Here is a 116859-nt window from a genome sequence, read left to right as displayed (position 1 = left end):
GAGCGTGACACGCGCCGTTTCGTGGCTGCTTGTTCGGACTGCGCGCAGACTAAGTCGGGTAACTCTCCTCCTGCCGGTCGTCTCAGACCGCTCCCCATTCCTTCTCGACCATGGTCTCACATTGCCTTAGACTTCATTACCGGTCTGCCTTTGTCTGCGGGGAAGACTGTGATTCTGACGGTTGTCGATAGGTTCTCTAAGGCGGCACATTTCATTCCCCTCGCTAAACTTCCTTCCGCTAAGGAGACGGCACAAATCATTATTGAGAATGTATTCAGAATTCATGGCCTCCCGTTAGACGCCGTTTCAGACAGAGGCCCGCAATTCACGTCACAGTTTTGGAGGGAGTTCTGTCGTTTGATTGGTGCGTCCGTCAGTCTCTCTTCCGGGTTTCATCCCCAGTCTAACGGTCAAGCAGAGAGGGCCAATCAGACGATTGGTCGCATACTACGCAGCCTTTCTTTCAGAAACCCTGCGTCTTGGGCAGAACAGCTCCCCTGGGCAGAATACGCTCACAATTCGCTTCCTTCGTCTGCTACCGGGTTATCTCCGTTTCAGAGTAGTCTGGGTTACCAGCCTCCTCTAAGTTGACTCCGCAGTTCATTGGTCCGTTCCGTGTCTCCCAGGTCGTCAATCCTGTCGCTGTGCGACTGCTTCTTCCGCGACATCTTCGTCGCGTCCATCCTGTCTTCCATGTCTCCTGTGTTAAGCCCTTTCTTCGCACCCCGTTCGTCTTCCCTCCCCCCTCCCGTCCTTGTCGAGAGCGCACCTATTTACAAGGTACATAAGATCATGGACATGCGTTCTCGGGGACGGGGTCACCAATACCTAGTGGATTGGGAGGGTTACGGTCCTGAGGAGAGGAGTTGGGTTCCGTCTCGGGACGTGCTGGACCGTTCACTCATCGATGATTTCCTCCGTTGCCGCCAGGATTCCTCCTCGAGTGCGCCAGGAGGCGCTCGGTGAGTGGGGGTACTGTCATGTTTGTCATTTATTATCATGTCTTGTCCCTGTGCTCCCCATGCTATTCGTTTCCCTCTGCTGGTCTTATTTGGTTCTTTCCCTCCTTCTATCCCTCTCTCTCCCCCTCCCTCTCTCACTCTCTCGCTCTCTCTTCTCTCTATCGTTCCGTTCCTGCTCCCAGCTGTTCCTATTCCCCTAATCATCATTTAGTCTTCCCACACCTGTTCCCGATCCTTTCCCCTGATTAGAGTCCCTATTTATTCCTTTGTGATCCGTTCCTGTCCCGTCGGTTCCTTGTATTGTATTCACCATGCTGTGATTGCGTTTCGCCCTGTCCTGTCGTGTTTTTGCTGTGATTGTGTATCGCCCTGTCCTGTCGTGTTTTTTGCCTTCATCAGATGCTGCGTGTGAGCAGGTGTCTCTGTCGACTACGGCCTGCGCCTACCCGAAGCGACCTGCAGTCTGTGGCCGCTTCTCCAGTTATTTCCCCTCTACAAGTCTAGAGGATTTCTGTTATTCCCTGTTTGGACTTAAATAAACTCTGTTTCTGTTAAGTCGCTTTTGGGTCCTCTTTCACCTGCATGACAAATAGATCACAAAGCAGTAGCATACATCTGACCTAAATGTTTGCTGTTAATAGATCACAAAGCAGTAGCATACATCTGACCTAAATGTTTGCTGTTAATAGATCACAAAGCAGTAGCATACATCTGACCTAAATGTTTGCTGTTAATAGATCACAAAGCAGTAGCATACATCTGACCTAAATGTTTGCTGTTAATAGATCACAAAGCAGTAGCATACATCTGACCTAAATGTTTGCTGTTAATAGATCACAAAGCAGTAGCATACATCTGACCTAAATGTTTTGAAATGATATGTTAACTTTTTCATCCAGAGCCTTAAAATGCATCTCAAGTGCAATTGCACTGTTTAGCTCACAACTTAATGCTGGGGGGCATTCGCTAAAATATATCCTAATGACACTTCCTCAATCAAATATAATAAGGACTCTATAGGAAAGATGGTATGGTTTAGAAACTTGAGTTATCAGTGTGGCCCCATCACCTGGACATGTTGCAATACTGTATCTTCGCGCCTAGAACTAAAACCTTCATAACTGTCAATTTATTGGAAAAAATTACATGGGTTTGGAAAAAACGATTTCCGTCCGAATCATCATAATAATTACATAACCAACGTTCTCTAGTAATCCTAGTCCCGTGTGAATAGGTCTTTGGTCACATGCATGCAATGCATACATGTCACGTAAAGAGAGCAAGGGTTGAGGGAATAGGGAATGTTTTTCCTAAACAAATGAGGGATTTCGGTAACAGAACATTTCAGTCAGAAATGGTTGTAATTACATTGCAGCTTCAGCAACATGGACAGCGCGATAAATACTGTTCTGTGGTGGTCACTGCAGCAGGGAGGAGAGAGAGACAAAGGGTGCTAGTCACAGTCACTCAGTCCTCTTTTTTTTTTACACAGCGCAGCAAGTCTGAGCCCAGCCTGGCACAATCAAATCAATTGCTGGTCAGACTCCTAGTCATTTGTGTGTCTTAATTTTTTAATCAAATTGTGTGTTTTAAAGCATCAGATAAGCTCAGTGAATATAATTGAGTTGTTTAAAACACATTGGATGTGTCAATATATTGAAAGAACAGACAACTTTTTTTGTCGGACAGCCCTACGAACACCATATCCTAAAAACCGGACAGGTCAACGTAGAATAGGCAATATGGAATGGACAGTCAGGCTACTCACAACTGCAGTACTAGAGTTTCGCCCCATGGGCTAAATTGTCATGATCAGTGGTTTCAAGTTTGTATCCATACAAACGAGCTGATCATAGTGAAAGGAGAATACTTCTGCATTTCCTGCTGTGTAAACACATTGATTCTCATTGAACAAATAGGCTCATAACTCCTTATAAAGTTGGATAGCTGATATTCAGAGCTTAAAGGGATACTTCAGCATTTTGCCAATGAAGCCCTTCATCTTCCTCCCCAGAGTCAGATGAACTCGTGGATACCATTTTTATGTCTGCGTGTAGTTTGAAGGGAGTTGCTAGCATGCTAGGAGATACCATAGACTCCCAGTCATTGCGCTAACTCTAGTTAGCATTGGCTGGTGAAATGACCTCTAAACTTCCTTCATACTGGATGCAGAGACACAAAATGTTTACCATTGCCAAAATCCCAAAGTATCCCTTTAACACTAGAACCGCCATAGGCCAACTGCCAGCCATTTGATTTAGTAAATAAATTAAAAAGCAGACCAAAAAAATAAATCCTGCTCCATCCCTGACATTTCCTAAATGTCTGCTCATTTTTAAATCAAAAACAGAAAGGTATTTAAACTTTTTACCAGTTTTTGTTTTCTTTCACCCCCACACTTAGTGCTAACTTAATCCGCCAAGACAATGTGCTGTAGGACATTGGTACCCAGCCAGGTGCTAATGCGTCTCTCTCTCTCCTCACTGAATTGATGACAAATGTATGACAATTGTGCACCTTACTTCACAGTTGAATTTAAATTAGGCCTAACAATGACAAGGAGGGTGAAAATGTTGAGTTTAATTTAGAAAGACTATAATGTAATGATGAGTGTGTTATGCCCATTTACCAGCAGCAAATAATTTGACCGTATGCCTTACGGGTTGATACTGTTGGGTTTTGAGAATATTAAATATACTTATTCATGTCACTGAGGGAGAGAGGTTAATATATAACGTTTACATTGTCAGGATATGTTGTTGTTAGCCATCAGGCATCCTCTGGGAGAAGAGACAGTCTGGTACCAGTCACCATGACAGCCGTGAGTTGGGGAGTAGAGTGAGCACTTTGGGACAGAGGACAGGTCAGATGAAGTGAGGAAGAACATTCTGTCTAGCAACAGAGATGCATTGGCTGTTCAGATATGTAGAAGGAGACTCAGTGTAGGAAAATCAAATCAAATCAAATGTATTTGTCACATACACATGGTTAGCAGATGTTAATGCGAGTGTAGCAAAATGCTTGTGCTTCTAGTTCCGACAATGCAGTAATAACCAACAAGTAATCTAACTAACAATTCCTAAACTACTGTCTTATACACAGTGTAAGGGGATAAAGAATATGTACATAAGGATATATAAATGAGTGATGGTACAGAGCAGCATAGGCAAGATACAGTAGATGGTATCAAGTACAGTATATACATATAAGATGAGTATGTAAACAAAGTGGCATAGTTAAAGTGGCTAGTGATACATGTATAACATAAGGATGCAGTCGATGATATAGAGTACAGTATATACGTATGCATATGAGATGAATAATGTAGGGTAAGTAACATTATATAAGGTAGCATTGTTTAAAGTGGCTAGTGATATATTTACATCATTCCCATCAATTCCCATTATTAAAGTGGCTGGAGTTGAGTCAGTGTCAGTGTGTTAGCAGCGGCCACTCAATGTTAGTGGTGGCTGTTTAACAGTCTGACGGCCTTGAGATAGAAGCTGTTTTTCAGTCCCTCGGTCCCAGCTTTGATGCACCTGTACTGACCTCGCCTTCTGGATGATAGCGGGGTGAACAGGCAGTGGCTCGGGTGGTTGATGTCCTTGATGATCTTTATGGCCTTCCTGTAACATCGGGTGGTGTAGGTGTCCTGGAGGGCAGGTAGTTTGCCCCAGGTGATGCGTTGTGCAGACCTCACTACCCTCTGGAGAGCCTTATGGTTCAGGGCGGAGCAGTTGCCGTACCAGGCGGTGATACAGCCCGCCAGGATGCTCTCGATTGTGCATCTGTAGAAGTTTGTGAGTGCTTTTGGTGACAAGCCAAATTTCTTCAGCCTCCTGAGGTTGAAGAGGCGCTGCTGCGCCTTCTTCACGATGCGTCTGTGTGAGTGGACCAATTCAGTTTATCTGTGATGTGTATGCCGAGGAACTTAAAACTTGCTACCCTCTCCACTACAGTTCCATCGATGTGGATAGGGGGGTGTTCCCTCTGCTGTTTCCTGAAGTCCACAATCATCTCCTTAGTTTTGTTGACGTTGAGTGTGAGGTTATTTTCCTGACACCACACTCCGAGGGCCCTCACCTCCTCCCTGTAGGCCGTCTCGTCGTTGTTGGTAATCAAGCCTACCACTGTTGTATCGTCTGCAAACTTGATGATTGAGTTGGAGGCGTGCATGGCCACGCAGTCGTGGGTGAACAGGGAGTACAGGAGAGGGCTCAGAACGCACCCTTGTGGGGCCCCAATGTTGAGGATCAGAGGGGAGGAGGGGAGGAGATGTTGTTACCTACCCTCACCACCTGGGGGCGGCCCGTCAGGAAGTCCAGTACCCAGTTGCACAGGGCGGGGTCGAGACCCAGGCTGGGGATGCCGTCTGGGCCTGCAGCCTTGCGAGGGTTAACACGTTTAAATGTCTTACTCACCTCGGCTGCAGTGAAGGAGAGACCGCATGTTTTCGTTGCAGGCCGTGTCAGTGGCACTGTATTGTCCTCAAAGCGGGCAAAAAAGTTATTTAGTCTGCCTGGGAGCAAGACATCCTGGTCCGTGACTGGGCTGGATTTCTTCCTGTAGTCCGTGATTGACTGTAGACCCTGCCATATGCCTCTTGTGTCTGAGCCGTTGAATTGAGATTCTACTTTGTCTCTGTACTGACACTTAGCTTGTTTGATAGCCTTGCGGAGGGAATAGCTGCTCTGTTTGTATTCAGTCATGTTACCAAACACCTTGCCCTGATTAAAAGCAGTGGTTTGCGCTTTCAGTTTCACGCGAATGCTGCCATCAATCCACGGTTTCTGGTTAGGGAATGTTTTAATCGTTGCTATGGGAACGACATCTTCAACGCACGTTCTAATGAACTCGCACACCGAATCAGCGTATTCGTCAATGTTGTTATCTGACGCAATACGAAACATATTCCAGTCCACGTGCTGGAAGCAGTCTTGGAGTGTGGAGTCAGCTTGGTCGGACCAGCGTTGGACAGACCTCAGCGTGGGAGCCTCTAGTTTTAGTTTCTGTCTGTAGGCAGGGATCAGCAAAATTGAGTCGTGGTCAGCTTTTCCGAAAGGGGGGCGGGGCAGGGCCTTATATGCGTCGCGGAAGTTAGAGTAACAATGATCCAAGGTTTTTCCACCCCTGGTTGCGCAATCGATATGCTGATAAAATTTAGGGGGAGACTCAGCATAGGAGAAAGGATTAAATGTGAGTGCTTGTGTGAAGAATATGTTGTCTGTTCAGCTGTTCGATCCTTTGGGAAGAATAAACTTGGTTTGAGCTTTCATAGTGTCCGTTGAGTTCTTACTCTGATAATTAGAACCTAACAGTTAGCGCTGCGAGCAGGGTTCACCACAATTTGCAGTCAGAACTAGTGAAACAGGAGCCGGCACCAGAAATAAGTTAGGCACAGTTCCTACACCTGTTATCACTAATTCTGGCACCTTGGGGAGATGAGAGTCGTAGGCTGAACCAATTATAAGATACGGACCTAGAAAGCCTGAGCTTATTCTCATGACCACTCGTGCGTCAGCATTGCTCTGGCTACTAAGAAAAAACATAGAAACATAATAAATGTAAAATGACAATATGTTATTCTGTCGCCAGATAGAAACTGATAAATGACGTCAGTTACGTTTTGGTTAGCCGCCGATGTTGAAACCAAGTACTTGCTCAATTTTTTTCTGTATCAGGGGAAAGATGGAACCAGGCCAGCGGGTGACACCTTTCTGAGACTGGTTTTGAGACTCGTGGAGCCTTACATGGGCAAAGGCAGAAATGTGACCATGGACAACTTCTTCACATCAATTCCCCTGGCAGACAAGTTGATTGCAAAGAAGACTAGCCTGCTCGGAACAATGGACAGAGGCGGGAGCTGCCCCCCTCTGCGCAAAACAACATACCAGCAATGCTGTACTCCACAAGAGTGATGGAGAGTGTTAAAGCAACACTGTGTACAGATGTTAAATAAGATTGTTTGCATCCTCAGCACCATGCATCCCACTGGATCTGGCATGTGAGCTTTGTGAGAACCACATGAACGCCAAGAAAGAATCTACAGCAGCCAAGCCGGCCGCCAAGGCAGCAGGTCCTTCCCTCCTCCTTCCCCAACCACCACAGCTCACACTTGGGACAAATAAGACACGATGTTAAGTCAGCAGGTGCACACAAAACAAGGCCCATAAAGTGTGCAGTGCAAGCCATTTTTTTGTGGGGCTCCATAGTCAGCTGTGTGCTGACTGTGGACCCGAAGCATAAAGAGAAGACGCAATTGATTAATGTGTAAAGGCATGGGTATATGGGCACAATACAGTGTCTGACACAATCAACAAATGACTGTTTTAATATCTTGCTATTTAATATATTCGCATTAATATTTATTTATGCAATTCATCCTTTACAATTGGTAATGCACTGGGGCTTTTGTTTAGGAATACTGCAAATAATTTCACCTATGCTGGTTATATTATTATTATGGTAATCATCATCATCATTTCAGTTTCTACTTTGTCAAAAGAAGCTTTAACTGGACTTTTTAGAATGATTATAATTCTATTACTAATCAAATCTACAAATAAAGTTGATCAAATGGATGACACAAAAAATGTTGTCTACAGGTGTAACGGCGTTCTTCGTTTGTGGAAAGAGAGTCGGACCGAAATGCAGCGTAGTTGTTACTCATGTTCTTTAATGAAGAGAATGACGATACATGAAATAACTAAACAAATACAAAAACAACAAACAGAACGTGAAACCTAATTACAGCCTATCTGGTGAAACTACACAGAGACAGGAACAATCACCCACGAAATACAAAGCGAAACTCAGGCTACCTAAATACGGTTCCCAATCAGAGACAACGAGAATCACCTGACTCTGATTGAGAACCGCCTCAGGCAGCCAAGCCCATACAACACCCCTACACAGCCGCAATCCCAATAACACAAAACCCCAATACGAAATACCACAATAAACCCATGTCACACCCTGGCCTGAACAAAATAATAAAGAAAACACAAAATACTAAGACCAAGGCGTGACAGAACCCCCCCCCCCCCCCCCCCTAAGTTGCTGACTCCCGGACGCACCTCAAAACCATAGGGAGGGTCCGGGTGGGCGTCTGTCCATGGTGGCGGTTCCGGCTCGGGACGTGGAACCCACTCCATTAAAGTCATAGTTCCTCCCCTTCACGTCCTGGGAGAATCCACCCTCGCCGCCGACCATGGCCTAATAGTCCTCACCCAGAACCCCACAGAACTGAGGAGCAGCTCGTGACTGAGGGGCATCTCGGGACTGATGGGCAGCTCGGGACTGAGGGGCAGCTCGGGACTGAGGGGCAGCTCGGGACTGAGGGGCAGCCCGGGACTGAGGGGCAGCCCGGAACTGAGGGGCAGCCCGGAACTGAGGGGCAGCCCGGAACTGAGGGGCAGCCCGGAACTGAGAGAAAGCCCAGTACTGAGAGGAAGCCCAGTACTGAGAGGAAGCCCAGTACTGAGATGAAGCTCAGGCAGGTAGTAGGCTCCGGTAGATCCTGGCTGGCTGGCGGATCTGGAAGATTCTGGTTGACTAGCAGATCTGGAAGAGACTGGTTGACTGGCAGATCTGGAAGAGACTAGTTGACTGGCAGATCTGTAAGAGACTGGTTGACTGGCAGATCTGGAAGAGACTGGTTGACTGGCAGATCTAGAAGAGACTGGTTGACTGGCAGATCTGGAAGAGACTGGTTGACTGGCGGATCTAGCTGCTCTATGCAGACTGACAGCTCCTTGCAGACTGACAGCTCTGGCAGCTCCATGCAGGCTGACAGCTCCTTGCAGACTGGCAGCTCTTTGCAGACTGGCAGCTCTTTGCAGACTGACATCTCTGGCTGCTTCATGCAGACTGACAGCTCTGGCTGCTTCATGCAGACTGACAGCTCTGGCTGCTTCATGCAGACTGACTGCTTTGACTGCTCCATGCAGGCTGACAGCTCTGGATGCTTTATGCAGACTGACAGCTCTTTGCAGACTGACAGCTCTGGCTGCGCCATGCAGACTGACAGCTCTGACTGCTCCATGCAGGCTGACAGCACCCTGTAGACTGGCAGCTCCTTGCAGACTGGCAGCTCTGGCTGCTTCATGCAGACTGACAGCTCAGGCTGCTCCATGCAGACTGACAGCTCAGGCTGCTCCGAACAGGCAGGAGGCTCCGGCAGCGCTGTAGAGGAGGAAGGCTCTGATAGCGCTGAACAGGCGCGAGACTCCGACAGCGCAGGAGGGAAGGAAGGCTCTGGCTGTGCTGAACAGGCGGGAGACTCCGACAGAGCAGGAGGGAAGGAAGGCTCTGGCTGTGCTGAACAGGCGAGGCGCACAGAAGGCGTGGTGCTGGAACTGGTGCTCCAGGATCGAGGACACGCACAGGAAGCCTGGTGCGGGGAGCTGCTACCGGAGGACTGGTGTGTGAATGTGGCACAGGATGGACTGGACCGTGAAGGTGTACTGGAGAGCCCGAGAGCAGGACTGGCACAGGACGTGCAAGGCTAGGTAGGTACACAGGAGGCCTGGTGCGTGAGGCTGGCACATTTTTCACCAGCCGACTAACACGCACATCAGGACGAGTATGGAGCGCTGACCCAGGTGCCATCAAATCCCCGACACGCTCCGTCGGACTAATTTTGTACCTAAAGCACCAACCTAGCAACTCCCTCATTACTCTCCACTCCACCTTCCCCATTAACTCCTTCACAGTCTCTGCTTCGCTCACCTCTAACACCGGCTCTGGTTCAGGTCTCCTCCTTGGCTCCTCACGATAAACAAGGAGAGTTGGCTCTGGATAGACCGGACCGTGCAGGCGCACTGGAGCTCTTGAGCACCGAGCCTGCCCAACCTTACCTGGCTCGATGCCCACTCTAGCCCGGCCAATACGAAGGGCTGGTATGTGCCGCACCGGGCTATGCACCCGCACTGGAAACACCGTGCGCTCCATAGCATAACACGGTGCCTGCCCGATCTCTCTAGCCCCCCGATAAGCACAGGGAGTTTGTGCAGGTCTCCTACCTGGCATAGCCATACCCTCTTTAATCCCCCCCCCCAATATTTTTTGGGGGTTGCTTTTTGGGCTTCCTTGCTAACCATGTTCCCTCGTATCGTCGGCTCCTATCTCTGGCTGCCTCTGCTCTCTCTGCGTCGGCCGCCCACCTGTCTATTTCTTCCCACGTCGTATACTCCATGCCATTGCTGTCCATAACGTCCTCCTTTTTCTGCTCCTGCTGTCGCTGCCTGTAACCACGCCACTCGGTCCGTGTGTGGTGGGTGATTCTGTAACCGCGTTCTTCGTTTGTGGAAAGAGAGTTGGACCGAAATGCAGCGTAGTTGTTACTCATGTTCTTTAATGAAGAGAATGACGATACATGAAATAACTAAACAAATACAAAAACAACAAACGGAACGTGAAACCTAATTACAGCCTATTTTTTAAATATATTTTTTTTATAAAAAATAATTTATTATCTTCAATACCATTCATTCTTTACAACTCATAATTTACATACATACTCAAATAATGGTATTTTAATTAAACTAATTAAACTAAACATAAACCCCAAACAAAACCTCAGGGGAGCATCTTCCCTCCCCGTCACCCTACAAAATACCTTTCCCTATCTCCCCGTCCCTAATCTATCCTCTTACAAATCTAAATGACACCCAGCCCTAAACCCCCCCTTCCACCTCTCCCGAGCAGCATGCTGCCCCCACTTCCTCTCCTCCCTCTTCATCCTCCCCCTCAAATCTCCTTCCACCCTCCTCACTATCCCTTCCACCCCCCCAATCTCTCCCTGTCTTCACCATGTTCTGCCTTGCTTCCCAGAGCCCCCGTTTAAAGAGACTCATGAGAAGCCAGAGCAGAAACCTGTCCCTATCCGTCCCTCTCGCTCTCCCTACACCTCTCTCTAACCTGGCCCACGTCAATACAAAATCCCCCTTTATGAAACCTAACAACACCCGTGCCCTAGCCCATACTACTCCGGCAAAGGCACAGTCCCAAAAGACATGGCGCACAGTCTCCTCCCTGCCACAAGAGGATCTTGGACAGGTGGGGGATTGCACCAAACTATACCGGTACAAGATGGAACGTACCGGCAAACACTTATGAAGGCTCAACCAATTCAGGTCCTTGTGCCTTTTGTCAAGACCCCGCGCCTGCACTCCCTCCCAGACCACTTCCGAGATGCCCACTACAGGCGCTGGACTGCCTGCCTTTCTGACCTCCTCGTACATGTGCCTGTGATCTAAACCTACTCGTTTAACTTCAACCTCAGGGTGCGCAGGTAGCCACTTGGCCGCATGACCAAAGTGCCACGGCAGCTGTTCCGCCCGAGGACCCGTGTTAGACCGCACCATTATGCTTCTCGCCTGATACGAGAAAAACACCCGCAGGAGGTACCCGGACGGGTGTATCACTGGCTGAGCAAGCTCCGTTAACAAGAAAGAAACAAAAATTGTGTCCAGCTTGAGGGGGAAATGTGGTACCCCCCCTACCTCCCTCCCCGATGGGACAGATCATGCGTGCCCTGGCGACCCACTCGCACCTGCCACTCCACATAAACTGAAACACAAGCCTCACTAGAGGCCTCCTCAGACAAGCCGGCAATGGGTAGATGTATGCCAAATACAAAAGAGACGGCAACACATCCACCTTTAGGACCAGGACTTTGCCCATAAAAGACAAATACCTAGCTTTCCACATTGCTAGCTTCCTCTGTACCACTGCAATACGCATGTTCCAGTTTAGCGTCGCTGAGCCGGAGGTCTCAAAATGGACCCCGAGAATCCTCAGGGCCCCCTCACAGAGAGATAAGCCCCCAGGCACATCCGTTCTACCGCGCCATCTTCCGAAAAACTTGACGGAAGACTTTGCATGGTTCAGAACTGCTCCCGACGCTCGGGTGAAATCCGCAAAGATGGCAAGAGACCTTGTCAGGCACGAGTCCTTGCACAACAGCAAGGAAGTGTCGTCGGCGTACTGCGTCATCTTAACACGCAGCCCACCACTTCCAGGGATCAGCAAGCCTTCCACCCCTGTGTCTGCCCCAATGGCAGCCCCCAGAGGCTCCATGTACAGAACAAAGAGGAGAGCCGAGAGTGGGCACCCCTGCCTGACCCCAGACGAGAGGTCAAAAACGTCACCCAAGTGACTATTTACACTAACTCGGCACCCCGCTCCGACATATAATGTACGAATCCATCCTATAAACTTCTCCCCAAATCCTAACCGACCTAACACTCTGAATAAAAAGGATCTATTCACGCGATCGAAGGCTTTCGCCTGATCTAGCGATGCTACCATTAAAGGCAGTCCTCTATCTTCAACCGAAGCGATGGAGTCCCTGATTAACTGTAGGTTCCATCTAATAGAGCGGCCCTCTACCCCGCACGTCTGATCCTCAAGGTTGGGCAGGCTCGGTGCGCAACCGGTCTGCTAAAACTTTTGCAAGTAGCTTGTAATCTACACACAGCATGGTCAACGGCCGCCAGTTGCCAAGGTCTGTTACTTCCCCCTTCTTATATGAAAGTGACAGCACACCAACAGCCATTGATCCCCCCGGGACCCCCGTCTCAAGGATGGCCTTCAAGACTTCGAGGACCACTGGTCCAAGTATACCCCAAAACTTGAGATAAAACTCAGCCGGCAGCCCATCCATCCCAGGCACCTTCCCTTTTCCCATCCTCCTAAGAGCGCTCTCAACCTCTTCTCGTGAGATCTGGGCCTCCATCACTTCTCTAATGTCATCCGGCAACCGCCTGGACAAGTGTTCTAAAAACACATTTACCTGCTCTACACCTATTTTCCTTTACCTTAAATAAACCTTGGAAATGATCAGTTGTCACCCTGACCATATCCTCTGGTTCTCTAACTATACTACCATTTTCTTCCCTAACACTATGCATTACCTTCCTTCTCTGTCTGGCCCTAACCAACTTAAAGAACATAGCAGAACAAGTCTCATTATGTTCTAGAAAGCCACTATGCGCACGCTCCAGGAAAGCTCGAGCCTTCCGCTCCTGCAACTCCCTGAGCTGCGCCTTTAGGGTTGCGGATCTCTCCCAGTCAAACGACCCGCCGAGGTTGCCTGCCTCGTATTCGAGTTCAATTAACCTTTGGATACGATCCACTTCCCTCCTCTCCTCCCTTTTTTTCATCTTGCAATACCCTATTATAAAAGCCCTAATCCTTGCACATGGACCGGAGGCCCTCAAGCCTCCAAAAGAAACCATAAAACCCGTCAACAAAAGCCTGCTCCTCCAACACATCCAGATCTAACTTCCAGTACCCCCTACCAAAGAGACAGACTGGCGACTCCACCTGCAGGAGCACCCCGTCGTGATCCGAAAAGAAAACAGGCAACAGCCGCCCAGACAACTTACCCAAAGACCTGGGTACAAAAATATAGTCGAGCCTCCGCTCAACCCCCCTGGAGTTGCGCCATGTAGGACCGTCCATTTTCGGAGTAGTGTGCAGACCACCATCTACCAGACCATGGCAAGCCATTAGCCTGGCAATGGCGCCTGCACTGCTATCCCCCCCTCTTCCTAAACCTGTAATTAAATCCCCCCCTATCACTAATTTCCTATTTGTGACACACAGGGGCGTCAGACAGTCCACCATCTCCCTCCTGTCTGCCACCACCTGTGGCCCATACACCACCACTAATCTAAATTACCCTCCCCTGCATTACCACAAAAGAATCCTCCACTTTTACCTCCCTGTGCCCACACAAAATCCCTACCCCGATGAGTGCACTCCCCCCAACACCCCAAACCGACTCCCCCTTGTCCCACTCCCTCTTAAACCTACTAACATCCCCTCCATCCCTCAGGTGAACCTCCTGTAAAAAACAAAAATCAAACCCCACACCCTCCAAATAACTAAAAACCGCCCTCCTCTTAACAAAATCCCTTAAACCCCTTACATTTAAACTAACAAAAGTAAAATTAGACCCCATGAAAAAATAAAAACATGTAATACACTCAAATTCTAAACCCAGACAGAAAAAAAACATAAACAGGAGACTCACCCGATGCTCCCCTGCTCCATATCTACCGGTGAGAACACCATCCGTACTCCCGACATCCCCCCCTCTTCCTCCATCTCACCATCCCAGGATGCAGGAATAGTGTTTGGCTCCGGGGTGCTCTGCACCCTGGGTCTACCCCCACAATCCTCCCCCTCCCCAGTGTTGCAGCTGGTTTGGAAAAAAATCGGGGAGGCTGAGTCCCCAAACAAAAAACTCCCCACCTCCTCCTGTACCCAGTCCTGAGACTTGTTAGGTGTGTCCCCACCCAACAGAAGTTGAGGGCCTGGGGAAACCAGCAGCAACCCAGAGGTTTCTCCCACCCCCATCACTCTCTTGGCCATCCCCTCCCTCTCACTGTCGGCCAATCGCACCCTCCTCTTCATTCTCTTCTTTGGTGATGACGGCAGTGGAGAGATACCCCCTCCCCCCCCCCACCTTCTCCTCCACCATACCCTTCACCTCTTCCTCCAGGGCATTTTTCCCCCAGTCCACTTGCTCTTCCACCGTCTCCTTCTCCACCACTCCTCCCTTGCTTTCTTCTCTCCCATTCTCCTCCACTCGGTTGCCTTCTTCCGCCGCTTTTCCTGGTTCTCCTACTCCCGTGCCTTCCGTTTCCTTCTCTCTTACATCCGCCGCTTCTTGCTCCTCCTCCTTCCTTGTGGCCTTCCCCTCTGGACCTGTACTCTGGTCATGAGGTGTGCTTCCTTCCCCTCCTCTTCTTCCCCCATCCCCCGCCTCTGCTCCCCCCCCCCCCAGCCGCAGACGCATATGACCTCTGACGGGCCGGGCACCCCCGCCACAGGTATGCTGAAGAGCCACACCCATGGCACGTCTTAGGCTTGTCACAATCCCTCGCCTCGTGATCCTCAGATGCACAAAATCTGCATTTTCTTGTACTGCACGAGGCGTATATGTGACCGTAGGCCATACAGCGCCTGCAAAATGGGGGCTGACATGCATAAAACAACGTCCCCCTGTCAGCCCCTAGGGAGAACATAGCAGGAGGATGGAGGTAGCCACCATGTCCCTTTGGGTCCTCTCTGAGGAGGGCCTGGAAGCCTCTCCTCCCATTCCAAAACCCAAGGGAATCTTTGAGGTGCCTTGCTGAGGAGACGTTATCCATGTATCTCCCCAGAAAAGCCCTCACCTCTTCGTCATTAACGTAAGGGTTGTAAATGTTGACAGTTACAACCCTAAAGTTATTCTTCGCCAGGCTTGTTATTTCATAGTGGCACATCGGCCTCTCACCTCCCACTGCTCTTGCCCTTCTCAGGATAACATCGTGTTTTTCCTCTGTATATAGTGCCACGTCGTATGCTCCCTCCAACGAGTTGCCTTGGAAACAAAACACGTCCTTCACCGTCAGCTTTAGAATCCCCATCAATATTATCCTTCCAAAAGATTCCCGTCCTAAAGGCTCCAACTCCTTTTCCTTCCAAACAATCCGAATCGTGTTGGCCAGCCCAATCCCAGGGACCGTCCGTGTTGATGTATTTAGCACCATCTCCGCAAGGAGAATGGCGCTCGTTCTCCTCTCTTCCAAAACAAGTAAAAAAGAAAAACCAAAGTGACCGAGCCTATCTGGTGAAACGACACAGAGACAGGAACAGTCACCCACGAAATACAAAGCGAAATTCAGGCTACCTAAATACGGTTCCCAATCAGAGACAACGAGAATCACCTGACTCTGATTGAGAACCGCCTCAGGCAGCCAAGCCCATACAACACCCTTACACAGCCGCAATCCGAATAACACAAAACCCCAATACGAAATACCACAATAAACCCATGTCACACCCTGGCCTGAACAAAATAATAAAGAAAACACAACATACTAAGACCAAGGCGTGACAATAGGCCTACATTTTTGTAGGACTTTGTAGAATTATACAAAACATATTCTTGACTCTATCGAAACAAAACTATTGTTGTAATTTTTTTATTGATATATCTCCATGAATATTTCTTCAAGCAATTTATCCTTTACAATAGTTTATGCACTATTTATCAAGCATTTATTTATCAAGCATGTTTGCGCAGGTTGATATGCAGCTGATGCATATGCTAAAGAGGATGCCTGGCAATGTCCTCTAGCGGGTGCATTCAGAAAGTATTCAGACCCCTTGACTTTTGCCACATTTTGTTACATTATTCTAAAACTGATTGAATAGTTCCCCCCCATCTATCTGCACACAATACCCCATAATGACGAAGCACAAACAGGTTTTTAGAAATGTTTGTAAATGTATTTAATAGAAAAAAAAATACATTGGTATACAGTTGAAGTCGAAAGTTTACATACACCTTAGCCAAATACATTTAAACTGTTTCACAATTCCTAACAATTAATCCTAGTACAAATTCCCTGTTTTAGGTCATTTCGGATTACCACTTTATTTTAAGAATGTGAAATGTCAGAATAATAGTAGAGAATTATTTTTTTCATCTTTTATTTGCTTTCATTTTTATTTCACATTCCCAGTGGGTCAGAAGTTTACATACACTCAAATACACTTAGTATTTGGTAGCATTGCCTTTAAATTGTTTAACTTGGGTCAAATGTCTCAGGTAGCCTTCCACAAGCTTCCCACAATAAGTTGGGTGAATTTTGTCCCATTCCTCCTGAGAGCTGGTGTAACTGAGTCAGGTTTGTAGGCCTCCTTGCTCGCACACGCTTTTCCAATTCTGCCCACAAATGTTCTATAGGGTTGAGGTCAGGGCTTTGTGATGGCCATTCCAATAACTTGACTTTGTTGTCCTTAAGCCATTTTGCCACAACTTTGGAAGTATGCTTGGGGTAATTGTCCATTTGGAAGACCCATTTGTGACCAAGCTTTAACTTCCTGACTGATGTCGTGAGAAGTTGCTTCAATATATCCACATAATTTTCCGGCCTCATGATGCATTCTATTTTGTGAAGTGCACCAGTCCCTCCTGCAGCAAAGCACCCCCACAACATGATGCTGCCACCCCTATGTTTCACGGTTGGGATGGCTTGCAAGCCTCCCCCTTTTTCCTCCAAACATAACGATGGTCATTTAGGCCAAACAATTCTATTTTTGTTTCATCAGACCAGAGGACATTTCTCCAAAAAGTATGATATTTGTCCCCATGTGCAGTTGCAAACCGTAGTCTGGCGTTTTTATGGCAGTTTTGGAGCAGTGGCTTCCTCCTTGCTGAGTGGCTTTTCAGGTTATGTCGATATGGGACTCGTTTTACTGTGGATATAGATACTTTTGTACCTGTTTCCTCCAGCATCTTCACAAGGTCCTTTGCTGTTGTTCTGGGATTGATTTGCACTTTCCGTACCAATGTACGTTCATCTCTAGGAAACAGAACGGGTCTCCTTCCTGAGCGGTATGACGGCTGCGTGATCCCAAGGTGTTTATACTTGCGTACTATTTTGTTCTGAGCTCTTGGCTAATTTATTTTGATTTCCCCAAAGCAGCACTGAGTTTGAAGGTAGGCCATGAAATAGATTTTTGATTTATTTTTATTTCACCTTTATTTAACCAGGTAGGCAAGTTGAGAACAAGTTCTCATTTAAAATTGTGACCTGGCCAAGATAAAGCAAAGCAGTTTGACACATACAACAACACAGAGTTACAAATGGAGTAAAACAAACATACAGTCAATAATACAGTAGAAAAATAAGTCTATATATACGATGTGAACAAATGAGGTGAGATAAGGGAGGTAAAGGCAAAAAAGGCCATGGTGGCGAAGTAAATACAATATAGCAAGTAAAACACTGGACTAGTAGATTTGCAGTGGAAGAATGTGCAGAGGAGAAATCAAAATAATGCGGTGCAAAGGAGCAAAATAACTAAATCCAGTAGGGGAAGAGGTAGTTGTTTGGGCTAAATTATAGATGGGCTATGTACAGGTGCAGTAATCTGTGAGCTGTTCTGACAGCTGGTGCTTAAAGCTAGTGAGGGAGATGTGTTTGACAGCTCTGACAGCTGGCAGCAGAGAACTGGAAGGAGAGGCGGCAAAAGGAAGAATTGGTTTTGGGGGTGACCAGAGAGATATACCTGCTGGAGCGCGTGCTACAGGTGGGTGCTGCTATGGTGACCAGCGAGCTGAGATAAGGGGGGGACTTTACCTAGCACGATCTTGTAGATGACCTGGAGACAGTGGGTTTGGTGACGAGTATGTAGCGAAGGCCAGCCAACGAGAGCGTACAGGTCGCAGTGGTGGGTAGTATATGGGGCATTGGTGACAAAACGGATGGGCCTGTGATAGACTGCATCTAATTTATTGAGTAGGGTATTGGAGGCTATTTTGTAAATGACATCGACGAAGTCGAGGATCGGTAGGATAGTCAGTTTTACGAGGGTATGTTTTGCAGCATGAGTGAAGGATGCTTTGTTGTGAAATAGGAAGCCAATTATAGATCTAACATTGGATTGGAGATGTTTGGAGATGTTTGATGTGAATCTGGAAGGCGTGTTTACAGTCTAACCAGACACCTAGGTATTTGTAGTTGTCCACATATTCTAAGTCAGAACCATCCAGAGTAGTGATGCTGGACGGGCGGGCAGGTGCAGGCAGTGATCGGTTGATGAGCATGCATATCTGATTAACAATATGAGTTCATAAGAAGAGATTGTGTGACACGGACAAGGAGTAATTAAAGTTAATGAACACCATTCCAACTAGGAAGAAAGGAATGGTTTGCGGATTAAGTAAACAGATATTGTAGTTAACCTATGGTTGAACCGACGAAACTGAGCTCTGGGGTGTTTTAGATAAGGCAGTGAGTGCATTCCTAGGTTCTGTTAATTAGAACTGTCAGCTAAGTGGTGATCAATAATGGTGAGGAGTCAAAAGTTAATTCAGTTGTGTTGTGTGTCTTGTGTATGTGTTAGTGAGTTGGAATGAACTTTGAATGAACTTTTAAAGTTCCCTTTGTCCCAGTTGAGAGGAGGAGATTCATTTTTAGAAGCAATGAAATGACGTCATGTTATTGTATATAAACTGTTGCAGCACGCTCCGAGAATAATTTCTGTTACCTATTATTGAAAAGACTGGTCTCTGTCTATTTTATGCAAAAAAGAATCTTACAAATTCTCATAAAATAGATTAAGGAAATTCAATTAATGAAAACATATTGGAATAATTAAATTACAGTAACAGGTAGGATGTGAATAGAGTGGAGGTAAACCTAGGCATTGAGTGATGATGAGAGAGATATTGTCTCTAGAAACATGATTGAAACCAGGTGATGCCATCACATGTGTGGGTGGTGGAACTAAAAGGTTGGATAAAGTATAATGAGCAGGGTTAGAGGCTCTACAGTGAAATAAGCCAATAAACACTAACCAGAACAGCACTGGACAAGGCTTATTGACATTAAGGAGAGGCATGCTTAGTCGAGTGATCATAAGGGTCCAGTGAGTAGTGAGGTTGGTTGGAGTCACGGCGATTCAGACAGCTAGCCGGGCCATGGGTAGCAAGCTAGCAGAGGATGGAGGTCTGTTTTTAGCCACCTCGTGCGTTTCCGTCCGTAGATTAGTGGGGTTCCGTGTGGTAGAGGGGACCAATCCAATTGGCAAAATTTATATAGTTATAGTGACCCAAGAAAATTGTCGCATAGACCTATTCAGATAGCAGCCGATAAGACAGCTAACGATTAGCAGGCCGCAGATGGGCGTTCAGGTTACGTAGCAACGGAGGGGCCAGTTGGATAACTCCCTCGGGCAGATAACGTCGGTAGTCCAGTCGTGAAGGCCCTGTGGGGTTCCGCATCGGTAGTAAAACAGGTCCGGATAGGTGATTGTAGCCCAGGAGTGGCTGATGGAGCTCTTCAGCTGGCTAGCTCCGGAATAATTGATGTTTGCTCCTGGACCGACGTACGCAAGAGTCACTCGCATAGCAGCTAGCTAGCTGCAAGATCCAGGTGTAAATGTCCAGAGCTTGCGGTAGAAGTCTGGGGATATGGAGAGAAAATAGGTCCGGTATGCTCTGGTCTGAGTTGCGTTGTACAAAACTGGCGATAGCTTTTCGGGCCAAAGGATACCTGATGACCACCAACTGTGGTTAGCTGAATACTAACGTTAGCCAGTTAACTGGCTAGCTTCTATTGTGGTTTTCAGATTTGAGGTGAATAATACATCCACAGGTACACCTCCAATTGACTCAAATTATGTCAATTAGCCTATCAGAAGCTTCTAAAGTCTTGACATCATTTTCTGGAATTTTCCAAGCTGTTTAAAGGTACAGTCAATTTAGTGTATGTAAACTTCTGACCCACGGGAATTGTGATACAGTGAAATAATCTGTCTGTAAACAATTATTAGAAACTGGTATTTGGCGAGTTTCACCCATTCTTCTCTGCAGATCCTCTCATGCTCGGTCAGGTTGGATGGGGAGCGTTGCTGCACAGCTATTTTCAGCTATATAAGGCTGTAAAGTTACAAAATATGGAGAAAGTCAGCAGGTCTGAATTCTTTCTGAATGCACTGTATAGTGAAAGGCCAGGTGGTTATACAAGTGGTTATATTGTTAAATAGCCAAATCCAGTAGTCACAGGAATCCGGACTAATAAAGCCAATGCAACTGCCTGTTTTACAAACAGTAGGCCTACCACATGAATGGGCATTCATACAATTTCATTGCAGGCTGACATTGTAGGTTATACCCCAGTGATCAATGACGTCTTTTTTTTATCCTGTCCGGACCGCCCCTCTTTTTTGTGTCGTCCAGACTGGTCGTCATTTTTTGGGGATGTAGTCTGGCCCGGCTTTCAACCAAATTATAAACGTCTATGATTGGTTCAGATTTTTTTCATTTATCTTACTGGGACTATTCTAGATTTGCAGGGGTATGGGAGGGCAATTCTTTTTGCCTTGCTTAGGGCCGCAGAACGGCCAGGACCAGGCTTGGCTGTTTCAAAATATTGCGATAAAGATATCTTACAATATGGGTATTGCATATGTCAATATTGCAATTAATTGTGCAGCCCTAATGTGATTTGTCATTGTCATGGTTCATTCCCTATAATAATTCAAGGAACTGTCTAGGCCAGACAATGCAAATAGAGCCATTCTCTTCAGACAAATTGATAAGCAGTAATATTGAATTAGATAATGGATCTTATGAGTTATATAAAAACAAATATTTATATTATATTTTCCAATTTGTATTTTCTTCGGGGGAAATTTGTTTGGTATACTCAGTGTAGATACATACACATGGTGTTTATACCCATGTGGTGCACTGTCTACTATAGTTCATACTAATTTAAAACACTTTTTTGCCAAAGATATTTACAAATAGCATTTTCACTGATACACTCATATTTCAACAAATATTGACAAGTTCTCACAGAAAGTGCATCAGCCTGCTCATAGAGATTTGGACACCGAGTATGCCTCAACCACTTCAAAACAACCTCAGGGACTTGTGAGACTGAGGGGTTGTCTAGTCTTGGTCACTAAAGGGACATATGCTGGGAAACAATTGGGCTGACTTGCAGGACCTTTAGTGGTAACCTTTGTCCTTTTGACCCCTCTGCATCCCAGGAAAGTGATCTACCAGAAAAGCAGGGAGAGCTTCTGGGATGAGTGCACCAAAGAGCTGATCGGCAGCATTGTCATCACCCGCTTGAACAACCACACCTACCGCATCCCTCAAAGATTTCTTCAACATGGCCGACTACAGGTAAGGCCGGATCTGAAGTTGCCCATTCATTCGATCTCAAGCAGGCAACTAATCAATGTTTTTGAACAGAGCCGTGTGTGTTATTCAAGTGCATTTCCTATGTGTGTATTACAACCTTTTTTCCTGTAATATGAACAGCAAAAACTACGGCATCACCATAAAAGATATGGCCCAACCCATTCTTATCCATCCACCCAAAAAGAGGTCCAAGCAAGGGGGAAAGATACAAATATTCTGCAGGACACGTTTGCTGACGCTAACACACCCAACAACCCTGAAACAGAAGGCCACGTTATGGGGCGAGTCAGTGTTGGGATTAATCTCAACGTACTCTGTTTTCATAGCTCTTACTGGTGTTCTACTATCACACATGCTTTATAAATAGTCGTTTTGAGTTTCTATTGAGGAGTTGGAGACATTCTTCTCCATATAGATACAATACGTTCTATTTAATTGAGTGTTTTTATCTTACAGCATGTCATAACCGGCATGATCCTGCTTCTGCCTGAGCTCTCCTTCATGACTGGAATCCCTGACCAAATGAGAACGGACTTCCGAGCCATGATGGTAAAATCATTGTGTCAGCAGTGCATTCTATTCCCTGGGGGGTTTTCTGTGACATTTACATTCTGTGACATCCATGAAGGCAGCACAGTGATTTTGATAACGCAGCATTTGATAACACATTAGCTGGTTACTATTGTTTTCTTTCAAATGTTGTGCTTATTTGAGTTTTCCTGACTCAATTAAATAAATTGAATCATCCAAAAATTGTACACCATAAACCCAGCTGGCAATCCAGACAGGCTGAATGTAGTGCTCTAAGTATTGGGGATGGGGAAACAAATACTATTTGAACCCAGACACGTCAGAGATTAAATGGGAAGGGCAAAGTCAGAGTAATTATATTGTTATAGAATGAAAGTGACGGTTTAACCGTCCCAGGACTTGACAATGCACATCAATGTGAGTGAGTAGTGAGCAGCACACCCACTCCCTGAAGCAGCTCTTGAAGAACACCAACCCAGAGGCCCAGATGGAGTTGGCACACTGGGGGCTGGAGATCAGCCAAGACATCCTGGTGGTGAGGATACACACAGCACAGTTTAGAAAATCTACATTTGACGGAAATTTGTTGTGTAGCTGAAGTCGCACATTAAATGAACAGTTATTTATCTGGTGGTGAGGCTCCACACAGATCATTAGACATGCTCACTCACACATTACTCTTAAAAAATCCATCAAGTGAAATGGACAGCAATAGGTCAGTCGTGTGTTAAATTAAATGCACAATTAATTAGAGCCCGACTGATATTATCTGCAGATGTTAGCCTTTCACAGAAACATTTGTATTAGTCTTTATTCCACCATTTAAAGCACCGATATTGTGTACATAGAATTAACAAATACATGTGCTCATTTGCAGTTATTTTTTATAATGATTCAATGGTTGCCTGAAGAGGGCGCTCTGAGCTGCTCATTGAACATCATTCAGCCTTTCACTCAATCTGTCCAACTTATTACCTTATCGCCTCTAAAATGTAAATAAAACACTATAAAGAGTTTATATAATGTGTCATTACATACATATTTGACGGTTTGTGTCGAATTTGAATCGGGTTGTTAAGGCGTTACTAAAGTGATCTTCAGAAGTTAACAGAGGCTTTGAGAGTCCATGATTGCATGCAGTGATGATGAAAAATTACTATTTATTGTTTTTTACGATGAGAAGTGCTACACCTGGTGGAGAGAGATTGTAAGACAGAAATAGTAGCTTTATGCGTGCTGTACGTTACGACATGACACGTCACGATGTAACGGAGGAGGGTCAGTTTTATTAAACTTTTCTCCAATACTATAGATCCATTACCATGTCGATCAACGCTGGAATAGAAACGTAGTTCCCACCCCAGATTTTGAAGTCAACACAGTCACTACAGTCCCATTAATTTTCTTTGCAGCCTCGTTTGAATGTCGCGGTTGCGCACATTTGTACGGAATGGGGTGAGTTTACGTTAGCTAACCAGCAATGTAATTAAGCTCTCTTGCCAGAAAGGTAGTTAGCCTAGCTAGCTAGCAAGCAATCTGTCCTACATATGTGTCAACACTGACTCATCCTTCATAAAAAATAACACTGTTACTGTCTAGGGCTATTATGTTAGTGGGCTTAGTTCGCTGGCGCAGTGTTCATGTTGTCATGCTGAGTCACGTGGTTGCTAAGCTTATCGTCAAGCAATCCCTCAATCAGGGTATGAATCGAGAAACCAGCCTATTTTCCATGAAAGTACGTAACGTAACAATTTCAAAGCTATGCGATATTACAGATAACAAGTTAATTGTCTCAAATCTCAGAAAATATTTACGTTTTACTTGTTGACGAAATTCATGCTAATGTTGTTTTTTTGAGCTGGCGCACAATTGACTCCCATACATTCCCATGAAGGACAGCTCTTCTTGTCCTAGAATCGCCCAGAATACACCATGCGGTCCATTGACAATGCATGGGAACATACACAATGGGAACGATTCCAATGGAGTTTACAATCTCCTGAAAATTCTCTGAACAAGCTCTCATTGCACGGTTGTCATAAATTGTTTCTTTACATGACATTTGACTGTTGTAAAGCACTGTAGTGTAGTCTTAAAATCTGGGGAGGGGCCAGCTGAGTGTGTTAAACGCTCTACAACAACAAAGCTTTCTTAGTGTCCAACAAGCTTTCTCTGCCCTTAACCTTGAACACCTCCAAAACAAAGGTCATATGGTTTGGTAAGAAGAATCTCCCCACAGGTGTGATTACTACCACTGAGGGTATAGAGCTTGAGGTAGTCACCTCATACAAGTACTTGGGAGTATGGCTAGACGGTACACTGTCGTTCTCTCAGCACATATCAAAGCTGCAGGCTAAAGTTAAATCTAGACTTGGTTTCCTCTATCGTAATCGCTCCTCTTTCACCCCAGCTGCCAAACTAACACTGATTCAGATGACCACCCTACCCATGCTAGATTACGGAGAAGTCATTTATAGATCAGCGTGTAAGAGTGCTCTCTAGCGGCTAGATGTTCTTTACCATTCGGCCATCACTGCACTCTACAATCGTCTGTAAATTGGTAATCTCTGTAAACCCGTCGCAAGACCCACTGGTGGATGCTTATTTATTAAACCCTCTTAGGCCTCTTTCCCCCTTATCTGAGATATCTACTGCAGCCCTTATCCTCCATATACAACACCTGTTCTGCCAGTCATATTCTGTTAAAGTTCCCCAAGGCACACACATCCCTGAGAGTTGTGGTTACTTCATGTGATGTATTGTTGTCTCTACCTTCTTACCCTTTGATGTTGTCTGTGCCCAATAATGTTTTGAGCATGTTTTGTGCTGCGGCCATGCTGTCATGTGTTGCTGCCATGCTGTCATGTGTTGCTGCCATGCTGTCACGTGTTGCGGCCATGCTGTTACGTGTTGCGGCCATGCTGTCATGTGTTGCTGCCATGCTGTCATGTGTTGCGGCCATGCTGTCATGTGTTACGGCCATGCTGTCATGTGTTGCTGCCATGCTGTCATGTGTTGCGGCCATGCTGTCATGTGTTGCTGCCATGCTGTCATGTGTTGCTGCCATGCTGTCATGTGTTGCTGTCATATGTAGCGGCCATGCTGTCATGTGTTACGGCCATGCTGTCATGTGTTGAGGCCATGCTGTCATGTGTTGCTGCCATGCTGTCATGTGTTGCGGCCATGCTGTCATGTGTTGCTGCCATGCTGTCATGTGTTGCTGCCATGCTGTCATGTGTTGCTGTCATATGTAGCGGCCATGCTGTCATGTGTTACGGCCATGCTGTCATGTGTTGCGGCCATGCTGTCATGTGTTGCGGCCATGCTGTCATGTGTTGCGGCCATGCTGTCATGTGTTGCGGCCATGCTGTCATGTGTTACGGCCATGCTGTCATGTGTTGCTGCCATGCTGTCATCAAATCAAATGTATTTATATAGCCTTTCGTACATCAGCTGATATCTCAAAGTGTTGTACAGAAACCCAGCCTAAAACCCCAAACAGCAAGCAATGCAGGTGTAGAAGCACGGTGGCTAGGAAAACCTCCCTAGAAAGGCCAAAACCTAGGAAGAAACCTAGAGAGGAACCAGGCTATGTGGGGTTGCCAGTCCTCTTCTGGCTGTGCCGGGTGGAGATTATAACAGAACATTGCCAAGATGTTCAAATGTTCATAAATGACCAGCATGGTCAAAAAATAATAATCACAGGCAGAACAGTTGAAACTGGAGCAGCAGCACGGCCAGGCGGACTGGCGACAGCAAGGAGTCATCATGTCAGGTAGTCCTGAAACATGGTCCTAGGGTTCAGGTCCTCCGAGAGAGAGAAAGAAAGAGAGAATTAGAGAGAGCATACTTAAATTCACACAGGACACCGGAAAGGACAGGAGAAGTACTCCAGATATAACAAACTGACCCTAGCCCCCAACACATAAACTACTGCAGCATAAATACTGGAGGCTGAGACAGAAGGGGTCAGGAGACACTGTGGCCCCATCCGATGACACCCCCGGACAGGGCCAAACAGGAAGGATATAAACCCGCCCGCTTTTCCAAAGCACAGCCCCCACACCACCAGAGGGATATCTTCAACCACCAACTTACAATCCTGAGACAAGGCCGAGTATAGCCCACAAAGATCTCCGCCACGGCACAACCCAAGGGGGGGCGCCAACCCAGACAGGAAGATCACATCAGTGACTCAACCCACTCAAGTGACACACCCCTCCTAGGGACGGTATGAAAGAGCCCCAGTAAGCCAGCGACTCAGCCCCTATAATAGGGTTAGAGGCAGAGAATCCCAGTGGAAAGAGGGGAACCGGCCAGGCAGAGACAGCAAGGGCGGTTCGTTGCTCCAGAGCCTTTGCGTTCACCTTCACACTCCTGGGCCAGACTACATCCAATCATATGACCCCCTGAAGAGATGAGCATTCAGTAAAGACTTAAAGGTTGAGACCGAGTTTGCATCTCTCACAAGGGTAGGCAGACCATTCCATAAAAATGGACCTCTATAGAAGATAGCCCTGCCTCCAGCTGTTTGCTTAGAAATTGTAGGGACAATTAGGAGGCCTGCGTCTTGTGACCGTAGCGTACGTGTAGGTATGTACGGCAGGACCAAATCAGAGAGATAGGTAGGAGCAAGCCCATGTAATGCTTTGTAGGTTAGCAGTAAAACCTTGAAATCAGCCCTTGCCTTGACAGGAAGCCAGTGTAGGGAGGCTAGCACTCGAGTAATATGATCACATCTTTTGGTTCTAGTCAGGATTCTAGCAGCCGTATTTAGCACTAACTGAAGTTTATTTAGTGCTTTATCCGGGTAGCCGGAAAGTAGAGCATTGCAGTAGTCTAACCTAGAAGTGACAAAAGCATGGATACGTTTTTCTGCATCATCTTTGGACAGAAAGTTTCAGATTTTTGCAATGTTACATAGATGGGTAAAAAAGCTGTCCTTGAAACAGTCTTGATATGTTCTTCATGTGTTGCTGCCATGCTGTCATGTGTTGCTGCCATGCTGTCATGTGTTGCTGCCATGCTGTCATGTGTTGTTGCCATGCTGGCATGTGTTGCTGCCATGCAGTCATGTGTTGCTGTCATGTGTTACGGCCATGCTGTCATGTGTTGCGGCCATTCCACCTCTCAAAAAACATATTGGTAATAGGTCACTTTTGCCTACCTAAAATCGCTAATCGGACCCAAAAATCCTATATCGGTCGGGCTCTACAATCGCTATGTTTAGGTTTATTAGGCTCGTCCTGTGTGCAGAAAGCCTACCAACACAGCTCCCAGGGGCCACGTTGAAGCTGAGTTTAGCTTTCGAAAAATAACTTAGAACAAACGGCTTTTCCTTCAAAGTTTAACCACAAGAGGATGTCATAAATTGTCTCAAAGCTGCTTTTAAAAGTTGAGTAATAAAATACATTCCCAAGAGTAAATCTCAGTTGATAAACATTTGGCAGTGACCTGCTAGCAGCTCCTAATGGGTTAGAATAGTTCAAGTCTTCTAAAATTCCTGCCGAGTTAAATGGACTCAAGGGTAAAGAATATTTAACGTGCTCTTACTACTTTGATTGAGATCAGAGTATGTATCCACTACTCTCCGGTTTTACAAGCATTTGTAAAAGGACTTTTTCTTCTTTTTTCTCTCCCCCTTGAGATGTTCCATGCATACAGGCTCACATACCTTTCTTTGTGTAACTTTAAAAAGTACTATGAACTATTCTGTTGGTTCATCTAGGTTACAGGAAGAATTCTTCCCCTGGAGACCGTCTGTCTACAGTCACAGAGCTGATGTCAGCTGGTCTAGGGAGGTTGTCAGGGATGTTTCAATCAGCTATGTGAGTCACCAGGTCAAAGGGTCAAGTACAGCCCACTGTTGTCGGGGGAATGACTAGCTTACTATAGCTTGGGCAACATTATGATTGCATCCTATAGCTGTCACGTTCTGACCTTAGTTCCTTTGTCTTGTCTTTGTTTTAGAATGGTCGGGTTGTGAGTTGGGTGGGCAGTCTGTGTGTTTTTCTATGTTGGGGTTTTGAGTTCATGAGTTCTCAATCAGAGGCAGCTGTCAATCGTTGTCCCTGATTGAGAATCATACTTAGGTAGCCTGGGTTTCACTTTTGAGTTGTGGGTGTTTGGTCCACACAGTACTGTTTCGGTTTTCGTTCATTCACTTTATTGTTTTGTATTTCAGTGTTCAGTTTGTTTCATTAAATATTACATCATGAACACTTACCACGCTGCACTTTGGTCCGATCCTTCTTCCACCTCTGAATACTGTTACAATAGCGACGATAATTGACAGTCATCGTCAATTGTGATGCCACAAAAAATGGTCATAGCCTATATTTTCAGTAAATGTGTCAGCAGGGTTTCTGTTTGGCCTATTACCTGGAGAAAAAGTTTAATTTCAATAATAATATTTTAATTTCTCAATCATTATCATAAAAATCTGAATTAAAATTATAATCTTAAAGTTAAATGTCTACTAATTGGAGATCACCAGCCTCTGCCATATGGACACATTGATACACTGTGATCCATTGGTGGCTAAAGAAATGGACGCATGGAACTATTTAAGCAATAAGGCACGAGGGGGTGTGGTGTATGGCCAATATACCATGGCTAAGGGCTGTTCTTATGCACGACTCATTGCGGAGTGCCTGGACACAATCCTTAGCCGTGGTATATTGGCCATATATCACAAGCCCCAGAGGTGCCTTATTGCTATTATAAACTGGTTACCAATGTAATTAGAACAGTAAAAAAAGTAATACCCATAGTATATGGTGTGATATACCACAGCTGTCAGCCAATCATCTTTCAGGGCTCGAACCACACAGTTTAAAAAAGGCCAATCACTTCCATTGCTCTTTCACACCTGAGATTGGTGATTATTGGAAAGGTTTTTTAAATAGCTTATTATGAGGAACTATAGTTTAACTCTATTCACAATGGATATAAAAACACTTAACTACATTTTCACGTGGCAGGCCAGGTAGGCAGTCAATTGGGTCTAGTTATTGTTGTTGTCTTAGACCTACCTAAAGGTTTATGGCAAGAAACAACACAGCATGTTCACCTTTTTTGGTTTAAGTCTTTGGAGTGGAGAGACAATATTGCCTGCTTTACAGGAAACATGTTCAGACTGAGTGCTTGTTGCACAGATACACAGGTCTTTTTTGGGCGAAGTTGGCCATGACTGGTAAGTGACAATATCCACTCCACCTTGCCAGTAGGTTATAATCTCCTCCGATGGCATCTTCATTGAGGTAGGCTGTGAGCTCTGCGCTGGACCGCTGCAGTCTGTTTTGGGGTTGATTACGAATATTTACGCCCCACTCGGGACTAAGTAAGGATATTTAGTGTTCTATGCAGCCACTTAAAAAAAAATATTGAAGAGAAATAAACTGAAATCGGTCTGGCTTTGGACAAAAATAGTTCACTACAGAGTGCATCTGACTGCTCTATTCTCCTCTGGCCTGTTATGTTTGTCTATCAGATCCACATGAACTGCTGGGCCAAATTCTACCTTCTTTGCTGAGCAGGCAGAGGAGCTAGTGTCCTGTAAATGTTTTTGTGAAAGAAAGTTCAACCCAAAGTGCAGTTGGTGGTGTGCATCATGACAGGCAACAGAGACGACATCTACTGCACCATCAAGAAGCTCTACTGCGCCATCGAGAAGCTCTACTGCGCCATCGAGAAGCTCTACTGCGCCATCGAGAATCTGTACTGCGCCATCGAGAAGCTCTACTGCTTCCAGAGTCCAGTTTTCAGGGGAAAAGGCAAGGAACCATAATTTAGGAACCAGATGTTTACAAAATATCCAGGTTTTCATGAGCACACAAAAAGGATTCAATTGCTTGTTTAGCCTAACGCAAAGGTTAATCTAAAATACATTTAAAAGTTTAATAAAAAAATAAATGTTCATCTCTTCGGCTTTGTAGGCCATCAACATCCGGGCCATCTCCCAACCCCAAAAGCTGAGAAGCGATGCCCAGAAAATCCTGCTACAGATGAACTGCAAACTGGGGGGAGAACTGTGGACTGTGAAGATCCCTCTGTTTGGTATTATAATCTTTACTGGTAAAGTAGGACTCCCGAGTGGTGCAGCCGTCTAAGGCACTGTATCACAACCGGCTGTGATTAGGAGTCACATAGGACGGCGCACAATTTGCCCAGTGTCGTCCGGGTTTGGCCCTAACCCTAACCCTGAATTTAAAATGTATTAAATTGAGACTGTGTCACTGGCATACACAAAATTCTCCATAATATCTAGGTGGAATTATGTTTTTAGAAATGTTTACAAATACAAACAATAATAAAAAGCTGATGTCTAAGGTCAATAAATATTAAACCGCTTTGTTATGGAAAGCTTAAATAAGTTCAGGAGTAAAAATGTGCTTAATAAGTTGCATGGACTCACTGTGTAATAAGTGTTTTAACATGATTTTTGAATGACTACCTCATCTCTGTACCCCACACATACATCTGTTGTGTCCCTCAGTCTAGCAGTGAATGTCAAACAGATTCAACCACAAAGACATGGGAGGATTTACAGTGCCTCGCAAAGGGCACCTATTGGTAGATGTAAAATAAAACATTGAATATCCCTTTGAGCATGGGTGAGTTATTAATTATACTTTGGATGGTGTATCAATAGTCACAACAACTATGCAGGTGTCCATCCTAACTCGGTTGATGGAGAGGAAGAATAACGGTCAGGGATTTCACCATTATGCCAATGGTGACTTTAAAACAGTTACATTGTAATGATTGTGATAGGGAAAATGGATCAATATTGTACTTACTCCACAATACTAACCTAAAATAAGGAAACCTGTACAGATTAAAAATATTCCAAAAGATGCATCCTGTTTGCAATAACTGCAAAAACAATGGCAAAGAAATGTCCTGAATACAAAGCGTTTATGTTTGGGGCAAATCCCACAACATGTCGCAGAGTACAACACGTCATTGTTACGGATACAGTTATCCTGTGTGTGTGTTCCTTTTCTCTCCTTCTCCCCTCACAGGTGGAAATCATCACTCCCCAATCAGTCAACAATCAATCAGAAGACACACCTCCTCCTATTTCCTGACCTATCACAGTTCCTTCCCCATGGTTTAAAAACCCCATCATTTGTTTGTTCATGAGCTCAGCTCAGCTCAATCTCTAGCTCAATCTCTCTGTAAATGCCATGTCTGTAGGTCTCTGTGTTTCACTCTCGCTTTGTGTCTTACTCTCGCTTTGTGTCTTAACCTCTCTTTTGTTTAAAGCACCTCCATAGCACTTTGTCATCACCTGTGAGTATTGTTTTTGGTTATGGTGTCTGTTTGTTTGCTGGTGGGAAAAGGGGAAACCAAGACAAGTCGCCCATGGGCATACACTACCCGTAGGTGAACTTAAATACACTAGGTATTTACACTAGGTAGAACTGGGCGGACCACCCACTGTATTTTTGGTTAGTTAGTTAGTTGTTGTTAAAGTAGGCTAGTCTAGCTTAGGGGTGTGTTTTTGTATATTTATTGTTTCTTTCCTTGGGTCCAGCTCAGCCCCTTTTCCTGCTCCCCCCATTACCGTGTGTTTATAAATAAACCTGGAGTTTGACGGTAGATTTCTGTTGTCGTGGTTATTTCGTTCACACTTTTACTTTGTCACAATAATAATTTGCATGAGTTATGTTACGGGTCTCATTACCATCCCCCCTAGACTGTCGGGCCAAAAGGGATTCGTAACAGTCATATTTTCAAGCATGGTGGTTGTTGCATCATGTTATGGGTATGCTTGTCATTGGCAAGGACTATGAAGTTTTTAGGATAAAAAATAAATTAAATAGGGTAAAGCACTGACAAAATCCCAGAGAAAAATCTGGGTTGTCTACTTTCCAACAGACACTGGGAGGCATTCACCTTTCAGCAAGACAATAACCTACAGCACAAGGCCAAATATACACTGGAGTTGCTTACCAAGACAACGTTGAATGTTCCTGAGTGGCCTAGATACAGTTGACTTAAATTGGCTTAAATCTATGGCAAGGCTTAATAGCTGTCTAGCAATGACCAACAACCAACTTGACAGAGCTTGAATAATTTAAATAAGAATATTGTGCAAATACTGTACAATCCAGGTGTGCAAAGTTCTTAGACTTACCCAGAAAGACTAACAGCTGTATTCGCCAAAGGTGATTCTAACATGTACTGAGTCAGGGGGTTGAATAAATATCTAATCAAGATAGTGTTTTTTAAATTTAATTTAAATGTAATTTCTTTTTTACAAATGTTAGAATTTTCCTTCAATTTTGATAGGGTTTTGTATAGATCGTTGTCAAATGATAATTAAGTCAATTTTAATCCCACAATGTGGAAAAGGGGGTGTGAATACTTTATGAAGGCACTATATACAGTGGGGCAAAAAAGTATTTAGTCAGCCACCAATTGTGCAAGTTCTCCCACTTAAAAAGATGAGGCCTGTAATTCTCATCATAGGTACACTTCAACTATGACAGACAAAATTAGAAAATAAAATAGAAAAAAATCCAGAAAATCACATTGTAGGATTTTTAATGAATTTATTTGCAAATTATGGTGGAAAATAAGTATTTGGTCACCTACAAACAAGCAAAATTTCTGGCTCTCACAGACCTGTAACTTGCTCTTTAAGAGGCTCCTCTGTCCTCCACTCGTTACCTGTATTAATGGCACCTGTTTGAACTTGTTATCAGTATAAAAGACACCTGTCCACAACCTCAAACAGTCACACTCCAAACTCCACTATGGTCAAGACCAAAGAGCTGTCAAGGGACACCAGAAACAAAATTGTAGACCTGCACCAGGCTGGGAAGACTGAATCTGCAATAGGTAAGCAGCTTGGTTTGAAGAAATCAACTATGGGAGCAATTATTAGGAAATTGCAGACATGCAAGACCACTGATAATCTCCCTCGATCTGAGGCTCCACGCAAGATCTCACCCAGTGAGGTCAAAATGATCACAAGAACAGTGAGCAAAAATCCCAGAACCACACGGGGGGACCTAGTGAATGACCTGCAGAGAGCTGGGACCAAAGTAACAAAGCCTACCATCAGCAACACCATATGCCGCCAGGTACTCAAATCCTGCAGTGCCAGACGTGTCCCCCTGCTTAAGCCAGTACATGTCCAGGCCCGTCTGAAGTTTGCTAGAGAGCATTTGGATGATCCAGAAGAAGATTGGGAGACTGTCATATGGTCAGATGAAACCAAAATATAACTTTTTGGTAAAAACTCAATTCGCCGTGTTTGGAGGATCAAATCAAATCAAATGTATTTATATAGCCCTTCGTACATCAGCTGATATCTCAAAGTGCTGTACAGAAACCCAGCCTAAAACCCCAAACAGCAAGCAATGCAGGTGTAGAAGCATGGTGGCTAGGAAAACCTCCCTAGAAAGGCCAAAACCTAGGAAGAAATCTAGAGAGGAACCAGGCTATGTGGGGTGGCCAGTCCTCTTCTGGCTGTGCCGGGTGGAGATTATAACAGAACATGGCCAAGATGTTAAAATGTTCATAAATGACCAGCATGGTCGAATAATAATAAGGCAGAACAGTTGAAACTGGAGCAGCAGCACGGCCAGGTGGACTGGGGACAGCAAGGAGTCATCATGTCAGGTAGTCCTGGGGCATGGTCCTAGGGCTCAGGTCCTCCGAGAGAGAGAAAGAAAGAGAGAAGGAGAGAATTAGAGAACGCACACTTAGATTCACACAGGACACCGAATAGGACAGGAGAAGTACTCCAGATATAACAAACTGACCCTAGCCCGCCGACACATAAACTACTGCAGCATAAATACTGGAGGCTGAGACAGGAGGGGTCAGGAGACACTGTGGCCCCATCCGGAGACACTGTGGCCCCATCCGAGGACAAAGAATGCTGAGTTGCATCCAAAGAACACCATACCTACTGTGAAGCATGGGGGTGGAAACATCATGCTTTGGGGCTGTTTTTCTGCAAAGGGACCAGGACGACTGATCCGTGTAAAGGAAAGGATGAATGGGACCATGTATCGTGAGATTTTGAGTGAAAACCTCCTTCCATCAGCAAGGGCATTGAAGATGAAACAGGGCTGGGTCTTTCAGCATGACAATGATCCCAAACACACCGCCCGGGCAACGAAGGAATGGCTTCGTAAGAAGCATTTCAAGGTCCTGGAGTGGCTTAGCCAGTCTCAAGATCTCAACCCCAAAGAAAATCTTTGGAGCGAGTTGAAAGTCTGTGTTGCCCAGCAACAGCATCAAAACATCACTGCTCTAAAGGAGATCTGCATGGAGGAAAGGGCCAAAATACCAGCAATAGTGTGTGAAGACTTACAGAAAACACTTGACCTCTGTCATTGCCAACAAAGGGTATATAACAAAGTATTGAGAAACTTTTGTTATTGACCAAATACTTATTTTCCACCATAATTTGCAAAGATTTTTTTTCTCATTTTGTCTGTCATAGTTGAAGTGTACCTATGATGAAAATTACAGGCCTCTCATCTTTTTAAGTGGGAGAACTTGCACAATTGGTGGCTGAATAAATACTTTTTTTGCCCCACTGTATCAACATTAAGGATACCTGCTCTTTCCATGACAGACTGACTAGGTGAATCCAGGTGAAAACTATGATCCTTATTGATGTCACATGTTAAATCCACTTCAATCAGTGTAGATGAAGGGGAGGAGATGGGTTAAAGGAGGATTGTTAAGCCTTGAGACTATTGAGACATGGATTGTGTATTTATGCCATTGAGGGTGAATGGGCAAGACAAGATTTAAGTGCCTTTGAACGGGGTATGGTAGTAGGTGCCAGGTGCACCAGTTTGTGTCAAGAACCGCAACGCTGCTGGGTTTCACCAGGTGCAACCATTTCCTGACCGAAAGGGCATCCAGCCAACCTTCCGCATTGTCGGAACTAGAAGCACAAGCATTTCACTACACTCTCATTAACATCTGCTAACCATGTGTATGTGACAAATACAATTTGATTTGATTTGTCCTGGACCACACCGTCACCAACAGGGATTGGTTCTTCCTGGCTCTGTCATTATGAAGCCCAATGCTGTTTAAACACCCACTTCTACCCCTCTGGCTGTACATTCTCAGTAGAGAAATGGGCAGAATTAGGCTTAGGTCATCAGTTTTGTAACACTTCCTCATTTATCAAAATATATATCTCTCCCCAGGGTTTACTTCTTCTACCTGATGGCTCATCACATTCAACAGGGCTGTGGCTTGCCCACAAACTACATATCAGTCTACAACACGGCAAACCTCTCCCCAGACCACTTTTCAAAGGCAAGGTTAAACATACATTGAACGTCACCATAAATCTCTGGTTGCAGTAAGGGCCAAATAGTATCCACTAGTTATCATAATACCTCAGTTGTTGACTTTATAGGTTAGTAGGTGGCGTGGAATGGGTCGCCTGTCATTATTAACATAATCTAACCCTGGGTTTCACTCCACGCTGACCTTCAAAATGTGCCACATGTACTGGAATTGGCCCTGGACTATCCAGGTGCCAGTGCCGTACAAATACGGCCTTAAACTGGCCTATCTGTCAGGCCAGTACTTCCACTCAGAGCTGGCCATCCAGCTGACAGACAAGCTTTACTTCCTCCTTTGCCTCAGCCCCCCTAGAAGGAGCACACCAGTCTGCACAACAATGAACAGGTCTCAACCGAGCATATCGTAAAGAAGAAAAATAGAAAGAGGGGGAAAAATGTATTATGAGGAAAGGGGACGCTTTCAGATTCTAACTTGGATTAGATTTCAAATTGTCTTCTCTTGGTAAGATTAATCATTGTCTGAAATAGAGGTAGTATGTACATGAATGTATAGTTAAATTGACTATGCATATATGATAAACAGAGAGTAGTAGAAGCGTCAGGAGTCTTATGGCTTGGTGGTAAAAACTGTTGAGAAGCCTTTTTGTCCTAGACTTGGCACTCCGGTACATTCTATGACTGGGTTGGCTGGGGTCTTTTACAATTTTTAGGGCCTTCCTCTGACAGCGCCTGGTGTAGAGGTCCTGGATGGCAGGCAGCTTAGCCCCAGTGATGTACTGGGCCGTACGCACTACCCTCTGTAGTGCCTTGTGGTCAGAGGCCGAGCAATTGCTGTACCAGGCAGTGATGCAACCAGTCAGGATGCTCTCAATGTTGCAGCTGTAGAACCTTCTGAGGATCTCAGGACCTATGCCAAATCTTTTTTTTTCCTGGCTGAGAATAGGCTTTGTCTTGGTGTGTTTGGACCATTCTAGTTTGTTGGTGATGTGGACACCAAGGAACGTGAAGCTCACAACCTGCTCCACTACAGCCCCATTGATGAGAATTGGGGCGTGCTCGGTCCTCCTTTTCCTGTAGTCCACAATCATCTCCTTAGTCTTAGTTACGTTAAGGGATAGGTTGTTATTCTGGCACCACCCGGCCAGGTCTCTGACCTCCTCCCTATAGGCTGTATCGTCGTTGTCAGTGATCAGGCCTACCACTGTTGTGTCGTCTGCAGACTACATGATGGTGTTGGAGTCGTGCCTGGCCATGCAGTCGTGGGTGAAAAGGGAGTACAGGAGGGGACTGAGCACGCACCCCTGGGGAGCTCCAGTGTTGAGGAGCACCATGGCAAATGTGTTGCTGCCTACCCTCACCACCTGGGTGCGGCCAGTCAGGAAGTCCAGGATCCAGTTGCAGAGGGAGGTGTTTAGTCCCAGGATCCTTAGCTTAGTGATGAGCTTTGAGGGTACTATGGTGTTGAACGCTGAGCTGTAGTCAATGAATAGCATTCTCACATAAGTGTTCCTTTTGTCCAGGTGGGAAAGGGCAGTGTGGAGTGCAATAGAGATTGCATCATCTGTGGATCTGTTTGGGCGGTATGCAAATTGGAGTGGGTCTAGGGTTTCTGGGATAATGGTGTTGATGTGAGCCATTACCAGCCTTTTAAAGCACTTCGTGGTTATGGACGTGTGTGCTACGGGTCTGTAGTAATTTAGGCTGGTTGCCTTTGTGTTCTTGGGCACAGGGACTATAGTGGTCTGCTTGAAACATGTTATTACAGACTCAAGGACATGTTGAAAATTTCAGTGAAGACACCTGCCAGTTGGTCAGCACATGCCCTGAGCACACGTCCTGGTAATCCGTCTGGCCCTGCAGCCTTATGTATGTTGACCTGTTTAAAGGTCTTACTCACGTCGGCTACGGAGAGCGTGATCAACAGTCCGGGACAGCTGATGCTCTCATGCATGCCTCAGTGTTGCTTTCCTCAAAAAGAGCATAGAGGTGATTTAGCTCGTCTGGTAGGATGGGTCACTGGGCAGCTCGTGGCTGTGCTTCCCTTTATAGTTTAATAGTTTGCAAGCCCTGCCACATAAGAAAAGCATCGGAGCCGGTGTAGTGTGATTCAATCTTAGCCCTGAATTGACGCTTTGCCTGTTTGATGGTTCGTCGCAGGGCATAGCAGGATTTCTTGTAAGCTTCCGGGTTAGAGTCCCGCACCTTGAAAGCGGCAGCTCTACCCTTTAGCTCAGTGCGAATGTTGTCTGTAATCCATGGCTTCTGGTTGGGGAATGTACTTAGTCACTGTGGGGACGACGTCCTTGATGCACTTATTGATAAAGCCAGTGACTGATGTGGTGTACTCAATGCCATCGGAAGAATCCCGGAACATGTTCCAGTCTGTGCCAGCAAAACAGTCCTGTAGTTTAGTATCTTCTTCATCTGACCACTTTTTTTATAGACCGAGTCACTGGTGCTTCCTGCTTTAATTTTTGCTTGTAAGCAGGAATCAGGAGGATAGAGTTGTGGTCGGATTTACCAAATGGAGGGAGAGCTTTGTATGCGTCTCTGTGTGTGGAGTACAGGTGATCTAGAATTATTTTCCCTCTGGTTGCACGTTTAATATGTTGATGGAAATTTGTTAGAACTGATTTAAGTTTCCATGCATTACAGTCTCCGGCCACTAGGAGCGCCGACTCTGGGTGAGTGGTTTCCTGTTTGCTTATTTCCTTATACAGCTGGCTGAGTGTGTTCTTAATGCCAGCATCTGTCTGTGGTGGTAAATAAACAGCCACGAAAAGTATAGCCGAGAACTCTCTAGGCAAGTAGTGTGGCCTGCAATTTATCACAATATACTCTACTTCAGGCGAGCAAAATCTAGAGACTTCCTTCGATTTCGTGCACCAGTTGTTGTTTACAAATATGCACAGACCGCCCCCCCTCGTTTTACTGGAGTGTGCTGTTCTATCTTGCCGGTGCAGCGTATATCCCACTAGCTGAATATCCATCCACATAGGATATTACAGTTTTTGATGTCCCGTTGGTAGGATATTTGTGATCGTACCTCGTCTAGTTTATTGTCCAATGATTGCACGTTGGCGAGTAGTATTGACGGTAACGGCAACTTTCCCACTCGCCTTTTCCGGGTCCTGACCAGGCATCCGGCTCTTTGTCCTCTGTACCTGCGTTGCTTCCTCTTGCAAATACCTTGGATGTTTGCTCTGTTGGGTGTTTGGAGAATGTCCTGTTCATCTTGTTGATGAACAAAATGTTTGTCTAATCCAAGGTGAGTGATCGCTGTGCTGATATCCAGAAGCTCTTTTTTTGCCGTAAGATATGGTTGCAGAAACAAATAATGCAAATAACGCAAAAAATAACACATAATAGCACAATTGGTTGGGTTCCCGTAAAACTGCTGCCATTTCATCCGGTGCCATTTTATCAGTGATACGAGGCTTGTGTTTAGCTGTAATCAGCAAGTTTTTGACCAACCTTTACTTAGCGACACTTTCTTTGTTCTCTGAAGGCACTGGTGTCTAAAACTTGTCAAGTTGCAGGTGGTATGTTGGAGTTGTGAAAATCCAACAATTAGTCTGTCTTCTCTCATTGATCGAAACAGGTGTCATTCAAAGCAACGCTTAATTTCTGAGACACACACATGACATGGACACATTTACATTTTTCGTCATTCAGCAGAAGCTCTTAACCCTAATTGCTCCTAAGTCCCTCTGGATAAGTGCCTTTATCAGGGGCACGTCGACAACCTTTTCACCTAGTCTGCCATTAGGCTACCTACTGCCCTGACCCACCTGATCAATGAGATAAGAAATAAGATGGCGGTGTATACTTTGTTGGATTACTTAATGGAGCAAAAATTGATTTGATTTATCTGGGCAAATTCTAAATGCCAACGTTCCCCCTGCAACTATCCATGGGAGTTAAGAAGAGAATGAAGAAAGTATCGCTTTAGCTCTGCCACTGAGGTTCGTGTTTACATGGCTAACATTTTGTAAGAGTTAAATATACACTATATAAAAGTATGTGGACACCCCTTCAAATTAGTCGATTTGGCCATTTCAGCCACACCCATTGCTGACAGGTGTATAAAATCGAGCACACAGCCATGCAATCTCCATAGACAAACATTGGCAATTGAATGGCCATACTGAAGAGCACAGTGACTTTCAATGTGGCACAGTCATAGGATGTCACCTTTCAAAGAAGTCAGTCAAATGTCTGCCCTGCTAGAGCTGCCCCAGTCAACTGTAAGTGCTGTTATTGTGAAGTGGAAACGTTTAGGAGCAAAAAGCTCAGTGTGAAGTAGTAGGCCACACAAGCGCATAGAATGGGACCGCTGAAGTGCATAAAACTTGTCTGTCCTCTGTTGCAACACTCACTACCAAGTACCAAACTGCCTCTGGAAGCAACGACAGCACAATAACTGTTCGTCGGGAGCTTCATGAAATGGGTTTCCATGGCCGAACAGCCACAGGTAGGTAGCCTAGTGGTTAGAGCGTTGGGCCAGTAACCAAAAGGTTGCTAGATTGAATCCCCGAGCTGACAAGGTACAAATCTGTTGTTCTGCCCCTGAACAAGGCTGTTCCTAGGCCATCATTGTAAATAATATTTTTTTTCTTAACCGACTTGCCTAGTTAAAGGTGTAAAAAAACAACAACACAAGTCTAAGATCACCATGCACAATGCCAAGAGTCAGCTGGTGGTGTGAAGCTCATCACCATTGGACTCTGGAGCAGTGGAGACGCGTTCTCTGGAGTGATGAATCACGCTTCACCATCTGGCAGTCCGCCGGACAAATGTGGTTTGGCTGACGCCAGGAGAATGCTGTCTGCCCTAATGCATTGTGCCAACTGTAAAGTTTGGTGGCGGAGGATTAATGGTCTGGGGCTGTTTTTCACGGTTCGGGCTAGGCAATGCAATGATGACCAGTGGTGGGGAAAGTACCCAATCGTCATCTTTTTAAAGTAAATACACCTTAATAGAAAATGACTCAAGTAAAAGTCTCCAGTAAAACACGACTTGAGTAAAAGTCTAAAATGAATTTGTTAAATATACTTAAGTATCAAATATAAATGTAATTCCTAAAATATACTTTATCAAAAGGTTAAAGTATAAATAATTTCCTTATATTAAGCAATTCAGACGGCACCATGTTCTTGTTATTTTAATGTACGGATAGCCAGGTGCACACTCCAACACTCAAAAAATAATTTACAAACGAAGCATGTGTGTTTAGTGAGTCTGCCAGATCATCGGCAGTAGGGATGACCAGGGATGTTCTCTTGATAAGTGTGTGAATTGGATCATTTTCCTGTCCTGTTAAGCATTCAAAATGTAAACGAGTACTTTTGGGTGTCAGGGAAAACATATGGAGTAAAAAGTACATTATTTTCTTTAGGAATGTAGTGAAGTAAAAGTTGTCAAAAATATAAATAGTAAAGTACTACTTAAGTAGTTTCAGGGTATTTTTTACTTAAGTACTTTACACCACTGGCATTCTAGACGATTCTGTGCTTCCAACTGTGGCAACAGTTTGGGAAAGGCCTTTCCTGTTTCAGCATGACAATGCCCCCATGCACAAAGCGAGATTCATAAAGAAATCGTTAATTGTTGCATTTATACATCTCTGACACACACCCCACCAGACATGCCACCTGGGGTCTTTTCACAGTCCCCAAATCCTGAGCAAATTCAAGAAAGCGTATAGTATTACATAGAGACATTATTGCATGAAACACCCATCTCATACTGCACAAATGAACACCAAACCTGGTTTCAAAAAACATAAAGCAACACCTCACAGCAACGCCTCCCCCCTATGTGTCCTAGATCACAGGAGGTTGGTGGCACCTTAATTGGGCAGGATGGGCTCGTGGTAATGGCTGGAGTGGAATAAGATCAAACATATGGTTTCTATGTGTTTGATGCCATTCCATTTGCTCCATTCCAGCCATTATGAGCCAACCTCCCCTCAGCAGCCTCCACTGACCTAGATAGTTTCTGTTTGTATTGATATGTAGGCTATGTGTGCCATTTTTAAATTGATGTAGTTCTGTCCTTGAGCTGTTCTTGTTTTAGTATTTTGTCATGTTTTGTGTGGAACCCAGGAAGAGTAGCTGCTGCTTTCGCAACAGCTAATGGGGATTCTAATAAAAGACCCAAATAGAATACAGTATATACATAAGAAAAGCAGTTTGTAAACATTTTAAAGGCGAGGTCAGTACAAGTGCATCAAAGCTGGGACCGAGAGACTGGATAACCGCTTCTGTCTTAAGGCCATCAGACTTAAATAGCCATCACTATTCGGCTTCGACCCCGTCACGCATCCCTGCATCTTTAGAGGCTGCTGCCCCATATTCATAGACTTGGAATTACTGGCCACTTTACTAAAGTTACTAGTGTTCCATTATTAATGTTTAAATAATGTTTACATACTGCTTCACTCATCTCATATGTATATGCTGTATTCTATTGTATTTTAGTCAATGCCACGCCGACATTGCTCAATCTAATATGTATATATTTCTTAATTCCATTATTTTACTTTTAGATGTCTGTATTGTTCGATACCAATGCACTGTTGAAGCTAGAAACACAAGCATTTCGCTACACCCATAATAGCATCTGCTAAATATGTGTGCGACCAATAAAAAGTTGATTTGAAAAAATAAAAATCTGTATATTTTTGATCTAGGTGTGACAGAAGTATTTTAATTTAACACCAACCATAGTAGTTTTTGTGTTTGGTTTTGTTGCTCCAGATACATTTGTGTGGATGGGAAAAGTTCTTAACCTGTTTTTTAAAGTTTTTTTACAGAATGTTTGTGGGGCCATCCCCAATGTACTGCATGTCAAAGTGATCAAAAAGCTTTCCACTTGAATGTATTGATAGTCCATTAGCTGTGATGTCCCTTCTCTGTAGGTGTGTAGGCAGGCACAGGCCTGGGGTATATTCATTACCTCTTGCAGCAGAAACCGTTTAAGAACGAAACGGAAAAACACAGGGACCTACCTAAATTTGTCCAATAAAATACTGTTGCAAAATGTTTTCTGTTAAACGGTTTGTTGCAACAGACAAATGTTTTGCAACAAATCGGCATGAGAGTACACAGTTGATCGTTTAAAGAAGCACTATGCAGAAATCGCTGCGGCATTTCCTGGTTGCTAAAATTCAAGTACCTGATCAGGCTGTTGATTGTGGAATGTTGTCCCACTCCTCTTCAAATGGCAGTGTGAAGTTTCTGGATATTGGCGGGAACTGGAACACGCTGTTGTACACGTCGATCCAGAGCATCCCAAAAATGCTCAATGGGTGACACATCTGGTGAGTATACAGGCCATGTACGAACTGGGACATGCTCAGCTTCCAGGAATTGTGTACAGATCCTTGCATCGTGGGGCCATGCATTATCAATTGCTGGATTTAACAAAACTTGTAAGAAGTTGGGTTGCAAGCAGGAAGAGGTAAGGTGAAATTTGGCGACCTTGCCTAATTCCTCTTTTCAAATCAAATCTAGGAGAAGTGCCATGCTTTAATTTAATTGAACTGTTCCCATTCATATAGAGTTTTAATAGTACTACAAAATAATTCCCCAAAACCAAATTTCTCAAGGGAGAGAAATAAAAACTAATGTTCCACTGTATCGAAGGCTTTATAAAAGTCTAAGAAGAGAAAACTATCTTCGAAGATTGGATTAGAATAGTCTATAAAGGTTTAATACCAGTCGGATATTATTAGATGTCTATTCCTCATGAAGCCAAATTGGCGGCTCTATAATTGATTCCAATGCTGCCTTCAGTATTGGAGCCTAATATTTTTTGTTTGTTATTGAGCAGATTGGATGCCAATTATCGAGCAGAAACAAGTCTTTCTTGGGTTTAGGGATTAATGTAATCAGACTGAGTCAAACTGGAAGGGAGAGCATTATTTGCAATGCTTTCAGAAAAGACCAACAGAAAACGTTTTGTAAAACTCAGCAGATATACCATCAGTCCCAGGAGACTTATTATTTTTACGGTGTTCAATAGAAGAAATGATCTCTTCAACTATAATAGGATTATTACACTGTTCCCTCTCAGCCTCCCCAATTGATTTCACATCCCACAGAGAGTCCAAAAAAGAGGCGAGGAAACCTCACAATACTTAGAACTATATCTATTCCTGTAGAAGTTGCAACTAAAGTTAAAGATTAATTTGGGATCATATGTGATGAGACCATTAATATTTACTTGTGGTATTTTTCTAGCCACTTCTTCCTAGATCTGACAAAGGCTCCCTCTGCTTTCAGTTTATACATATCATCAACTTGTGTTGTAGCTCAAACAGAACAGATTTGTCCTCAGAGCTTTCACCAGGCTTTTGAATTAGAGGTGATCTTTGTAATAACACTTTCTTCTTCAGCTATCCTCGTCTTGGCAAGAATACTCCCATATTATAGAGCTATTAATCTTCCAGTAGGATGCTCTGCCAAGGCCATTATCAGAGAAAAAGTTTAATGTCAATATAAATAGCTCTATGTAAGGGGAGTGGCAAGGATGTTAACAGAAATACCCTGTTTATCCAAACATTTAGACATTTAGACACCAGCCAAAAATCTGTGTGATTGTCTGGAGCGTGCCTTATTACTCCCAAGTGAAAGACTTGTCATTAGGAAACTTTACTCTCCAAATATCTAATATCAAACCTTTCCATAAACTGTCCCACACTTGTATTCATGGAAGTGTACTGTTCCAAATATCTCTAACATCAAACCTTTCCATAAACTGCCACAAACTTGTATTCATGGAAGTGGACTGTTCCAGAGGCCATCTATCAATTCAATTAGTTGAAGTATTAAAAAACCCACCTACTGTAAGTAAAGCATTAGGGAACTTGGTTAGCCAATAGAGAATACGCTTTCCAAAGATTCAAGTAACTGATCATTATCAAGTTTGGAATTGTACCCATACATGGTGGTGGTAATAATAATGTTACAGTTGACAACAAGAAAAATAAAGTGTCCAAAAAGGTCACAGTCAGAAAGCACAATACTTCATTTGAAATGATTCTTTAGCGCGATAACGCTTGCTGACCGTTCAGAACCATAAATCATTGCCGCACTGATCTCCAGAAGTTGACATTGGTAGAAAATTCTACCAATGATCTCCATACAAAACACCTCGCAAAACATCCCAACTGTAAAGTATGGTGGAGGGAGCATCATGGTTTGGGGCTGCTTTGCTGCCTCAGGGCCTGGACAGCTTTCATTGACAGAAAAATTGTTTCCCAAGTTTATCAAGACATTTTGCAGTAAGTTGAAGCTCAACAGATGTTGGGTGATGCAACAGGACAACGACCCAAAACACAGAAGTAAATCAACAGAAGAAAATATGCCTTCTGGAGTGGCCCAGTTCGAGTCCTGACCTCAACACGATTTGAGATGCTGTGGCATGACCTCGAGAGCAGTTCACACCAGATATCCCAAGATTATTGCTGAACTGAAACAGTTTTGTAAAGAGGAATAGTCCAAAATTCCTCCTGAACGTTGTGCAGGTCCGATCTGCAACTACAGAAAACGTTTGGTTGAGGTTATTGCTACCAAAGGAGGGTCAATTAGTTATTCAATCCAAGGGTTCACATACTTCTCCCACCCTGAACTGTGAATGTTGACATGGTGTGTTCAACAAAGACTACAAAACGTATAATTGTGTGTTACTTGTTTAAGCAGCCTGTGTTTGTCTGTTGTTGTGACCTAGATGAAGATCAGATCAAATTTTATGACCAATTTATGCAGAAATCCAGGTATTTCCAAAGGGTTCACATACTTTTTCTTGCCACTGTACCTACACACACAAACACCTCACTCTGTGAGAGAGAAAAAACGCCACCTGCTGGAGAAGACAGATTTTGGGCAGATTTTATCATTCTCGCTTTCGCCTCTTTCTCTCTAGTCTGACTTGAGAGCTGCTGCGAAAATGGCGGTGTCTCGTCGCTCATCGCAGCAACAACAGTGCAACCTGCTATCTCCGCCACGAAACGGTTCTCTTTCGGTAAGTCCGCCGGGATCTCCCTCGCTTGATCTTATGACAGCGACGTTAGTGCCTCCGGATGGTGAGCGTGGATGCAGCACGGGCATGGAGAATCCTTCGGCCTCCCCGGATCTTCAAACCTCGGCCCTCAGCAGTGGGAACAGCACAAGTCCGACCACAACAACCTCCGGCGGGGGGAGTAGTAGTGTCTCGAGCCCGGGTTCAGGAGGCACGACCCCTGGCGACGGTAGTGGGATCGGTGGAGCTTTCAGGGAGCTATTTGAGGCCTGTCGGAATGGAGATGTGTCCCGGGTGAAGAGACTTGTTGACTCGGTGAATGTGAATGCGAAGGACATGGCCGGACGAAAATCTACCCCTCTGCATTTCGCTGCTGGTTAGTTGAGATGGCGCTAACAAGCTTTGTTTTTGTGTTGTCAGCGCGAGCTGGCAGGTTGGAGTGTTTTCAAACGTCGCATCGTGCTTGTGAAAAATATCAAAATGCTGGTGTGCCACGACGAGAATGGATAACTAGTTATTAGTTAGCTACTATACTGTAACTAATTACGAATGCTAATTTAATTTGCTTCTGTTAGTTAGCTAACTACTTTTCCAATATCAAGGCCCATCGAAAACAGCTAACTTAGTTGCTAGCTAATACTAAAAACAGTATGGCACACAGACCGATAGGGACAGAAGGCCTCAGTCTCTCAGCCTTCGTTGTTACTAGCTAAACGTAAACAAACGTGCATTTTGGGGTGTTTCTCAAGCTAATCCGTGGTGAACCCCAGAGTGTGTACTTTTTGGTTCCAACCCAGCACTAACATACCTCTGGTTCACTAAATCAATAGTTGGTGATTTGTTGAATCCGTTCTGTTCCAGGGCTGTATAACCAAAATATGCATACCTTTTTTGGCATTCTAGAGCAGGGTTTCCCAAACTCTGTCCTGGGGCCAATGCAGGGTGCACTCGTCGTTTTTGCAATAGTATTACACAGCGGACTCAAATAACCAACTCTTCAAGCTTTGATTATTTGAATCAGTAATGTGGTGTTAGGTCAAAAACCAAAACGTGCCTTGGTCGCAGGATCGAGTTTGGGAAACCATGTTCAAGAGGAACTGCTAAAAAGTAGTTTGGTTGTTAATATTATGCTCTGTTATTATATAAAAAAAATATTCATAGAACTGACATTACATTTTTTGGGGTAATTTAACCTTTATTTAACTAGGCAAGCCAGTTTAAGGACAAATTCTTGTTTACAATGACTGCCAAACCTGGACAATGCTGGGCCAATTGTGCGCCGCCCTATGGGTCTCCCAATCACGGCCGTATGTGATACAGCCTGGATTACAGTCACCATGTATGCACTGATCATGTTTTGTCTGTCATTGTGTCAGGTTTTGGCCGGAAGGATGTGGTTGACCACCTCTTACAGACTGGAGCTAATGTGCACGCCAGAGACGATGGTGGCCTCATCCCCCTGCACAATGCCTGCTCCTTTGGCCACGCTGAGGTGGTCAGTCTACTGTTGTGCCAAGGTGCAGACCCCAATGCACGGGACAACTGGAACTACACACCTCTGCATGAGGCAGCTATCAAGGGCAAAATTGACGTGTGCATCGGTAAGGGTGGATGTCAAAAATAAATTGTCTGAAGATGGAGGGTGACATGCACATCCTAAACTTAAGAATAGCTGTACTTCAAATACCTGCATATGGAATATTGCCACTCCCAGTGCCTTGTTACTGCACCCAAATATACAGTTTTGTCTTTCAACACTCTTAAACCCTGGTCATTTGTCCAGGAAATGTTATGTTGACAATATTAAATCAATCCAATTTACATCAGCAGATGTCACAAAGTGCTTATACAGAACCCAGCCTAAAACCCCAAAAAGCAAGCAATGCAGATGTAGAATTGACTTTACTAAGGTGATTTACTATAGGTATGTTAAAGTACTGTAAACTGTGCAAGGTATAAGACTATAGTTGAATTAAAATGACACTGTTTCCTATGTCTCCTTCACACAGTGCTTCTCCAGCATGGCGCTGATCCCAACATCCGTAATACGGATGGCAAGTCTGCTCTGGATCTGGCAGACCCCTCTGCCAAGGCTGTGCTCACCGGTGAGTTTCATACAACTACTCCCTTTCAGCCAGTTCTCTCCCCCATTACATTGGGTACGTTCCTATGTTGTATATTGTATTTTACGTGACTGCAACGACCTGGGCCCGCTTTCCCAAAAGCATCTTAAGGCAAAATGAATATTGGAACCATAGGATCCTATCATTCTAATGATTAACTTAGCCATAAGATGCTTTTGGGAAACTGGGCCCAGGACTGTAACCTTTTATCTGAATCATGGCTTGTCTTGACTTGGAACTCTGTGCTGTTCTAATCTGATATTTTGTATTCAGGTGAGTATAAGAAAGATGAACTCTTGGAAGCGGCAAGGTGAGTATCTTTATCGACTTGTTTCATTGGAGTAATCTGTTTGTAGTATTAGGCTACCTACTACATCTTTAATAATTTTCTAATACAAAATATTTTCTCTTTCTTCTGTTCTCTTATGAACTGTGTGCTACAGGAGTGGCAATGAAGAGAAGCTGATGGCACTATTGACCCCACTAAATGTCAACTGCCATGCCAGTGATGGCCGCAAGGTAAGAAGGATATCGCCTCCACAACATTACATGCCCACACTTTATATTAATGTTGTATAATATTGTAGCATATGCTTGATTTGGTCTAAAGATTGGTGTGACTAATGGCAAGAAAAGTCTGGAGAGAGACTGTGTTTTCAGCCTACATTCCAAAACAGTCACTTGTGTAGGGATTAAAAACACCATCTCATCCTAGGCGGATTATTATATGTAGAACACCATAAAGAGGATTTGTCATTGGATTGGATTTAGGCAGGGGACGCTTTGACTTTAACCAACTTCTGCTCAGGCCATATTCTCTATATACTGTACTGATTTAACAGTGATATCAACACGGGTTTTCCAATTTTTGACCAAATATTTTCTGTGATTGTAGTTGAAATGTAATCCTTTTCATTGTATATAAATGTATATTACCCTATTTAACCATTCCCTGTTTTCATTTTGGTATAATGTTTTTGTAAAAAAAAAAACTGTTTAGTAGAATATGGATAATTAGTATTTATGTTTCTACTCCTTCAGTGTTTAGCTATTGCTCCAAATCGATTTTGCAGATAAATCTTCGTAGGAAATATTTTCACTTTTATTTGGGTCCCTCAGTTAGCCCTTAATTCTAGTAACACTGATCCTCGGTCTTCTGCACATCAAACATTTGCTATAACCAAATTGTTGCCAATATCGATCAAATTTTTCTATCAAAGCTGTTATTTGAATATACAAGCTTGAAGCTCTCAGATCTTTGTTTTTGAATAGTTGGTCATGTTTATCACATCATTAATATTTTATCATGTAGTGCAGAGTTTCCCAACCCTCTCCACACGGTTGTTTTGTTTTAACCCTAAACTGGCTCACACAGTCTGGGGCGGCAGGGTAGCCTAGTGGTTAGAGCGTTGGACTAGTAACTGAAAGGTTGCAAGTTCGAATCCCCGAGCTGACAAGGAACAAATATGTCGTTCTGCCCCTGAACAGGCAGTTAACCCAGTGTTCCTAGGCCGTCATTGAAAATAAGAATTTGTTCTTAACTGACTTGCCTAGTAAAATAAAGGTTAAAATAAATCAATAATTAGTCAAAGGCTTGATGATTAGTTAACAAATTTAATCAGGTGTGTCAGTTTAGGGTTAAAACAAAAATGTGAAACATCTTGGGGGTGTGGTGAGGACAGGGTTGTTAAACCATGATGTTGTGCAGTGATTCCCAATTCTGGTCCTAGAAGTCTCAACAGTAAAAAAAAAATAATAATAATATTTGTGGCCCAGGACAAGCACACCTGATACTACTTGTCAACTAATCATCAAGCCCTTGACAAATTGAATCAGGTTTTCAAAAATGTGCTGTTGGGGGTACTCGAGGACTGGAGTTGGAGACATGGATTGTAGCGTGTTATGTAAATTCAATTTTAGCTTAATGCATTGAGTCTCTAGAACTTTCACTGACCACGTTTACATGCACACTAATATCTCATTATTCGGGATACTCATGTATTGTTTGAGTTGACGCATATAAATATCATATCCCGTTTACAATAACCTGAAAAGGCTTGTATCCTGGTTATGTGAAACCTGGATAAGTTGCCTGGGATTTGCTGATCTTAGGTGGGATACTGTGGCATGTAAACATCTTATCCCATTTACTGTTGTTTTTCAGTCTGCACGGGCTTAGTTTTACATTTCATGGGTGTTGGGCGATGTTTTCTTCTCATTGTCAAACAAATCACTTCAAAATGTAAGCTACCTGCGGAATTCGATCAACCATAATTCCAGAATTGATTTAGCTGATACTCTGTACTGGACCATATCCTACTGGCTATATAGCCTATAAGTTTCTGCTTATAATTTCCAACATTTGGTGGGCCATTTGTTTGTCAACTACAGTTAGATACATGCAGCTTCTTCTCTGTCAACGTATTGCACCATAAGACTAAGTAAAGTAGTGCTCACCAGAATGTCTTACATCAATAGAATTAATGCATTAGTAACCTGGTTAACATTGGTTAAGTTGTCTGTTTCGTTTAGGAGCTGAGGAGAAAACGCAATAACTTCAAAACACTAAAGAATGGTCATGTGCAAAATGTCCTAATGTCATCAGTTTGACCGATTTTTAAGGACATGTATAGCTGAGGACTATGAAACACGTTTCCGATAAGACTTCAATTCGTCTTGGTTGCAAATTGTATGTTGTTGAAATACTGTCTGCTTGCATAAGTGTCGAAGATGACACACTCATTCGCATTTTCTCGAGATGCTGAAAGAAATAATATTTTCCTGTTTGAGACAAAAGAAACATTTTTTGTTAAAAACAATAAAACATAATTCTGCAGGAGTTAATAGGATATCACGCTGCATGTGAGTTTATAGTCCTACAGTCCATGTCCATATTTCAGTTAGTATTCCATTTAACCCCTATGAATTTAAATTATGAATATTTTGTTCATTCATAGATACAGGGATACTCGTGAGTGGGATATTGAAGGTGAAAGTACACGGCTTATCCCGAAAGACCTTTAGCGGGATATGAGCTACTATCCAGAATACTGCACATGTGAAGATGGTCATTGGCTTACTGTCATGAGTGCTTTGTGGTAATAGGATGTTTGTTTAGGATTATTTTAATCTTTGCATTGTTATTATAGCTGTTGATTAGTTTAGTGTTTGGATCAGATGATATTGTTTCACCAGAGCACTCCTCTCTCTACTCAGGGTGTCATGACTTGACAATTAACTTCAGTCTGAGGAAAGTCTACTTAAATTCAAGGCTCTACTTTGCATTGGTAATTGTGGGATAGTTTTTGCCTATTTGTAATTGTATTTACCCCTTGTCTTGTTTGGCACTAGTTTTAATTATTCCGTTTTTCACCCCCAATGCATTCTCATGAGTAGATATGTCATTGCCAAAAAGCTAGAATTCATCTCTGAGTTAGCAAGAAACCATATCTTTCTCCTTTTCATAATTCTGAATAATGCATAATCTAGAGCCTATTGGCTAGGATGAGCAGTATTTTTCTGTCATCATAATTCACTCTGGCTAACCTGGTCCCTAAAGTGTATAATTTCAAATCCTACTCATTATCCTTTGACATTTAGGTTTTCCAAGCACATTACCTTGTTCCTAACTGACATTTAGGTTTTCCAAGCACATTACCTTGTTCCTAACTGACATTTAGGTTTTCCAAGCACATTACCTTGTTCCTAACTGACATTTAGGTTTTCCAAGCACATTACCTTGTTCCTAACTGACATTTAGGTTTTCCAAGCACATTACCTTGTTCCTAACTGACATTTAGGTTTTCCAAGCACATTACCTTGTTCCTAACTGACATTTAGGTTTTCCAAGCACATTACCTTGTTCCTAACTGACATTTAGGTTTTCCAAGCACATTACCTTGTTCCTAACTGACATTTAGGTTTTCCAAGCACATTACCTTGTTCCTAACTGACATTTAGGTTTTCCAAGCACATTACCTTGTTCCTAACTGACATTTAGGAAATCCTCAACAACAACTAAATGTTATCATAACTGCGTCTCCATCTGTTTTGTTTGGATTTGTATGAATGGGCCGTTTTGTTAAGAAGACTCTTGGGCACACTGTGGTGACAACAAAGCACTCACTCCCTGCGCCTCCGTGTGCCTGTGCCAGTCTGAGGACTTGTGTGGGTGTAGGATAAGCACTTTGGCTTTTCCCGAGGGGATAACCAGGGAGCCTGTCTGCCTTATTAAGAATAATACGGCGCAACAGTGAGAGTAGTCACCTTTCCCTAAAGCTGTGTACTCATTGTACCTGGTGTCACTGAATTTATATGAATGGTTAATTCCGGTGTGTTTCTCACTTCACTTTAAAGGGTGATAGGCTAAAAGTATTATTTTTTGCTGTGAAATAAAAATACTAAAATTGTAATTTGTTTTGTTTTTTGTGACTCTGGCAACATTGTCGATCAGTCAACATCCCAAAAAATGCTGGTAAGTTTCTGGATAACTGCCACCTGATTGTTGCACTGTTGTGATTTTGTCTTTTTTTTTCTTTAATCCATGTTTTATTTGACCAATACACTGGCTCTCACTTGTAATTGCGCATCATGGAAATGGGTCTACTGGTCACGTTCATATTTCCCACCCCAATGCTCCTGTCCTGTGAATATGTGTGTGGGTGGGTGTATGTGTGCCAGACCTAGGTTTAAATCGTATTTGTTGTCTTTCGAATACATTAGCTGTGCTTGATTTGAGCTTTCCTGCTGCGATGGTACAGATGGAATAGTCCCCAAAGTGGACTACCAAAACCATGCCCATCAAGCACTCCAGCAAGGCTCAATCACATGCTGAAAGGATTTAAAAGAAAACAGGTGGGCCAACTTACTATTTGAACCCAGGTCTGGTGTGTGTGTGTGTGTGGTGGAGGTGAGTAAGTGGTTCTGAGGCCACGGCCCGCTTCGCTCGTTGGTTTTGGAAAGGAGCTCGAATATACCACATTGCCTGCTTTTCCAGAGTGCCACCCTCTCCTTTCTGCACTCCTAACTACTTTACACACTCTGCTAAGTTTCAATCACTTCTTGCTCTTCAATCAATATATTTATTGTAGGACTGTGACTTTTCTGTTTTGGTCACATGTGCATGTCTGGATGCCTGCACCTGCATTTTGTCAATTGATTCTTGTACTATATTGTATGTTTGATTTGACACTGTCCGCTTGTCTCGTCTTGAATGGGTCATATTCCTTGGTTGAAGAAAAAATATAATTCCTCATCTTTAAGTGCTGTGCCGTCGTTGCTGCTCATGCTTTTTGTATTATTTGATTTCTTTCCGTGTGATTGCCTTCATCAAACGTGAATGATATTGTTAGTCTGTCCTGTCTGAGTTGTTCAGTGGTCTTATTTTGTCTTGATACCTACCAGTGCATGAATGCTACTGTTTCTTCCTTTCTGTCCGTGAGGTAAACTGTTGCTAAACTCCTGGGTGGGAAACTTTTCCACAGCTTTGTGTACACTAACATTATTATGCTTGGCTCACATAGGCACCATGTGATTTGGAATGGCCAAACAGATCTACACAACATATTTTTATGAATAAACAGTAGATTCAAACTGTAGCCATCTTTTTAGCCTCCTGTATATTATGTTTAGGAAGGAAGGGGTGTAGTTGAGGGACAAGTCAGATTTCCATTTTTCATAACTTGTTTGAGGTAAGCAAGCGTTAGTGTGCGGCCTAAGAAATAAATATCTTTTAAGAGTGAGACTTCTGTCAGACTTGCATAGACAGGGCGGTTGAGAACAGGTTGATTTTGTTTTTGGGGTGTAATACTCGAACCATTCTGAGCTTGCATCCATCCACCATTCAACTGCAATGAGAACTCAGACTGCTCGTCCATGCAATTTGCTTCCTAGCATAATCAGCCATTCACTCTCTGGCTCTCTAAAGGCAGTGTGTCCTGATGTGCATTGACTCTGAGCTCTGTGTGTCTAATGACATGTCCTCTCTTCCAGTCCACCCCACTGCACTTGGCGGCTGGCTACAACCGAGTCCGTATCGTCCAGCTACTGTTGCAGCACGGGGCAGACGTCCATGCCAAGGACAAAGGGTAAGACCAAACTCAATACAGTTCCATTGAAGGCCTGTTTTCCTCCACTGTTTCTTCGTCTGAGACCATTCTCAGCTGAGAAGCGTCTCAACCACAGATTCATAGAATACAAGAACTGTTCATTTGAATGACTATCTCTCTGGCAGTGGCCTGGTCCCTCTCCACAACGCCTGCTCCTATGGACACTTTGAGGTCACAGAGCTTCTGCTCAAGGTAAGGGCTCTAAAAGATTCTAGTTCTTTTTACAAAATAGATTTCTGTGGACCCGCCATTGATGCCCCTTTTTAATTAGACAATTGTAGAATGTTGGTTTTATTGATGGAGAACAATTAATAAACTCTCCTGTCTGTCTACAGCATGGAGCGTGTGTGAATGCCATGGACCTGTGGCAGTTTACTCCTCTCCATGAGGCTGCATCTAAGAACCGTGTGGAGGTGTGTTCGCTGCTGCTGAGTCATGGTGCCGACCCCACCCTTCTCAACTGCCACAGCAAGAGCGCCGTGGACATGGCCCCCACCCCCGAACTCAAAGAGAGACTAACCTGTGAGTTCAGTGGGAGACTGGAGAGAACACATGCGTGCATACATACGTGCATACACACTTTTTCTTGCCACGGTATGCATGTATGTGAGCCCTTTGGAATTACCTGGATTTATGCATAAATTGGTCAACAAATTTGATCTGATCTTCATCTAAGTCACAGCAATAGACAATCATAGTGTGCTTACACAAATTTGTGTGTTATTAGTTTATTTTTCTTGTCTATATTGAATACATCATTTAAACATTCACAGTGTAGGTTGGAGGGAAGTATGTGAACCCCTAGGCTAATGACTTAGCTTTTGGATAATTGGAGTCAGTGGTCAGCTAACCTGGAGTCCAATCAATGAGACGATATTGGAGGAGATGTAGGTTAGGGCTGCCTTGCCCAATAAATAAAAAAAACTCACAAAATATGAGTTTGCTATTCATTAAAAGCATTGCCTGATGTCAACCATGCCTCGAACAAAAGAGATATCAGAAGATATAAGATTAAGTATTGTTGACTTGCATAAAGCTGGAAATGGTTATAAAAGTATCTCTAAAAGCTTTGATATTAATCAGTACACGGTAAGACAACCGGTCTATAAATGGAGGAAGTTCAGCACTGTTGCTACTCTCCCTAGGAGTGGCCGTCCTGCAAAGATGACTGCAAGATCACAGCACAGAAAGCCCAATGGGGTTAATAAGAAAATTGGAGCGTAAGCTAAAGACTTACAGAAATCTCTAACATGCTGACATCTCTGTTGACGAGTCTACAATACGTGCAGTGATCTGTCAGCTGCTCTGACAGCTGGTGAGGGAGATATGAGTCTCCAGCTTCAGTGATTTTTGGAGTTCGTTCCAGTCATTGGCAGCAGAGAACTGGAAGGAGAGGCGGCCAAAAGAAGAATTGGCTTTGGGGGTGACCAGTGAGGTATACCTGCTGGGACGCGTGCTACGGGTGGGTGCTGCTATGGTGACCAGTGAGCTGAGATAAGGCGGGGCTTTACCTAGCAGAGACTTGTAGATGACCTGGAGCCAGTGGGTTTTGCAACGAGTATGAAGCGAGGGCCAGCCAACGAGAGCGTACAGGTCGCAGTGGTGGGTAGTATATGGGGCTTTGGTGACAAAACGGATGGCACTGTGATAGACTGCATCCAATTTGTTGAGTAGAGTGTTGGAGGCTATTTTGTAAATGACATCGCCAAAGTCAAGGATCGGTAGGATGGTCAGTTTTTCGAGGGTATGTTTGGCAGCATGAGGGAAGGATGCTTTGTTGCGAAATAGGAAGCCGAATCGAGATTTAATTTTGGATTGGAGATGCTTAATGTGAGTCTGGAAGGAGAGTTTACAGTCTAACCAGACACCTACAGTGGGGAGAACAAGTATTTGATACACTGCTGATTTTGCAGGTTTTTCTACTTACAAATCATGTAGTCTGTCATTTTTATCATAGGTACACTTCATCTCTGAGAGACGGAATCTAAAACAAAAATCCAGAAAATCACTTTGTATGATTTTTAAGTAATTATTTTGCATTTTATTGCATGACATAAGTATTTGATCACCTACCAACCAGTAAGAATTCCGGCTCTCACAGACCTGTTAGTTTCTCTTTGAGAAGCCCTCCTGTTCTCCACTGATTACCTGTATTAACTGCACCTGTTTGAACTCGTTACCTGTATAAAAGACACTCAATCAAACAGACTCTAACCTCTCCACAATGGCCAAGACCAGAGAGCTGTGTAAGGACATCAGGGATACAATTGTAGGCCTGCACAAGCCTGGGATGGGCTACAGGACAATAGGCAAGCAGCTTGGTGAGAAGGCAACAACTGTTGGCGCAATTATTAGAAAATGGAAGAAGTTTAAGATGATGGTCAATCACCCTCTGTCTGGGGTTCCATGCAAAATCTCACCTCGTGGGGTATCAATGATCCCCGTCCAACCTGACAGAGCTTGAGAGGACCTGCACAGAAGGAGAAAATTCTCAAATACAGGTGTGCCAAGCATGCGCACGGCCCGCCACAAGGAGAACCTAGAGCGCGATGGGACGAGGACATCCTTGCCGGCCAAACCCTCCCCTGACGATGCTGGGCCAATGTGCGCCGCCCGATGGGTCCCCTGATCGCGGCAGCTGCGACAGAGCCTGGACTCGAACCAGGATCTCTAGTGGCACAGCTAGCAATTGTGATCCAGTGCCTTAGACCACTGCGCCACTCGGGATGCCCTCAGTTCTTTATTTTTGATAAAATCCAGATGATTTCCTTTGTCATTATGGGTTAATGTGTGTAGATTGTGGCAAAATTCTATCCAAATGCACTGTATACATGTGCACACTTTTTATACCTGATAATGAAATAAACACTTGTGCACAGACTACTCTCACAATTCATAAAGACTATTTACAGATGAGAATGTCTGTGTGGGCCCATGGCTTTTCTCACTTTTCAATTTAACCTTTTTCATTCAATCTCCTTTCTGCCATCCAGATGAGTTTAAAGGTCATTCACTGCTCCAGGCAGCTCGGGAGGCAGACATGGCGAAGGTGAAGAAGACTCTGGCTCTGGAGATCATCAGCTTCAAACACCCACAGACAAATGAGACCGCCCTGGTGAGATCATCCCTGTTCCTTCTGGCTGATGCTCAATGTCACAGTGCTGACGTCTAATGTTACGTCATAATCAACAGCTATGGACGTCACAAATGGCAACCTATTTCCTATATTAAAAGTTATGGGCCGTGATCAAAAGTAGTGTACTATATAGGGAATAGGGTGCTATTTTGGATGTAATCCTATGTCAGAATACATTTGTGTAACAGACAGAACCTTGCTCCCTTTGTGACATGCATGACCTAGGATGACCACCATAAAAACAAGCACAAACCTGAAGGTATTCACACACTCTCCATACAGTGATTTCATTGAAGGTGTTGTCCTTCTGTTTCAGCACTGTGCCGTTGCCTCCCCTCACCCCAAACGGAAGCAGGTGACAGAGCTGCTGCTGCGTAAAGGTGCCAACATCAACGAGAAGAACAAAGAGTAAGACCCCATGTCTGTGTTTCCAATAACATTGTATCGGAGGAACCCCCCCCCCCCCTCCCTGCAGAATGAGAATCCTCTGAGGCTGATTCCAGCACAAGTAAAGTGATACCTCTGTCTCCTCTTCTGTCTGTAGCTTCATGACAGCCCTGCATGTTGCGTCTGAGAGAGCACACAACGACATCCTAGAGGTGCTGCAGAAACATGGAGCCAAGGTACACCCTGCAGGCTTCTTCAGTCTCACAAATACCACTTCATTTAATTTATCTTGTCATATCTCTCACTGGCTCACAGCCTCCATATCTGATAGTTCATGCAATATTTTTTGGTGAAGTTAAGTGTATCACATATAGTTTTGAGTCTGTTGCTGTTTGTCACTGACTATTCCCTCTGTCCTTCTCCCTACCCCCTCCATCCCTCCAGGTGAATGCGGTGGACACCCTGGGTCAGACGGCCCTCCACAGGGCAGCCCTGGCGGGCCACATCCAGACATGCAGACTACTGCTGAGCTACGGGGCTGACCCTGCCATCGTCTCCCTGCAGGGCTTCACTGCCTCACAGATGGGCAACGAGGCCGTGCAGCAGATCCTCAATGGTACAGTAGTAGGGCGTCTTGGGTTAAATACAAAGATTCTCTTTTTATATTCTATTCTCTACATTTGGGTTGACAATGGTACCTGTGTGCATCTAAGATGTTTTATGAACTTCGATGAAAGATGCATTACATACATATGGCCTTTAAATCTAGCCTATGCAGTGATGGTAAGTTTGCAGGATGTATAAGAAAGAAATGATCAATTATCTTGCCCATAAATATTGCATAGTGCTTTGTCAAATTTCCCAGTATGTTTTATTTCATGATGTTGGTTCATTTCATACAGAAAATGTTCCAACTCGTAACTCTGACGTGGACTACCGGTTTCTGGAAGCTGCTAAGGCTGGAGATTTGGACACTGTGCAGGTAAGCTGATCAGCTACATCGTCTCGGGGTCATGAATTTAATCACGTTACATGCATCAACCATCGACCTACCATCATGAATCCAAGATGTCTTCCTCTGTCACCTTTGATATTCCGTCTATGTTGTCACGTCTGTGTGTTGTAGCAACTGTGCACTCCTCAGAACGTGAACTGTCGGGATCTGGAGGGTCGTCACTCCACCCCTCTGCACTTTGCTGCAGGCTACAACCGTGTGGCCGTGGTGGAGGACCTGCTACATCATGGAGCTGACGTACACGCTAAAGACAAAGGGTCCGTGTTGTCTTACTAGTCCACCCTACTACCTCTGTCTTCCTTAGGTCTCTGCTGAGACTTTTGCTTTCACTTCAGATAGTCAGCAAAAAGGCTTTCACTTTGTATTGAATAAATATCTTTACATTTGCTTTCATTCTGCATTGACTACCTCTTTATCATTGGATTACATTTTGCATTCAATACATACAATACTTGAAAACTTTAGTCATAGAATTACATAATTTATAGGATCTCTGTGCTTTTACTGGTTTAACTAGTCTTCTGTCTGTCCTGCAGTGGTCTGGTGCCCCTCCACAACGCCTGCTCCTATGGTCACTATGAGGTGGCTGAGCTGCTGGTCAGACATGGGGCATCGGTGAACGTAGCTGACCTCTGGAAATTCACCCCTCTCCATGAGGCTGCTGCCAAGGGCAAATACGAGATCTGCAAACTGCTGCTCAAGGTTAGTCTAGATGTGCCTTTCATATCAACTCTTCAGAAATGATCAGGTCGCAAAGGCATAAGGCTATATATACTGAGGCAAACGGAAGTATTTATTGTGATAGCTTTTTATAGACTTTGCTCAAAGCACCAACATGTCTCTCTGTAGCGATATGTATGTATAGTTAAAAGAGATTTTCAGCGCCAGAACAAAGTATTTAACAGAACATATTTTTTTCAATGTACATTCAAGATTATGTATTTGTGTGTGTTTCTCTAGCATGGAGCAGACCCCACCAAGAAGAACCGTGATGGCAATATGCCTCTGGACATGGTGAAGGATGGAGACACAGACATCCAGGACCTGCTAAGAGGAGACGCTGCCCTGCTGGATGCTGCTAAAAAGGGCTGCCTGGCTCGTGTCCAGAAACTCTGCAGCCCAGAGAACATCAATTGTAGAGACACACAGGGACGCAACTCCACTCCCCTGCACCTTGCTGGTACTGTACCTACTAGAATCAATTCATGGAATCAATCAATCCATTTTCATATTTTTATAAACCACTTTTTACATCAACAGTTGTCACAAAGTGCTTTACAGTTACCCAGCCTAAACCTTGAATAGCAAGCAGTGGAATCAATTTATTGAATGGCAAATGTGGAACCCAGACACAAACTTTTACTACCCAAACAGAAGTGGATCCCCTTACATAAAAGGATGACAGGCAACTCATCAAACCCTGGACACTTTGATCATTTGGAGCTATACTATTACACATTACATTCATTCATTAATGCTTTTTTGTAAGGTAGACTGCCATGTTTCATGTTGTCATCCGTCTTGTGTCCCACCTCTAGCTGGCTACAACAACCTGGAGGTGGCGGAGTATCTCCTGGAGCACGGGGCTGATGTCAACGCACAGGACAAAGGAGGCCTCATCCCCCTGCACAACGCTGCCTCCTACGGGGTGAGTCGGCACAAATATTACGCCAGGCCGTGGAAGACATTGTACATGCTGTATGGTTTGACCTAAGGTTTTATATCATAGACAATAAATAAATACCTATGCTATGTAACAGCTTGGATGATGACTTAGAAGATATTGTTTGGGTTACAAAACCTTATAGAAAATCCGCACAGCAAATATAAAGAACAAAACACCCACACTGCTTTCACAAGCTTTCCACAAGGTCACTTTCATCACAGTGTGGGTGTTTTGTTCCTTATATTTGCTGTGCGGATTTTCTATAAGGTTTTGTACCTGTGTGGTTGTCATCCGTTTCTGCTCATATCGTGTTATTAATTTAGTCTCATCTGCTACTCCTATCCTCTGCTCCTGTCTCTCCTCTCCTACAGCACGTGGACATTGCTGCCCTCCTGATAAAGTTCAACACGTGTGTGAATGCTACAGACAAGTGGGCCTTCACCCCCCTCCATGAGGCGGCTCAAAAGGGCCGGACCCAGCTGTGTGCGCTCCTGCTGGCCCACGGAGCAGACCCCACCATGAAGAATCAGGAGGGACAGACGGCACTGGACCTGGCCACGGTAACATGCCTTGATCTCTTACTGTTAGAGCAGCTAGCAATGCCACAAAATGAAGTGTTGTTTTTTTGTGTTGTTTTTTTGCTGTTACTGGCAGACATTTGCTCAAATGGCGAAGGTGCATAAAGATAGGAATTCAGATATGACTCCATCGTTTGGACACTATCCACAGTTTAACTACGGCGTGCGACGTAGTTCTGATTTTATAGGCAGATTGAACCATCTAATTTTTCTCTTTTTTCTAATTGTCGCCGTCTTGGAGCTAGAATTGGGATCATGTACAGTGCATTCGGAAAGTATTCAGACCTTGTGACTTTCAAAAAACAAATTACGTTAACAGCCTTATTCTAAAATGTATCCAATAATTTTTCCCCCTCATCAATCTACACACAATACCCCATAGTGAAAAATAAAAAACAGGTTTGTAGAATGTATTAAAAAATAAAAAACATAACTTATACATTAGTATTCAGACCCTTTGCTATGAGACTCGAAATTGAGCTTGGGTGCATCCTGTTTCCATTGATCATCCTTGATGTTTCTACAACTTGGAGTCCACCTGTGGTAAATTCAATTGATTGGACATGATTTGGAAAGGCACACACCTGTCTATATAAGGTCCCACAGTTGACAGTGCATGTCAGAGCATAAACCAGGCCATGAGGTCAAAGGAATTGTCCGTAGAGCTCCGAGACATGACTGTGTCGAGACACAGATCTGGGGAAGGGTACCAAAACATTTCTGCAGCATTAAAGGTCCCCAAGAACACAGTGCCCTCCATCATTCTTAAATGGAAGAAGTTTGGAAGCACTAAGACTCTTCCTAGAGCTGGCCGCCCGGCCAAAGGGGAAAAGGGGCTTGGTCAGGGAGGTGATCAAGAACCTGATGGTCACTCTGACAGAGCTCCAGAGTACCTCTGTGAAGATGGGTGAACCTTCCAAAAGGACAACCATCTCTGCAGCACCAATCATTCCTTTATGGTAGAGTGGCCAGATGGAAGCCACTCCTCAGCAAAAAGCACATGACAGCCCGCTTGGAGTTTGCCAAAAGGCAATGAAAGACACTCAGACCATGAGAAACAAGATTCTCTGGTCTGATGAAACCAAGATGGAACTCTTTGGCCTGCATGCAAAGCATCATCCTGGAGGAAACCTGGCACCATCTCTACGGTGAAGCATGGTGGTGGCAGCATCATACTGTGGGGGTGTTTTTCAGCAGCAGGGACTGAGAGACTAGTCAGGATCGAATGAAAGATGAACGGAGAAAAGTACAGCGATCCTTGATGAAAACCTGCTCCAAAGCGCTCAGGACCTCAGACTGGGGCTAAGGTTCACCTTCCAGCAGGACAACGATCCTAAGCACACAACCAAGGCAATGCAGGAGTGGCTTCGGGACAAGTCTCTGATTGTCCTTGAGTGGCCCAGCCAGAAACCCGGACTTGAACCCGATCGAACATCTCTTGAGAGACCACCTGAAAATAGCTGTGCAGTGACAATCCCCATCCAACCTGACCGAGCTTGAGAAGAATGGGAGAAACTCCCCAAATACAAGTGTGCCAAGCTGCTAGCGTCATACCCAAGACTTGAGGCTATAATTGCTGCCAAAGGTGCTTCAACAAAGTACTGAGTAAAGGGTCTGAATACTTTTTCATTTTATTTTTATACATTTGCAAACGTTTCTAAAAAACTGTTTTGCTTTGTCGTTATGTGGTACTATGTGTAGATTGAGGATTAAAAAATGTAGATTAAGGCTGTAACGTAACAATGTGGAAAAAGTCAAGGAGTCTGAATACTATCTGAATTCACTGTATACTGTGCTAATGTCCATAAAAAAAATAGTAACAATACATTTCGGTGAACATGGCAAATGAGCCGTTTGTTATGTGAGTACATGGGGGACGCCATCTTTATGCACTATACCATAATATATTCTTACCACTTTTCCCATTTTATATATTTTGACATACTTAGCAGAAACTAGGGATTTGGTCCACAGCCTGAAATTCAAACTTTTAGAACAACCAGCTCTCACATATGGCTTTACCATCTAATTATGCCCTCCTCTCAGGCTGATGACATCCGGGCCCTGCTGATGGATGCCATGCCCCCAGACGCCCTGCCCAGCTGCTTCAAGCCCCAGGCCACAGTGGTCAGCGCCGGCTCGGTCATCTCCCCGGCCTCCACGCCCTCCTGCCTGTCTGCAGCAAGCAGCATCGACAACCTGGCCGGGCCCCTCAACGAGCTGGGGGCCGCAGGGACCTCCGGGGTGGCCGACGGGGCCACGGGCTCCGATAGGAAGGAGGGAGAATGTGAGTAGAGAGAGAGCCAGTAACGAAACTGGGGCTGGGGTTTTAGCATGAAGCTGATATTCTACCTGTTTTGATATTCTTGTAGATTCAACAGCTCCGTCAACGGCTTTGACTCAATGGTGGAAGTCTAACATGCTGACTAGACCAGGCACTGGCGTGCGCCTAGTTTTTGTTTTCTAGTCTCTCCTCCTTCAGTCTTCTGACTTTATATTGGTTGGCAACCAATTTAAGGTGCATTACCACCACCAACTGGACTGGAGTGTAAATCTCAGTTCATCTTTCAATCACCCATGTGGATATATGCTCCTAAAAACCAATGAGGAAATGGGAGAGGCGGGACTTGCAGCGCATCAAGCGTCTCAAATAGAACTGTTCTATTTTGGCGTGTGTGTGTGTGTGTGAGCAGTTTGGATAAAATTATTGAATAACATGTATGTGGTCAGCATGTAAGTCAATACAGATGACTCAATGTGGCCTATTCATTTCACATACTGAATCTGCTCTTTGTATTCCAGTGGCAATGTTGGACATGAACATCAGTCAGTTCTTGAAGAGCTTGGGTCTGGAGCATCTGAGGGACATCTTTGAGAGAGAACAGGCGAGTGTTTTAATGATTGAGTTTTTTGCTATATCGTAACTTATTTAATAGGGCATCTAATTAGTCTGACATTTCATGTGTATTTTTCCCACTCTTGAAGTAGCTGTTATCATGACACAGTTTAGGATCCCTGCTCTGTACTGAATGTCCTGTTCTCTCCCAGATCTCTCTGGATGTGCTGGCTGACATGGGTCATGAGGAGCTGAAGGAGATTGGGATCAATGCCTACGGCCACCGACACAAACTCATCAAGGGAGTGGAGAGGCTGCTGGGAGGACAACAAGGTCTGGACCAATATTCCCTCAAAAGATATTCCCTCAAAAGATAAATTTCAGGTCTGCTGAGCGCAAACTTGAACGTTGTGAAAATTCTGTGCAACTTCCAGCGCACATTTACTGTGAACACTGAGGCTGTACCTGCTTTAAGTTATAGTTTTAACAATGGCCAAGTAGGCTACTGTGGCTATTTGATCATAATGTAAGCCTACCAGAGTGGAGACAAACAATGGAGAAAATACGCCCCATACGCCCCATACCTCTTTAAGGAATACCTAGGATAGGATAAGTATCCCCCCCCCCCCCTTTAAGATTTAGATGCACTATTGTAAAGTGACTGTTCCACTGGATGTCATAAGGTGAATGCACCAATTTGTAAGTCGCTCTGGATAAGAGCGTCTGCTAAATGACTTAAATGTAAATGTAAATAACATTTTAACATGGAAATAGCTGTTCTATCATTCAGCCAACAGTCAATATGTGGTGTTCAATGTAGGCCTACATTCCATGAGACTTTTGGAAAAAAACATGCAGTGCTTGACATTAACCTGTTTATCCACTTGTCCTTCAGACAAGGAGGTGACTGAAAAGGTTGTTTGATGCAAGAAACCACTTTGCAAAATAAAATGCATTATTATTCCCATACCCTTTATTACAGCGAATCAGACAAATTATGCTAGCTACCCTCTGCCTATTGGCTACTTAACTTATTCAAGCATGTCTCAAAATACAACACTGCCCCTTAACATAAAAAAAAAACTTTTTACCTGACTTGCTTTTCAAAGTTTTGTGCTCTTGTAGGAAGAAATCACTCCCCTCACTAACTAGCAAAAGATATTAACAAAATGTTCACACGTGACTACATGCAGGTCCTGCTTTGATCTCAAAGCAAGCACATCTTCTCACGACCGCTCATGCTGTAAATGGTCAAGATCCATATATGGCAATGGTCTATTTGCATATAGGTCTACTGCATGCTCTGATTGGTTACGCTGCATCGGGCTGAGTCTTGTGCATTAATGCAATAGAATCCTACTCCGATGCGTTCTGCCTACAACAACATTTCTTGCATAGTTTTGCATGCAAAGTCTCTCATAGTTTGTTTTGTTGCGGTATGTTGCATTTAAAGTGGCTAATTGTGTTGATTTGATCATAATTGCCACAGTAAAGGTAAACATTGATAGTGTTAACAGAGAAAACTCTAGAAAATTGAGTGAAGTTCAATCTTGTGCTTCTCTCCGTGGGCTGATATTTTTTTTGTGCGGTAGTCTCGGAGCTACTGCACGAGGGAACATCGGTCAGGACATTCCCGAGAAATCTCTGAGGAGCTGATGTGGCTTTTCCCATTTATTGCTGCCTCAAATACTTAGACTATTCCTCCAATTCCTGGAATGGAGATTCTCTATTGAAAGTTATTTTTAGTCCAGTGCTAGGCCTAATATACGTGTGGGAAACTCACCCTGAAAGTATAGGTGGGAAGCCAACCCAATATGTAACCAAGTTTATTTACAGGTTATTTGTTTGTTCTCCAGGTGCCAACCCATACCTAACATTCCACTGTGCCAACCAGGGCACGGTCCTCATTGACCTTGCCCCTGATGACAAGGAGGGACAATCAGTGGAGGAGGAGGTGGGTACACCCATACAGAGAGATACACTGAGTGTACAAAACATTAGGAACACCTGCACTTTCCATGAGACTGACCAGGTGAATCCAGGTGAAAGCTATGATTTATTATTGATATCACTTGTTAAATCGGCAGCGTAGCCTAGTGGGTAGAGCGTTGGACTAGTAACCGGAAGGTTGCGAGTTCAAACCCCCGAGCTGACAAGGTACAAATCTATCGTTCTGCCCCTGAACAGGCAGTTAACCCACTGTTCCCAGACTTGCCTGGTTAAATAAAGGTAAAAATATATATATAATAATAATAATCCACTTCAATCAGTGTAGATGAAGGGTAGGAGACAGGTTAAATAAGGATTTCCAAGCCCTGAGACAATTAAGACGGATTGTGATTGTGTGCCATTCAGAGGATGAATGGGTAAGACAAAAGATTTGAACGGCATATGGTAGTAGGTGCCAGGCACACTGGTTTGAGTGGGTCAAGAACTGCAACACTGCAGGGTTTTTCACGCTCAACAGTTTCCTCTGTGTACAAAGAATGGTCCACCACCCAAAGGACATTCAGCGAACTTGACACAACATCGGCCAGCATCTCTGTGGAATGCTTTTGACACCTTGTAGAGTCCATGCTCCAACAAATTGAGGCTGTTCTGAGGGCAAAAGAGGGTGCCACTCAATATTAGGAAGGTGTTCCTAATATTATGTACACTTGTGTATAATGTATACGTACGTATATATTCTATGTGATTCTGTGAGTTGACCTCATCACACTCTGGTCTGAATGCTGATTAAAAACGGAGCCTTTGACAACACTGATCCACAGCATCTTAATGAAGCTGAGTGACGGTTCTGTACCAACTGTCGCTCAGGGGTGAAAGAGTACCATGTTTGGAGAAATCAAATAATTCTGCAATAAAAAAACAACTGTTTTAAGACATTTCATGTTTGTTTTTCTTCTCTCTGCTCCAGATGCAAAGTACCATCCGAGAACACAGGGATGGAGGCAACGCAGGAGGGGTGTTCAGCAGATACAACATCATCAAGGTCTGCTTTACATTATATTACAGTACTACACGCTCTACTCTACATTTGCTCATAGGATAGATCTCTTTTTTTGAGATGTATAAAAAATATCTGTTATTTTACCAGGTAAGTTGACTGAGAACACGTTCTCATTTACAGCAACGACCTGGGGAATAGTTACAGGGGAGAGGAGGGGGAAGAATGAGCCAATTGTAAACTGGGGATTCTTAGGTGACCGTGATGGTTTGAGGGCCAGATTGGGAATTTAGCCAGGACACCGGGGTTAACACCCCTACTCTTACAATAAGTGCCATTTGATCGTTTAATGACCTCAGAGTCAGGACACCCGTTTAACGTCCCATCCAAAAGACTGCACCCTACACATCATTTTTTAGACCAGAGGAAAGAGTGCCTCCTACTAGCCCTCCAACACCACTTCCAGCAGCATCTGGTCTCCCATCCAGTGACTGACCAGGACCAACCCTGCTTAGCTTCAGAAGCAAACCAGCAGTGGTATGCAGGGTGGTATGCTGCTGGCTTTAGAAATATACCCATATCTTCAATTTGATACCATCCTCGATCAGTTATAGGTTGTTAAGAATGCACTATGGCAGGGGTCGGCAGCAGGCGGCCCAAAACTTGCCTACAAGTGGATACATTTTTTAAATTTATGTTAAAATAAGAGACGTGTTAGTGTTTTTAATGTAATTACTGTTATTTTCAAATGGTCTCTTTTTGGGCTTAGTTGTGGTCATTTTGCAGTGTACAAATTTATTCTAATTATGTTCTGGCCCCGATCATCCACTCCGACAAAAATCAGCATCGGGCTGAATCTAGTTGCCTACCCCTGCACAATGGTTTCAGGAATTTTGATCCCATCTTTTGAAAAGAAAGGGAGATTAGAAGTTATTGGTATTGCGGCTATAATTGATTCCTGTCTGTGTGTGCATGCAGATCCAGAAGGTGGTCAATAAGAAGCTGCGAGAGCGATACACACACCGCCAGAAGGAGATCTCCGATGAGAACCATAACCACCACAATGAGCGCATGCTCTTCCATGGTAACAAGACATATTCCATAATCATATTACAACCTGTTCTTTAAAAAAAAGTTTTTTTTTAACCACGCTCCTTATTTCAACAACAAAAATGTCTTATCACTAGAGAAATGTTTACCCTGTGTCATTATTGTTATACTTTTTTTTTTTTTTACAAATATCAATTTCAATTGTATTTCACATTGTTCTTGTTTCATGTCTTTTGGTTCTCCAGGTTCTCCGTTCATAAATGCCATCATCCACAAAGGCTTTGACGAGCGGCATGCATACATCGGAGGGATGTTTGGAGCAGGGATCTACTTTGCTGAGAACTCCTCTAAGAGTAACCAGTATGTGTATGGCATCGGGGGTGGCACCGGATGCCCCACTCACAAAGACCGCTCCTGTTACCTGTGCCACAGGTGAGACATGATTGATGGAAAGAACACATATTTAGGTGAATTGAGGGTTTACTGCTATTACTCATGAATAGACAGCTTTCATCAGAGCTATGATAATTGTGAAACCTCATTACTGAACCATTATTTGACCCCTGTTCTCCGTGACTTCCAGGCAGATGTTATTCTGCCGTGTGACCCTGGGGAAGTCCTTCCTCCAGTTCAGTGCCATGAAGATGGCCCACGCCCCCCCTGGACACCACTCTGTGATTGGTCGGCCCAGCGTCAACGGCCTGGCCTACGCAGAGTATGTAATCTACAGAGGGGAGCAGGTGAGACTTAAATTGAATACTATTTTATTTATCCCCTCAAAGGCAAGTCCAGGCAGAAGTTTTACAAATTAGGGGCTGGTTTCCCAGACACAGATTTGAGCCTAGACCTGGACTAAAGCATCCACAATGGAAAATTTTCTTTGAAATCCAGTATTTATTATTTGCTCTTATTGCTCTTCACTGTCTCATGTTTGTTGGCAGGCCTACCCAGAATATCTCATCACCTATCAGATCCTTAAGCCGGAGAGCACAGACACATCTGCTGCAGGAGAGGATCAGAAGTCCTAGTCCTGCGCCACCAGAACAATCTCTCTCTCACACACACACACACACACACACACACACACACACACACACACACACACACACACACACACACACACACACACACACACACACACACACACACACACACACACACACACACACACACATATTCTCCTGACCCACAACATTATTGTAATGCCTAAACCTTTTTCAGCCCGAGTTCCATGCTTCTTGTCCAGTAACAGTAAACTGGACAGATGACATTAAATATATTGTAATATACTGTAATATATTATGAAATGTACTGTAATATATTTATGCAATAAGGCCCGAGGAGGTGTGGTATATGTCCAATATACCACAGTTAAGGCCTGTTCTTAAGCACAAAGCAACGCAGAGTGCCTGAATACAGCCCTTAGCCATGGTATATTGGCCATATACCACAAACCCAGAGGTGCCTTATTGCTATTATAAACTGGTTACCAACCTAATTAGAACAGTAAAAATTATGTTTTAATCTTAACTGTGGTATACGGTCTGATATGCCATGACTTTCAACTAATCAGGATTCAGGGCTCAAACTACCCAGTTTATAATTAAGCAGTAAGGCACGAGGGGGTTTGGCATATGGCCAAAATACCTAGGCTAAGGGTTGCTCTTAAGCATGATGCAAAGCGGAGTGACTGAATACAGCCCTTGGCCGTGGTATATTTGCCATATACCACAAACCCCCAAGGTGCCTTATTGCTATTATAAACTGGTTACCAACCTAATTAGAGCAGTACAAATTTGTCATACCTGTGGTATATGGTCTGATATACCACGCGTTCAGCCAATCAGCATTCGGGGCTCCGAATCACCCAGTTTATAATATGAAATTAACTGTTGTATATTATCTCCTGCTTGTGGTGATAGTCTTTCAGTTTCCTTTGCATTGGCTGCATGTATAGACAGGCGCATGTATGGCCAATATCGGGTGTGGGGTTCCCCATTAGCTACCCTTGGAGAGGGGGTTGTAGAGATTCACTTTCATCTGCCCTGCAGTGTCAGAATAATTGGCTACCATTCTTACCTAATCATGCCTTGTGACTTGGAGAATCACCTATTTTGAACCCTGTTGTTCTCAACCAGTCTGTAACCCCTGTAATACTGCCCCCTGCCCACCATCCTTACATGCATACATACATAATGTATAGCCGTAGAATAGTTTGAGATTTGTGATTTATAATGATGCAGATTACACTAGTACCACATGGATTACTCAATATTATTAATAGGATTGTTTTTCTTAACTCTTCTTGAATTGCCTTACTACATGCCTGAGGTATATTCCAGATAATGCAAGAGAACCGTAGAATTAGAATTCCTCATCCTAATTCTATGAGGAGAACACGCATGATTTGGAAGAGAACAGTTATCTACTCTGACATATTATTTGTTGTACAAGAAATGTGAACTCCACAACCCGGATTGCCAAGGTCTTATTCATGGACTTCTTTAAATTCATGAGTAAAGATTTGCACTTTTAAATAGATACTATTTAAGTTATTTGACATTAATTGCAAATGTTATGGTAAAAAAATATGTATGTACAGGTTGTGTAAATGGATGTGTATAACTGTTTAACAATGTCATTTGGAGTTTATTGTAAATTAAGTCTAAATTCCTTTCTGGCCTTGATTCTCTTTACTTTTTGAATAAATGTTGTCCATGTAAGAGCAGTTTGTTGGACATTTTGTTTTCATGTTGGCTCTGATTATTTTCTACAGCTGGTAAGATAGTAATTTGCAATTAGTATAGCCAAACATGTTACATGTTAATGATGTATGAAAAAGTTAAACATGATTTAGTAGTAGAGAAAAGTAATTACTGATAATGCTTTTAAAAGCACTGAATTTGAAAGGTGTATGAGGTATGGATACCTTGAAAGAAATACATAAATCCCAACTGCTTGATCAGTTCAACCCCTGATTATTAGTTATTACAGCTCCATAGATAAAATAAAGTCATACAAAACAAGAAACAAGTCAATGTTTTAACTAGAACCATTACTAAATAATAGCTACTGGACTTTAGTTTTCTGCAATGAGCGTTCTGTTTCAGGCGAGTGGAGGTCAACTTGTATCTGGCACTCTGTCACTGGGGCTGGAGTAGAGACTATGGTTAGAGTACTGGCTGGTCTCTCTCTGGGATTATGATAGGCTGTACTCCAATAGTCGGAGATACAGAGAATCTGTTTACATACTATTGATTCAGGGAATAGGGATTCAAGTTGTTGGGAAACCGGTTATAGATGTTATCCATGGTGTACATAGGCTTAGGGTATGAGGGTTGGTTCCAATGGTTCCTCACTGCTGACCCATCTGTGTCCATATAATACTTAGATCCTGGAACATCAATAGTTAGGGGTTGGGGTCATGAATGAGAATGTAAAACCAAATATAATGCCATGAAAAGCAATATTTTTCAAAAACGGTTCTTAAAGTAAAATCCTTAAAACAACCAATATTTGGCATGGCTAGTGCAATAAAACACAGTTTACCTCATAGCTCAAACATGGATACAGATTAATATAATAAAGACATTCAATCTGGCTATCATGTATATTTTCACTTACTGGAACTGCCAAACAAAGGTATAAAGAACCAAGCAGCAAAATGAAGGTATTAATATCGGATGTTCACCTGTCAGACAATGATTGTTCATTCACAGATATGACTAGTTTTGCTAACCTAACTTGTGCATTTAAATGCATTTCCAATCACAAAGCAAAATCAAGCATTCCATGCATAAATCATTAATAAAATCAAAAGTAATTAAAAACGGATAAATGGTCCTCATCAAAAGCTTCTTTTTTTTTAAACCTTTGAATGTGTATTTAGGTTTCTCTCGCAGACTCCTGAGGAGTTATATTTCTGATATACAAATACACTTCAACCATTTTCAAAACAATGTATGGCCTTTGAGCCAATCAAAATAGCACACACCTACATATGAAGTCAGAAGTTTACATACACTTAGGTTGGAGTCATTAAAACTTGTTTTTCAACCACTCCACAAATTTCTTGTTAACAAACTATAGTTTTGGCAAGTCGGTTGTGCATGACACAAATAATTTTTCCAACAATTGTTTACAGACAGATTATTTAACTTATAATTCACTGTATCACAATTCCAGTGGGTCAGAAGTTTACATGCACTAAGTTGACTGTGCCTTTAAACAGCTTGGAAAATTACAGAAAATTATGTCATGGCTTCAGAAGTTTCTGATAGCCTAATTGACACCATTTGAGTCAATTGGAAGTGTGCCTGTGGATGAATTTCAAGGCCTACCTTGAAACTCAGTGCCTCTAAGCTTGAGATCATGGGAAAATAAAAAGAAATCAGCCAAGACCTCAGAAAAAAATGTAGACCACAAGTCTGGTTCATCCTTGGGAGCAATTTACAAATGCCTGAAGGTACCACGTTCATCTGTACAAACAATAGTACGCAAGTATAAACACCATGGGACCATGCAGCCGTCATACCGGTCAGGAAGGCGACGCGTTCTGTCTCCTAGAGATGAACGTACTTTGGTGCAAAAAGTACAAATCAATCTCAGAACAACAGCAAAGGACCCTGTGAAGATGCTGGAGGAAACAGGTACAAAAGTATCTATATCCACAGTAAAACGAGTCCTATATCGACATAACCTGAAAGGCCACTCCGCAAGGAAGAAGCCACTGCTCCAAACCCTACGGCTTGCAACTGCACATGGGGACAAAGATGGTACTTTTTGGAGAAATGTCCTCTGGTCTGATGAAACAAAAATAGGACTGTTTGGCCATAATGACCATCGTTCTGTTTGGAGGAGAAAGGGGGAGGCTTGCAAGCCGAAGAACACCATCCCAACCGTGAAGCACGGGGGTGGCAGCATCATGTTGCGGGGGTGCTTTGCTGCACGAGGGACTGGTGCACCTCACAAAATAGATGGCATCATGAGGTATGAAAATTATGTTGATATATTGAAGCAACATCTCAAGACATCAGTCAGGAAGTTAAAGCTTGGTCATAAATGGGTCTTCCAAATGGACAATGACCCCAAGCATACTTCCAAAGTTCTGGCAAATTGGCTTAAGGACAACAACAACAAGTCAAGGTATTGGAGTGGCCATCACAAAGCCCTGACCTCAATCCTATAGAAAATGTGTGGCCAGAACTGAAAAAGCGTGTGTGAGCAAGGAGGCCTGCCAACCTGACTCAGTTACACCAGCTCTGTCAGCCAAAATTCACCTAACTTAGTGTGGGAAGCTTGTGGAAGGCTACCTGAAATGTTTGATCCATGTTAAACAATTTAAAGGCAATGCTACTAATTGAGTGTATGTAAACTTCTGACCCAGTGGGAATGTGATGGAAGAAATAAAAGCTGAAATAAAGCATTCTCTCTACTATTATTCTGACATTTCACATTCTTAAAATAAATCGGTGATCCTAACTGACCTAAAACAGGGAATTTGAACTAGGATGGAATGTCAGGAATTGTGAAACTGAGTGTATTTGGCTAAGGTGTATGTCATTTTCAGACTAAAACTGTACCACATCTACACGGGTGTTATCAGAGTTCTTGTGTTGACTTGTTATGTTTCTAATTAACTTTAGATTTATAACTCCACAAATAAGTTTGTCTAATGAAGATGGAATTTACAACATGCAAAAACCATTCCCCACATTGGTATCTTGGTGTAACAGGTACTACCCAACTGTTTTATGTCACCATCCTCTAAATTAAGATTTATGTCAACCTCTTTAGCGTCCAGAATTTGTGCCAGATGAAGCTGGGAAACTGTTTCATGAGTTAGATTTTTTTATGCTACGAAGAAATGTAGTAGGCAAGAGTAAAAGTCGCTGGAGTTTTACGTCGGCACAATCAGCTGAGCGAGCGGAACTGTTACGTTGACGTATGACAACAAACTACTGTACTTAGCTAGCTATCGTTGAAGTACTGACATGTATCATTTAAAATGCTCCTTTATTTCAAGGATGATGCCTAGCTCCTAGACATGTCATAACATTTGCAGCCATTACTTGTGCGACTATGTTTATCTACGTTTTTGTTAGTAGCTTGAGTTAGCTGTCTTGCTAACATGTTCAGTTTGATGCATCCTGTAAACTTGTTTGTCTTTGCATTGTTGATGACAATACCCAATGCTGTAGGCTCTTCATATGAGATCACAGTGGATGTCGGAAAGCCATCAGGACATCTGAAACATTTCTGGAGGAGCACTGGTTTCTGGTAGGATAATGCACCTTTTTTATTTAGTTTAGAGTCATATTTTGTGGCTATGCTACCTTCCATGGCTACTTTCTGTTAGTCAATTACCACTTTGCAACAGTGTTAAAACAAAATATTTTTAAACTACCTTATTATTAAAATAAGGGCAGGATCACATGCAGAAAACCTATTTGTCATAGGCTATTTTGTATTCGTATTTATTTAGGACCCCCATTAGCAGCTACTCTTTCTGGGGTCCAACAACATTAAGGCAGTCAAAATATTACTATAACACTTTTCACAACGCATTAACTGTGTTCCCTCAGACCATTACTCTACTATCGCATATCTACAATACCAAATCTGTTTGTAGAGTGCATTTTTATCGTGTGTATGTGTGTCTCTTCACTGTGCCCGCTGTTCCATAAGGTGTATTTCTGTTTTTTAAATCTGATTGACTTTGGTAAACACAGGGATTCCCTATGGGTGGCTCAATTTGCCCGACTACTCAGTTAATTGTAAACACATGCTTTCTTCCCCTCTCCAGCCCCCCTCTTCCACACACCCAGTCCAACCAGTATGACCTGAGCAGGGACCAGGAGCTGAACCTGGCCTACGTGGGCTCAGTCCCCCATGGGGGGATTCAGCAGGTTCGGATCCACTGGATGCTGGAGCTGATCACAGCACAGTGAGTATGGGGGTGCCTGCTTTAGGGCCTTGAGGTGGGTTAGTAAATCAAATATGTACATGTTAAGTGACCTTTGTATGTTGTATATCCCATTGTGATATGATGAGTTAATCTAATTCAAAGTATTGTTTTGTAGCATTGACAAAGGAGAACTCCAGTACAACTTTAGCCAACTGGACCAGCTGATTGACCTCTTGTGGATAAATGGACTACTCCCAGGTACAGTACTTTCACCCACCTGATCTGGTGACTTTTATATATAAATAGATATATATATTATAGTTGAAGTCAGAAGTTTGCATACACCTTAGCCAACTACATTTAACTCAGTGTTTCACAATTCCTGACATTTAATCCAGGTAAAAATCCTCTGTTTTAGGTCAGTTAGGATCACCACTATTTTAAGATTGTGAAATGTCAGAATAATAGTAGAGTGATTTATTTAAGCTTTTATTTCTTTCATCACATTCCCAGTGGGTCAGAAGTTTACATACATTCAATTAGTATTTGGTAACATTGCCTTTGAATTGTTTAACTTGGGTAAAATTTGTCAGGTAGCCTTCCACAAGCTTCCCACAATTAGTTGGGTGAATTTTGTCCCATTCCTCCTGACAGAGCTGGAGTAACTGAGTCAGGTTGGCAGGCCTCCTTGCTTGCATACGCTTTTTCAGTTCTGCCCACAGGTTTTCTATGGGATTTGTGATGGCCACTCCAATACCTTGACTTTGTTGTCCTTAAGTCCTTTTGACTTAAGATATAACAAACTCCAGATATAACAAACTGACCCTAGCCCCCCGACACAAACTACTGCAGCATAAATACTGGAGGCTGAGACAGGAGGGGTCAGGAGACACTGTGGCCCCATCCGAGGACACCCCCAGACAGGGCCAAACAGGAAGGATATAACCCCACCCACTTTGCCAAAGCACAGCCCCCACACCACTAGAGGGACATCTTCAACCACCAACTTACCATCCTGAGACAAGGCTGAGTATAGTCCACAAAGATCTCCGCCATGGCACAACCCAAGGGGGGGCGCCAACCCAGACAGGATGACCACATCAGTGAATCAACCTACTCAGGTGACGCACCTGTAGTGTGGTTTTCCACTTTAATTTTGAGTGTGACTCCAAATCCAGACCTCCATGGGTTGATACATTTGATTTCCATTGATCATTTTTGTGTGATTTTGTTGTCAGCACATTCAACTATGTAAAGAAAAAAGTATTTAATAAGAATATTTCATTCATTCAGATCTAGAATGTGTTATTTTAGTGTTCCCTTTATTTTTTTGAGCAGTGTGTATATATATATATATATATATATATATATATATATGTGTGTGTGTGTGTATGTATGTATGAGAGAGCATCCCAAACATGCTGATTGGCTTAAATGTTTTGTGAGTATGCAGGCCACGGAAGAACTGGGACATTTTCATATTCCAGGAATTGTGTACAGATCCTTGTGACATGGGGTTATGCATTATCACGCTGAAACATGAGGTGATGGCAACAGATGAATGGCATGACAATGGGCATCAGGATCTCATCACGGTATCTCTGTCCATTCAAATTGCCATTGATAAAATGCAATTGTGTTTGTTGTCCGTAGCTTATGCCAGCCCATACCATAACCCCACCACCAAGGGGCACTCTGTTCACAACATTGATATCAGCAAACTGCCCGTCCACACGACACAATACACGTTGTCTACCATCTGCCCGGTACAGTTGATACCGGGATTCATCTGTGAAGAGCCCACCTCTCCAGCGTGCCAGCGGCCATCGAAGGTGAGCATTTGCCCACTGAAGTTGGATACGACGCCGAATTGCAGTCATGTCAACACTCTGGTAAAGACGAAGAGCACGCAGATGAGCTTCCCTGACAGCTTGTGCAGAAATTATTCAGTTGCCCGGGTGATGGTCTCAGATGATCCCACAAGTGAAGAAGCTGGATGTGGAGGTCCTAGGCTGGCGTGGTTACAAGTGGTCTGCAGTTGTGAGGCCGGTTGGACGTACCGCCAAATTCTCTAAAATGTCGTTAGAGGCGGTTCTATGGTTCATATTGATTTTTTTTTCTACTTGTTTGTTCCAGGTTTTGAATTGATGGGCAGTGTGAACAACTACTTCACCAACTTTGAAGACAAAATGCAGGTGGTGGAGTGGAGAAACCTGGTGCATCTCATTGCAAATAGGTATATTGGTGAGTATACTGTTCAGTGATAGGTGAACACACAGTAACCTATGTAACCTTATGGATCATTCATATAAATGGTATACTCACTAACACTATTCCTCCTGAATTACAGAGAAGTATGGCTTGGGAAGTGTATCTCTGTGGAACTTTGAAACATGGAATGAACCGAACAATCATGACTTTGACAACGTCACTGTGTCTATCCAAGGTATAAAAAATGTAAAATATTCCCACAGGTGGCATCAGTCCTGTCCCATCATACTTTCTGTAAGGAATGAAAGAAAGCATAATATAATATAATTTGATGAATAATAATTTGTATGTGGTCTGTATCTCAGCACCCACTAGAGGCTATTGGTCTGCTTCCACCTCCAGGGTTCCTGAACTACTATGATGCCTGTTCTGAGGGCCTGCGGGCTGCCAGTAGGGCCCTGCGCTTGGGCGGTCCAGGAGACTCCTGCCACACCCCACCACACTCCCCCTACTGCTGGGCTATGCTGCAGCACTGCTACAATGGCACCAATTTCTTCACTGGGGAGACAGGGGTGCGGCTGGACTACATCGCCCTGCACAAAAAGGTGGGCCTGGGACCGTGGTGTGTGTAAACTGCACACCTTCATTACTATGTTTTAACAATTACTCTGTCTGACTCTAGTCTCCTAACAAGAGAACAGTGCCTAATCCTGACAATTGAAGCACTGACAGTTTCAGGATGAAAACTGGCTTGGGCTTGTGAGACCCAGTTCAAGTTTAGGTTTTGCTTTCTTTCAGGGTGGAGGCTATTCGTTACCCATCATGGAACAGGAGATCCAGACAGTGAGAGAGATCCAGGAGCATTTCCCTCTCTTCCGAACTCTGCCAGTTTACAATGATGAGGCCGATCCATTGGTGGGCTGGTCCAAACCTCTGGCGTGGAGGGCTGATGTGACATATGCAGCCATGGTTGTCAAGGTATGAAACAGTTAACTGACTTGTCTGTTATCTGTCCTGATTGTTATCTCCTATGTCCATCAGGTTTGGGGTCAATTCCATTTAAATTCCAAACTTTCCTCATTGAAATGCATTGAGGAACATTGGAATTTCAGTATACTGTGCTTATTGAATTGACTGTATTGAAATGGAATTGACCCGAACCCTGTTGTCCACCAGGTGATCTCCCAACACCAGGACCTGCTGTTGTCTGACCAGAACAGCACCATCAACTACACCCTGCTAAGCAATGACAATGCCTTTCTCAGCTACCACCCTCATCCGTTCACTCAACGCACCCTGACGGCCCGCTTCCAGATCAACAACACCCAGCCCCCCCACGTCCAGCTGCTCAGGAAGCCTATACTGACCGTTATGGGGCTGCTTGCTCTGCTAGGTGAGGCTCTCTCCTGTAGTGACCGTCATGGGGCTGCTCGCTCTATTTATTTAACCAGGTAGGCCAGTTGAGAAGAAGTTTTCATTAACAACTGCGACCTGGCCAAGATAGAGCAAATCATTGTGACAAAAACAATAGTTACACATAAAAAATAATAATAAATAAGTAGTTATTTTCAATAGCTGTTGTCTTTTCTTGTAGTGATAAGGTGTAGAACAGTTCTTGTTTTTTCCCACCAAATTTAGGTGGGACTTAATCTGTCTACCCAGATGTTCTAACTTTTTATGAAATTATCTTTAGTTTTTTATTATGGTTTTGCAAAAAGGAGAGACTCAAGTACTGTCTGAGGTTGTGGAGGTTGGGGGGACCGACAACAACACTGTGGGGATCCTTGCCAGCACCCATGACCCCCTCATGTCCTGGACCTCTGACAGCTGGCAAGCCACTGTGCTGATCTATAACAGCGATGACACCAGCACATCTACCACCACTGACCTCATTAGGGTGTCTCTCAAAGGATTCACAGGACAGCAAGGTGCGTGTTGACGAATGTCTGAATCAGGACATAGTTTTACTTCATATGTAGAGTGCATTCAGAAAGAATTCAGACCTCTTCCATTTTTCCACATTGTTACGTTACAGCCTTATTCTAAAATGGATTGAATAAAAAATCCTAAATCTACACACAATACCCCATAATGACAAAGCGAAAACAGATTTTTAGAAGTCTTTGCAAATGTATAAAAATAAAATAAATAACATACCTTAATACTTATGTAAATCAGACACTTTTCTATGAGACTCGAAATTGAGCTTAGGTGCATCCTGTTTCCATTGATCATCCTTGATATTTTTACAACTTGGAGTCCACTTGGTATATTCAATTTATTGAACATGATTTGGAAAGACACACATCTGTCTATATAAGGTTCCACAAAACAAAGCCATGAGGTCAAAGGAATTGTCTGTAGAGCTCCGAGAAAGGATTGTGTCGACACAGATCTGGGGAGGTGTACCAAAAAAAGTCTGCAGCATGGAAGGTCCCCAAGAACAGTGGCCTCCATCATTCTTAAACGGAAGAAGTTTGGAACCACCAAGACTCTTCCTAGAGCTGGCCGCCAGGTCAAACTGAGCAATCGGAGGAGAAAGGCCTTGGTCAGGGAGGTGAAGAAGAATCCAACGGTCACTTTGACAGAGCTCCTCTGTGGAGATGGGAGAACCTTCCAGAAGGACAACCATCTGTGTAGCACTCCACCAATCAGGCTTTGTGGTAGAGTGGCCAGACGGAAGCCACTCCTCAGTAAAAGGCACATGACAGTCTGCTTTGAGTTTTCCAAAAGACACCTAAAGACATGATTCTCTGGTCTGATAAAACCAAGATTGAACTCTTTGGCCTAAATGCCAAGCGCCGTGTCTGGAGGAAACTTGGCACAATCCCTACGGTGAAGCATGGTGGTGGCGGCATCATGCTGTAGGGACCATTTTTAGTGGCAGGGACTGGGAGACTAGTCAGGATCGAGGCAAAGACGAACGGAACAAAGTACAGAGAGATCCTTGATGAAAACCTGCTCCAGAGTGCTCAGGACCTCAGACTGGGGCTAAGGTTCACCTTCCAACAGGACAACGACCCTAAGCACACAGCCAAGACAATGCAGGGAGTGGCTTCGGGACAAGTTTCTGAATGTTCTTGTGGTCCAGCCAGAATCCGGACTTTAACCTGATCGAACATCTCTGAAGAGACCTGAAAATATCTGTGCAGCAATGCTCCCCATCCAACCTGACAGAGCTTGAGAGGATCTGCAGAGAAACTCCCAAAATACAAGTGTACCAAGCTTGTATCGTCATACCCAAGAAGTCCCAATGCTGTAATCGCTGCCAAAGGTGTGGAGTAAAGGGTCTGAATACTTATGTAAATGTGATGTCTCAGTTTAATTGTAATAAATGAGCAAACATTTCTAAAAACATTTTGTTTTATCATTATGGGGTATTGTGTGTATATTGACACAAAAACAATTGAATACATTTTAGAATAAGTCTGTAACGTAACAAAATGTGGATAAATTCAAGGAGTTTGAATACTTTCTGAAAGCACCATATATAGTCAACTTTAAATGTTTATTTGATGTTGCAAACAAAATTGCAGTTGGATTCAAATGTATTATCAGTTCCATAAGTATTGGATTTGAACTGTTAGTAGATGAGCAAAATAGTGACTTCAGCAGTTTCATAAATTGTGATTTTGACTTTAGGACTTGTGTATGTAACATATTACCTGGACAACAATGTGACCAACCCATCCCAGCTGTGGCAGAGCATGGGCAGCCCAGACTACCCCACAGCAGAGCAGTTCAGACAGCTGAGGAACATTGAGGTACAAAGAAAAACACCCTCTTCCATGAAAATAACATTTCTCTCAAATAACTAACCTTGTATTTCAGTCAATCACATCATAAATTCCTCTTCTTTTTAAGTGACAGCAATGTATGAACATGGTCAGTTTTTTATGGAATGAACTACAGCCATTGTAGCTGAGCTGAATGGTTTGTTGATTTAACCCTAGGATCCTCAGGTGGATGGACCTCTGCCCTTCCCTGCTGAAGGCATCCTGACCATGTGGGCCAAGCTCTATGTGCCCTCTGTCCTCCTCATACATGTGTGTGCCCAGCCCAAGGCCACGCCAGACCAGGTCAGTGCCACCAGCTGACATGGACTTTGATGACAGTATTATCCACACCTTGGTGATTAATTTGTCTATCATTTCTTAGGATGGTATTTTTAAACTGTCCTGTTAAATCATCAATACCCTAACTGTATTTTATTGATCTCCTATAAGGTGAATGGATTGCGATTCATCAGCATCACAAAAAGCCAAGTTATGATTGTGTGGAAAGATGATTGTGTAAATTCCAAGTAAGTACTTTTTTGGGGGGGGCTCTTCTACTTAGTGGTGAGTTGACATGTCTTGTTTTTTTGTAGGTGCATTAAGACTTTTGAGGTGGAGTTCTCCAAAGACCAGGAAGAATTCAAGAGGGTAAACACCCGGGATACCATTTTCACGTCCTATGTATATTCACCAGGTAAAAATGGTTTAGAAAGTTAACTTTCTTTTGTGATCTTATGCAATAGTTGGCCTGTATTAAGCATTGTGGATTCACATTTGAAAATGTGTCATTTGATTACAGAAAACCTGGAGGTTAGTGGTAGCTACAGAGTACGAGCTGTGGACTACTGGGGAAGAACTGGAGAATATTCACTGACTGAGAAATATTCAGAGGAAAACTAATTTAACTAGTGTTTCCTACATGGTACCATGACTGATTGTACAAAAGCATATTTCGTTTGTAAAATTTTTACTTTCAGAAAATATAAATCAGCATTATTGACTTAGTCTGATATGTTTGTTTACATGGAATAAATTTTCCATAAATATTTTGTAATTTCACAATCAATAAGTAAAACTTTTACCATTTTAAATATTTTTTTAATGCTCATGAGACAGTGATAACAATAGAATGCTCATGTTTTTCCCCTGGACAATGTACTCACCAAGCCAACTAAGTTTCTTTAAACTCTATTGTTGCCAACACAAACTGATGAACAGTGAATGAGCAATAACATAGTGTCTTCTACAATGTAGAAAATAAAGTAGGTGTCCAAACTTTTGACTGGTACTGTACATGAGGGGCATAATATCATTTTTATATAAAAAAATCTTATGCGATTTCCCTCTTCAGTCATCAGTAAATATCTCTGTCCAAGCCAGCACGTTGTAGGGATCCCTTGGCAGCAGTTCCTTCATAGTAGACATTCAGCAAGCTCCTGTTGAGCAGAGAAAAATCAGAAGAGGGTCAACTGGGATGCTAAATTTGTTGGACATCCCAAAAATAAACATTTGCTTTAGTTGTAGAAAGCACATTTATGCTGGTAATAAATATTTGTTGAGTAGGAGATGAGTTAAGTAAGTCTCAGTGAATGTTTAAAGGCGGCACTCAGCATTTACAGTAATGCAGACAACACTGATCCTTCCTCTTTGATGGTGTAGTCCGGATTACTATAAAGCATTTCATAACAATTGTTGATGTAAGGGCTTTATAAATAAAATATGAAAAATGTAACCCATACCAGACTGCAGCACGGGCTCAAATTGTCCAGCCATGCAGATCTCTTCCTGCTTGGCGCGAATGCTCCTCTGGATGGCTGGTGGCAGGCCACGGGGGTTACGGGAGAATATCAGGGAGTAGCCATCCTCACAGCTTCCATCATCCTTCAGGGTACGGCAGGCATATGTGATGGCATAGTTGTCATAGTCGGTGTCAATCACCCAGTAGTTGTCACCTGAGAGAAGAGGAGAGTATTGTGAGTATTGTGCGCAGCTTACTAGTTGTTATTTCTGCATCTGTAAGTGTATTTGTGTATAACGGTATATTTAGTAGACGTACCTCCGCTGGACAGATAGCTGGCCAGTCCCTGGTAGTTCATGAACATCTTTCCAGGGGTGGTAGAGTCTGGCACAGTGTACTGGGCAGCCATGTCAGCGCACACAACCCAGAATCTGTAAATAGGGGAAAGTATTTCCAATCAACTTATCATAGATAAAGCCATTTTACATGAATACTGTAAGTTAAACATGTAGTAGATGTAAGGTTTTCAGTTTGACCCTTATACACAGATTTGGTAAGCCATGTTCCATTTAAGACTATTACTACTTTTAAGACTTACCATTTCATCAGAAATAACCTCCAGGCAGCTCTTACCCAAAAAGTGTGACACGTCCCTTGGAGGCGGCGACCATGGAGCCGTCGTCACCGATGGCGTACTCAGCTGAGATGTTGTCCTGGAGGAACAGTCCCTCAGGGTCCTTCTTCTGCAGAGCGTACCACTTCCCTGCGTACTGGAGCACACACAGATAAACTGGTTGGTTGAAGAGCCTTGCAGGTAGCCTAGGCAATTATTATTTCCTCCATACTGAAGCAGGAGTGTTGCAACTATTTTTCTAGCTGTGTACTGTGGCACTAGCACATAAAAAAAGATGTAGGGCCTTGCAGGACAGTTTGGTCTTCTATAGAGGACTGTTTGTTTTACTCACTCTCTTGGGGTCAAAGTCCTCCTTGACATTGAAGCTGTCCACCACACAGGAGGCAGCCCAACTCTGCTCCAGACCCGCCAGAAGCACCACCACAAGGGTCAGCATATGGAAGTTCATTTCTAGAGAAGAGATAAATTCCATAAGTATAACTTCATATGTAATAAAAACAAAATCAATATTTTGATAAAGCACAATAGCTGGTCCTCTCAATTGGTAACTACATTTTTATAAAAAGCCCATAACATAAAAATTCACAGCAACATTTTAACATTCCCATGAAAAGTTGCAAAAACATACCGTTCAGGGACAAAGCAAGAGGTTAAGCTTCGATGAAGTTGCAGGTATGCGTTTCTCTTGTGTCTAGAATCCTTATATACACAAGGCACAGACGAGCTCACTGATTATATTTTCACATCTTGGTCCTAAATGGAGGGTTAAATCTTAATCTATTACTAATCCGGTTAACAAAATCCTACCCAAAAACTGTTGCACTTTCCCATACACAATGAAATGGCTTTATGTAATTGTAGCAAGGGTATTTTCTAGTCTAAACACAGAGAAAGCACATCTAGGGAATTAGTTTACCTTAACCAAGCCAAAGTACTGTTTACATATGGGCATGGCAACACCAAGGTATTAGATAGTTCTTTAGTGACATGGAAATTAAATGGAAATAAATTACATGCATGTCTTATCAGTTGGTAACATATTCATTGAACAATGATTAATAATCAGGGATTGGATATCAAGTTCTGGCAGTTGAAGAGTAAACAATTATTCAATTGTAAGAATACATGCTTTATAAAATTAACGGTCCACGTGGGACTGTTAATGCCCCTGGGTTAAGTAACATGATCTGTTGCACCAGTTTGGTTCTGTAAGCTCAGACAAAATGTTCTTGGACAGACCGCTGAAGCACATTTACAAGAGGGTTGACGCCAGGTGAAATGGGTGCATAAGTGTCATTTCTGAAAATGATTTCAGTGAGCAAAGCCATACATTGGATCATCCCTTGCTAATATATACTGTGCACTATAGATATACATAGTTGACAAATAAAGCTTTTGTCTTTTTCTATAATTAACCACTTCTGTCATTGTTGCCTGGGGATGAGCTTGAATTACTGAGTCTTGGCACCTTTGGCTTTCGGCCATGACAACACAGTGCCAGGTCAAGGGTCTGCTCCACTCCAGTCATGACAGCAAACCACAGTCGTTTACGTGCATGGCCATGACACAGAACAGTACGATCTTGTTTCATGTAATAATGTTTGTAATAATGCTGGTTTCATGTAGCTTCAGTTTTAATGTCCAGAAGATTAGAAATAACAAATATTAGAGTTGATGGTTGATGAATGACGCTTCATATAGTGTAGACTAGAGGGGGGGATCCATTATAGCATATCCATTACTCAAAAACAAAGGAAGTGTGACCAAAAAAAAGAAGTTATTGAAGCAAGTGCAAGGAAAATGGAGAAAGGATGAAAGAATGATGATTCAAAGACAGAATAAATATTTACCATTTATTTATCAAGTAGTATGTATGACATTGTCATCAGGGTGTGTAACAAGGGTACAAACATTTAACTTTACTTACAATAGTGCATTTGTGATATTACAGTTGAATCCAAATAGCAAGCCATTATTTTATATGCCATGTAAATGACTACAAAAAACTATATTTGGTCTCCAGACCAAGTGAGGGTTTATCGGTTAGAGTGCACACGTCAGTAAAATAACTGTGCCGGAGAGTTTTGGACCAAGTATATCCAGGAAAATAAGAGTGGAAAAATGCAGGAGCAATGTGAAGAGCTTCACAGTAACTTCTCCCAGTGCCAGCTCATTTCAAAATCGACTCTTCACTGGCTGTAGTGAGAGACCAGAAAAAAAAGTAGGTGTCAAGTTTCTATACAGAAACAATAAAGTGTTGAATAAAATAAAGCAGCTGTTTTTACTGCCATATGTTGTTATTCAGGCTATTCCTATAGAACATGCAAAATACCTATTGATGGACCTATATCTAAGCATGCAAATGTGTTTACTTAAAAGGACAAACATGAGAGCAAATTTGCCAGTGATCTCTTAAAAACAAACATGGACGTTTACCTTCTGCTAGCGCCTTGGCAATTTTCTCTTGTTCTTCACGAACCTTCTTCTCCTCTTCCTCAATCCTTCTTTCCTCTGCAGCAATAGGCTTTAGTTCATCTGAAATTAATTTAGAGGGGGAGAGGGTGTTAAAATCAAAACTTAAAATGGAATTACTTCTGGAAAAAAATTAAACACCATATGATGTACCTGTAATCTATTTATGTTTAGAACTATGAAGAATCCTATGTTATTGCAGGTTTTCAACAAGTTGGAGGTCAGTGTCTGCATGGCTTCAATGTTAAGGTTGCTAGTTTAGCTAACGTTAGTCTGTGGCCACAGTATAGGACATTTGTACTCTAACGTTAGTATGCCACCACCTGAGGCGTCCATACGGCATGCCGCCTGTCTGCAGTGTGAGTCAATGCAAAACCTTTATTCAAGGTTCACAACTCACCATATCTCCTCTTGCCAAATACTATACCAGCTAACAAAGCTGAGTACCTTGCGGTCTGTAATGAGAAACAAATTACGCATATCAGACAGTCAGACAGTATCACTCAGGCAATGATTTAATGCTAATTAGACAAACGCTAGCTAATTCACGGGCTTTTTTATTTCACATTTATTTAACTAGGCAAGAACAAATTAAGAACAAATTCTTATTTACAATGACGGCCTACCCCGGCCAAATCCCAACGACACAGGGCCAATTGTGCACCGCCTTATGGGCCTCCCCATCACGGCCAGTTGGGATACAGCCTGCAATGTCAAAACTGTCAGCTAACTCTACGTCCGTCCCCTCGCCCATACCCGGGCGCGAACCAGGGACCCTCTACACACATCGACAACTGTCACCCACGAAGCATCGTTACCCATCGCTCCACGAAAGCCGCGGCTCTTGCAGAGCAAGGGGAAACACTACTTCAAGGTCTCAGAGCAAGTGACGTAACCGATTGAAACGCTATTTAGCGCGCACCGCTAACTAAACTAGCCGTTTCACATCCGTTACAATTGCAGGTTTGGAAGTAATAGCTATGTGTTGAAAATGTAGCTAGCTAACGTTATTAATTATTCCACTAGCTAGGTGGTTAGTTAGCCAGCTGTCTGAGTTTGGCAGAGGTCTTGGACAATGCAGCATTGTTATGCAACTTATTCGCTGCAAATTAGGAAACAATTCACGATTTATTTTTAAACAAAACTACTTTCAACAGCAAGTTACACAAATGTGTTGCCACAAACCTTAATAAGCGGTGACACTGCCACTGGAGGGACCATTTTGCTGTTGGTTAGCCTGCTTCGAAATTTTGCACAACAACAGCACCAGAGGTCACTCTACTGATGAAAAGGATTGTGGGAAATTGCCGGTGTCTAATTTTGTTAGCGCTATCTGGAATCCTTGGGATGTCCCTCCCGTTAACCATAACCTTTACCTAATCTTAATCATGGATTAAACCATTGAAAATACTGTAATGAAACAGTCCCAATGATCCCATATAGCGTTATCAAAGCCACAACGTCAAAGACATTTCTATTTCAACAATGTTTCTTTTTAAAATACAATTTTAAACCTAATCCTAACCTCAACCACATTGCTAATTGTATGCCTAATCCTAACCTTACATTAAGACCAAAAACCTCATGTTTGTTGTTGTCATGAATTTTTACGATATGGACATTTAACTTTGTGGCTGTGATAACTCGTGAAACCCCCTTCAAATTCACTTGTGGTTCATATGTTTTATAAAATTACAAAAAATATCTTAATTTTATCAAACTTTATAATCCTAAATTTCATAACCGAGTATTTAGCTAAATGTTCTAGATTATCAAGTGTGACTTATTAAAATCGTTCACCACCTTCTGCTCTATCAACACTAACCACAAGATGCCAGCAGCTGCAAGCTTTTGTGGGTCTTTGCTTCAGCCAGGTAGCAGGCTAATTGGGCAGGATCAGACAGATTAGTAGAGTATGGGATCTACTCCTGCTGTAGTGAATGTATTTGCTACAGAAAGCTTATCATCATGGTAAAGTGTTCATACATTCCAAAGCCTATTTTAATGATGCAAAACATACCCTCACAATCAGTAGGTAAAATATGTTGTTTAGTTTTTCCATCTGGGATTTGGCCTCAATCTTGCTCGGCATGACAAATGAATGGCAGCAATTTACAACAACCCCTCCTCTTCCTTTAGGCTTGGCCCAGCTTCCCCACCTGCCCAACTGTCCTTATGTCATGTTCGTGCTTCACGTAGTCATTGTTTTCAAAGCACTCCAAAGCCAGCTGCAGGTACTGAGGTAGAATAGTGATCAGGTCCACCGTGTTGAGCATGCTCCTGGCGAAAGTCTGGAGGTCAGGTGTGGACACATTTACAATAACCCCTCTCTTTAGTTATTATGCCCACAGCCTCTGGAATAGCCTGCCAGAAAACCTGTGAGGGGGTGGGGGGGCTGAAACTGTGGACATATTTAAATCACATTGCGTTGCAAAATGTACACATCATTGCTTTATTAGTGAGTGACCATGTTTGCCTCTGCAGCAGTAATATAACGGCACATACAAAAATCATGTAGCATTATTTCTCTTTATTGAGCGTACAAGATATGATTGCAAAATCAAATCTCATTAAAGCTCCATGTTATTCAAGTGTTCAAAAAATACAAATTAAAACTGAGAAGCAGCATGTGACATAAAGGACATTAAGCAAAGTAGAAAGTGTTTCAATCATTAAATGCATAAAAATATATATAAAAAAGGAGCAAATAGAATCAACTTGACCTGACAGGGCAAGTTGCTCCATAGCTGTGGAGCTCTTTATGACAATGCACTGTCTATATGGTATTGTTAACAGGCCTACCTTTTGGGGGAGAAGCACTCTCATTTGGTAATATGTGTGAAGTGCAGGGGTAGAAATGGAGAAAGAAAATCACTCCTGTATTCCTCCAATGTAAAATGCAAAATTTTACATCGCAAAATGTTTTCACGTCCAGAACCCCCTTCCCCCAGACTCCCTCCCATTTCCACCCCTGGGGAAGCATATCTGATGGGTAAGACAAATGGGTTTTCAGCAATTTCAAAGTTAACATTACTTTATTCAACCCGATACTATATATGTTGCCAATGTAAGAAAGATCAGGCAGATATTGTGTCTTACAAAGTCCTAAACAGTTAGCTGTAGCATCATGTAGTGTGTCCAACTCCACAACAAAGTGAGATCTTCATTGCTGTCCTTTTGGCAAACCTAATTTTCCCCCGGTTCTTCATGTTTGCGGTGTACTCGTGGGATTTCAGTTTGGCGTAGTAGTCTGAGAACTTGTTGAAGAGGATGGAGATGGGTAGTCCGTTCAGTATGATTCCAAAGGAAATACAGAAGAAAGCAAAGAGACGCCCCAGGATGGTCTCTGGATACATGTCTCCATAGCCCACGGTGGAGATGCTGACCTGGAGGGCAGAAATTACAAGAGTTATGGAACTTGAACCCCTTTCACAGTGAAAATGTAAAAGTGTTATCTGTCCCACTTCAGTCACGACTTAAGAAATTCTTATCATACCCTTTCAGAAAGATATATACAGGGCCTAATAGTGGCCTGACTTTATGTCCAGAGTGTTGATCATAATTAAGCACATATGGCATGCTTCATGTGAACAGGCATGGACATGGACAGATACACATATTCAAATGGAGGTGCGCTGACCTAAGGTCCACCCTGTAATAGCATTATAGTATTAAGACACTATCCAGGAACCATATAAACCATCCATTTAAATCATGTCAGGCCATGCAGTTCATATGAAACAGTTACTGGTACTTTGATCAGTGTTTAAGCTTATCATTCAGTTAGTGGCCACTGACAGCCATTAGTACACAGTGCAGAAGGTAGTATTATGAGGTGACTACAGAGTGAGCCATAGACCAGACACACTACAGACCTGAAGCCAGACCTGAGCCTCCCTGCATCATCGCTGGAAGATCACCAGAAACAAAGCTGAATATAAAGCTACAGAGAATGAAAGTTTGACTTTTAAAAAACTCCTAACGGTCTATTGTGAACTAATATACTTACAGCAGCCCACCACCATGCATGGGGGATGCTTGTGAAGTTGGTTTGGGGCACGTCATGCTCCACAGTGTAGACCATGGCAGAGAAGGCGAAGATTCCCATGGCAATGAAGAGGAAGAGGCAGCCCACCTGCTGGTAGCACTGGCGGAGTGTGAAGCCAAACGCCCTCAGTCCGGTGGAGTGGCGCGCCAGCTTCAAGATACGAAATATACGCATCAGCCGCATAATCCGCAACACCTGGCCCAGCTTCCCCACCTGCCCAACTGTCCTCATGTCGTGTTCGTGCTTCACATAGTCATTGTTTTCAAAGCACTCCAAAGCCAGCTGCAGGTACTGAGGTAGAATAGCGATCAGGTCCACCGTGTTGAGCATGCTCCTGGCGAACGTCTGGAGGTCAGGTGTGGACACCAGCCTGAGCAGATACTCCATGGTGAAAAAAGCAATGCACAGAGACTCCACAAATTCACAGTAGGTCTTCCCGCTCAATTGGCCAGAGGGAGTCTTGTACTGCATATCCTCTACTGTGTTGAGTGTCATTGCCACCAGGGATACCAGGACAAACAGGCTGGAGACCAAGGCCATGAGCTTGGCAGGGACAGATGAGAAAGGTTTTTCCATTAGGTTCCAGATCACTCTGCGGTTATGGCCCATGAACATGTCCTGAAACAGCTCCTCATTCTCCTCGATCTCCACCTCGGCCTCCAGCTCTCTCTGGATGTTCAGCTGCTCGTTTATTTCGTCCTGTCGCTCCTCAAAGGAAATCCGGCAGCAGCGGTGGGTGTTCTTGATCCTCACACCCCAGTAGTTGATCTCCTCCAGAAAGTTTCTGGGACACAGCTCATCTTTTATCCACAGCACCCCAGTTCTGTAGAAGGTGAAGATGTTGTTGAAAATCTCTGGGTCCCTGTCGAAGAAGTACTCATTTTTCTTGACTTGGTAATCGTCACACAGGTCCAGTTTCTTGTTGTGGTCTGTATAGGTGGCAAGCCGCCCTATCCTAGTTTTGGGGTACCTGGCCGCCAACCGGTAAGCTATCTGATAGGACTTCCCCCCAACATTGATGTTGAGATTGTAATTCTTGGTGGGTGAAGCCAGCCTTGAAAGAAGAGCCAAAGGCTTCTCATCTTCCTCATCCTCATACTCAGAGTAGATGTCATAAATGTCCTTGCTCAGTTCCTGCATGGAATTCCACTCTTTTATACAGCTGTCCTTGGTGAATGGAAGGGTGCTGTCTTCTGAGGGTCTTCTAAGTTCAGCACTAGGCCCGGTGACTTTGTAGTTAGGGAAGAGGCTCTGCCTCCTGTTCCAAAGGTTGAGCATCCTCCCGGTGCTTCCCATGTCGTTGCCTTCCGTGGGCTATACAGCAGACGGCAGATTGAAATCTGGGAGCATTACTGTTCTACTTTAATACCCCCCTCTGATTAAGCACATGCAGAGGATGTTAGCAGGATGCATTGCGTGCCACGGCCCCATCAATGATGCTGACAGAGGATCCATGTGCTTACAGAATATTTACATACCATTATCCCCTCCCAAGCTCCTCTGGCTCTGTGTGTAATGTAAGTGCTTTAATGTGTTTGGACCCCAGGAAGAGTGGGGATCCCTAATAAATACACATATGTCTGTCAGTGAACACACTTCATCAACTCACTTCCTTAGAGTCTGTAAACAAGTGTGTATACGGTATGTGTCATCAAACTGAGTATATGAAGACAAACTGATACATGAACTCTCCCCTTCATGAATTCATCAATAGGTTTTCTGTAGTGTTGTTTTGGGCAGAGTAAGGACTGCTGTTACCTCAACTGCATCCTTGTCAACTGATCAAATCAAATCACATTTTATTTGTCACATACACACGGTTAGCAGATGTTAATGTGAGTGGAGCAAAATGCTTGTGCTTCTAGTTCCGACAATGCAGTAATAACCAACGAGTAATCTAACCTAACAATTCCAAAACTACTACCTTATACACACAAGTGTAAAGGGATAAAGAATATGTACATAAATATATATGAATGAGTGATGCTACAGAAGGGCATAGGCAAGATGCAGTAGATGGTATCGAATACAGTATATACATATGAGATGAGTAATGTAGGGTATGTAAACAAAGTGGCATAGTTTAAAGTGGCTAGTGATACATACAGTGGGGAGAAAAAATATTTGATACACTGCCGATTTTACAGGTTTTTCTAGTTACAAAGCATGTATAGGTCTGTCATTTTTTATGATTGGTACACTTCAACTGTGAGTGTTGAGACGGAATCTAAAACAAAAATCCAGAAAATCACTTTGTATGATTTTTAAGTCATTGATTTGCATTTTATTGCATGACATAAGTATTTGATCACCTACCAACCAGCAAAAATTCAGTCTCTCACAGACCTGTTCGTTTTTCTTTAAGAAGCCCTCCTGTTCTCCACTCATTACCTGTGTGAACTGCACCTGTTTGAACTCGTTACCTGTATAAAAGACACCTGTCCACACACTCAATCAAACAGACTCCAACCTCTCCACAATGGCCAAGACCAGAGAGCTGTGTAAGGACATCAGGACTAAAATTGTAGATCTGCACAAGGCTGGGATGGGCTACAGGACAATAGGCAAGCAGCTTGGTGAGAAGGAAACAACTGTTGGCGCATTTATTAGAAAATGGAAGAAGTTCAAGTTGACGGTCAATCACCCTCGGTCTGGGGCTCCATGCAAGATCTCACCTCGTGGGGCATCAATGATCATGAGGAAGGTGAGGGATCAGCCCAGAACTACACGGCAGGACCTGATCAATGACCTGAAGTGAGCTGGGACCACAGTCTCAAAGAAAACCATTAGGAACACACTACGCCGTCATGGATTAAAATCCTGCAGCGCACGCAAGGTCCCCCTGCTCAAGCCAGCGCATGTCCAGGCCCGTCTGAAGTTTGCCAATGACCATCTGGATGATCCAGAGGAGGAATGGGAGATGGTCATGTGGTCTGATGAGATAAAAATAGAGCTTTTTGGTCTAAACTCCACTCGCCGTGTTTGGAGGAAGAAGAAGGACGAGTACAACCCCAAGAACACCATCCCAACCGTGAAGCACGGAGGTGGAAACATCATTCTTTGGGGATGCTTTTCTGCAAAGGGGACAGGACGACTGCACCGTATTGAGGGGAGGATGGATGGGGCCATGTATCGCAAGATCTTGGCCAACAACCTCCTTCCCTCAGTAAGAGCATTGAAGATGGGTCGTGGCTGGGTCTTCCAGTATGACAATGACCCGAAACACACAGCCAGGGCAACTAAGGAGTGGTTCCGTAAGAAGCATCTCAAGGTCCTGGAGTGGCCTAGCCAGTCTCCAGACCTGAACCCAATAGAAAATCATTGGAGGCAGCTGAAAGTCCGTATTGCCCAGCGACAGCCTCGAAACCTGAAGGATCTGGAGAAGGTCTGTATGGAGGAGTGGGCCAAAATCCCTGCTGCAGTGTGTGCAAACCTGGTCCAGAACTACAGGAAATGTATGATCTCTGTAGTTGCAAACAAAGGTTTCTGTACCAAATATTAAGCTCTGCTTTTCTGATGTATCAAATACTTATGTCATGCAATAAAATGCAAATTAATTACTTAAAAATCATACAATTTGATTTTCTGGATTCTGGTTTTAGATTCCGTCTCTCACAGGTGAAGTGTACATATGATAAAAATTACAGACCTCTACATGCTTTGTTAATAGGAAAACCTGCAAAATCGGCAGTGTATCAAATACTTGTTCTCCCCGCTGTATCTATTACATATTACTGATACTGCTGAGCACATGCGTTCATGAACGCTGGCCAAGCACTGCTCCAATTGAGTAATCTAGGTGTAGGCTAATCCATTGTCTCTTAAGAATGTAAAGATTAGGTGATAGTTTCCTTAGGCTTAGGGGACAAATTAAGAATTTGAATTAATGAATCTCCAACGAGGGGATTTTTGTATTCTCTTGCGATACAATACATTCATTTTGGTTTTCACATAATTCCAGAAAATAGTCTGAATGTTATTGTTAATTGTGTATTGCCAGATTGTAATGACACAGAGACCTCTGTGCTGCAGGAGAACAAAGATGGTGTGGGGGTGTTTAAAGAGGATAAGGACTTTAAGACGTTAACATGCTTTCTGTCAGAGTGGACAACAGGTGTCTGTGGTCTCTCTTAGCCTATTAGAATCAAGGCCACAAGCTCACTTTGACATATATTCAATTACATGAATTATGTTACAACTACACATGGAGAACAATTATATACAATAACACTGACAAGAATATAGTGATGGTGATCGTAGAGAAGATGTTCATTCTATAAAAGAACTCAACAGCCATTTTATTGTCTGACATAACTTGGCTTGGAAAAGGAATCCTCTTATAGGATATCAGATTATTGACTTGCTGATTAAAAGGTCTACACACAGATCCAGTCAAACACTTGTACTGGGCCTGTTTCAATATAATGTATTTATTTTTTTCTCCTCTGTTCCCATACCAGTCTATTGGTTAAAGCAAGTAAGGACTTAAGCTGAACTTGTTATAGCCTTGATGTTTGAATAGAGCTGTGTACTGAGGGTCGGGGACGGGTCAATCTAAATTGAAATGTGATTAAAAGAGTTCTGACAAACTATAATTGACCTCATCCCTAGTCAAAAGCATTTGTTAATTTTATTTTCACTACAATGTTTTTGTATTTAAGTGAAGAACATGCAGAAATAGTGTGTGTTGTTGACTAGACAGACCTGGTCATTATAGTATTTAGACACAAATCAAGACTTATTAGGGTGTAGTACTCAGTCACAAGCAGTATCATACCATAGGATTACGTGGATTTCAATAGGACCTCTAAATGGATTGTAAAGAGTGTTTAATCTATGTACAGTAGATTCAAATGATGAATATCATACATCTTCACAGGTACTTGAATAAGATGTTATTCAAATGTTAATGAATACAATTCCCAATGAGGACAACAACAACTTACTTATTTCAGTTGGGAGTTTTGAAAAACAGTGCCTAATAAGTGCTACAAAATAGAGGTAATTTCTGACCAGGCTATTAATGTTAGTATGGTGTTCTGTCCACATTATCAGATGAGTATGAATTTTACACCACAAGTGGTTTTAAGCGGCTCAAGAGCTTAACATTCGCAATGCATCAGATTACAGACTGTTATCATCTCAGGACAACAGGGGGCTAACCTGGTTGCAGGTTATAATCTATACAACGTAGCAGATGCATTTAGATACCCTCTGCTGCCTTTTGTATGGTAGGCTGACCATTAAGGGTCCAGCTTGGTCTATGGTTCCTATACGTTCCATGTAGGAATATGAAAAAGTAAAACTTTAAAATGTTTATTTGGGGTCCAAGTAGTGAAGCTATTTGAAAAATATTTTCATGTGTCTGTGTGTCACAAGTAAATGATCAATGTGTGTTGTACGGTGGCAAACATACTTCATGCCATGAGCTTTGGTATCTCTCAACAACAGTGTCACTGTAATACCGGGGAAAAAAACAACACCCACTTGTTCACTCACTGCATTGCATTCATACCAGAAGATAAACACCATCTGCTCCAGGGTCTCTGTCTTTCTGGGTCAGACATTCAATTGTATACAAGACAAGCTTTACAGTACAACATTAAAACAGGAATGTATCATCATTCATTCATTCAATGATAACTGAGGACACAATGGAAGTCACAAAGAATGCCCAACAGCTGGCATTATCTGCAAATCGCCTGTAATAAGTTTTGCAGTATAATCAAAAGCCCCAAAATATCCTGCAGCACACGAAAAGGTACTCTTTCTGACTTCCGTCCTTTTTTCTAAATGTTTAAAGAGCATTTATTTACAGATGATAGGTCCTCTTTTACAAATAGACAAAAATTTTGTTGACAGTGTTAATGCAATCTGTGTCACCTTTCAAACTAAATCACACGATAAAAGATGGGAAAAAATACAAATACACGTGAGACTGACTCATGGAAGACACTGAGCAATATAAAGTACAGTACATCTACATATGTATCACTTATATAGTGCAAAATATTATAGTGAATCATTTTCATGAGCGCTTCAGCCAGTTGCAGCACAGGCGCCCCTCCAGCTCACTATGTGGCTGCAATGTGCTCATATGTTCATAAAGACAAATGAAAAAAAGAAGCCAGCTTTTATGTCTGACTTTAATCAATGATATAATAACTTCCTCTCTGCTTTAAATGTTATCACCTCGAACAGGAACTGGCTGAGCATGAGGGCTGGTTATGTATACTACAGTAAAACAACCTGGCACACCAGCTATGTCATCAGTGGTTCCCAATGGAACTAGCTGCTGGGGAGTTAGGCTTGGTATTGGGGAGACTGGTGGAGGCGTTGGCTGCTCCATAATGGGTATGTGGTATGGGCCCGGGGGAGAAGTTGTGCTCACATATAATGTTTGAATTGTGGCTGTGTCAGTGATTGATGGCAGAGCCGTTGTGACCATAGACCGTATATGGGTTGTGACATTATCAGAAGTCAGACTGGGAGAATCAGTCAATGCGTTGATGACTGGATGCTGTGAGGTAGCCTCAGTGTCTGTCCCATTTAGTGCATCTGCTGATGAGGCATCCGTTTGAAGTGTGGTTTGTGAAGCAATTAAAGCATCATCAACTTCTGGGGCTGTTTCAGAGGCTATAGCTTCATTATCTGGTGGTTCTGTCTCCTCCTGAGTGTCTGGTATTGCGATCTCAGTGCCAGCGACCATTGGCTGACCATTCTCTGAGGAAGACTTGCTGGACTCCGAGGACTCAGACGATTCCAGGCTGTCAGCCATCATGCTTCTGAATTGGAATCCATGTAGACTGACCTGGTTTCACAAATATAAATACTATTTGAGTGTAGAAACATAGAATAGCACACTTTTGACACAGACTCTATTCACTGACTTTGTCATTGTGCACATTATAAGAATGACAGATTTTTAAGAATAAAGATGATGGAAAACGGCAGGGGCACTCTTACTGGGTTTGAAGATGCTACTGTTGCCACAAATAAAATATAGAAGGCGGTCCTCAAAATCTCCAATTTCTTTTCCTTCATTTCTGAAAGAGTCAAATAAATGTCACTTTTTTTAACATAGTAAACTTGACAAACAATGTTGAGTACCAAAGGTTTACTGAATACATTATAATTGAACATTATTCATTCTATAGGGCCATGTGTTTTGATGTGCCATGTGTTTTTAGATTTTAACTGTTATTTTAAGCCAGGAATTAGAATTACACCACAAAATTAAAGCAATTATCTACGGATGGAGCTGGACCATCTGACATAAAAAGAAAAGGAGACAGGTTGTTGAAAAAGTTATAAATAAATGTTCAAATCCAGGTCATGTGATATGATTGTCCAAAACACAGGACCATTTGACCATTCAACACTACATTCGTATGAAAAAGTTTGGCCACCACTCTGAGGCTGCATAATAATTTACTCTGTCGTCACAGAAAATGATCACAGTGGCATGCCATTCAATTTCTAATAAAAGCTGAGTACTGGGGTATTGTCCAGACAAAGATTTTTAGTGTAGCAATATTAAGTTGTATGAAATTAAATCAGATGTGAAAAATAGGCTATGCAAAAATGTGGGCATCCTTGTCATTCTGTTGATTTGAATACCTGTAATTTAGCACAGATTAATTGGAACACACAATTGGTTTGGTGAGCTCATTAAGCCTTGAACTTCATAGACAAGTGCATCCAATCATGAGAAAAGGTATTTAAGGTGGACAATTGCAAGTTGTTGTTCTCTTTGACTCTCCTTTGAAGAGTGGCAACATGGGGGCCTCAAAACAACTCTCAAATGACCTGAAAACAAAGATTGTTCAACATTATGGTTTAGAGGAAGGCTACAAAAAGCTATCGCAGAGATTTAAGCTGTCAGTGTCCACTGTGAGGAACATAGTGAGGAAATGGAAGACCACAGGCACAGTTCTTGTTAAGGCCAGAAGTGGCAGGCCAAGTAAAATATCAGAGAGGCAAAGGCGAAGGATGGTGCGAACAGTCAAAAACAGCCCACAGACCACCTCCAAAGACCTACAACATCATCTTGCTGCAGATGAGGTCACTGTGCATCGTTAAACAATTCAGCGCACTTTGCACAAGGAAAAGCTGTATGGGAGAGTGATGCGGAAGAAGCCTTTTCTGCACACACGCCACAAACAGAGTCGCTTGAGGAATGCAAACGCACATTTGGACAAGCCAGCTTCATTTTGGAATAAGGTGCTGTGGACTGATGAAACCAAGGTTGAGTTATTTGGTCATAACAAGGGACGTTATGCATGGCGGCAAAAGAACACAGCGTTCCAAGAAAAACACTTGCTAAAACAGTAAAATATGGTGGGGGTTCCATCATGCTGTGTGGCTGTGTGGCCAGTGCCGGTACTGGGAATCTTGTTAAAGTTGAGGGCCGCATGGATTCCACTCAATATCAGCAGATTCTTGGGAATAATGTTGAAGAATCAGTCACAAAGTTGAAGTTATGCCGTGGCTGGATATTTCAACAAGACAACGACCCAAAACACTGCTCAAAATCTACCCTGGCATTTATGCAGAGGAACAAGTACAATGTTCTGGAATGGCCATCCCAGTGCCCAGACCTGAATATCATTGAGAATCTGTGGGATGATTTGAAGCGGGCTGTCCATGCTCGGCAACCATCAAACCTAACTAAACTGGAGATGTTTTGTAAGGAAGAATGGTCCAAAATACCTTCATCCAGAAACTCATTAGAGGCTATGGGAAGCGTCTAGAGGCTGTTATTTTAGCAAAAGTAGGATCTACTAAATATTGATGTGATTTTTCTATTGGGGTGCCCAAATTTATGCACTTGTCTAATTTTGTTTTGATGCATCTTGCACATTTTCTGTTAATCCAAGAAACCTAATTTCACTACTGAAGTATTACTGTGTCCATCAGTTATTTGATAGATCAAAATGAAATTGCTGATCCCAACACCCAATTATTTATAAATGGAAATCATGGAAATTGTCAGGGGTGCATACGACTGTATATGCCAAAGACTAGTAGAAAATCAATTTTATTCTAAGCATTACCTTGATTAGGTTGAGTATCCTCTCCTCTTCAGCATAAAAAGGAAGGGGTATACAGTCCCAATGAATACAAATGAAAAGTTCCTGTTCCTGCTGTATATCCAGCACTAATAAGAATACTATAGAATCAAATGGGATGTATGAATGAACAATAGACACTGTATGAATGGGGTATGCTTATATGCATGATTTGGTGCGTGGGATAAACCAAGTGTCACTCCATAATAATTCATTACATTTGCTGACACATTTACTGGTATATATGGCAATACTGGTATATACTTTAGTCTAGTCTATATTTGAAGAATAGAAACTTCAACATTAAATCCCCCAAAGTGTTGAATGAGAGAGTAACGGAAATACCAGACAGACGAACCAATGTAATTTGAAGAAAAAACTATAAGCCCAGTAAACAACTACTAAAACAGAATTTTAGACACAGGGCAATATTCTGTCAAGACTTTACAGTAGTCATTAAAGGAAGAATGATTTTTTAATTATATCATACCACCAAACCAAAGGAACACCCTCATTCCTCAGGAATGATTTGCGTAAACACAGAAAAACAAATAGACCAATACACATTTTCCTGAAGCAGAGAAGCTACAATCATGCTGCACATTAAAATGCCATTATCTAATATTAATTAATTAAATGGTAGTATTTCTTCCCAAAATGTGCACAGATACGCTGTAAAATCGCAACACACAAGTTTTATTCATTTATTGCAGATAATTGTTTTACATCCAATGGTAAACAGAAATATGCATTAAGTATAGAAAGACCCAACAATTGACAGTGTGGATTGTTATATAATAGTCAGCATTATACATTTATTTAGTTTAATCTCCAGCTACTTTCAATACACAAGTAGCTGGGTATCTGTGGGGTGAACTGGGGAAAACTACTTTGAATCAGTGAAGTCTGAATCTCAGCAGGCGATTATCTATGTTAGATGTTTTCTCCTATGATGGGAATAAAAACACCAGGGTAAATGAGGATGGGAGGAGGAACAGAGTCAGGTCGTAGGGGAGGAGACAACATGTTAACCCCACTGTTGCCCATCCCAGTGGCCACCTCAGATGGGAATACAAAGATGGGTCCAGGAAGTCCCTCTGCTGCCTCCGCCCTCGTGTTTGTGCTCTGTCCTGGAGGAAGTACAAATATGGGTTACAGGGCGGGATGGGGGCCAATCTGTCTGGTTGGCCACTGGGGGCAGAGGGCAGAATGAATACTCCGGGCTGCTCGGGATTCCGTTTCGTTGTATGGGCACACCGTGGTCTGTGTCCCCGCGTGTGGAGTCTGAGGGTTGGGTGCACAGGGCTAAGGCTGGTGGGGGGAAGGGCAGAGGGCCACATAAGAGATCACAGTTTCCACTAAGAAAACAGGGAGGATATATACACAATACCTGTGATAGGTTGGACAGCGCCTTTGAAAGGAGGGATAGAGGGATCAGAGGTATTAGGGGGCTTAATGGGCCTGTATGGGTCCTCGTCTGGGGGTGGTGGTGTGGGTCGGAGCAGTGGAGGAGGGACAGGTTTGGGGGTGCGGTGAGGGGGAAATAGAGGGTCCTCAAAGTGAAAGGTGGAGGAGTCATAGTCCTTGTCCCTCTGATCCAAGGGTCTTGACAGGGGATATCTGAGCAAATGGCCAACTGGATGATGTTTTTTTGCTCTTAGACATCATCTTATAAGAGACAAAACACAATTTGAATTATGGTAAAGAGCACCAAATTTGTTTATATGATGATGAATTCAGCAGTTTACTGCCTCGTGGTTTTAAATGTTAAATGTGAAGAAATGGTCACTTACTGCGAAACTGAAGGAGACTCAACTTAAGCACATAAAAAAAGTTCAACATCCTGTAAAAATAGAAAAAGGAAACACTGGAGTTTACGGCCTATAGAAATAAATCAACAAAAGTATCAAATGAACCACAAAGTCATCTATATATAATTGAAGATATAATAATTAAATCAGAACGGAGGGATATCTAGAAGAAAAGCAAGTCAACATTACTGTCATGAGATCAAGATTGTTGCGTGTATTTTCTTTAAACAATATAGTTGTAAGGATGGGACAGGGCTACATGTTTTATGCATATAATCAAAGGGTGTGACCTAATTAGAGGTGAGATTTTTTTCCATGTTTCACTGAAGCCCATCTGAGAGGTGAGACACATAGAGAGCAAGCTTATGGTTATGTCCTGTATTTTGGTTAGTGTTGCTGACAGAGAGCTGATGGTTATGTCCTGTATTTTGGTTAGTGTTGCTGACAGAGAGCTTATTGGTATGTCCTGTATTAGTTGTTGCTCAGAGAGCTGATGGTTATGTCCTGTATTTTGGTTAGTGTTGCTGACAGAGAGCTTATTGGTATGTCCTGTATTAGTTGTTGCTGAGAGAGCTTATGGTTATGTCCTGTATTTTGGTTAGTGTTGCTGAGAGAGCTTATTGGTATGTCCTGTATTTTGGTTAGTGTTGCTGACAGAGAGCTTATTGGTATGTCCTGTATTAGTTGTTGCTGAGAGAGCTTATGGTTATGTCCTGTATTTTGGTTAGTGTTGCTGACAGAGAGCTTATTGGTATGTCCTGTATTAGTTGTTGCTGAGAGAGCTTATGGTTATGTCCTGTATTTTGGTTAGTGTTGCTGACAGAGAGCTGATGGTTATGTCCTGTATTTTGGTTAGTGTTGCTGACAGAGAGCTTATTGGTATGTCCTGTATTAGTTGTTGCTCAGAGAGCTGATGGTTATGTCCTGTATTTTGGTTAGTGTTGTTGTTTGCTGAGAGAGCTTATGGTTATGTCCTGTATTATTTTGCTTAGAGAGCTGATGGTTATGTCTGTATTTTGGTTAGTGTTGCTGAGAGAGCTGATGGTTATGTCCTGTATTTTGGTTAGTGTTGCTGATTGGTATGTTGTATTAGTTGTTGCTCAGCAGAGAGCTTATTGGTATGTCCTGTATTAGTTGTTGCTGAGAGAGCTTATGGTTATGTCCTGTATTTTGGTTAGTGTTGCTGACAGAGAGCTTATTGGTATGTCCTGTATTAGTTGTTGCTGTATGGTTATGTCCTGTATTTTGGTTAGTGTTGCTGACAGAGAGCTTATTGATGGTTAGTTGTCCTGAGAGAGCTATTTATGTCCTGTATTTTGGTTAGTGTTGCTGACAGAGAGCTTATTGGTATGTCCTGTATTAGTTGTTGCTCAGAGAGCTGATGGTTATGTCCTGTATTTTGGTTGTTGCTCAGAGAGCTTATTGGTATGTCCTGTATTTTGTTGCTTAGAGCTGTTATGTCCTGTATTAGTTGTTGCTCAGAGAGCTGATGGTTATGTCCTGTATTTTGGTTAGTGTTGCTGAGAGAGCTTATTGGTATGTCCTGTATTAGTTGTTGCTCAGAGAGCTGATGGTTATGTCCTGTATTAGTTGTTGCTCAGAGAGCTTATTGGTATGTCCTGTATTTTGGTTAGTGTTGCTGACAGAGAGCTGATGGTTATGTCCTGTATTTTGGTTAGTGTTGCTGAGAGAGCTTATTGGTATGTCCTGTATTTTGGTTAGTGTTGCTGACAGAGAGCTTATTGGTATGTCCTGTATTAGTTGTTGCTCAGAGAGCTGATGGTTATGTCTGATGGTTATGTCTGAGAGAGCTTATTGGTATGTCCTGTATTAGTTGTTGCTCAGAGAGCTGATGGTTATGTCCTGTATTTTGGTTAGTGTTGCTGAGAGAGCTTATTGGTATGTCCTGTATTAGTTGTTGCTCAGAGAGCTGATGGTTATGTCCTGTATTTTGGTTAGTGTTGCTGAGAGAGCTTATTGGTATGTCCTGTATTTTGGTTAGTGTTGCTGAGAGAGCTTATTGGTATGTCCTGTATTAGTTGTTGCTCAGAGAGCTGATGGTTATGTCCTGCATTAGTTGTTGCTCAGAGAGCTAATGGTTATGTCCTGTATTAGTTGTTGCTCAGAGAGCTGATGGTTATGTCCTGTATTTTGGTTAGTGTTGCTGAGAGAGAGCTGATGGTTATGTCCTGTATTTTGGTTAGTGTTGCTGAGAGAGTTTATTGGTATGTCCTGTATTAGTTGTTGCTCAGAGAGCTGATGGTTATGTCCTGCATTTTGGTTAGTGTTGCTGAGAGAGAGCTGATGGTTATGTCCTGTATTTTGGTTAGTGTTGCTGAGAGAGAGCTTATTGGTATGTCCTGTATTTTGGTTAGTGTTGCTGAGAGAGAGCTGATGGTTATGTCCTGTATTAGTTGTTGCTGACAGAGAGCTTATGGTTATGTCCTGTATTAGTTGTTGCTGACAGAGAGCTTATTGGTATGTCCTGTATTAGTTGTTGCTCAGAGAGCTGATGGTTATGTCCTGTATTTTGGTTAGTGTTGCTGAGAGAGCTTATTGGTATGTCCTGTATTAGTTGTTGCTCAGAGAGCTGATGGTTATGTCCTGTATTTTGGTTAGTGTTGCTGACAGAGAGCTTATTGGTATGTCCTGTATTAGTTGTTGCTCAGAGAGCTGATGGTTATGTCCTGTATTTTGGTTAGTGTTGTTGAGAGAGAGCTTATTGGTATGTCCTGTATATTGGTTAGTGTTGCTGACAGAGAGCTTATTGGTATGTCCTGTATTAGTTGTTGCTCAGAGAGCTGATGGTTATGTCCTGTATTTTGGTTAGTGTTGCTGAGAGAGAGCTGATGGTTATGTCCTGTATTTTGGTTAGTGTTGCTGACAGAGAGCTTATTGGTATGTCCTGTATTAGTTGTTGCTCAGAGAGCTGATGGTTATGTCCTGTATTTTGGTTAGTGTTGCTGAGAGAGAGCTGATGGTTATGTCCTGTATTTTGGTTAGTGTTGCTGAGAGAGAGCTGATGGTTATGTCCTGTATTTTGGTTAGTGTTGCTGAGAGAGAGCTGATGGTTATGTCCTGTATTTTGGTTAGTGTTGCTGAGAGAGAGCTTATTGGTATGTCCTGTATTTTGGTTAGTGTTGCTGAGAGAGAGCTGATGGTTATGTCCTGTATTTTGGTTAGTGTTGCTGAGAGAGAGCTGATGGTTATGTCCTGTATTTTGGTTAGTGTTGCTGAGAGAGAGCTTATTGGTATGTCCTGTATTTTGGTTAGTGTTGCTGAGAGAGAGCTGATGGTTATGTCCTGTATTTTGGTTAGTGTTGCTGAGAGAGAGCTGATGGTTATGTCCTGTATTTTGGTTAGTGTTGCTGAGAGAGAGCTTATTGGTATGTCCTGTGTTTTGGTCAGTGTTGCTGACAGAGAGCTGATGGTTATGTCCTGTATTTTGGTTAGTGTTGCTGAGAGAGCTTATTGGTATGTCCTGTATTAGTTGTTGCTCAGAGAGCTGATGGTTATGTCCTGTATTTTGGTTAGTGTTGCTGAGAGAGAGCTTATTGGTATGTCCTGTATTTTGGTTAGTGTTGCTGAGAGAGCTTATTGGTATGTCCTGTATTAGTTGTTGCTCAGAGAGCTGATGGTTATGTCCTGTATTTTGGTTAGTGTTGTTGCTCAGAGAGCTTATTGGTATGTCCTGTATTAGTTGTTGCTCAGAGAGCTGATGGTTATGTCCTGTATTTTGGTTAGTGTTGCTGAGAGAGAGCTTATTGGTATGTCCTGTATTTTGGTTAGTGTTGCTGAGAGAGCTTATTGGTATGTCCTGTATTAGTTGTTGCTCAGAGAGCTGATGGTTATGTCCTGTATTTTGGTTAGTGTTGTTGAGAGAGAGCTTATTGGTATGTCCTGTATTTTGGTTAGTGTTGCTGACAGAGAGCTTATTGGTATGTCCTGTATTAGTTGTTGCTCAGAGAGCTGATGGTTATGTCCTGTATTTTGGTTAGTGTTGCTGAGAGAGAGCTGATGGTTATGTCCTGTATTTTGGTTAGTGTTGCTGACAGAGAGCTGATGGTTATGTCCTGTATTTTGGTTAGTGTTGCTGACAGAGAGCTTATTGGTATGTCCTGTATTAGTTGTTGCTCAGAGAGCTGATGGTTATGTCCTGTATTTTGGTTAGTGTTGCTGAGAGAGAGCTGATGGTTATGTCCTGTATTTTGGTTAGTGTTGCTGAGAGAGAGCTTATTGGTATGTCCTGTATTTTGGTTAGTGTTGCTGAGAGAGAGCTTATTGGTATGTCCTGTATTTTGGTTAGTGTTGCTGACAGAGAGCTTATTGGTATGTCCTATATTTTGGTTAGTGTTGCTGACAGAGAGCTGATGGTTATGTCCTGTATTAGTTGTTGCTCAGAGAGCTGATGGCTATGTCCTGTATTAGTTGTTGCTCAGAGAGCTGATGGTTATGTCCTGTATTAGTTGTTGCTCAGAGAGCTGATGGTTATGTCCTGTATTTTGTTTAGTGTTGCTGAGAGAGCTGATGGTTATGTCCTGTATTTTGGTTAGTGTTGCTGACAGAGAGTTTATTGGTATGTCCTGTATTAGTTGTTGCTCAGAGAGCTGATGGTTATGCCCTGTATTTTGGTTAGTGTTGCTGACAGAGAGTTTATTGGTATGTCCTGTATTAGTTGTTGCTCAGAGAGCTGATGGTTATGTCCTGTATTTTGGTTAGTGTTGCTGAGAGAGCTTATTGGTATGTCCTGTATTAGTTGTTGCTCAGAGAGCTGATGGTTATGTCCTGTATTAGTTGTTTCTCAGAGAGCTTATGGTTATGTCCTGTATTAGTTGTTGCTGACAGAGAGCTTATTGGTATGTCCTGTATTAGTTGTTGCTCAGAGAGCTGATGGTTATGTCCTGTATTAGTTGTTTCTCAGAGAGCTGATGGTTATGTCCTGTATTAGTTGTTGCTCAGAGAGCTGATGGTTATGTCCTGTATTAGTTGTTGCTCAGAGAGCTGATGGTTATGTCCTGTATTTTGGTTAGTGTTGCTGAGAGAGCTTATTGGTATGTCCTGTATTAGTTGTTGCTCAGAGAGCTGATGGTTATGTCCTGTATTTTGGTTAGTGTTGTTGCTCAGAGAGCTTATTGGTATGTCCTGTATTAGTTGTTGCTCAGAGAGCTGATGGTTATGTCCTGTATTAGTTGTTGCTCAGAGAGCTGATGGTTATGTCCTGTATTAGTTGTTGCTCAGAGAGCTGATGGTTATGTCCTGTATTAGTTGTTGCTCAGAGAGCTGATGGTTATGTCCTGTATTAGTTGTTGCTCAGAGAGCTGATGGCTATGTCCTGTATTAGTTGTTGCTCAGAGAGCTGATGGTTATGTCCTGTATTAGTTGTTGCTCAGAGAGCTGATGGTTATGTCCTGTATTTTGTTTAGTGTTGCTGAGAGAGCTGATGGTTATGTCCTGTATTTTGGTTAGTGTTGCTGACAGAGAGTTTATTGGTATGTCCTGTATTAGTTGTTGCTCAGAGAGCTGATGGTTATGCCCTGTATTTTGGTTAGTGTTGCTGACAGAGAGTTTATTGGTATGTCCTGTATTAGTTGTTGCTCAGAGAGCTGATGGTTATGTCCTGTATTTTGGTTAGTGTTGCTGAGAGAGCTTATTGGTATGTCCTGTATTAGTTGTTGCTCAGAGAGCTGATGGTTATGTCCTGTATTTTGGTTAGTGTTGTTGCTCAGAGAGCTTATTGGTATGTCCTGTATTAGTTGTTGCTCAGAGAGCTGATGGTTATGTCCTGTATTAGTTGTTGCTCAGAGAGCTGATGGTTATGTCCTGTGTTAGTTGTTTCTTAGAGTTTTTTTGTGAAGTAGTTTGTAATATTCTGTTTCATTTGTTCCCAGGGGGGAAGGGGAAGGCACCTAGGGAGTGCTTAGGCAAGAAGCCTGCGGGCATACATAACCCGTAGTATTAACTGTCTATGCACAATAGGAAAGACCTGGGTGGACCACCCCCTGTATTTTGGTTAGCGCACCAGGTGGTGCTAAGTTATGTTAAGTAGTGGGTAGGCAGGTAAGGTAGGAGAGGGTAGGTTAGGTAAGTAGTGGGTAGGCAGGTAAGGTGAGGGGGGCTGTGGCATTTACTTTCTTTGCTTTGGTTCTGTTCAGCCCCTTTTCCCCAAATTAACCGCGTGAAGGAATAAATTCCCAGTAAACGGTAAATTCTCTGCCTTTTGTCATCCTTACTCACACCTACAATCCCATATATTCTTTTCACTCCACGGGGAGCTGAGTTGTAGCAGGGTGTTGCGTTCCCTCTTCCTAGGGGCGTGCGATACAACAGCCTTTAATCAAATAGCGAGATTACACCTAGTTAGCAACATAGTTGCCATAGGAATGATTAATATCAGATAAACATGTGGTTGCTAAATCCAGATACATAACGGTAGTAACAGAAGCTTCTCTATTAGCACGTTAAATAGAAACTAAGGTGGTCTGATACACATGCCCTTTCAGGCCAAGCAACAAAACAGGATTCACCAGACCACCATGTAGCTCAAGGCTACATATCAAATTTGTGTTAATTGTTTTTGGAATCGTAAAAGCCATTGTCTTGTATAATTAAACATATATCGTATTTTCATTATACAATGTAGTCAGAACCAAACGCAAGATGTGATGTGTGTTTTACATGTTTCATTATCTAAAGGTCTGAAATCTGGAAAGTCTCTCCATGAGGATGATGCTTGTAAGTACATTTTCATATATGGTACAGATCTTCTACTTACACAACGACTCTCAGGATCACTTCCCCTTGACCCATCTCCCTCTACTTTCTTCACTGCCTCAGCATATGACAACTTCTGCACTACTCTAACCCTGTAAACCTCAACCTGCCTCTCTTGCATGGGACATTTCTGATCCCCAGCCCCATGGGCACCCACACATTCCACTACTTTCCCCAATGCTACACATCCTTTGTCTCTTGTCCTTCTGTACACTTCTCACACCTTGGACCCTCCCTCCTACACACTTCTGCCACATGCCCATAAGCTTGACACTTGTAACAATGTCATGTATTCGGCAGAAAAGCTCATACAGGATAAATAAGTTCTTAAAATCACTTTGTCGGGCAAAGACTCAACATCAAAACTAAAAACAACAGACAATGACTCTTCTGTCTCATCACCCTGTCTGTGTCGCACCAAACGACGAGCATCACAAACATCGAGAATCTTCCCTTTCACTTGGTCAACTTGTACATTTACTTCTACGCCAGTAATCACGCCCTTCACTTGAGAGCAAAACAATTCACATTTCTTTCCCCCATTCATTTAACGCGGATCGCCTTCTCTCTCTGACCAGCAGAAACACAAACAATTATCACAAGAAGACTTCTGGTTACCCTCACCGATTCCACCCCACCCAACTATGTTTTCACCCACCCTGAAACCACAACTGGATCAGAGAAAAGGCAAGTGTCCACTTTTTCCCAAAACTTCAACCCTACTGTCACAGACGCCTCTTTATCGTGACCCTCGGTACAAGCCTCAGGCTCCGAGAACTTCACAACATCACCCACCTCCGATACTTCGACCTCATATATTTCCACTTCTCCTGTCAGCTCACCCTGCTTCCACTTTCTACCATTCTTCTTTAACAAACCATCTCCCTTTTCCCGACATTTCTTTACTGACTCAAGCTCACCCTCTTCCTCTCTCTCTCTCTCTCTCTCTGACGTCCTCTGCCTCTCTTTTTCCCTCCATTCCTCCAACATATTCCAAATATACGTCTCCTTATGATAATACTGCACTTCTCCTGACATCTTGTTCTTTGCCTTGTCAAGGGATGCAGTTTAACCAGCTGTCACAATCTCCGCACAGTCAGCACGAACCCCTCGGAATGTCACCGTCGAAAAACCTTCAAATTAGGTAATCGGCTCGGCCTGGCCTTATATATTTGTATGCCCATATATGGCAGATCAATAGCCAAGATACTCAGCTTTCCTCAGACGCCTTGCTTTTGCAGATAGGGGCTACCGTTTCTAATACCAACTGAATTGAATAAAAACAACAAATAGGGTTCCCAAATATTTAAGAGGGTATTTAACTGTATTTACAGTGCCTTCGGAAAGTATTCAAAATGACAAAGCAAAAACTTGTTTTTAGAAACGTTTGCTAATCTATAAAAATGTCAAACTGACATACTACATTTACATAAGTATTCAGACCCTTTACTCAATACTTTGTTGAAGTACATTTGGCAGCGATTACAGCATCGATTCTTCTTGTTCTTCAAGCTTCTTCTTCAAGCTTGTATGATGCTACAAGCTTGGCACACCTGTATTTGTGGAATTTCTCCCATTCTTCTCTGCAGATCTTCTCAAGCTCTGTCGGGTTGGATGGGGAGAGTTGCTGCACAGCTATTTTCAGGTCTCTCCAGAGATGTTCGATCGGGTTCAAGTCCGGGCCAATCAAGGACATTCAGAGACTTGTCCCGAAGATACTCCTGCATTTGGGCTCCCAGGTGGCGTAGCGGTCTAAGGCACTGCATCTCAGTGCAAGAGTCGTCACTACAGTCCCTGGTTCGAAACCAGGCTGAATCAAATCGTCCAGGTTTGGTAGGCCGTCATTGTAAGTAAGAATTTGTTCGTAACTGACTTGCTTAGTTAAAGTTGAAATATTTAAAAATTCAAAATAGTCTTGGCTGTGTGCTTAAGAGTTGTTGTCCTGTTAGAAGGTGAACCTTTGCCCCAGTCTGAGGACCTGAGTGCTCTGAAGCAGGTTTTCATCAAGGATTTCTCTGTACTTTGCTCTGTTCAGCTTTGCCTCGATCCTGACTACTCTCCCAGTCCCTGTCGCTGAAAAACGTCCCCACAGTATGATGCTGCCACCACCATGCTTCACCGTAGGGATGGTGCCAGGTTTTCTCCAGATTTGTTGCTTGGCATTCAGACCAAAGAGTTCAATCTTGGTTTCATCAGACCAGAGAATCTTGTTTCTTTAGGTGCCTTTTGGCAAACTCCAAGCGGGCTGTCATGTGCCATTTACTAAGGAGTGGCTTCCGTATGGCCACTCTACCATAAAGGCCTGATTGGTGGAATGCTGCAGAGATGGTTGTCCTTCTGGAATGTGCTCTCATCTCCACAGAGGACCTCTGACAAAGGCCCTTTCCCCCCCGATTGCTCAGTTTAGTGTCCAGAATGGCATCCAGTTCTAGGAATAGTCTTGGTAGCTCCAAACCTCTTCCATTTAAAAATGATGGAGGCCGCTGTGTTCTTGGGGACATTCAATGCTGCAGAAATGTTTTGGTACCCTTCCCCAGATCTCTGCCTAGACACAATGCTGTCTTTGAGTTCTACGGACAATTCCTTCGATGGAAGATGGTTTGGTTTTTGCTCTGACATGCACCGTCAACTGTGGGACCTTATATAGATAGGTGTGTACCTTTCCAAATCATGTCCAATCAATTGAATTTACCACAGGTGGACTCCAATCAGTTGTAGAAACATCTCAAGGATAATCAATGGAAACAGGTTGCACCTGAGCTCTGAATACTTATGTAATTAAGGTATTTCTGAGAGTATTGTGTGTAGATTGCTGAGGATTTTTTGTTATTTAATCCATTTTAGAATATGGCTGTAATGTAACAAAATGTGGGAAAAGTCAAGGGGTCTGAATACTTTCCGATGGTATTAATCAATAGACCATCCTTACTATTATTTGCTATTGAATTAAATTTAAATAAAGTGTCTTGACATGTAAATTATCATTTGCAATGACTAATGTACATGCATGGAATATTGATTAGTTGGTTTTATCACTTGGTGACTTTCCTCTCATTATAATCCAGTCATTGTTTATTGTAAAGCCACATACACATTCTGGTTTCCAAAAACATGGAGTCAGTTCATCTGTTATTATAGCAACACGTTATGTTTAAACTTAAATAGAATAGTTGAACACAACTGTCAGGATTTGGCCAGGGTTGTTCCGGTTGTTCCGGTTTTGGCCATAGTGCTTTTTGACCCTTTTGTTTTCCCTTGTTTCCAGTTATTATTTGCACCTGTGCATCTTTCCCTTGAATGTATTTAAACCCTTAGTTTTCCTCAGTTCTTTGCTCTGTGTTTGAATGTTAGCACCCAGCCCCAGCGACGCTGTGAACATTTGTTGCGCCAGTTGGACTCTCTTGAGGTACTCTGTTTTTGTTCTCGTTTATTTATTTTTGAGGCTTTTTTTCTGCTGTACCTACCACCTTGTGGATTTACCTTTGTTCTCTTGGAATTACTTTTGACGTTGTGGATTTATATTTTTGCCTGAACATTCCTTTTTACTTTATTAAAACACCGTTTCCAGTACTGCTGTGTCTGCCTCATCTTCTGGCTTCTGCCGACTATTAGTGGCTCAGTTTGCAAAGTGACTGTTTCTCACACCGGAGACCTGAGTTTGTAACCGGGTCCTGACAATAACTAATAGGAACTACAATAGTGAAATCAAACGATTTATTTTCATTGTTTATTTGGGACTTAGCCTGGGTTTGTTACATAGGGTTCATTCTGTTGCTTTATCCACGTCCAGTCATTCTGATATGTGTGGTTTTGATTACACATATAGTCAGCCAATGTAAATGCCATCCATTTTTATGGTTTGTCTCCTGTCTATTATTGTTAGCCTATTATGTTATTTGTTGTTTTACTGTCATTCCCTGGCAATATATAGCTCAGTGTTGAAAACACCCTGATGAAGGCTTTAATACAGAAACACTTTGCTGCATCCCAACTGGCACCCTATTCTCTGGCCTATATAGTGCACTGCTTTTGATCAGGGCCCTGGTCAAAAGTGTTTAACTGCAGAGAATAGGGTGCCAATCATGAATAGCTTTTTATTGACCCTCCATGACTATACATTATCATGTTCAGCTATGTTATTCTACTGGATTTGATCCAGCAGTTACAGGCCGTCACTGTTGCACATGCCCAGCTTCCACCACTGAGTGTCAGCAGTGAGCCACAAACTTAACAAAGTGTTCCCATTAGGCCCCCATTGAACTATGCAAAGCAAGACAGTTGTGATGTCCCTGTAAAGTTACTGCAGGAACACAGTAGATTTATATTTCTATGAAGTGTTTGTGTGTTTAAAACTTTAGTGTCAGTGACTTCACAATACTATGTGTTGCTTGCTGCCATAGAAATGGAATTCTTCATTCTAATTCTATAGAGCTAGTTCTAATTCTACCACTTAAGTTGCTTTTCTTTAGTGAGTAGTTAACAATTTTATCTTCCCATATTAGAAGGTTGTATATTGTTCAGCCTATTAAAACAGCTGCCATGGAGTTACGCATTTGTAGAGCATCATAACGCTTTGGGGTTGAAACAACTTAGGGCAATCTCTCTCCATCCGTGTCAGTAAAGTTAGCTATGGAAAAGGTAGATAGGGCCCTGTCTGTCTGGCTCCTGTCGGTCCCCAGCCTTCTATGTCTCCTGTCCCTGCTGTGCTGTGTCCCTGCGGGGAGACCCTGTCTGCAGTGTGACCGCAGGGTCAGGCTACTCCATGAAGACTACCTATTGGCTGCTGCCTCTGCCACCATAGAGGACCAGATAGAACTGAAGAAGATTCTAGACTACGCCTACGTCACCTACACAACCACCAGCAACCAGTATAGCGGAGTTATTGGTAGGTGGTTGTTACTTACGAGCCAAGCGCACTACCAATTGTGCCATAAAGGTCCAGACTTCTTAGTAGGCGTTACAGAGCATGTTAATACGTGTGTGTGCCCCCAGACCCGACCACCCTCTACAGGGCCAGTACAGAATACCAGAGTGAGTTTGACCGTTTCCAGGGAAGCCAACTCACAGGTGTGTGTGTGCCTGCGTGTGTTTTGTGCTTGCGTATTTGCGTGCGTGTGAAACTGACTACAGTCTGTCTGTCCTCTCCCTGTGTAAGGGCCTCTGACGTTTGAGGCCATTCAAATTCTGGAGAAAGGCAGGAAAATTCTCGAGAAACACCTGCAGACTTTTGTCCAGAAAGGTGACTGGTTCAGCTGTAGCCTAGTGTTAATATCAACAATACCAACAGTAATAATATCAGTGGCACTGTAATATGTTTATGATTCTTTCTGTAATAACAGTGTATGGCAACACTTTACAGAGTGGAATTTAACTAATGCCTTGTTTTCGTTTTGTCAGGTCTCTGCCCAAACAAATGTGGTAAGCCCATGAGCAATTTAATTAATTTGTCATTCCTGCCATTCCTTTCACCCCCTTCCATAGTGCTATCATTTCACCTCACCTATTGGCCTGTGATCACACACACGCACGCACGCACGCACGCACGCACGCACGCACGCACGCACGCACGCACGCACGCACGCACGCACGCACGCACGCACACACACACACACACACACACACACACACACACACACACACACACACACACACACACACACACACACACACACACACACCTCTGCCATTACAGTTATTACTTTATAGATCAGCAACACATTGTGCTGTCTTTTTAAACTGCAGGGTTGCTGTATCAGAGAGTAATGAACTGCCTTTCCTGTCAGTACAAGCTGCACACCTGCCCCTCTACCACTCAGGACTGCGGGGGTGAGTGTGTGTCCGTGCATCCATGTGTGTGTTCATGCGTGGGCGAGCCTGTGTGTGTGTGTGTCTTTATGCAGCAGCACTGTCTACTCTTATTGAATGTCATAGATGACTTAGGTAATACTGACCTGTTCAAACTATTCTAATCTGAGGTTAAATCAATCCCACTGTCTATCCCTCCCTTCCTCTAACCATTATTCTCTCTTCCTCACTCCCTCCTCCCTCTCATTTTCATTCTCTCTCCTCCTTCGCTCCCTCTACCCCAATCCTCCCCCTAATCCTCTCTCTCTCTGGTAGAGTATCCAGTGGAGGCAGCAGAGGGGGGACAGGCAGTGTTGGACTGTTTCCTCCCCTGGCATAGTCTAGTTGTGGGCCGGCCAGATTATCACTACACCTGGGCTCCAGGGACGCAAAGGACTGCAAATGTAAGACGTGAGGGTGCACACACACACACGCACAGACAAACAGACTGAAGTGTTCTGGCTTTGAACACATACATGTAATGTTATTCATTTTGACTTTCATCCATCCCTTTCCCATTGTTCACTTCCCTCTAGCTGACAGAGGGTGATTTCAGAGTGCTGGTGGTTACTGAGGATTCCTCTGTGGTGCTGAACCAGCTGCATGTCGATGAGGAGGGCATGTACCGCTGCCTCCTAACGGATGGCAAAGGAACTGTCCTTTCACGCACACACTTCCTGCTCACTGGTATGCCAGTTTGAATACATGTAGCCCCTGGCCTACTTCAGAAATGCATCATCCCTTTCTCCCTTCCCTCAATGTTAAAGTGATAAGAGTTGTTAAAAGTTATATTCTTTGCTTTTACTTATCCAGCTGTGTTAGATTAGTGATTACTTCAAGAGTACAGATCAGTCTTTGTTAAAGGCATTGATAGAGGCATAGACATTCAGGGGTTACAATTCTCCAGTAAGAATAGGCATGAAATGGAATGAAAAGACGTTTGGAAACAGAATAGGCCAGATCACCCTTCACCTCTCCCTCTCTTTTGTCCACAGTCACCCCGTCACCTGTCCCGACTCCCAGATCTCTCCTCACCCTGCCCTCCCTCCCTCCTAGTTATGATGCCTCCCCCATTTCTCACCCTCCCACTGACCTCCTGCTGGTCATCATCATCATGGTTACTGCCCTGAGTCTGACGGTCAGCCTAGCCCTTGCTATTGCTTTTGGGTGAGAGAGGGATGGAGGGTAAAGGTGGGGGACAGAGTGAATGATGGGTGAGGGAGAGGGAGGGAGAAAGACAGAGAAAGGGGAGGAGGAGAGAGTGACCGAGTGAGTGATTGCTTAAAATATGAGTGGGAGAGACAGAGAGGGGGAGAGAGATGATGGAGGGATTAATTAGAAAAAATATGAATCGATGTTCAAAAGATGAATTGAGAAATTTGGCCGTGTGAAATTTGTGGAACCAGGACAGATCTTCTGTGGTAGCAGACAAGTCCAATCTCATTTCCCTTCCAAAATTCAAAATATTCCCTGTGTAGGAAATCGCACTGATAGAATTGTTTCTCATTACCCTCATATCCCACAGCCTCCCAACAGATGTTACATTTTGAAGTATATACTGTTAGTTGCCAGGAATAGTAGATACAGAAATACAATAAATAGGAAAGATACTACACATACAGCAGAGTGAGAAGTAACAGAAATGTCAACTTTTTCCTTGAATAATCAAGGACACGTTTCTGGTGTCAGAGTTGACGAGGAAATAGAATGACATAATGTCATAAAGTCTGAACAATATGTGTGTGTGTCCTTCCACCAGATTGATGACTCTGAGACAACAGAGAGAAGAGGAGGAGAGGGAAGGGAAGAGATGATGACAGCGGAACAAGAATGTGACTGATGTGGAATATGAGAAGGGATGGACAAGATTTTGAGTTAAAAAAAAACACAAAGTTAAGAGAAAAGGTGTAAAAAATACTGACACTGTTAATAACTATCTCAGAGTGTAGCACACACACACATCATTTAATTTAATTCACTTGATTGACCTTAATAAGGTTTTCTGAACGGAGAGAAGATTATAGACACGTGGGATAGGATGAAGAGGGAGGATGAGAGGAGTGAGGGATGGAGGTAAAACTCCTAGATTAGACTTTTTCAGATGAATATTCCCAAACGTTAACCTAATTCTAGATAATCCACTATGGGAGCAGGGGGGGAGGGTAGGCGAGGGGGAGGGGAAACAGAGACCGTTTGCATGTTCAAGTTCCCTTTTCATTCAGATAAAGAGAGTATTAAAAAGTGGGCTAGAGAGAGACACGTGAGTGAGAGAGGGCCATAACAGAGAAGTTAAACAGTCTACATTCGGGCCCTTCACTCATCATCACCATCAGTATTTTGTACTGGAGTTATTAGCCAATCAATCAATCAAAAGATGGTTTCCTCTCACAAAAAAATATTCCATTTGTAAAAACCAGCTCCTTCTAAGTGTCCAGTGTGTCTTTACAAAGCGTCATGTTTGCTCAACATTGATATGCGCAGTAATACTATTGACGAACATACACACAAGGTTTTCATTCACTTGTGCAATGAAATCAAGTGAGTAAAACTGAAAGAAAAAAAACCTTTTCAAAATATTTGAATTTCCCATCTTAACCTTTATTAGTAATAAGAGATGCAGGGTCTTGACTACTGTAGCTGTTATGTTTTATTTCCCACCTTCATGGCCCCTTTTACTGACAATGCTTGACTTTAAAAGAGACTTGTCACACTGCCTCAGTGTGAGCCATAGCATCCTACATGTGAGGGTGGCATCAATAATTCATTTCACTATTGCATTGCTCACTGACTCATTTGGAAAATGAACAAAGTGTATTTTCCAGGATGAAGGTTTTAAAGGTGTGTGTGTGTGAGAGTGTGGGTCATGGGGGTGTTTTCCTCTTGTCGTTCGCCCACATGTCAGCGTTACAGGAAGCTGTACCACATACATCCTGTTACTCTAACCTCCATGCTAACCCTCAGGTGCGTAGACACACACACACACACACACAGTCTCTATTTAAGGAAGGATTATAGAACACTGTACTGTAGCTCTCTGAGTAATATTCTGGGTTTTGTGTGGGAGAGCATGACAGTTTGTATTGCATATCAGTAAAGCTAGCTCAGTGGTTGCCAAGCATGATATGTGTTGCGTGTGTGTGCCTGTTGGCAATTATAACCGTGTGACTGTGTGTGTGTGTGTGTGTGTGTGTGTGTGTGTGTGTGTGTGTGTGTGTGTGTGTGTGTGTGTGTGTGTGTGTGTGTGTGTGTGTGTGTGTGTGTGTGTGTGTGTGTGTGTGTGTGTGTGTGTGTGTGTGTGTGTGTGTGTCACTCTGGTACAATACGTGCAGTCTCAGTTTACAAAGACAAGGGAGGGGGAATGAGAGATGGAGGGAGAGAAAGGAAGTGGAGTGGGAGGAAATTAGTGGGAGAAACAGTGAATGGATGTGCTGTGGATTACAAGGAAGTGGTGGAGAAGGGAGCAGGAGGTCAGATGACTGTTTAGCTGTATTTTGTGCTGATGGAAGGTAGATAATCTAGCATAGTACCACAGCCCTGCTGCCTCCATAATTACAACTACATACATCATCACTGCACAAAGTTATGACTCACCAGTGGTAGACAATCATGGTTACTATTGTTGTTGTAAAGAATGAATGGAGCCAAAGTTGAAACAGAGTTATTAATAACAGAGTTAATTAATGCTATGAAAGGGTTAATGAATGGAATTCTACAGAACATTAGATCAGATTAGGGACAACTCCAACCAGACTGGGGTCAGATTAACATGTAAATCAGAGAGAGGGAGGGAGCCAGAGAGAGGGGGTGGGAAACAGTTTATGAATAGGGTATGATGTAAATATTTATCCTTCTCTGCTGTGCAGAATAGCCTAACTCATTACATAAGCGCTCACACACATGCATCAATACACCTGTGTGTTTGGCACATTTTGTTTATAATCTCAACATTCACAAAATAGTTGATTTTCTTACTTTTTAATTCTGCATAGTTAGGAAAGGCTCATAAGTAAGCATTTCACAGTAAAGTCTACACCTGCTGTATTCGGCGCATGTGACAAATAACATTTGATTTGATTTAAAGCTGCAATCTGCAGTTAGAACAATAACAAAGCGGACACCCTGAATCCCTCCCTTGAGATGACGTAGAGGCACCTTCCTTCTGCATCACGAGGGCGAAAAAGAGAGATTT

At 43.0% G+C, this 116859-nt stretch overlaps 5 protein-coding genes and 1 pseudogene across 11 annotated transcripts; 4 read left to right on the top strand and 2 right to left on the bottom strand.

Annotated features, from left to right (window-relative positions):
* Positions 1-21376: 21376 nt before the first annotated feature.
* LOC124034926 lies at positions 21377-30329 on the top strand (annotated as a pseudogene).
* Positions 30330-45410: 15081 nt separating this feature from the next.
* On the top strand, positions 45411-70110 carry LOC124036458 (poly [ADP-ribose] polymerase tankyrase-1). Of its 6 annotated transcripts, none has more exons than XR_006838912.1 (29): positions 45411-45918; positions 46919-47143; positions 47552-47647; positions 47939-47975; positions 48109-48184; positions 52119-52139; positions 53657-53751; positions 53898-53964; positions 54108-54294; positions 56766-56887; positions 57225-57316; positions 57453-57531; positions 57740-57911; positions 58198-58277; positions 58422-58567; positions 58847-59012; positions 59271-59490; positions 59849-59958; positions 60348-60536; positions 62601-62841; positions 63357-63439; positions 63603-63723; positions 65247-65344; positions 66308-66382; positions 67316-67421; positions 67624-67819; positions 67971-68127; positions 68329-68478; positions 68541-70110. XR_006838912.1 is itself a non-coding variant. In XM_046351064.1 (29 exons), the coding sequence occupies exons 1-28, from the start codon at positions 45471-45473 to the stop codon at positions 68413-68415; spliced, it is 3792 nt and encodes a 1263-aa protein (XP_046207020.1). In that variant the 5' UTR covers positions 45411-45470; the 3' UTR covers positions 68416-68443; positions 68506-70110. The 6 variants fall into 6 exon arrangements, 5 of the variants coding, with proteins under 5 accessions (XP_046207020.1, XP_046207021.1, XP_046207019.1 ...); XM_046351064.1 differs by having other exon boundaries at positions 68329-68443; positions 68506-70110; XM_046351065.1 differs by having other exon boundaries at positions 67633-67819; positions 68329-70110.
* A 3184-nt stretch (positions 70111-73294) lies between these two features.
* Positions 73295-84064, top strand: idua (alpha-L-iduronidase). Of its 2 annotated transcripts, XM_046351061.1 has the most exons (15): positions 73295-73331; positions 73588-73666; positions 74193-74333; positions 74470-74552; positions 76431-76538; positions 76645-76740; positions 76908-77110; positions 77304-77483; positions 77682-77898; positions 78224-78433; positions 80148-80269; positions 80459-80584; positions 80732-80808; positions 80875-80975; positions 81081-84064. In XM_046351061.1, exons 3-15 carry the CDS (start codon positions 74311-74313, stop codon positions 81179-81181), a joined length of 1647 nt encoding a protein of 548 aa, XP_046207017.1. In that variant the 5' UTR covers positions 73295-73331; positions 73588-73666; positions 74193-74310; the 3' UTR covers positions 81182-84064. The 2 variants fall into 2 exon arrangements, with proteins under 2 accessions (XP_046207017.1, XP_046207016.1); XM_046351060.1 differs by lacking the exon at positions 73295-73331 and having other exon boundaries at positions 73339-73666.
* LOC124036456 (purpurin-like) lies at positions 81358-83406 on the bottom strand. Its single transcript, XM_046351062.1, has 6 exons — positions 83282-83406; positions 82985-83103; positions 82653-82789; positions 82338-82450; positions 82021-82233; positions 81358-81717 (listed from the first exon to the last, which is right to left on the bottom strand). The coding sequence occupies exons 2-6, from the start codon at positions 83099-83101 to the stop codon at positions 81707-81709; spliced, it is 591 nt and encodes a 196-aa protein (XP_046207018.1). The 5' UTR covers positions 83102-83103; positions 83282-83406; the 3' UTR covers positions 81358-81706.
* Positions 84065-87635: 3571 nt separating the features above from the next.
* Positions 87636-90548, bottom strand: LOC124035245 (potassium voltage-gated channel subfamily V member 2-like). The gene is made up of 2 exons (XM_046348692.1): positions 89135-90548; positions 87636-88511 (listed from the first exon to the last, which is right to left on the bottom strand). The coding sequence occupies exons 1-2, from the start codon at positions 90467-90469 to the stop codon at positions 88251-88253; spliced, it is 1596 nt and encodes a 531-aa protein (XP_046204648.1). The 5' UTR covers positions 90470-90548; the 3' UTR covers positions 87636-88250.
* Positions 90549-111356: 20808 nt separating this feature from the next.
* On the top strand, positions 111357-113841 carry LOC124034925 (izumo sperm-egg fusion protein 1). Its single transcript, XM_046348320.1, has 7 exons — positions 111357-111711; positions 111982-112065; positions 112224-112244; positions 112569-112652; positions 112947-113074; positions 113207-113357; positions 113666-113841. Exons 1-7 carry the CDS (start codon positions 111456-111458, stop codon positions 113839-113841), a joined length of 900 nt encoding a protein of 299 aa, XP_046204276.1. The 5' UTR covers positions 111357-111455.
* The last annotated feature ends 3018 nt before the right edge of the window (positions 113842-116859 follow it).

This window comes from Oncorhynchus gorbuscha, linkage group LG05, assembly GCF_021184085.1.
Source record: "Oncorhynchus gorbuscha isolate QuinsamMale2020 ecotype Even-year linkage group LG05, OgorEven_v1.0, whole genome shotgun sequence".
NCBI lineage: Eukaryota > Metazoa > Chordata > Actinopteri > Salmoniformes > Salmonidae > Oncorhynchus > Oncorhynchus gorbuscha.
Note: the sequence above shows the minus strand (reverse complement) of the source record. Positions and strands in the feature narration are given on the sequence as shown.

Bases quoted from the DNA above. Each gene is read 5' to 3' on its own strand.
- LOC124036458 (XM_046351064.1), top strand. From the start codon at position 45,471: ATGGCGGTGTCTCGTCGCTCATCGCAGCAACAACAGTGCAACCTGCTA. The intron at 48,185-52,118 runs GTAAGAAGGATA...ATTGTCGATCAG, and splicing joins ATGCCAGTGATGGCCGCAAG to TCAACATCCCAAAAAATGCT. The intron at 54,295-56,765 runs GTGAGTTCAGTG...TCTGCCATCCAG, and splicing joins ACTCAAAGAGAGACTAACCT to ATGAGTTTAAAGGTCATTCA.
- LOC124035245 (XM_046348692.1), bottom strand. From the start codon at position 90,469: ATGGGAAGCACCGGGAGGATGCTCAACCTTTGGAACAGGAGGCAGAGC. The intron at 88,512-89,134 runs GTAAGTATATTA...TCTGCCCTCCAG, and splicing joins ATGCATGGTGGTGGGCTGCT to GTCAGCATCTCCACCGTGGG.
- LOC124036456 (XM_046351062.1), bottom strand. From the start codon at position 83,101: ATGAACTTCCATATGCTGACCCTTGTGGTGGTGCTTCTGGCGGGTCTG. The intron at 82,451-82,652 runs GTAAGAGCTGCC...CCCTATTTACAG, and splicing joins GGACGTGTCACACTTTTTGG to ATTCTGGGTTGTGTGCGCTG. The intron at 82,234-82,337 runs GTACGTCTACTA...CTCTTCTCTCAG, and splicing joins CAGCTATCTGTCCAGCGGAG to GTGACAACTACTGGGTGATT.
- idua (XM_046351060.1), top strand. From the start codon at position 73,518: ATGTTCAGTTTGATGCATCCTGTAAACTTGTTTGTCTTTGCATTGTTG. The intron at 73,667-74,192 runs GTAGGATAATGC...TCCCCTCTCCAG, and splicing joins TGGAGGAGCACTGGTTTCTG to CCCCCCTCTTCCACACACCC. The intron at 80,976-81,080 runs GTAAAAATGGTT...ATTTGATTACAG, and splicing joins GTCCTATGTATATTCACCAG to AAAACCTGGAGGTTAGTGGT.
- LOC124034925 (XM_046348320.1), top strand. From the start codon at position 111,456: ATGGAAAAGGTAGATAGGGCCCTGTCTGTCTGGCTCCTGTCGGTCCCC. The intron at 112,245-112,568 runs GTAAGCCCATGA...TTTAAACTGCAG, and splicing joins TCTCTGCCCAAACAAATGTG to GGTTGCTGTATCAGAGAGTA. The intron at 113,358-113,665 runs GTATGCCAGTTT...TTTTGTCCACAG, and splicing joins CACACACTTCCTGCTCACTG to TCACCCCGTCACCTGTCCCG.